Source organism: Elgaria multicarinata, chromosome 8 (assembly GCF_023053635.1).
Source record: "Elgaria multicarinata webbii isolate HBS135686 ecotype San Diego chromosome 8, rElgMul1.1.pri, whole genome shotgun sequence".
NCBI lineage: Eukaryota > Metazoa > Chordata > Lepidosauria > Squamata > Anguidae > Elgaria > Elgaria multicarinata.
The window spans coordinates 58,988,926-59,102,249 of NC_086178.1; the positions used below are offsets into that span (position 1 = coordinate 58,988,926).

The window sequence follows — 113,324 nt, forward strand, 5'->3', positions numbered from 1 at the left end:
GCAAACTGAGCTTACATTTTTGCAGCAAATGACACAAAGAGTAGTCACAGGGAGGAAAGATTTACACCTGCTAATTTCCCCCAAAGAAAGGAGGGGTTCCGATACCGTAGAATCCCATCTTTGATCTGGGTCTGCTAAATTTCAGTGCACCTCTCCAGTCTACTGTTTAAATATGTGCCAAGTTTTATATAGAATTTACTATTGTAGATTTTCTTTTAATGCCTTAAAATTGCTTTCTGCAGAAGCTGAAGATGGTGTGTTTTGTGATGTGTTTGCATTGATGCATCCTGCCACAAGGCTTGAGAACATGTCCTAAGAGAAACTTTTTGGTCACATTCTTTCCTCCTTTTCTGTAAGGCACAAATAAATAAAATATTATTTGACCTTAAGCAACCTGTTTTGTCCTTTGTGATATATCAACTCTAAACTATGTTCATCATTCTCAAAGTAATTACATTCTGGCAAATTAAATAGCTATGTTTTCTGTGTGTACACAAAGTGATAAAGGATGAAAGCTGCAAAGGATAAATGTTTATATGGACTATATGCAAGATGTAAGGATTTCTATATTAAAATCTTCCATGTTTGGCATTCATAATAATTATGCATTTATATGTTTAATATTACAGTTGGAAAAATACATGTTTGGAATCTTCATCTCGATCTTCCTTCATTGTAAGGCAATAATAGGTTGCTTTAATTAATGGCTTGTTCACTGTAGGGATCTCCTAATGTTATATATGTAAGTTCTACAGAGTTGATAAACCAGTCAGCTAGTCATATTTTCAGTGGATGTCATATTCATAGACACCACGACAAGACAGCCCAGAAGAATATACATTATGCTGGCATTTTCCCTATCAAGGACCTTGTACTTTTCTAAGCAGTTCTTGCCCTAAGCAGTCCGTTTAATTTCTCTTTGATCATTTTATCCTTCATATTAAGCCTTTTCATAGAAGATGAAAACCAGCTAGTTCAACACCTTGCCTAATGCAGAAGAACTAGCCATTCACCAGTTTATAACCTACATAATCGGAGTCACAAGATGCTTCTAATCACAGAGGGTGAATTATACACAAGTCCTGCAAAATGGTGAATGGTGTTAGGGGAAGGTGAAAAGAAATACCCAGCATCATCACCAAATTGATTTGTAGGAGAATTCTTCAACTACTGGCTATGTTATATGTTGAAAAGTGAAATTCTGAAAAGCATGCATTTTACATTAGGCAGCAGTTGTCTAGTTAGTAGATACTGGAAAATCATACCATTTTGACTAGAATGAGGAGATACAGCAGAGACCCCTTGGGCATAAGATGCTGCTTCCAGGCTGCTCTAAGCAATGGATTTCACCTCCAACAAGTGAGATCACTCCCTTTCTAGTGCAGAACACATTTTCCTAGTTTTGAATATAAAAGCTTTCTGGGGTGCCAGTAAGTTTATTTACTCAGTGACCAGTTGACTTTGCAGCTTCGGCCATAGATCTTGTAGGACAAAATGTTTCTTTTGAGAGCAGCATGCTTGAGGGGGGACACATTGCTAGTACAGCCTTCTGCATTCACTTAAAGCCTTCATTTTTCTTGGCTGAGGCTCCCATTTCTAGGAACTTGAGTTAACGCTTAGCACACAAATCAACATTTTAAAAATATTTTAATTTTAATAATTGATGTACTTAATACAAATTGATAAACTAAACAGTAAACAAATATTAGAGAACATGGTCTGGTAGTATTTTAAACAATGTTACTCATGAAATTATTTGTATTATTTTGAAATATTTGTATTATTTTGAAATATTTAAGTCCAAGGCCGTGCTAAACACACTTATTTCTGAATAAACCTATATAGGACTGCACTGTAAGAACAGCTTTGCTACGTGAAATTACTCTGCTGCCCTCAAGCATGAGCACCTCATGCTTAAGAATTCAGCATTCAAAGAGAGTCATTCCTTCACTATATGTGTCACCAGTGAAACTTCAGTTTTGGGGGAAAAGAGAGCAATGTCTCCCAGGCCCATTGGTTTATTTAAAGCTCTTGCATCTGTCATAATGATTACATCACTGTATGGCTTTCTCAAACTGGAGGCAACGGTATCCGAAGGATGGAAACAGCAATTGGAAAGCACTAGAAACTCCTTGCATCGTTGCTTTAAAAACAAATACAAATTAGGAATCATCATTTAGTTTCCAGGAATACTATTGGCAAGGCTGGATGCTGTGAATCTTTAGCTACATGGCAATTATCATACATTTTTGTTACAGAGCTAGAATGAATTTAGATTACAAGGACCAGCATTATTTCCAGGATTTTGTTAATTTCTTCACCAGAATTAGATACAAAAATAGATGAATGTCTAATAAATCTGCAGTACCTTATTCTAAACTAATTAAAAGCTCCATTAAAAAAAAAGAATGGAACCAGCTTCCAAAGAAATGCTTTTAAGTATTGCAGCCAAAGCAATGTATGTTTGAAAACCTCATGACATTCCCAGCCCTAGAAATCTGATGGATGCATTAGAAGCTTTTAAAAACATGATCTTGTGTCATGATTTATTGCTGATCTGAAGCAGACCCTGGGGGCTTTTTTTTTCAACCACATATAAAAATGCTTCTCATTACTTCACTCCAGCTTATTTGAACAGTTAGAGGTTGGAGATCCTGCTGTAATACCTCCAGGCACAAAAATATAACAATCAAGCTGAATAGTAAGAAAGAAAAAATGCCAGGGGTTGCAAGAGGAGAGGACTGAGTCATTCTGCAGCTTTTTAAAGATTTATATCTCTGCAGTATCTCATTGGCTGCTTTGTATAAAAGGAAATCATGGGAAGATCTGCTGAGTACTCGAGAAGCAGAGGCCAACGGTTCAGTGTATTTTCACCATGGAAAAAAGACAGTTCAGTATTGCACTCTTAAGCCTCAGAGCCTCAAAATATTGATGAACAAAAATACATTCCCCTTGACTGGAGGGTCCAGTCATGTCGGTGCTCTGTTTCACAATCACAATATTGCTCTTGCTAGTCTTTCACAGTGATGAATGTGTATTCTCTTTTTGAAGGCTGTGTGGCTGTAGACCCAGAAATGTATACATATGAGATAATGTAATGGGATGATGGAGTAGAGTAACAGTAATGAGATTAATGTGTGCACATACCAAATATCCTGCACTCCACCAAAGATGTGACTGGATCCAGGATGTATTTGAGGCATTTCTGTCAGAGGTTAATTCCACTCAACAAATAATTGACAAGGTGCCATTTGAAATGAGATCTAGATTTCCCCCCCCTGCAGAACAAATTAAAGAAGCTAGAAGAAAGAGAAATGACAAAGGGGGTTGCTTCTTCTATTGTGTGTATGTTATTTGAAAGAACTATTCTCCCTTATGAGCCTGCCCGTGCTTTGAGATCTTCTGGAGAAGCCCTTCTTTCAGTCCCACCTTCTTCACAGGCACGCTTGGTGGGAACATGGGAGAGGGCCTTCTCGGCGGCTGCTCCAGTGCTCTGGAACTCTCTTCCCGGGGAAGCTAGGCTGGCTCCCTCCTTGATGGGCTTTTGGAAGCAGGCTAAAACTTTTTTGTTCAAGCAGGCCTTTGGAGAATAATCCAGCCCTCCATCTATGTTAATGTCTTATAATTTTGTTGTGTATTTTTTATTGTTTATGGTTTTGTTCCCCCCCCCCCCCCCCAATGTATATTTTAAACTTTGTAAGGCCGCCTTGAGGCCCAGCATTGGGCAAAAGGCGGGATACAAATAAAATAATAATACTAATAATAATACTAATAATAATAGTGTAATATGATTTGTTTATTTAACCAATTTAGTTTTATCATCCTTTGTATTGTAATTTATTGGCTATTATGTTCATTTATAGGTGATCCTTCAAGTTCTCATAGTTCTTCAGTTCTCATGATTTGGCTAGTTATTCCAAATCAGACTCCTTTTCAGAAAGCAACTTCCAAACAGCCTTACTAGTCTATTCTGTGATACACATGGATCAAACTGGATGCTGAAGGATGTTCACATACAATCTGAAACCTCCTTTGTGCTTACCTTGACCACTGCTGCTCCTAGACACCCTCTTCCACTGCTTTATCAACACAGGATGTGAAAAGGTTATTATGGCTAAGATTAATCACTGAAAGAATTCCAAGTATAACAACAAAAGAAAAGCCATGCTGGATCAGACCAACGGTCCATACAGTCTAGTATCTTCTTTCTAACACTAGACAACCAGGCACGTCCATATGGCCCCAAAACAGGGCATTGAAGCAACAACTATTCCTTGCTGTTTGCCCACCAGCAACTGATATTCAGACATATTGACCTAATTCGCATGCTGTACATGAACAGGAGAGAGCAGATGCGCTGCTGGCAGTACACCTACCTCTTATGCACAACCCTTGAGTGGCTCTTTTTTGGCTGTCCAACCCAAAATGCTGGGTTCTTTATGGGCTAAACAACCCAGTGGTTAACCCATGGTTTGTTTCTGGGTTAACCACTGGGTGGTTTAACCCCTAAACCCAGTGGTACAGATTCAGACGTCACACTTAGCAACCTATAAAGGAGCCAATCAGGGGTTGCTGAGTAAAAGTGGAAGAGGCAGGCACTAGGAAAACGTCTGTTCCCTCTCACTTGTGTACAACAAGCCATCAGTTCTTAAATTGTTGTGTTATCATTACGTTTGAACAGGGCCTTGTCTTTGAATCTGGAGGTTCCATTTTAGCAATCTATGATGATTTCGCTAAATAAAGCCATCTGTGTCAGTACTCATCATCATCACATCTTATAGCAGTGAATATTTTAAGTTAATTGGCCTTAGAGACTCTGGCTGATCAGGTTGGCAGGTACTGGGGACAGGGCCTTTTCAGTGGTGGTCCCACACTTGTGGAATACTCTCTCCAAAGGATTCTATTTGGCTTTCTCTCATGAGCTTTTAAGCATTCCTTGAAGACTTCTTTTTAATCCCACCAAGATTTTTATTAAGCTTATTGCTGCCCCCCTCTAAATGTTTTTACTCTAATATTGTTTATTTACTATATTTAACATTTGTATTGTAAGCTGTCTTCTGATAGCTTGCCCTAAAATCTGGGGTCGCAAAATATTAAACAAATACATCTAATTTTTAATTTTGCAGCACCTTCTCCCAGTTTAAATAAAGATCCTTTTGCAGCTCATACAATCTTGTTAACCAAAAACTTGGTCATTGCACTGTTCACCACTGACTTCAGATCAATTATTGCTAAATAGCAATAGCATAAATACAGATCCTCAGGGGACTCTACTCCTTATTTTAAAGCTGTCAGTTCATTCCCACCTTCCATTTCCTGTTCTTTAATCAGTTATCAGTCAAGAGACAACTCATCCTTTCCCCCAATGAGTGCTAAGTCTGCTCAGCAGGCTTTTGTGGAGAACTTTGTAAAAAAAAAAAAGTGCAAGTATATGTAACGTGTATTTTCTAGACTTCTACCTACATGTTTGTTGATAGTCTCCAAGGACTCCAAAATTTGGTAAGGTAGAAAGCCATGCTGAAACTTCCCATGCAAGTCTTATTCTTCTATATTCAATAATTCCTGCTTCAGTCATGCTTTCGGCCAATTTTTCTGGGACAAAGTTTCCTCTATGGGTCCTCCAAGTGGTGGCTGCCTATTTTGGCCAAATTGTTTGACCATATAAATCTATCCGGTGACTTCCCAAAGGGGTGGAATACTTCTATAGCAATCCTGATCTTCAAAAATAGGGATCATAACCTCCCCTCCAATTATAGGCCATGGGCCCTTTTACAAATCGGTGTGACATTAGTTACCTTCCAGATACTGAAATCCAATGTAAATAATTCATTTAAGATGCCCAGAATCTCCTTGTATTCCTTTATTCATATCTTTGTTGTATAATGATCCAAGTGCCTCCCTGGCTGCTTTCTTTTTTCTGATATGTTAAAAAAATCTTTGTGTCTTTAGCAACGATTCTCAATTTTTTGAGGATCACATTGTTAACTTACATTTGATGTTCCAGAGTTAATATGACTTTTTATTTTTTCATTGGGAAGACTTCCTTTTTCAAAAGGATTTTAATGCTTACAATATTTAATTTCTTAACATAGTGCACAAAAATATTTACAAAAATCATTTTAGTTCCTTTGACTGATTTTTACAGAAATCTTGAAAATAAATTGGCTGTTTTAAATATAAATAGGTAAATATTTAGAAATACCCCCACACATCCCAAAAATATTGTAGCAAACTTAATTTTATGAAGGCATTATTTTTGCAATGAAAAAGTAAAAGTCTGGTTTAAAAGCTAGCATTTCAGAAACTGGCAAAAGCATTTTCAAAAGCTAGCATTTCAGACATATCTCTAGTGTTTTAGGCCCATAGAGTGGCAGTAATACAACAGGACAGAATATTGAAGTGTAAGATTACAATGAATTGTTAGCAAAACCTCCCGTATAGGTACAAAAACTATCAGTAATGTGATTTCTACCTATCACTCTGATTGCAATAGGCTCAAACTGCTTGAAATCCTTGAAATAAGGCCATAGCTGCGGTTGTGTTATAGGAAATATAAAAAAAGAAATTCCTATGTTGCTACTATATTGCTTATATGCTACTACTATGTTGTTCATGCGTATTGTTGCTACTGACTGGAAAACACAGGGCATTGTTTGAAGCAAACATGGTTGGAAGGAGACACAGGCCCAGGCCATTTTCCACCAAGATTCCAAAGTGGCAGTTAGAGAAATAAATAGCAGAGTATAGTGAAACATCTATGATCAGAGGAGATTATGACAGAGGCTGTGAGGGGAAAGTGCAAATGTGTTAGGGATTGCAAATCAGAAATAAAAGTGTGCTTGGAGAGAAGTAATAGGTACTGAGAAAGGGTCCTGAAGGACATTTGTCATTCAGCTGATGAATTATCCTAGAACAAAGTCTGGCCACTGACTTTGATAGGAATATAATCAGGTGCTTAATGACTTCCAAAAGGGCTTCAGGGGCACCCCTACAGCGATTATATAATCTACTGTCACATCCATCCTAGGTGAAGAATAATTATCTGTTTTATAGTTAACATGCATCTAATTCTTTTTGAAGTTTCACTAACAGGATAAGACATTATAGATTTTAATGCTATTTCTTAAATAACACATAAAATATAATGCTTGTAGTTTTTAAAAAGGTGGTTATCCTCCATTTTGTCCAGAGTTACATCTGAAAGTTTTCCCCAACTATTTCTAAACCAAGTCAACTATCATACAATCAAGAAGACATCATGTCTCTAAGAAGACATCATGTCTTTTCTAATAAGACACTCACTGCACACTGGAGATCATCCCTGAGAGCACCACTATCACTGTATACTTAAGATGTTTCAGATAAATATGTTTCTCATGCTCAAGTCCTGAAAGTAAGATGTGAATACTGAAAGACAAAGATAGCATTTAAAATGAATCCTGTCATATTGATAGGTCTGGTCTTTCCTGAGCTAGTTAGGTACTGATGATATAAGAGCACTGTCAGGTCCTAACTTACTATGTACAGCGAACAGTGGTGCATTTGTTTAATTCCTTCCAAAGAAGATGGCTTTCTCTGGTGCGCTGTAGGATTGAGAATGATTTGTTCCTTCTGAGACCTTCAGCTGATGATATTTAACAAATCCTTGAAAGAGTGGAATCTCTGCTAAGAATGAGGCCATAGTGAAGTACAAGTAAGCCATCCTAGAAAGTAGAAAAGAAATCACAGTTGTAAACTACTCAATGCAATTAGCAAATAGAAAAGAAGCGACGGCTTGGCCCAGTTAAGTTTCCTTATACCAGCCTTTTCCAACCTGGCACCCTCCAGACGTGTGGGATTACAATCTCTAGCATCCCCCAGCCAGCCTTCTAATAAAAGTTGCTTTTGGGTGTGAAGCACAAAACACAGGATCTCCCAGACCAGTCATTCAGCAGGGGAGGAGCAAGGGAAGCAACACCTAATAATGAAGCTTACTTGTGGTTTCTCCCTGGGCACAGTTACAGTTAGTGATGGTGTTAAAATGTTTGAAAATGCCATTATATTATTTCAGTTATTTACTTGTGGCAGTACAATCCAATACTCCCTTTAAGCAAAGACTTAAGAGCCAAGATGCACAACCTATTGCTGAGCTTTACCACTTCAGATGGCACCCACTGCATCTTTTGACTCAGCTTTTCCACTTAGCTAGGCATATTGCAGAGATTCCTCAAGGTCCAATCCTCATTTCAGTAAGTTTGAGGACCACTTTGTATTTTACAAGGCCATGTGTTGCAGCTAAACAAGTGCTTTTCTCAGCTAAACTTGTCTAGTGTTAATGGCAGACGGGTCATCCTAAACACCTATTTACTGGGAAATCCTGACCAACTGCAGATCTCCATTGTGTGTGCAGTGTATGCATTGTTGGGCAAGGGGAAATACACAGAGAGTGACACAGGTCTAGCAGCAAGGGAATGACCTGCTCCTTCCTTACAAACAAGCTTCAATTTTAGCTTCCAGTACAAAGCATTACAAGGGGTAATTTCCCTCAAACAAAATACCGGAGTCTAGTGAAATAAAGAATGTATGAAACAGTGAGCATTGTTTAGGCAGTGTTATATAGGGTTGGCTCATGCTTGTGATTCCACGCAAAAGCCTCAGGAGTTCATAGCACCATGTTTATATGAAGGCATAATTTGTGTGAACTTTACTGAGTTACTGTGATCTTCTAAATCACAACAGCCCCAAATACAGCCCCAGCATGGTGGTACTGATTCACACAAACGGTGCCTTCACATAACTTCAACTTGATCATAAGTATGCCAGCAGCTCTACACTTTCCTGAGAAGGCTGCTAATAGGTGTCCTTCTGACATATACTATATTTACTGGAGATGTGGTGGTTTGAAAAGATCTACAACCTAGCAAAACATCAGCTAAGATTTAAAATAATATGAAGTAAATTTACTGGCGTTTGAACACCACTCTCTGGTGACTGCTAATTACACTTTATATTGACACCTGATCTAGGATGCATAGTTAGCACTTGCGCACCAGTGTGTGAAAGGAATATTTCAGGAGTGTTCCAATATGAAACAGGATGCTTTAACAAAGTAATGTTGAGTTGATGGAAGTACCCACTAGATTATCCTATATTTCATGTGTTCCCCTTAGACTGTGATTCATACAACAGGAGTGATGAAATTTCTGCACTCCTGGTCTAATCGAGCAAAGGCAATTTGTGTGTGAAAAGAGCTTTCCACATTCAGACTGCTGTTCTAGATGCAAGTAGAGTACACAAAACAATACTGCCGGGGAGGGGAGGCATTGCATCCGTCACCTGCTGGGTGCACAGTAATCTTGCATTACAAAGTACACAATCCGCACTGTCAGTTCTGATTCCAGATCCATACCTTCCCCATCCCAGCACTAACAAGTGATCAAGGCAGCTAAATAAGACTGTAACAACTATCTTTTCAGCTTTCCACAGGCATTCTGCTAGAGTGCTATGTGAATTCTGTGTTGTGTGGGCTCTCTTTCTTTGCCTTTTTGGTTTGTGCTCTAAAATTGGGCTTGTGAAGAGCAGGAGACTGTGTGGAAGGGAGACTGGCAGTAGCAGCCTTATTGCTGGCTATGCCACTGCAGCTAATGGCTTGGGACCATTGTGGTATCCTCTTCCATGTTGTGTGTAATAATAAAAGGGCTTGTGCTGGGGGGATGCTCCCTCCGTTGCAAATTCACTGGCTGCCACCAAGTATGTGGCTGCTGTCATTGGTACAGTTCCTTATAAGTTGCCACTGGCAGTATTTCCAGGGATGCTGTCTGTGGTTGTGTCTGCCATTTTTACATGACTTCTGTATTTACTGTTTTTGTATTTTTCCACTGAACAGAGTGAATATGTTCAGTTAGTGCACTTTTTTCAATAGGCAACTAATAAGCATGTATATACCCTAGCCTATTCTTATTAAATGTAGAATGATATTCATTAGTACATGTTAGAAAATGGCAAACGATAAATTTACTTGAAATTTATCAGTCTCTTTACAACAGTGATAGATAGGCTTCAGGCTTTGGGGATCTACTTAGCTGCTGCTGCTGCTGCTGCTGTTATTATTATTATTATTTATGTATTGCATTTGCATACTGCCCCAGAGCCAAAGCTCTCTGGGCAGCTTACATAAGATTGAGATTTTACTGGAACCTCAAGCTCCACCAACCAGATGCTGGTGAAAAAGAATACATTTAGAATGAATTTGGATTTCAGAATGGAACAGAGCACACAGCCCTTCCACACAAAAATCTACTCATGGTTACCACCTCCAAGCTTTCTTAATTTTAGCAGTATAATTTAAGGTAGGTGAAGAGTCTTTTTGTTATTGCTATTGTTGAAAATCCTTACTGATTATTCCCAATCACCCAGGGATCTACCTGTAGATCCCAATCTATCTTCCGCCTATTCCCGATTTATAAAACAATGCTCTCTAGCAGAGAAGAAAAGAAGGTAGGCCTCTGGTATGTGGAGCTGATAGTACTGGGCCTTTTAAAATAAAATGCATTCTTATTAAACCCTCACTTTCTCTTCCAGCTTTGGCACTAACTTACCTGTACTGCACTCTCTCCTAGCGCTCTTCGGATTTCCCTTAGAGTCTGATAGTGTTCCAGCAGGTGATCACCACATATAATGTCTACCTAAAAAGAAATAAAAAAGAATCTTCTTTACACTTGACACACTTTACAATTGATCCTTGCCCTCCTAGTTTCCTTTGCAGAATTATTTTCCAGGACCTCAAAACTGCTTCTTAAAATCTTCTAACTCCTGTGTACCTCTTTTATCTGACTTTTTCATGCTGATTATACTCTTGCATATTTGCAGTGCTGCACATCATTTAAAAAATAACATCATTTAATAACTGCCAAAGTATGGGCAAATACCTTGAAAACCCAATGTTCATAAAAAATATCTTTTCAGAACAGGTGGGGTTATGTTTGTTATCATGAGCAGCTGTCTTAGTCCAAGCATCATTTTAATTAAATAATACAGGGGCTGTGGAGTGGCAGTTCTCTATGGGATACTCTGTTCATGCCATTTGCAATCTTCATCTCATCTGGCACTAACAAGTCCCAGAGATGCTGATTATTGGCAGTTCTCTGAATGTCTTTTTAGAAACTAGACAGAGACACACACTCCATTCAGGTAAGTATTACATGCAACAATTGCGTGACATTGCTTAATTCATCCATGCAGTAATTTCCAGTAATGCAACTGAAACAAAGGCAGGATTAGCAATTTGTGATCACGTCCTTTACTATAGCAAAATTGTGATGCTGGCAATTTGCTTAGTACCTAGATTAATGGAATTCAAATTTCCTAGTGTAAGGAAATCGTTTCTATGTTCAACTGCCTGCTGTGGAATTCTCCATCACCCACAAAACCCGTGCCCTACAGAGGATTTGGCAGTCGTGTGTGTGTGTGTGTGTGTGAGAGAGAGAGAGTGTGTGCACCAATTTTCACATCATGATAAGGCACCCTGAAAAAAAGCCACAGTGAGTTTGTTATTCACTTGCTAACCCACAATACTCACAATGGTCAATTGGATGCTCTAGGGATTGCCAGGGCTTGTTTCCCCTTCAGTCCTCCAGCTTGTTCCCTGCTCATATCCCAATGTCCTTTGTGGCACAACCCCTCTCATATCTTCATCCCTATGGAGAAAAACATTTCCAGCTTCCCACCCAGCTCCAATTGCTACCCCGTCAGCGCAACTTGCCCCCCACCCCACCCCACCCCGGTGCTTCAGAAGTATACAAATTGTTTTTTTAAAAAAACAAACTGCAGTTTGCAAGTGCACAATTGCACTCATTTGCATGTCCACTATTTACTTTCTTCAGCAGTGAGATCAACATCCCCTCTGTACATGTTGAAATCCCACTTGTCAATTTCATCCTCTCACTGTGTTAAAGCTTGAACTGCTATTTGTCAGTTTCTCCACCATCCCTTTGGCACTTCCCTTAACCCCTGCGATGTTCCTGTCTCCGGGTTATTCTCCCTCCAGTTTCCACCAGCAGGAAACTGGGGGGGGGGGGGGGAACCATGACATTTGCCTCCACTTTGATCAGTTGTCCACACTGAATCCCCAAAGCTTCAGCCCTTTTGTTTTCTGTCAAGGAGAAACTCAATGGTTCAACTGATTTCCTTCAACTTATATAAGGTATAGTAACAGGAAAATATAATTTTCTATTTGGCAGCATTAACAAATCAAGCTGACACAAGGAATTATATAAATAATAAAATAAATTAAAGCTTATTAGATACAAGAAGGTTCATAGATTATTATTTGATCATCTTATACTTAGCCCTAATCAGCAAACTCTCCTGCAGTTTCTGATTACTGAGTTTGCTTCTGGTACTGATTGTGGCTAATTCCATGGAGCTCTGTCTTTGCACCACTGTAGTCGAGACATCACTACATGAAGGCATGATGAAAAGGACCCTCAAGAAAGATCTTCCATCTGTGTTCTTTAAGACAAGACCTAAGAACATCCCCTCTCTTCAAACTGGGAGAAGAACATGGCAATGGTCTAGTCAGAGAAAGACAACTCATTGGAAAGAACCCAGTTGGTTAGTCTCCCAGTTGTCTGTGGTGTGGTACCATTCCATGGTGGGTCATACAAAGCAAAGAACAAGTTTGCAACACAGCCAATTAGAATAATTCACTCAGTTGGAACAGAGAGGATCAGTCAAAGACAGACTGAAGCATTCTATAGACAAATGTGATACCTACTAAACTCCCTCCCCAATTCTATAGCGTCAAGTAAAGGTGTTAGCAGAAACTCAAGGACTATAGATCTAGATGGATCCCCCATCTAAAGGGGATAGGGAAAGGTAGTAAAGGCAAGTAAAAACAAAATGTGACCGAGTGGCATTTTTTAACAGTTCAGTCCATAAGATTTTCATTACAAATTTAAAAAAAGTATTTTAATGTATTTTCCCACTCCTAAAATTATTAGAAACAATTTTAATAGTGACTAGCTGATATTCCTGGTGTTGCTCAGGTCCCTGAATAACATTAATCCACTTCCCTCTGCTCTTTGCTGATGCTGTTCCTCACTGCTCTCTCTCTCAGAGTAGCATCGCTGAGTAGTGGAGGGGAGCGGCTCTCAGTGGCTGCAGGGAGCTCTGGGTAAGGCATGCTGGGATGTGTAGCCATTTCAGAGACCTTGGGTGATCACCCACGTGGCTGTACATGATCCCCCAAGATCTCTGAAACACCTATACCTCCCAGCAAGCCTTTGGCATTCTGCAGGTGGCAACTTCCTCTGAGAGGTGCTTCCCTGACAGTTACTGGGAGTTGTAGGCATGCTGGGAGTTGTGGCAGCATAGGATTTGTTTTAAGTTGTTTAAAAATAGTTAAACAGCAAATATATATATATATCGGGTTTTAGGATTTGGGGGGTACATTGTACAGGAAGACCTATCAGCATCCCAGCTTTCAAGTTTGTAGCTCATATATTTCCGGACATACGAAGTCACACACATACATTCAGCTTTATATATATAGATTTAAAATGGCAAATTAGGATCTAGTTGAGACAATAAAATGCAAATATGCACATTTTATTTGTGTTGCAGGACAGATACCACCTAGCCCGTTTCTTATCTATACATAAGTCATTAAATGCCAGAAATTATGATTAGATTAATGAGATTGGCAACAATCTTTCTTCTATTATTATATTAAATAAGTGGATCTTGCAAAAACCACTGTCACAAAACTGAAGAAAGCATATGAAAAGCTGAAACTCAAACTTGTTAACACTGGAAGCAAGGTGTAATCAAACTACTTCGCTATAAAGAGGCACATAAGCAATTTTTGGTAGTCTTAATTTAATTCAAAAATGAACAATTGCTTAGAAATATCCTGATCTGAACTCCACTGTTGCAGCTGTAGACTTCAAATATTAAATGTTTCAGTGGCTTTAAATAAATTATTGCAAAGCTGGTTTCCCTTCTACCTTCTCATAGTGCTTGGAATACTAAATGTCTAATTCTGCTGCTTCAATGCCAAGTCCTAAAGCTCCAATACTAATTGCTGGGGGAGGATTCAGATGATGGTTACATAACCAAAGGGGAAAGAAGTACACAGAAAACAAAGGAAATGAAATGTCTTCTCAATAGCTCTGTTTAGCAGCATCTATAGCATTAGTTAGTATATTTATTAATTCCCATGACATAGGGAAAAAACATTAACCATAAGGGGGTGGAGGTGGGAACCCCATCAGCCAGCTGTGCTATATATTTACTTTTGACTTATAAGTCAAAAGTAAATATAAGTAAACTTATAAGTTTACTTTTGAACCAATCAGTGCTAAAAGCTAATGTGGCAACCATAAATATAGTTACTTTGACCTTTTGTAGAAATACTAAAAAAATGGCACTGCTGTGAAATGTTTCCTACTAAACACACTAAAGCTTGTTATGACAGGAAAAACATTTTTTCAACAAACCTTGCATGCCCTGTTTGACTGCATGCAAAAGTTATTTCCTGGACTTCCATGGTAATCCAACTCTACGCACTTTTGCCCAGAAGATCTACTGAATTGAATGGGGCTTCTTTCCAAGTAAGCATGCATAGGATCGAAGTTGGAATGTTAGAAGACCATGTACACATGCAGAATGACAATTTTCAGCTGAACATAACGAAAAAAATGGATGAACATACTACATGAGGGGTAGAAGTCATATAATGAGTACTGGATCTGTCTGAAAGGTTTCTATCAAAAGCATTTTCAACAACAAAAAAGTAACACATAAAAGAGTCATTACATGTAAGGTGCCAGTGATCTTGAACCAAGAGGGTTGTGCACCTTACCTTCCTGACAACAGAGGCAGCATGCCTGCCAAAAGAGTAGAAGACTGAACTGTGAAACCAAAGGCATCACCTGGATTCAATTACAAGCTCCTCCAGCTAACTCAGCATCTAGTTATAGAATTCAGAGAACCAAGGCAACTCTGTCCAGCTTTATAAAGTCTCTGCCTCAAGGGCTGTACTTCCAACTTGTCTCCTAGTAAGAAGATGTTTCCAAACGACTTTATCTGTCTTAGATTGTGCTGCCTGTCTCTGTGCCTTTTTCCACCAGCTAACAACTTCCTTCATCCTGACTTTGGGGCTCTGATGCTCATACCACTTGGCATACTGGCTCCCTGAAGAAACACTAACATTGACTGTGTTCAGACAATTGCGACGGGAGAAGAAGCCATCGTGGCAACCTGCACTGCAACACTTGGGATTATTTATTTATTTTATTTATTTAAAACATTTATATCCTGCCCTATATCATTAAGATCTCAGGGCAGTGTACAGATAAAAGCAAATATAAAACAGTAAATATACACAGCTAAAAACAAATTAAACGATAAACCAAGTTAAAACAATATATAATTTAAAACAGTAAAACTGCAAATGGCAGTTATATTTATTTTTATTTATTTGTTACATTTTTATACCGCCCAATAGCCGAAACTCTCTGGGCGGTTCACAAAAATTAAAACCATCATAAAACAACCAACAGGTTAAAAACACAAATACAAAATACAGTATAAAAAGCACAACCAGGATAAAACCACGCAGCAAAATTGATATAAGGTTAAAATACAGAGTTAAAACAGTATAATTTAAATTTAAGTTAAAATTAAGTGTTAAAATACTGAGTGAATAAAAAGGTCTTCAGCTGGTGATGAAAGGAGTACAGTGTAGGCGCCATGTACAAAATATGAGGGTGGGGGAGAAGCCACAATGGTTTCTTTCCCCATCACAATCTTCCGAACACCCCCATTAACTTTTGATAGATATATGATAAAGATTGTTTTCTTCTGTTGTCTTCTATCTTTTTTCCTTGTTGGAATTGTTTGTAATTGTGCCTTTAAAATTTCCTTTTTTAAATACTCCCACCCATCTTGCACTCCTTTTCTTATTAGGCTCACTTGCCATGGGACCTTACTTACCATAGTCCTGAGTTTATTAAAATCAGCTTTCCTAAAATCCAGAGTACTTGTATGGCTACACTCCGCTTTTGCTTCCTTTATAATCAAGAATTCAAGTATGATGTGGTCACTTTTCCCCCAGAGTTCCCTTAACTGCCACTTTATCCACTAAGTCATCCCTATTGGTCAATATCAAGTCAAGGTAGTTCCTTCCTCGACTTTCTGTAGGAAAAAGTTCTCACCCACACATGTCAGGAATGTCTTGGAAGGGCCACTTTTGGCAGTATTTGCCTCGCAACAGATATCAGGATAATTGATGTTCCCCATCACTACTACATCAGACTTCCTTGAAACACTGGCAAGTCAGCACAGAACAGAAGTACATAGACATGTAAGGCCTTATATTAGCAAAGACAAAGATTAATTTTAAGTGGTGCACTGGGTTAAAAACTCAATTGAAGCCAAATTGTGAATATTACCAAGTGGTTGGCGGGGATGGAACCCTCAGTGCAAACTCCCTCTTCAGTTAGTAGAGAACTGTTCATAAATTGTTGTCATTGTTCCTTTATTACATACCAGATATTATATTTGGCCTAATTATACTCACAATGACAGCAGCAGATACAGCCAACATATTCTGCTTCCAATTATTCTCCCCAAACCCATCTTGATTTATAGTAATGCTTTCAGAGATATACAGCTGGTAAAGAAACACTTTTAAAAACTATATTAGCAAATCTAAAACAGCGGAATAGTAAATTCTGTTGTAATTGCCAATCCTTTGTCTCACAAAATCTCACTACAAAAGACAGGCAAAACAAAAACATAAAACCCTGCCTTTGAATGTCTTGCCGCACATTCAACGGAGCACATTCCGTTGAGCACATTCAATGTGCTCAACGGAGTACCTCCAAAGCCAATTTCATTTAAAAATCGGTGGACAATTAACAATGTGAAAATTCAGTGAGGTGGGAAAATATTTACTATTCCCAAAATGAATTTATTTCAAGTACTTACTCTTCAGTCAGAAGACTTCTAAAATGACTTCTAAAATGACTTACAATTATCCATGCTCTGATAACCTCTCGTTTGGATTACTGCAATGCGTTATACGTGGGGCTGCCTTTGAAAACGGTCCGGAAACTTCAACTGGTGCAAAACAGGGCAGCAAGTTTATTAACAGGGACTGGCCGCCGAGATCACATTACGCCAGTCCTTTTACAACTTCATTGGCTGCCAGTCCAGGTCCGGGCCCAATTCAAAGTGCTGGTATTGACATTTAAAGCCCTAAACGGTTTGGGGCCAGGTTATCTGAAGGAACGCCTCCTCCCATATGTACCTACCCGGACCTTAAGATCATCTACAGGGGCCCTTCTCCGTGAGCCCCTGCCAAAGGAAGTGAGGCAGGTGGCTACTAGGAGGAGGGCTTTCTCCGCTGTGGCACCCCAATTGTGGAACGAGCTCCCCAGAGAGGTCCGCCTGGCGCCTACACTGTACTGCTTTCGTCGCCAGCTGAAGACCTTTTTATTCACTCAGTATTTTAACACTTAATGTTAACTTAAATTTAAATTATACTGTTTTAACTCTGTATTTTAATCTTATATCAACTTTGCTGTGTGGTTTTATCCTGGTTGCGCTTTTTATACTGTATTTCGTAATTGTGTTTTAACCTGTTGGGTGTCTTACTGTGGTTTTAATTTTTGTGAACCGCCCAGAGAGCTTCGGCTATTGGGCGGTATAAAAATGTAATAAATAAATAAATAAATACAAGATCTACAAACAACAATTCATCTGACTTGGCACCAGACAAGCTTCACTGGGGAAAGTATACCAAAAGGCCCTGCCTTCTGAAGGGAGGAATCTGGAGAAGGGCCGCTGAGGAAGATCTTAACACATAGGCAACTTCATGCAGGAGAAGGTGCTCCTTCTCTCTCAGTGAAATGAACCGCACACCTATCAGCTTGATATAATCTTGCTCTTCTTTATGTGCCAAGGTATCAATTGCTAGAACAATTTGAGGCAGGCTTTGAGATACACAATATGAAAGTACAGAAAATTATGGGACTCGTTTATAAAATTACAACTTAAAATAAAACTGCAGAGGAATATAGAACAAGGGAAATTAACAATATATTTGACAAGTACCCAGTGAACCTAGACAATCTAGATGTATTTCATCCTAACAATTTCTGTAAAGGAAAAGACTACCAAGGCTAGAACTAGGGTCGATGGAAAACCAATGTTCCAATTAGATAATATGTGATAAATTTAATTACAAATCTATGCAGCAGACATAAAACTAGTAATAAAACAGGAATGTAAAGCATCAACAACAGTAATAGCCATACTGCCAGTTTACAGGAAGAATAAATTAAGGGTCTCTAGTGCCTTGTCCTAGGAAAGAACTCCCCTAGCTCCAACCCCAATTAAACAGAGTTTCCTTAGGGGAATACTTCTAAATAATGTATTTGGCAGATGAATACAAAATCTTTTATGTTTGACTGCAGACTGTGGCACAAAACGCTTTGGAAGACCATTGCATATTTCAGAAACCTGACAGCAAATAAAAGTGGTAAATTTAGGAGTTACTCTTTTAGCATGGAGTGAGGGATATAAATATGCAATGCCATGTCTCCTATAATTAAGGGGATCTGCAAATTAATCTGGGGACAGATTAACATGCCATTTTGGGGTGAGGTGCTTGAGCTTGTGGCGGCTGCTCAATCCCAGGCAATTCCTGAAAAACACTCGCTCTCTTTTGGTGTTCAGTACTCATGCATGAAGGTGCTCTTGAGAATCAGCAGGCTGGTCCTGCTGCCTAGATGCTGACATGTACACAAACTGCAACTCCTGGCTAACATGTGAGCGTTGTCAATATGAAGAGGGCAAATGGTTTCCCATCTCTGTTGAGGGTACTGTATACATATACCGTATTTCTTCAATTGTAAGATGCCATCAATTCTAAGACGCACACTAATTTCAGTACCACCAACAGAAAAAAACAAAACCCGAAGATACACCCGCAATTCTAAGACGCACCCCATTTTTAGAGATGTTTATATGGGAAAAAAGTGCATCTTAGAATCGAAGAAATAGGGTAGTCCCCCTTCAGTTTGATACTGATTATAAATTCACTGGGGACAGAGGTGATATGCATTGGCATCTAAGAGGTAGGGCTATCCCACTTGAGGTGCCCTTTATAAATTTATACAGAACTCTTAAAACAGGCTATTGATTATCTGGATCCATCCATCTGGCTTCTGATCCAGTTTTTGGACTCAAGCAGTTTGGCTACCCTGGTGGACAACTATCCCGGATTTGACTTCACAGTATTATCATGTAGCTGTTCAAAATGGGCAATGACGCTTGCTGGTTGTTCAGAAAGGGTTAACCTGATTAACCTTCCTTTATTTGTCTTTATTGGTTTAATTGGTTCTGCCCTTTCTTCCGCTCCTATATCCTGACCTCTTCCCTTGGAATTTGGCTACTTCCTTTTCTTATCTCTCTCCTTCTCGCTCTGTAATGAGTTTTGTCCTTTTTATTATCTCTAGTAGAAGTGTTTTTAATTAGAATAAAGCTATTATCATTTTCTTTTTCATCTTGACCATAAGTCTTAACAAACTGTTAACTGCAACTCCCATCTGTGCACTCATCAAGCTATTGTCATATTACCTACAGTAGCCAAAACTAGTAAGCTATGTGGTGTCAAGACAATGCTTCCTGGCCTCATTCTAATTTTATTCTGTGATGTTCTCATGTAGTCAAATCTGGGTGATCATGTGCAACATGACATCAACATGTTGTCTGTATGATCCCTAATTTGTTGAGATCGCCAGAGAAAGGAGGTCCGTGTGTGTGTATTTTTTAAAATGGTGCCAAAGCTACAGGTCAGAAAAAACAGAAGCATCAGTGTGTATAGAAAGTAAGCAGGAGGTTCCATGAACCCCTTTCTCCTAAAAACTCACTTTTTCTCCTGAAAGATTTAATGGGTGGAAATTTGACAAAGCCTGGCCCTGTATTAAGAAAATAATAATGAGATTTTCACCCTTCCCCTCACCACTTTAAAGCTCTTATTACTCAAATAGCCTAGTCTGTGCTTTCACATTCTATTTTTCTGCTTTACTTTTTCTGTACTTGTCTCTCACTGCCTCAGTGTGTGTTACGTAAGTCTTTGATGCAACAAACTCTGGCTTTTCCAAGTTACATAATGCCTTCAGAAAAACATCACATGAAGAATGGAAAAAACTCATTCACCTGCTTGCTATTAAGTAGTGGATGTTTACACATGGTGTTGGTAAGAGGTGATAGGGCTATCATAGCTCAATATATGGTGCAAACAAATACCACAGCTTACCTGACAGCCGGGATCAAGATCCATCTTTCTTCGAAGGAATTTTTCCACATGTCCAATTGTTGCCTCTCCTGAAACACGTACAAACTTCTTTTCCAGTGGCTGCAAGGAGGAGGCAGAAGATTTTATACTGTTAGATTACTTAGTAATGGAGGAAGAATTTTAATCAAATCACTTGATTGGGACTCTTATCCCACATTTACTCTAAAAACAACATTAATAATATGGGAAGTATAGTCACTGCGGATGAAATCAATGCTACATTCACATTCTTTTTTCAATTCCTTTGCCTTCAGCAATAAGACTACCATCTTAACTTGTTAAAGGATTGCACTACAAGAATGTGAGATTATTTTAGTTATACATATTTAAGGATTAGGGGGTTGTGCTGAATGATTCAAAAAAGTGGGGAATTTGAAGATGACAGATAGTCATCCTTCAACTATTCTTAGCACACCTGCTCTGCTTTCTTGTCTGGCTCGCGGGTGGATGGGGATCACTATCTCTTGCAGCTTCAATTTCTCAGCAATTATCTCTCTCTTTCTTAAAAAGAAAATTGCTTGCCCAGGTGGACTGTTGAGATGGGGGGAAAATAAAGCACTTTGAGTAGTGTCATTTAAGCGACATAGCAGACGTTCCGGTGGGCGGGGTTTCCCTTGAAAAATAAACACAACAGATCTGAACCCATCAGGTGGGTTTTTTTGGTCACTTTGCCATCCGTCTATTGGCCCCTCCATGATGCCCAGATTCTCTGTCTTCACAACAAACATCTGGGTTTCCTTTCTCTCTACCTCATCTGGTAGATTTTCAACAGTCCTGATGTGTGTGGGGACCAGTAGGCCTTCTTTTCTACAGCTGGCCTTGCTCCTGCTGCTGTCTTCCTCCCTCCATAACCCTTTCTACACATTCTTTAGTCTCCGTTCCCTCCCCGCACCCCAGCACATTTTTCTCTCCTGCTGTTAAATGTGCTTAATACTTAAAATAAGGGGTATTAAGATTTAAGCCCTTGAACTCTGCTCTGGAAACCTCTCTTCCTAGCCCCAGATGTAAAAGGGACTAGTTATAGATGAGGGGAAAGAACTCTGTGCGTGCTCAAAGACATACACATTGCCATGGTCCAGAGCTGAGTCACACAGCAATAAAAGCAACTGCCATCCTACGATTCAGAACATTTTCTTCTGGAAAGGCTCCTGTGTCTTTTATAAGCTACATGATAGGAAGAAATCCAGCTGCATAATATTTTCCCATGTTTTCTCAAGCAATGGGGAATACTTCTCCTGCTGACGTTTAAAAACTTCCTATGCAAGTATTAAGGGCACAGAAGCACTGTGTTAATTTTTAGTTGGGCAACCCCACCATTTCTCTCACACTCATTCACTCTCAATCCCCACTCACCCCCCACCAACCATACGAACTTCACAACACTCCTGTGAAGTAGTTCTGGCTGAGAGACCATGACAGGCCCAAGTTCATGCATGAGCTTCACGGCTGTGTGGGGATTTGAATCTGGCTCTTCCTTCCCCAGGCCTGGTCTAAAACTGCATCATACTGGGTTGGAAGGAGGGCATCCTAGCTGGCTGTTTGGAATGAGATTTGTACTACCATCTTGTAGACATCATCTAATGTTTCCTGACACAGTATTTTAAAAAAGTAAAGCCACCTCTTTATGGCAGCAAGATGTGGTGGTGCTACTGGGGTTCCAAGAGTTCACACTGAAAACAAAGCCCCAGAAACTCTTAAGAAAACCAGGAACAGGGCTAAAAGTATGTTCCAAACCCTTCCCCGTACACTTTAGAGCTTGCAATCCATCCTATATAGACCTACTCTAAAGTAATTGTGTAAATCATTGCAGGCTTCCGGCCTTAATGGATTTATTATACTTCAACTCCCAAAGTAAATGAAACCAATGTAGGGAAAAGCACTCTGGTGAGGGGACATTCAACTCCCTCACCAGGCAACAGGCCTGGTAAACCAGTACCAGTTATATCTGCATCTCAGTAGCCATGGCTCTAATCACTATACCATAACAGCTCTCATATTTATTTGTGCCATATATTGTACGAATTTCATACTTACTTCCACCCTTTAGAAATAGCCAGCTTTTTAATGATGCCTTTGAGTTTTCTGGGCATAGTTTAATCCTTGGCCAATGTCCATATAGAGAAGTCTAGATGCTCAGCAGAAAAAAATTCCACAGTACTTTATTGACTGATCCTCCAAACTAAAATATTAGTAACTTTCCCTTCTCTTCTGAAACAATGGATTTGTAGACACAGTGTACTCTAGGACAATATGTCTTGTTTTCATAATGCATTTAGTTTTAATTACTCATGTTATTAAAATGAAATACAGGAAGACAAATTTTCAGCAACATCCATACCTTAAAATTCCCAGAGAGATCATTTGCTCTGAAAGAAAAGGAATCAACATAACCAATATATCTAAACTATCTGCACATTTGCAAGTTCAAACTGCTAAATCAATATACTGCCATTAGATATAGATGTCTTGTTAGTATACATGAACAGATATATGGCCTTCAAAGGTAGTCCCAAAAAATTGTAGCAATTGATCTAAGTAGTTAATAAAACATGGATCACAGTGGTAAGACTCCTTTCTTCCAAGAAGTGGCATCTTTGTTAAATCAGATGTATGCCGTAAAAAGCACTCATCACAGATGCTGCTTCAGATGGATTAATGAGCACACCAAGATAACAAGATTGCTTGGGAAGAGTTATGACCATGTCCAGAAGAGGCAAGCCCACCTAATCTAGATCAGGCAATCTATTAACCAGCACCATCTTCATTCCATCCAGATTCAATCTAATTTCATTAATCCTTATCAGCTTGTTACATCATTTTGATACTGCTTTGCATATGCACTGATGCTCATTTGAGAACAATACTGGAGCTTGGTGTCATTAGCATACTAATGACACTATTTTTCAAGCTTTGAGACTATTTCACTAAACATTTTGTGTAAATTTTAGATTGGAGCAATTTCAAAAATAATCTCAAAAAAAGACCATGATCTGTTTTGGATGTACATGTCTTGGCTTAATAAGCCAAGATATACACAAACCTTGTGTCTTTGCACTCCATTGTTGTGCCGCACTTTCCCTCTTCCCATGTTGGCATACCCCAGGAAGTCTCAATTAACCACAGTTTCCCATTTTTTCTGAACCAGAAACTATTGTTATCAGAACCAAAATTAGCCAAAATCTTAAATCACTATTTGAACTTGGTTTTAAGATATTTACATGAGAACCAGGCCAGTGTATTTCAAATACGCATGGATATTTTTCAAGGGCTTTCAATTACATAAGTAGCTGGTTTTTTTACTGTCAAGGAAACAAACAGCATAATTTCAATGCTAATATAGACAGACCATATTAACTTTAGGTAGCAACACTTCATATTAGGGAAACAGTCAGTTTGACTTTAGGAGAGACAGGTCATTTAAAGTCTTACAGCTTTGAATTGCTATATTTAGACATCCAAGTCTCTAAACTATATATAAACTATAAACTATATATAGTATGCCAGAATGAGAATGGAGCAGAACAATCATAAATACAATCAGTTGTTAAAATGCATTTCAGAGAATTGACTGCTTTTCCCCCAGCTACAGGGACATAAATGTACTTGCAGACAAGGATTTTATCTTTGAGGTGTTCTCGGTCTAGTGCTTTATCTGCATGCATGTCTAAAAGATTAATAAAGAGGGCTGGGGAAAAATGTTCTCTGTAAGACAGAAGATACAAGTTATTCCATTCTAGGATTGGGGTCTCTAATCTCCTTTCACTGTCATAGGAAGGACTTAATCACTGCAAGATTTTATTTGACTGACATGGAAGCAGTTAATTACAAAACTACTCCCACTGACAAACTTTTTTTAACGTGCAAAGGAGATACCTACAGATGTATTAACAACAATCTTTGAATAATTTTGGGAAAAGACACGCATGCAGTTCCTTAAACACATGGTTGCTTTTCTTTCCCCCCTCCTCCTCCCTCCCAATCCCTTTTCCTTTTGTGTCATGGTTTTTTTTTAGATTTTAAGCCTGTGGGCAGGGACTGTCAAGAAATATTTTTGTAAGCTGCCTTGAGAGCCTTTTGGGCTGAGGGGCAGGATAAAAATGCATAAATAAATAAATAAAGTTACACAAGGTTATAGGAGTTAATAAAAGCTTTACAAATGCCTTATTGTGAAAAACACATTTTGTTGCATCCAAACTGAGCCATAACAGTAAATCCATTGAAATTAAGTTACTCATGGCTAACTTAAGTCCCTTTGATGTCAGTGGGTCTTCTCTGAACATAACTATGTCTGGATCTAACGCATTGCATTTTTTTAAAAAAATCCTTGAATATTTTAAGATTTAGAAGATTTTTACATTATTTTTGTAGTAATTTATAGAATAATTTCACCACTCTGGTATAAATATTATAAAGGGTGGTATATAAATACTTTACATGACAATACATTTGCAGATCATCATTCTTTCAGATAATGAAGTTTGACCAGTACATTTCATAACATCTCTTGGCTCTTGCATTTCTCATTTAAGGAAAACATTCTTACAAATTTAAGAAAATCTAAAAGAGAAAAGTAACCTGATTAACATTTTAAAGAAAATAAAGGTGATTTTGTTTTATGTTCCTTTCTATGAAATCCCATGTGAGGAGGGGAGATTATGGAACTGTTCAGTTAACTTTTCTTTTCCCTAAAGCTTTTAAAACTTGATTTTGTTCTGACTTTATACTGTTAGTTTTACCCTACCCTGTGCCTGTTTGCTTTCTCTTCCCTTCCTTATTGTTTTATTATGATTCTATTAGAATGTAAGCGGCAGGGTCTCGCTATTTACTGTTTTACTCTGTACAGCACCATGTTCATTGATGATGCTATATAAATAAATAAATAATAATAATAATGAATTCAATAAAGATTAAAACTTATAACAACTACGTTTTGGCGAAATGACTCGTTTTAAGAAGACAATTAGTTTTCTCATACAATGCTGAAATGATATATAACCATGAACAAGAAAAATCTGAACAGGGTTCAAATTACTTCAAAGTTGATTTAAAAATACAGCATTTTATTAAACCACTACTTGAATGTTACCTGCTATAATATATCCAGAAATATATTGTTTGTCTTGTAATACTATCACCCCAACATTTATTAGTTGTCAATGCCACCTAGTGGTTCAAAAAAAGAGATTAAAAAAAAAATTAATTCCTACCTTGAAACTAATGTGATTTTGGACAACTTCACACATTCATTTCCTACATAAAAATAATGGCTGTGCTCCTATAGTAAGTTAATATAATTCAATTCATGAAATTAAAGTGCCCTCTCCACTCCTCCGACCTGCAGCCACGCGTGCTCCCTGACAAGCCTCTCGGGTGGCCCTCCTGAACAACACTGAATGAAGCATGGGAGGGCTGCTGGAGAAAAGATGGGAAGGGGAACTGTACTTCCATGAACTCCCAAAGTCTGCACACGAGAGTAAACATTCACAGTAAACTGTGGCAATACACACGTACACAGACTGGCAGGGCATACAAAGATCAAGAAGTTTCAGGCTTCTAGAAATGTGCAAGGGGTGTTTGTTAAATGGCAGTACTTGAAAATCTGTAGCCTAGTTCAGATTAGACACAACTCTTAACCGTAGGTTAGTACTATGTGCATTAACGTACTGAAGCCCCAGGCTTGAGCAATCCCCCCCTGCCCTAATCTTGTCTGGTTTTCTTCCTGGTTTAAACTAACAGCAATTTTTTGTTTCAGGCACTGTGCTTAGTTCAAACTTCAGTTTATTGGAACAAGCCAGAATCAGAAACCAAGATTTGGTCTTGGCTTGTTTAAACTAGCACTATTTATTTGTGTTGGATGTTATGACAAACTACAGTTAATTTAAACCTGGAACCAAATCTTCAATCTCCTGCTTGCAGCCACAGCATCAGTTGGAGAGAAGCCTTACAAATGTAATAAGCAAAAGGTATAAATACAAAGACAGAGTCCAATTTTCTGTACTATACAGATGTATAAGAACAGTAGTTTTATTCACTAGACCTTATATAACTGTAGAAACTGAAAATCTAATAATGCAACTGAATACCATTAAAATGCCAAAAAATATTGCTAATGTGTTCTTTTACGTTTGTATCTGAAACCACTATATAAGAAAAATTTAAGGAAAGTCTGCTTTCACTCACCCAATAAACTCCAGGAGTAGTGATATGTCAAGTTCTGGAGGGATACGGAACACTGAGCCAACAACTTTGCGGGGCCTCCCCCTGCCTACAGCAATGGGCTGAGGCACAGCTAAGATATAAGAAGATAAACAAAAGTAGAAAGTAAAAAATATATCTGCCACCTGCAATAGGACAGAATATGAAATAACCTGCAGCATAGACTCAGTTCAGAAAGGCATAAACCAAATCATTTTTAGGACTACTTTTATGGTGTTACTAACTCAAGAAGGCCACATTGCTACATTAATTACAGAAAAGCATTTGTTGCCACAATTTTAACTCAGCATTGACTTTTAACCCGTTGTCTATTGCCTCCGCCCCTTCTCTCTCTGCAGCACTCTCTAGGAGAGTTTACATTGATCTCCTCTCTGCACAGCAAGGGATGGCAACTGCACGAGGTCCATTTCACCCCCTGGATTCTCTCCACCATTGCAGGCCACACTGGGGATTTTTTTAAAAAAATCAGCAATCAAGTTCATAGAGCTAAAACAGACAAACGTAGCTTGCAAATGAGACAAATTTAAGTGCTACATAGTAACCTTTCATTTGTCAAAAATTGTCTTTAATGGGTGTGTGGTGGGGGCCAAATGTGGCTGGCGCAGGCAACATGTGGCCGGTGGGCCGTTCGTTGCTCACCCCTGCTCTACAGCCCAATTCCTCAGTTGCCACAACCTTTTTTCTATGTGCCCCACTGCACCCTCTCTCTCTACATCACCCCATCTCACAGCTTCTCACCATTTTTTTTTACCCCACCCACAGCTCCATGTGAAATGCCATTTCTTCGCTGCCACCTTTTTTCCTTCTGCGTCCCATAACTAGGAATGTTCATCACTGGGAAATCCACCTGTCTTTCCCAATTCAGCTTGCATTTGCAGGTTGAGCCACAGATTTTTCCTGAACTTCTGGACATTTTTTTAAAAAAAAATTTTTTTGTGGCAACTGTCATTTATGAAAGTAGAAATTTGCTAAATTGCAGCCGATATTTGTGCAAATTTGCACAAAATCCAACCATAATTTATGCAACTTAAAAAATATGAAAAAAAATCGCAAACTGGCCTGACTCAATGCAGATTGAGTTGGGCTCTGCAGCGAAAAGTGGGCTGAAGTCCAGGGAGCCAAACTAAAGGAAGCTCGTTGGACTTCACCCCACAAATAGATTCCTCCAACATACCTACCCATAACACTCACCTCTCTATGCATCACCATTTACTGACCTTCTATTCTGTTACCGCCTTTCTCCTTCAGTACCCCATTGAACCCTCTCATCTCTGCAATGCAATCTCCAGTACACTCATCTTTTTCTCCTCTACATCCCTCAGGCCTCTTTGCATGTCCATCCTCCCATTTTTCTTCCTTTAGTCACTATGTTTATTTGGCTTCTGTATCCCATCCCTTCACCCATATCTCTACTTCTTCTGTTGAGAGTTCAGCAGCAATAACACAAAAGATTTTTATCCTCCCAGCAACTCATTACAGCAAAGGAGTCAGACACAGATGGGCCATGAATTCTGGCTGGCTGGCTGCTGTATAGAAAAATTGGTGCAGACTTCACAATGCACAGCTAAATCTAGAAAAAGGAGAAGCAATTCAATGTAATGATACGGTCAAGCCTCCACTGAAATCCTCCATGGGCAAGAACTAGCCAGTACTGCTCAACACAACATGGAAACCCCCCATCTTATAACTTAAGAATGTGTCTCATATTCTGCTAGGCTTTGGAGTCTGACCCAAAGCCTATTGCAATATAAGTCAGCCCTTCCCCACATTCCCTAGTACGTGAAGAGAACTGGGGGTGGGCGGGGAGACAAGTGTCACTCGCTGCCCAGAATAATAACTGTCTACTAAGCTTCAATGAACAATTACAATTCTCTCAGGATACAATCATAGGCAGATTTAGACAGAAAAACATCTGGCTGGGGCATACTGTGAGTTGTATGGCATTTTTCTGTCTAAGCTTGTATAGGATTGTGTCATCAATCACTTGTCATTTTTCTAACTATTTTTCTATCACAGCAGTTACAATGTCCAACAAGGAACACATCAGAATTGTGCCCTCTTGTAACTATCCCCATGACAGAAGGCTGCCTATAGTCAGAAAGTTGACCTTTGTGATCCACTGGTATAAAGTAGCATGATTCTAACACACACATATATTAATAGTAATACTGCTACTCCTCCATAGTAGTTATAAACTTACCAGGTTTAGGTATCTCCAGACCTCTCTCTCTGTAGAAATCATGCATTTGCTTTTTCTCTCCTGAAAATATGAAATTCAAAATGTTTGGCTTTGCTCAACATAGAAAATACAAGTTCTAGATATTTTATGAGTCTAGTTGGTTAGATTTGGAATACACATTGATAAAAGCAACCACCAGTATCATCTGGGTATTCATACATTTATGGGAATAAATCACTAAAGGTGCTCAAAAAAAACAAAGACTCTAAACAGCAGCTGTGCTCAGATATATAGGAAACTTTAATAAGATATAGGAACGTTCCAATGCACATCAGTATATGCACTCCTTCAAGGGCAAAGGCATAACTTGTTGTGATACTTCTGTATAGAATATCTCAAAAACGTATCTCTGCACAACTCTGAGGTTTTGCCTTCTCCCTCCCCACACCCATGTTGTTTGACGTCTTGTTCTGGTGGTGCCCCTTTCTCTCCGCTTTAAAATACAAAACAATTTTGGATTGCACAGCCTACCTTTAAAACATTATTTTGCAATCTTTCATTTAGCAGCTTTCATCCCACTGCCTTTGACTGCAATAATCAAACCGTTAGCACGTTTTTTCCTCTATAACTATCATCCCTATAAACTTTATAAAATGGTTATAATGGAATGTTACATGAAGAACCTTACAGAGGAACTTCTCTACAGCAGCACCCACCCTCTGGGAAACCCTTCTTTGTGCAGTTTGCAAAAAAAAACCAAAAACCTGTGGCATCTTTTAAACACTTCCTGAAAAATTACCTTTTTACCCAGGCTTTCCCTGGGCTCTAAGTAAACGAATCATGCCGTTCCAGTTTGCTACTCCTTGAATTGTTTATACTGTTGTTGTTTCCATTTTGTGCTTGTGTTCAGTTTTTAATTTTGTGTTTTTAATATTGTATTTAAATATATTTTAATATTTATTGTGAACTGCTGAGGGATATTATATTCAGCGGTACACAAATGGTACAAATGAATAATAAAATGAGGTTGAACATCTCATATTGTATTCCAAACCACATGACAGTTTTTGTGCTTCTGTGCCAACAGTCACAGAAAACAGAGAAAGCCCTAAACTCAAGAAATTGAAACAACGTGCCATGGAAATATCAACTCATACAAAAAGTGCCCTACATTGCTAATTGTATTTTCTAGTGGAGGAAGCAATCCTATATACCCTACACAGCTTCTGGGGGAACATAGAATTCATTTTCCAGGCTCCGAGCTCATTGATGGGGTCCGAGCTGGGAGCCCTCTTCCTCGCGTTTGCAAAATGAAATGCAGAGAAGGGGGAAGGAGGTGTTCCTGTAGGTGGGAATATTAGGGAAAAACTGGAGGGAGGTGAGGTGACAGGGATATGGGGCTATGAGGTATCCCCAACCTCCTTTCCTCCCTGTCCCCAAAACTTCTGCTAGATGGACAAAATCTCCTGTCTAGAGATTTTGCAAACAAGGGGCACAAGGTGCTTCCTGGTCTGCGTTGAATACACATAAGCCTCCGAGTTCAAAGGCTTATGAGTACCCAAGATGCATCTCATACGATTGTGCCCTAAGCTTATCTTTAATTTTTAGCAATAGCAGTGGCACAAAATAGATGACTTACTTTCCTCCAAGTTGATGACTATCTTATACACTATGTCTTGCAACTGTCGATCCAACCTACAGGCGTAGAATAAAAAGAGTAATTAAGGATGCAATCCTATGAATGTTTAGACCAAAAAAAGTACAACTCCCAAAATGGAGACTTATAGGGCTCTTTTCTGTCAAAATATGCAAAATATGTCCTAAATTAGTTATTGAATGTAAGCTGTGTGTTTTAGCAGTGACCTAGTGAAGGAGGGCCGAAAAATAAGAACTAGACATTAACAGCCAATTTCCAACTAAAATAATAGATTGGCAGATAAATAACTCTGTCCTTACCAGGGCAACTCTTGGAAGAGCACTGAGGTTCTAGCCAGCAAAGTCACTACTGCATAAGCAACTTCAGTAGCATCTTTGAAACATTGCATTGGTCCACCACAAGGGATAAGAAGCATCAGAAACAGTCCTCATGTGGGACTTTTTCTAGGACAAAGCAGCAAATCTTCTTCTGAATATGCAGCAGTCGTTTGTTCTTTTAACAATAAAGGAAATTAATAAATTTGTGTGGGTTGCTAGACTCCTTTTGTGGGACAGCAAAAGGTTTACCTCATTTAGGCATAGTTACAGTAGTTTGAAATATTCTTTCCATTACAATAATTAATCAACCAGTACAGTCTTAAATAAAAGTATGAATGCTATCTTAAAACCACTGTTCTTTTATACAGAAACTAAATATAGATAACCATAATTAAGATCATTACCTTATATTATAAAGGGGTTGTGTTTGATGGACCACAATGTTGCACTTTGGACATCTGTTACTGTAGTAAAAATGTCTTACAATGCAGCTTTTACAGACTGTAAAAAATAAATTACATACATTATAAAATAGTATACAATTAGTAAAGATAATGTATAATATGTTATAAATATTGGCTAGAATGCAGAGCAATTGCAAAACAAGAATGGGGGGGGGAACAGCTTTGCTTATAGAGCAAAAAAGTTGAAGTGGCTTACTAAAAAAAGGACTTAGGAGTAAGACATGCATAGGGATTTGCAATACTTCTTGATCTGATTTCATTCCCCGGTTTCAATCCAGAAGGATCCATGATTCAGTTACATAAAATAATATAATTAAATTAGGCCTGATTCTACTGCCTTCCAGCATTGTTCTGGGGTGGCATATTAAGCTCATTAAGCTGTTGCAACCGTTTTCATTGCCATTTATCCTGTCTTACTACCCCAATTACTAGCAAGTAGGTGGTCTGTTGTCTGGGTGTGCACTCCTTATTCCCTACCCTGCCAGACTGCAGTTCTTTCGTGTCCAAGGGCAGAAAGGGAGGAGTCTAGAACAGCTGCACCTAATGCAAGCTGCTAAGTAATGGCCACTAGATATTGGCACCTGCAATTCAGTGGTAGAGTACATGCTTTGTATCTTTGTAATCTTCCAGGTCAATTCCTGGCATTTCCAGTTGTTATTGTTTTAAAGAATCAGGTATCCAGTGATGTGAAAGCCCTCTTCCTGGGAGCAAAGAGAGCTGCTGCAAGTCAGAGTAGATAAAACGTAAAGCAACCTCCTATGTTCTTATCCGACAAGTACCTTATATTTATATCATGCTCGGTCAATTCAGAGTATGAAGTCTCTGGATTAACTGAGCATGATATAAATACAATGTACTTGGTCTTTCACTTTTGTTTGGTCAACAGCGAAGCACCTTCCACCTATGGTACTTCAGACTCCAGCACCCACAACTGACTTGAGAGATTTGGGTTGGAGTACACACTTCAGGTCCAGATTTCTATAATGCCATTCCGCAACCACAACCTAGCCACAGCACAAGGGTTGTGAAGCAGCAAAAGCTGAGAGAAGGATAGTTATTTAAGTAGAAAAAAATGTGTTAAGTGCTATGTAGAAGGCTGGACATAAAAAGCAGGTACAAGAATTTGAGAAACAAACAAACGTGTTCATGAGGAATGAATGAATCCTTCAAGAATAATATAGGATAATCAAAAAATCTCCCTCAGTACTCATAGTAGTTGAGGTTTCCCAGGATTTCTCTTAGGAGATATCCACTACAATTAGTACAGCATGTATTTTTGCAATGTTAATATCACTAAAATGTACTTTTGACTGAACTTTCTGCATATGAAATTAAACTTGTTTTGAACAAGAAATCCAACACAAGTACTTACATGTATGAAGACATTCTGTGATGGTTGTGGCATCTATGAAGTACCCCTTGCAAATAGAACATACTATATATGGTGTTAGCTCAGAGAGGTTAATCATGCGCTACAAATGCAAACAAAAAACAAAAAACACTTGTTAGATTTTTTAAAGGTTTGCTTGCTACTAACATTGAAGATATATAAAGAGGGTAAAGTACTGCAGTTATTATATTTAAAGATATGTTATTTGTCACAATAAGCTTTCCCTGCAACAATGAACCTCAAAACCACTTTGAAAAACAAAAGGTATAAACAAAGACTCTTTTTGGCTATCTCAGTGACTGAGTGATGCAAGAGAGGGCATTACCTCAGGAACCAGGGAGACAATTGCGAGTTATCAGCCACGTGCTGTTTAAGGGAGATACTCCCCAAACCCAAGCGAACAGAATGCAATGGGAAGTACTGCTCTGGAAAGAGAGGATCACCTCTTGTATACAAGGTATACTGACAAACACATCATTCAATGCCTCCGCAGAACAGGCCTTGCTGAGAGCTATCATCTTGAGGCCTCCTACTCTATTTGAACCATGCTGCAAGCTGTGAACTACTGATTTTGTATTGATGTTATTTTCTTGTCTATTTTATTTTGTTCTGTACCACCCTGGGAACCACTTGATTGAGAGACACAGTATACATATATACAATAAATAAACTGTAAGAGATGTGGAGAGCTGTCAGTGACACACAAGAAGTGTCATATTGTGAGGAAATACAGAAAGGACATGCAAGCTTGCAGGGGAGACAACACAACACACACACACACCCCATTACCCAAGGAACTCAAAATACACTCACATCAACTTTGTCTGGAAGGATAGGTGATAGCAACCTGCCCAAAAGGAACCCAGGAAAAGACAAGCTGGGTGGGGATGTGGATCTGCATTCCTTACATTCAAATCTAGCTCTCTACTCATTGCACCACAGTGGCTTGCTGAGAAGTGCTATTTATTTCATTTTTATCCCACCCTGAGCTTTAGGGGAATCCATGTTTCCCTGGCCCCACTTTTACCTTCACAACGAACTTGTGAGATCATTCAGGTGGAAAGATAGCAATTGGATCAAAGTCACTTAGGGCAGAGTCCTAGGCAAGTTTATTCAGAAAAAAGTACAATCCCACGCTGGCTAGGCAATGCTGGGAGTTCAAAGACTTTTTTTCTATCTAAACACGCACAGAAATGCATCCTTATGCTGCAATCCTGTAAACCCTTACCTGGGAGTATATCTCATTGAATTACTCCTAGGGTCTCACTTCTGAGTAGACCGGCATAGGAATTCACTGTTAGTAGTGTATAACAGTGCAGTCCTAAACCTTTCTACTCAGAGGTAAGCCCCACTGAGTTCAATGGGACTCACTCCCAGATAAATGAGTATAGTATTACAGCCTAAGTGAAGTATACGGTGGAGTGAGGATTTGAACCTGGGTCTTTCTATTCTAGTCCAATACTCTAACCACTACACCATGGGTGCTGGCTCCTTTACTTCAGTGTTCCGCTCTCAAACTCCCCTGAAGGACAACGTTGCGGGGGCAACGATGGCTCCAATTTTACCTCCTCATCCTCATCCGAGTCCATTTCGCCATCCTCTATCCCAAAACCTCCGAAGGGGTCCGTGGGGGCCCCTTCTAGAGCTTCTTCTTCTTCCTCCTCCTCCTCCTCTTCTTCTTCCTCCTCCTCTTCGTCCTCCATCTCTTCGTTTCCCTCACCGCTGGACTCAGATCGGTTTCCCCTCTCCAAGCGGGAGCCCGCCCCGGAGCAGCCAGGGGCTTCCAGAACTGTTGTTCCTATTTCATCCTCCTCCTGTTCCAGCCCCTCATCACACCCCTCAATCTCGAACCCTTCGCGCGTGGCCATGCCTCGGAGGACAACACACGCGTGACCAACAAGAAACAACTGAACAAGCGCTTGGAAAAATGCGCTTTCCACCAAGAGCTATTCTCGCTTCCTTCCTATCCCCCCACCCTAATCTCTATGATCCGCCCCACCAAACAGCATAAACGTGACTATGAACTCGATGCGCGTGCGCCAAAGCAGTTGGCGCGCACACTGCTAGGGCACCTGTATAATTTATATCTTCGCTCTAAGTATTCTGGGAAATTGAGTTTTGTTTTGGGGTGGGGTTTTCTTTTGGTGACGAAGTGTACGTTTCTTTCTGCGCGGTGGCATGTCAAGGGGTACATGATTTTGACACCGAATTTCGATTTCCTGTATAAAATTACATAAATTATAATCTTTAAACATGCACAAGCATAACGCTGACTATTGCTTAATGCAGACGCCCAGTGAATACACTTGTACTTCACCCATTCAAATTCCAATGCTGGTGAAAGGGCCAGTATTAGGAGGCTGTATGTATCTTTTGAGGGTTGTATGCCGACAGTGCTAAAAATAAAATTAAAAAATGGAAATTCGGATGCATTTTGCAATCTTGATTGATTGGCTGGCTAGACGACAAAGTTGCACTGTTCAAAACTTTTAGCTTTAAAAAAAATCATTTTTTTAAATAGGGCAGATTGGTGGTTCTATAGACAGTGTTTGTCATGTTGATTACAAGAAAATATACATGAAATACGTTAAATTGTGTACTTGTATGTTTACTCGACAGTAAACCTGATTTCAGCGGAACTCGCCGCCCCACCCTCAGCTGCGTGGCAGTCTTCTTGTCGGGTTGTTGACCGCAATGTAGGTAGAAACACGCAGCTACTTCAGTTTTAGGGAACTCTTTAGACACCTCCATATTCTGCTTGCGGATGAGTTATGCGAAACACCAGTTCAAGTTGGTATGGCATACAGTTTTTTTTTAACCAGCTTTACGTATTTAACTTAATAGGGGACGTAGTGTTTTTGGACGATTGAGCTCTGTCCCAGGATCGGTAATGAAGACTTCCATTTCTTAACGTGGAAATATATGCCACTGAGATCAATCGGATTTACTTCTATGCAGTATTCGGTTGTGAGAGTAAAGCCCGTCGATTTCAGAAGCAAGTGGCATCTACCCCCAATCCTAAACTTATACACGAGGTTGAGCAGGATTATACTGTTATACTGTTAAATCCCACTGTGTTCCATGGTTTACTCCCAGGTAAGTGTACAGCATTGCAGCGGGAAGTCCTCATTTTACAAACTTGTATAATTACATAAATCCACGCAAGTGAGAACCTGGACCATTACCACTATCAGGTCGTTCTCTAGCACATACTCATCATTTCCATAAAGGGAACCGGAACCGGAAGTGCCGTAAAGCATCCGTTACACTGTCGTTAGGGATTCTGTGCTTCACGTTGCGGTACTATGCCCTGACTGTCGCGAATCCGCGGGCAGCCTGAGTGAGAGGCGAAGCGATCGGGCTCTTTAGTATGGCGGCTCTGCCAGAGGAGCCACCAGAAGCGGTAACGGTGAAGCCAGATCCCGATGCCGGAGCGCCGCCACCGCTGCCTCCTCCCCCTCCCCAGTCCCCTGCCACGGCGACAGCTGCGCCCCCTGCCCCTAACCCCTCGGGCACCGCTCTTCTCACGGAAGGGGAGCCATTGGCGGGAGGAGCTGACCAGAAGCCCCCGGCGGCCCCCAGCCCTGCACCGCCGTCCGCCTCGCAACTACCCACCGACCGGCAGACGCTGCTGGCGGTGCTACAGTTCCTGCGGCGCAGCAACCTCCGCGAGTCTGAGGAGATCCTCCGTAGGGAGGCCCGGCTACTCGCCGACGAGGTCGCGGGTGATCCCAATTCCTCTGCGCCCGGAGTCCAAGCAGCTCATGGCGGGGAAGGACAGGAGTCCGGCGTCGGGGTCGCGGCCCCTGGAGCAGGGGACGTGCTGCTCAGCTCGGTTGCTTTTGGCCAGACCGGGGCGACCATTTCACCTGCCGCGGTCACGGCCCCTCCCGCAGCGCCCTCGGCCCCCCCTGGGAAAGGTGAGAGCCGGGAGGGATAGCGGGCGTGTCATTCCCAGCCAGGAGGGCTCGTTCAGACGGCCACTCAATTCTAGCTTCTTTCGCCCTGCAGTCGTGACAGGCGAGGTCAAACCGTTTGGTTTACATATAACTCCTTAGCTGAGTTCAGACGGCTCGCTAATCAACTGGGGGTGGGGGAAATAAGAACAGAATGGGAAACAACCATTGGTTAGTGTGTCGTCCAAACTCAGCCCTTGAGTTATTGTGAATGTTGTTCATTCTTTTGGAATAGAACTTCAAGTCAAGATAGAGCCTTTAATTATTATTATTTTTTAAAAAAATTAATCTTACTTTAATTTGGTATAACTTTATGCAATTATTTTTCCTTACTTTTTAAAATTCTACTCTGCTAAGTAGACTTATCAGGCCGTAGCTAGACCTAAGTTTTATCCCAGGATTGTCCTGGGGTCAAACCTGTTCATCTAAGTGCCACACAGGGCATCCAACACTCAGGCAGGGACGAACCCGGGATGATCCTGGGATAAATCTTAGGTCTAGCTACGGCCTCAGTGGTTTACAATATTAAAGCAATACAGTTTAAAACCTGCAATAAAGTACCATTAAAAACTACAACAGACTAAAGTTTCAGATCCCAAATGACTGGATCCTGCTTTTAGAACTAAACATTGGGAGAGTACTGTTAAAATATTCTGTACAGTACGTATGCTAGTCCATTCACTCTAGTTCTTCATTTCTTGCAGGAAAGGTATGGAAGAAGCCCTCTCCTTTATTTATCTATCCATCTAATTTTCTATAGGAAAGAATGTCCGAAGTGTTCCCTATTTTAACCCTACACCTCATGGGATCTTGCGTTTTCTTTGTTTTTGTTTTTATTTATTCAGTTATAAATATATAATAAGCACAAATCAGTATCTCGCAGAGGGGTAATCCAAAGATGAAACTAAACTAAAAATACAACTGTGATACCACATTAAGTAACATAAGCAATTTGATCAGACCATCCATAATACCGTTTATACAACTTCTGACACCTTGTCCCTAATATTCTGAAGTTGAGTTTCTTTTATTCCAGTACTGAATAAACATGCCATTGTTTCACTCAATTCTGTTTTGTTGTTGTTATCTGTCCTTCCCAGACCTCCTTATATTAAGATATCATAACCATTACTCTATGCCATATATTTTCCCATTGATCTAAAGATGGAAGTCATTGTTTCTTCCAGTTGATGGGATGTTGTCTATGGACAACTTGTGTTGGTCTGAATGGTACACAACCCGGAGAAGAAGTTTGTATTATATTGAGAAATACATTTCTTCCCTGGCAACATGCTGCAACCTGCGGATAGAAGAGCCCTGAAAAACAAGACCCATAAGGATAGTTTTAGGGCTAATCTATGTCATTGCTTTTTTGCCATGCATTAAGACAGCTGAGCAGAAAATTGTGCTGCCAGAAGTAAAGAGCTTTATGCTGGTATTGTAGCTGCATACAGTACTTTTCTAGTCCTTAAAGGAGTTGAGAAACAAAGCAGATCCGTGCTTACATGTTTGGATGTGCTTGATTCTCATCCCAAAGTTGCAAGACTATAGTAAGGGATCTTGCTGAAACTTATTGCAATCAGAAATGACCATGTAGTTCTCTTTTGCTCATGTCATTCTAGCATACATTAATTTCTCAAGTTTGTTATGTTCACAGTCTCCCTTAATTCATGATTGATTAATTCATGTGTATGCTGGTTTAATGCTCAACACAGCTTACAAAAGTTGGAATCTAGAGAGGTGTAGATACTTGTGAAGAGCAATTCCACATTCACATAAGGTAGTTGATTTTTACTTCTGATGGCATTCCCTTTTGTCTCATGAAGTGCTGCTCCAGAGGGCTTCCTGACTTTTGGAGGATATGGGATGCTGCCAACCAGAAAGGGGAAGCTGAAAAATGTCCCTGCTCGTGTGGAACACTGCATACAATGACCATAAGCTTCAAGTTATGTTTTGGAATAACGCCCCATACCATACATCTCCATGACTAGGAGACAATCCCTGTCACCAGCATCTGGTTTATTCTAAAGTGCTGGTTTTGCACAACACAGTTTGATAATGACTAGTGTTAAACTTTAGCTCCTTCTTTAGAATGTAATGTTAAATACAAATACATAGGCATCAATGAAGCCTTATCTTCCTACCTCCCCCACCTATATACAAGCAAAGCCACATGTGCAGATGTCACAACATGACATTAGGGGGGCTAACATATACACAAATGCTTCTTATATTCCAATCCAGTCCTTTCATTCCTTAAGGCAGCCTTTCTGAATTCAGTGCCCTCCAGATGTGTTGGACTACAACAATTCCTATCATCCCCAGCCTGCATGACCCTTGGGTGATGGGAGTTGTAGTCTAACACATCATTTCTCTCCTGACTATACTAGTTACTTGTTATTTGGATCACAAGTAACTCCAAACAGTGAGGGAAGGCTGGATTGGAGATATTGGAGTTTTGCAGGAACCAACCATTCCCTATAACATCTGTTGTACAACCTGGACATGTAAGCTGGTGGCAGTTGGAAAATGATTCTATTGAGCCCACTTGATTTCTCCACATGTGAGTATTGTGCTTGTGCTTGCAGTAGGCATGACTCATGTCCAGTATGAAATACCATGCATAAAACATGTTCTTTCTCAATTCTGTCCCAAAATTATTTCAGGGAATTAATACAGTCCCACAGGAACAAGGACATTGTTCCAATAAAAGTTCCATTCCCTTCACTCAGTTGGATAGTAATCATTTTGAGTGGCCATTATTGCAGAAGGAGTCATTATCTTGAATTAGAGCAGTTGAGCACTGCAGGGTTCAATGATATAGCAATTCTTTTAGCAAACGGTAAGAAATGTGCTGAAGCACATTCCACAATAATTTGTTGCTGGTTTACTAATAGTTATCAAAATTGCACCATTGGAGTATGTGGTCATTTATGAACAAAAGGAGTCTTGACTTAGGGAAGTTATCCTTAGGATTGAAATAGTATGTTACACAGAGTGTAAGCATTGAATTATCTAAATACGTTAATGCTTTGCAGTTGGAGTCCTTGTGGAAGATCAGCCAGATGTGAGTGCTGTACTATCTGCCTACAATCAGCAGGGAGACCCAGCGCTTTATGAAGAGTATTACAGTGGACTGAAACATTTTATTGAATGTGCTCTGGACTGTCATCGCGCTGAGTTATCACAGCTTTTTTATCCTCTGTTTGTACACATGTACTTGGAACTAGTCTACAACGGGCATGAAAATGAAGCAAAGTCCTTCTTTGAAAAGTAATACAAATTTGTTCATTTAATCTCCATTTCTATGGTCTCACTATTAGGTAGATAAATCTGTACATTTATTTCAGTACAACAAATGTTCAGACTTAATGTGAACTGAGAATCGAGAGAGTCTGTAGCATTTACTCTGAAACAGGCATGCAGAGTAGGAACAAGATATGCTTGGTTATGCTTAAAACGTCATTTTCTAAGCATCTCTTTTGGTAGAGAGGAAAATAGGCTTTTCCTGTAATAGTGGGTTACTGGATGCTTGGGGCTACAAAATATAGACATTCCTTTTAGGAGAATGTGATGATGGGTACATTTAACAATTAAGATATTTCCAGTTATCACATAACTGAGTGTATTCCAAGTACTAATTACTATCTTTACCAGGGAGTTTTGATATATAGATATAGATATAGATATATCTTAATTTTTTTTGTCTGATTACACATACCTGACAAGTAACAGTTCTTATCTTGAGAAAGCTGTTTGATGACATGGTTAGGGTTCCAGTTCAGGTAAATGATATGTTGTCTATGAACATTTCTACTTATGAAACCTGACCTGAACCATTGGATGTCATGGCTCTTCTGTGCAATGGAAACACTGTATTGACTCTTATTATGGAGAAATACAAGGTTCCCACCAAGCTTTTGAGGAGAGGGTTATCTGTGTCTAAAGGCTGGAAAACACCTAGGTAGCTCGGGATTTGAGAACCCAAAATCATTTGATGGGTACTTGGATAATTCAAAAGTCCCCACCCCACCCCAGTACTGCCTGTTCTAGTTTTATGGGCTAATGTGAAGGACTGCTGCTAGCAGAAGGATACTAGCTGATTCCTATTGCTTGTACAAGTCCCTAGAGTGTGCTTCTGTGCTTTTTAATAGTGGTTTTCATCTGGTTTAAGTAACTGCCTGTAATAAGGGTTCCATTGTAAGTCAAGTACCTTGTTAAATTAGTGCTATTTTAAGATGTTCTGCTGAGGATCACAGAATTCAGTTATTAGGCAATTGAGTGCTCCTCTTGCAGTCATGTCCTGCTTATGGGCTTCCCATGGGCACCTGGTTGGCCACAGTGTGAACAGAGCGCTGGACTGATCCAGTGTGTCCCTTTTTATGTTCTTACCCATTTTTCATGTGTCTCTAACTTTTTTCTAGGTTTCATGGGGATCAGGAGTGTTATTACCACGATGATTTGCGGGTACTATCAAGTTTAACCAAAAAAGAGCATATGAGAGGGAATGAAACCATGTTGGATTTCCGAACAAGCAAGTTTGTATTACGCATTTCCCGTGACTCTTACCAGCTCTTAAAGAGACACCTTCAGGAAAAACAAAACAATCAGATCTGGAATATTGTTCAAGAACATCTTTACATAGATATATTTGATGGAATGCCTCGTAGTAAACAACAGATAGATGCTATAGTGGGAAGCTTGGCAGGAGAAGCAAAACGGGAGGCTAATAAAGCAAAGGTATGAAGTTGATATTAAACATAACATCATTCTGTCAGATGTGTAAGTTGACAGTCTGATGAGATTTCTTCGTTTTCTGTGTGCAGATTTGCATTTGGCTTAGCAATGGCCATGTCTGGATGATCATATCATAGCTTATTAAACTTTATGAGCTTTTTGCCCACACAGCCACTTTGTACCTCCATTTGCACAAGACATGATTAAACCAGGAAGCTTCTAAATAATCATAGGGCAGTATCCAATTACATTGTGCTAGTGTAAGTGACCTCTACTGCAATGCCAAGAACATTTGTTGGAGTAAAAGGGTTTCCTGGGAGCTTGGATCTGAAACTATGGTTATCAGTTGAAGTTGGTTAATATCCTGGTTTGTTCTGAACTTAGTAACCATAGTTTTCTGATTTGGATGAAACTGAAAACTGTGACTAATTAGAAGTTTCCTAGTTTAATCACACTTCATGTAAAGGGAGGAGTGAAGAGGTTGCATGCGTGGGCAAAAGTTTTTTTTATATTTCAGCTTAATAAGCCAAGATATGATTGTCTGAACCAGTTCAGTGTATACTTTGCTTCAGGGAAAGGCATGCTTTTTGGTAAGTAAACTGAATTTAGTTCAAGAGGAGTGGTTATTTTTGTTTTATAGGTGGATTGAAAGGAACTCATGGCTGTTGTGGTGGTAGCTTGCTCAGTCCATCTCCATGCATGATGATTCTTGTTTTGTTTTCTAATTCTGAATGTTATATTGGTTTGACATTGAATTAATACTTGCTGTCTGTCTTCTGTATAGTGAGTATTTATCTGTTTTGATAAATGTCTTAAGAATTAAATCTATTGCAGTGTCTTAATATAACAAGTTAGCTGTTCAGCATTACTTGCACTGTGGTAAGAGATGCCTCAGAACTCCCTGGTTAGTTCTCTAGATCCAGCCATTGAACTGTAATTCAAGACCAATGTTAATACCTCTTTGTATCCTATAGAGCACTCTGGACTTTGGTTAGTTGGAAGCAGCACCCCATGCCACATGGCAAACCATTATTGAAATATCAACAGGTGGTAGTGTTGGTGCTTAAAGAAAAAAGAGAGGCCTCACTAGTCAAGTTTAAGTCCTTGGTTTTCCTTAAAGTAGATTGTGCACTTGGCATTAAGGATGATGTATACCAGATGTTGTAACATGGCCTGCTTTTGTCCAATACGTGATACAAAGGGAATGGGGAGGTGGGTTTTTTGGTCACACAATACCTGTGGACTAATTGCCACTTCTTAAATAACGGTTGTCAGTGGAGATATATGACATAAATGAAAGACTGTGATTCAGAATGATCACCTCCTGCCTCCAAAAAGTAATGATTTGTTGATTCAATAAAAGTTATTAATTCTCTACTTCCATGTTTTTACTAAACTGTTTTTTTAAAAAAATTCCAAGACTTTTCTCCTTTTGGCTTGCAGGTCTTTTTTGGCTTATTAAAAGAACCAGAAATTGAGTTGCCTTTGGATGATGAAGATGAAGAAGGGGAGAATGAGGAGGGCAAACCAAAGAAGAAGAAGCCAAGAAAAGACAGCATGGGTTCAAAGAGTAAAAAGCAAGATCCAAATGCTCCTCCTCAGACTAGGTAATGTTGAAACTGGAAAAGGCTTTCAAATTTGTTTGCACAGTGGAGCATTCTGTCATGTGGTACAGCCAGGCAAAAGCTTACCATCTTGAACTAGAAAATAGTTAATTCTGGAGTTCTCCTTCAGGATTAGCATCACTTAAGTTGAAAGAAGTTATTTTAAAAAATATTTATAGGTTCTATTTTCCTTAGGGCAGGGGTGGGCGATTTGTGGCCCTCCATGTGTTTCGGCCTACAATTCGCTTCAGCAAGCATAGCCAGTGGTGAGGGATCATAGGAGTTGTAGGCTAAAACATCTGAAGGACTACAAGTTGTACTTCCTGAAGATGTGCTACACTGACATTCATCATGTGAAACAAAGGTTTTTCTCCTCTTCTATGGTGATTATAGATTGTATTGCATTAAAAAAAACACCATAACTATACATTGGTACAGTTATGATAATCTTCTCTTTTGTCTTCTTCTCATTAAAACTCCCCAGAGTGCTGGTTTGCACAAGCCAGATGATTTCAGTGTTATTTTGTTGTGACGGTTTAGGATGGGGCTCTTTTAACTTGAGATTTTCAATATCCTAAAACTTTGTTGTCTTTTCAGTCACATGTGATTTCATGACAAGAAGGCATGCCTTGTTTTTTGAAGTATGTTCTTTTCCATACAGAATCCCCCTTCCTGAGCTAAAGGACTCTGATAAGCTGGATAAAATAATGAATATGAAGGAAGCTACTAAGCGTGTACGTCTTGGTCCAGACTGCTTGCCTTCCATTTGTTTCTACACATTCCTTAATGCATACCAGGTTAGTGTGTGGGGACTGGCAGTGGCACAGATCACAAAATAGCTTTGCACTAAGGATGAGATTGAGATCTTTGATAGTGCCTGTACAGAGAATTCAAACCCTGTGATACCTGGTATTTTCATTTGATTTTTGTTGTCATTGTTAAATAATTATTTTGCTCTTTTATAGCAGTAGTTCATAATACTTCAGTTTATAAACTTGCTGACAACCTAAATACACATTATAGCCGATGGAAGTCAGTTATGGAAATCTCTTAAGTATTCATTATGAGGAAGATCAGTAAAAGGAAACTTGTAGGAGTTGAAGGAAACATTTGGGGTGAGGAGGAGAGAAAGACAAAGGCTGTAAAGTAAAATAAGTTACTTACTTTAAAATAAGTCCTACTGAAATAAATAGGACTTACTGTAACACCAGTCATGATTAGGATTCAGCTGCATGATAAATTTGATAGAGTGCAATCATTACATTCCATATCTATGTATTATAATATTAAAAAAACAAATCTGCTAGACATTTGCCATGGATGACAATGCCCTGGAGTTTTAACATGAAACAGCAGCATGCTCTCCCTTTTACCAGGCGTATGATGTAACACATGAGCTGGGGATTCCATATGATTTCAAAAAACCAAAAACAAACCAAGCAGGCAACCCTTTGGCTATTGGGTGGTACACAAATGTAATAAATAAATAAACCTTCACAAAGTGCTGAAAAAAATTATTGTCGTTTACAAAAGCACTCCAATTTTCTGTTAATACATTTTGTTTCTTCAGCTCCGTGCAAGTTACATGTCTTTTGTTGCTTTGAGCCTCCATATGAATGACCATTTGCACTGGGATTTCCTTTCCCTGCTCTTGCTTATATCATGTGCATGGTGAAAGGGTAGTGGGGTGCACTGCGTCTGCACTATAAATTTCTCAAGTAGCACATGTACCAGCAGTGGAGGCTGGTGCTCTGATTTTGGTGGCACTGTGAATCTGCTCTGGGTTTCAGTCACAACCAGCCAGAGCTCTAAAGGAGCTATCCATTTTGGGGTTAGAGTTCAGCACCTGGGCTAGCTCCTTTAGAGTTCTGGCTGGTTCTGACTGAAACCCAGAATGGAATCACAGCCCCACTGAAATTGGAGCCATCAGCCTCCACTGTGTACCAGGACTATGTAATGCTTATGATATTCACCTGTTATGGAAGAAATTATAAACTCGTGCCTAACTACCTAATATTGAAAGGAAGTCCTGTAGTGTAAAAACAATACAATGAAAATGTGATGTCAAAATTCACATTAGATGTGCATTCCATTGTAGAAGTGATTATTTTGTCCTATGACTCAACTAGTGGACTCCTTGATATATTATTATTATTATTATTATTATTATTATTATTATTATTATTATTATTATTATCATCCCGTCTTTTTCCCAATGCTGGGCCTCAAGGCAGCAGATATAGTCAACTTCTGTGTTAGGAATTTGAGAGGAATTTTTTTCTCATAACATTGGTTGGTCACTCTGGAATTTTGGGATTTCTGCTTGGTTTACAAATTGGCTTACTTGTCACAGTAATCTGATTTTTTCTTAGCAACATTGTCTAATTGCTGGTGTGGCTGAGTCTAGTCCTCCACTTCTGTCTCTGGCAATATAATTGAAAGAGAATGTAAACAGTCAGCAAATCATTGGGATATAAAAGATCTATGTGTCGCCTTGTGCAGTTCATAAAATTCAAAAATCCTATAGACATAAACCTGTCTGATTGCATTCTATAGTATAGGTTATTTACCCGGAAAGCAGAATAGATGGCTGTAGGATGAAAAGGTTTAGGGGGCGGAGCTTGGCAGCCTGAGCGATGGCGGGTTTCTTCTGAGGCTCTGAGCGGCGTTTGCCGGAAAAAGCAATTATCTCTCTTCTAATGGACATAAATCTTTGAGTAAACGACAGAAAATGATTATAAAAGCTACAGGAGCTGGAAAAGTGGAGAGATTTGAAGGAAGGAGGTGAGATGAACGATGTTTAATGCAATGTCTGTGTAAACGGCAGCAGTACCAAAAGCGAAAGTAAAGTAAAATGCTGACTTTGACGCAGTTTAAAAAGAAGGAATTTACGCTTGCCGGACATTGATTTGTGTTATAACCTTTCATCCTTATCTCACATGGGAAAGATTGAAATGCTGGCTTTGTAAGGTGGAAGTGGTTGGTTGGATTTATTGGCGTGGCGAGAAGGGGGGTGAAGAGGTGAAGAAACTGTATTCGGCATTCGGTGAGGGAGATGTGGGAAGCTGAATGACTATGAATGATTAAATCTGATCCCCTCTAGTGAATGCTGTTGTGAACTGGATATTCCCCCCCCCCCCCGTGAAGAAGGAAGTCTGTTTGCTACATAATAGAGAAGCCAGCATGAGTTGCTAAGGAAGTGAGCTACTCTAAGATTTATGCCCTACTCAGAAGGGTCCCATGCCAAACGTTAAAAGGAAGATCAAAAGTTGGGAAAAGCTTAATATACAAAAAAAGAAACCTTCAAATCATAATTTGGCTCACCTCTCCTTCCTGGAAAGTACAGCCCCTGGAGTTGAGCAGGAAGAGGAAGATATAGACCCAGTCTCTTTGGACACAATACCAAATAAAGAAAAAAACATGGCTGAAGGGGGAAAAGAAAGTGGTAGTAACCCTCCCTCTTTAATGGAAATCAAGGCCATTATAGCAGAAAATAACATTATTATTTTTTAAAAAATGGATCAGCATATGAGTGAATTCAGACAACAAATGCGTGTTATTGCGGATAAAACGGCGGAAAATTCGGATAAGATCAAAGAGATAGAGGCTAAAGCGGATCTGGACCAGAAGAAACAAGAGGCTTTTGAAAAATCAACTAATATACAATTTAAAGAATGGGAATTGCGTTTGATTGCCTTGGAAGATCAATCTCGTAGATCTTCGCTTCGAATAAAGCAGCTGAAGGAGACGCAAGGAGAAGATCTTAGAGAAATTATCGTGAACTGGTTCAAGGAGCTGATGCCTGACATACCAATAGATGGATCGGATCTGGACCGAGTCCACCGTGTGGGGGGGCAAAACTACAAAGGGACTAGAGACATATTGGTGAAATTTGGTAACTATTACAAAAAAGAGCAAATTATGAAAGAATTGAGATCTAAGGTTCAGATACAGTATAAAGGCAAAGCAGTGCAAATTTACAATGATCTTTCTCAACACACATTAAATTGGAGACGTAGTCTTAAACCAATAACGGAAACATTAATGAAGAATAAAATTCCTTATGCATGGGGTTACCCGGTTTTTTTTAAGATTTACATATGGGAGGAGGGAACACAGAGTAACCTCATTGGATCAAGGTAAAGAATTGCTGAAGAGGCTGGGTCTGGATGGGGAAGCAAATGGGGCTGGAGTGGGTGGGGGAGGGAATGAGGCTGGGACATCTGGAGAGTAAGAGAATTGTTAATTATGTTTGGAGATAATTGCAAATAGAAATGCTAATATAGAAACCTGCCGGCCAGGCACAGCACTGCCTCCCCCCCCCCTTTAAAGTAGACGGCTGGAGTACTAGACTCACGGGGATATGGGGGGGGATTAGAGTGGGGGGGTGGGGAGGGGGGGAAGGTAGGGGAGGAGGGATTGGGGTAGGAGGGTGGGGGTTCTATGTATGGAGTTTGTGTTTTTATGTAAGCAAGTTTGAATTGCTGAGCACAAGGGATCGGAAGAGATTTCAAAAGGGTGATTATGGATAAAAAGATAAAGGTATCAACACTCAATGTTAAAGGTTTGGGGGCAGTCGTGAAAAGGAAGAGAATAGAACAAATGCTTAATAAAGAGGGATCAGATATTATAATGGTCCAAGAGACACACCAAGGCTCCGAGAATTCGAATATGATAAAATTAAAGTGGTTAGCCTATTATGAAAAGTCATTAGGGACATCGAAAAAAAATGGAGTGGCCACTTTGATTTAAAAAAAAAGTGGGTTTATATTAGAAGAAGTAAAAAAGGATGATAAGGGTAGATATCTTATGTTAAAAGGTAAAATTGAGGGAAAGGTCTATACTTTGATTAATGTTTATGCCCCAAATGAGAGGCATAGAGAGTTTTTTATAAAGTTGTTTAAAGAAATAGAAGAATTTAAGGAGGGGTATGCTATATTAGCTGGGGATTTTAATATGGTTATGGATAATAAATGGGACAGGTCAAATCCCACTAATGCTGAAAAGAGGAACAATATGACTATATTGAATAAATTAGTAAAAGAAAATGATTATTTAGATTCGTGGCGTTTACTTAACGGGAATAGGCCTGGATTTTCATACTTTTCCCCAGTTCATCATACATACTCCAGGATAGATTATATATTTGTTTCAAAAGATTTTGCAACGAGGATTTGTAAAATGGAAATGGGGGTAATAAAAGTAACTGATCATGCCTTGTTAAGTTTAGAATTTACAGTTAAGAAAGATTATAAAGAGGCATATAGATGGAAGCTGAACACAAAGATATTGAAATACAATAAAATAGTAGATAAAATTCGGAAGGAACTGTCGGAGTCATGGGAAATTAATGAAAAAGGAGGAACAGCTGGGTCAGTCATTTGGGACACCATGAAGGCTGTAGCAAGAGGAATCTGTATTAGAGAAACATGTAGTTTAAAAAGACAACAACGTGCAGAACAGGAAAAGTTAGAGATAGAAATTAAAAACTTGGAGGAAAGATATTGGCGAGTTAAAGATAAATATAAATTAGTGGAAATACAAGCTAAGAAGAAACAATTAGAAAACTTAAATATAGAAGAGATTCAAAAGAATTTAATGTATATGAAAAGGGAATATTTTGAAAACAGTGATAAGAACTCGAGGTTGCTTGCCAAGCTCACACAAAAAGAAAAAGGGAGGAATGGGATAGAAACGTTGAAAGATAGCCGAGGGAATTATTGTCATGCAATGAAAGCTAAAATAAAAATTTTTCAGGAATTTTATCAGGAATTGTACAAGGGTAAAGAAATTCAACAAGAAAAGGTGGAGGAGTATATTGGAAGGTTTATAAAGAAGGAAATAAAATTAGAATATAAGGAGTTAATGGAGTCAGTAATAACTCAAAGAGAAGTTGAAGAAGTTATTGATAAGTTAAAAGTTGGTAAATCACCAGGAGCAGATGGTTTGGGTCCAGAATATTATAAGGTCTTCAAAGATTGTTTAGTTCCAAAATTAATGGAACTTTATAATAGGATATTATCAGGAGAGAAGATACCTGAATCATGGGAACATTCAGTGATAATTCTGATCCCAAAACCAGATAAAGATTTGACTAATCCCGATTCTTATAGACCTATTTCTTTAATAAATCAGGATGCTAAAATTTTTACATCTATTATGGCCAAACGACTGAATAAATTTTTGGCAGAATACATAGGAGCAGATCAATGTGGGTTTGTGGTAGGAAGGCATATGCATAATTTAGTGGGTAGAGTTTTAAATGTAATAAATGTAATAAAAAAGCAAATATTAAGGCAGGTATTATGGCATTGGATATTTTTAAAGCTTTTGATTGTGTGAGCTGGCAGGCACTAAAGAGTATTATAGATAAATTGGGATTTGGAAATAAATTTAAAAATGTAATAGAACAGCTATATTCCCAAAATACGGCGGTAGTGGTGGTAAATGACGGACTTACTGAAAAGATACGACTAGCCAGAGGAACAAGACAAGGATGTCCGCTCTTGCCGGTCCTGTTTGTAATGGTTATGGAAGTTTTGGCGAAGGCACTAAGGGAGGATGAAGAGTTAGAAGGAATTGGAGAGGTAAGGGAAATAAAGTTAAACATGTTTGCGGATGATACTTTATTGACCATTAAGAATCCATTAAGAAAATTAGAAAGAATTAAATATCAGTTGAGGGAATTTGAGGAAATTACAGGGTTAAAAATAAATTGGTCTAAATCAGAGATGATGTTGTTTAACTATACCAAGAAGGAAGAAAAGGATTGGGAATTTAAGGGAATGGAATTGAAAGTTAAGAACGAGATTAAATATTTGGGAATTAAAATTACAAAAAATCTAGAGAATTTAGAAAGGGAAAATTTAACGAGGTTAAAGAAGGAGGTACTAGAGAAATTGGAGAAATATAAAAGATTAAATTTATCTTGGTTTGGGAGAATAGCTTTGATAAAAATGAAGATATTAGCCAAAATTAATTTTGTATTTAGGATGTTACCTATAAAAATATCAGAAACCGAGATAAAAAGTTGGCAAAATATTATTAATAAATATTGTAATGGAGAAAAGAGAGCAAGAGTGAATAAAAATAATTGGTACCTAAGCCAAAAAAAGGGGGGAATGGGTCTCCCAAACATAAAATTATACTACGTAGCAAATAGATTAAGACATGTTGTAGAAGCAATTATGGGAGTAGGAGATTTATACTGGATGGAAGAAAAAACCATAAGTAAGGTAGAGATGAATTTGGAGAATGTTTTTTTTAAAGACGGAGGAAGAAAGTGGGTTGGAAGTATAGATAATCCACTCCTGAGGACTCAATGGGAAATTTGGAGTAAATTTAAAGGGAAGCTGCTTCCGAGCAACTCTCCCTTAGCACCGATAATAATGTTAAAGAATTTCCCAGAGGATCTAAAGGGTAGATTATGTAAAATATTAAAAGAGAAAAATAAAATAAAATTAAAGGATTGGGTAAGAGATATTAAAACAAGAGAGGATATGGAAAATTTGTTAAAGGAGAAGAAGCTATCTTGGCTAGAATATGGTCAATTAGAACAATGGAATAAAAAGTGGATTAAAGATAATAGAATGTGCAGAAAGATGACGAGGTTTGAAGAATTAGTAGTAAGTAAGGAGAAAGGAAAAGGAGGTAGTATAGTTTCAAAAGGATTAATGAGTGAAATATATAAAATATTGTTAGAGAAGGAGTTTAGAGAGAATACAGAGAAAATGGTTTGGGAATCAGATTTGAAGATACAAATAGGGCGACAGAGCTGGGAGGGACTATGGAAACAAAGAGTGTTGAGAAGTTTATCAGTAAGAATAAAGGAGAATTATTTTAAAATTTTATGGAGGTGGTACCTAACCCCGGTTAGATTGAATAAGATAAGTGATCAACATTCAGCAAATTGTTGGAGAGGTTGTGGGGAAAAAGGAACGTATTTACATATGTGGTGGCAATGCAAATATGTACAAAGATTATGGAAGATGGTGTTCTCAGAAATTGAAGAAATAGTGGGAATGAAAATAGAACAAACACCAAAAATAGCATTGCTGTCACTATTTGAAGATATAAAGTGTGGAAAAGGAACTATAGAGCTGATATCGAGTTTGTTGGTTGCAGCACGATTGATGGTAGCTAGGAACTGGAAGATCCAAGGGGAATATTCTATTGAGGAATGGTATAAAGAAGTATGGGACATAGCCATTAATGATAAACTGACATGTAATATTAAGTGGAGAAAAGGCGTAACTAAAATAAATGAGTTCGAAGGAATCTGGAAACAGTTCCTAGTGTTTGTGTTTACTAAGGGAAGTGGGAAACCACCAGCAGAAGAAACGATTAGATTTTGGACTCAAGAATGATCCCGAGGTGGGGGGTGCACTTTTATGTTAAGAACGAAGATGTTGTAGTATGATAAGGCATATGTAATAGTTTTTGATATTTGTACTCAACAATTATTCAATATGTATGCAGCAGATATTTGATGTTTTTTTTCTTATTGTGTTTGTTTCAGTTATATTTTGGTAATGTTTATCTATGTTTATATAGTGTTGAAAATGAATAAAAATTATTAAAAAAAAAAAAAAGGATGAAACAAGCACAGGTTATTTAAATTAACCATGCTGTAGGTTTCTCTTATTTTTTTTTTGTTTCTTCATGTTTTTCCTTTTATCCCATTTCCTTTTTTTTTGTTCCTCTAGTTTTAGACTCTGTACTTTGTGCAGAAAGGAAGCTGCACAACATAGGAATCTGCTTATATGAAATCAGACCATCTAGCTGAGGATTGTCTTCTACCCTGACTGGCAGTGGGTCTCCAGGGTTTTTCCCCAACCCACCTGGCAATTTTAGCGATTGAACCTGGAACCTTTTAGATGCAAAGCATGTGTTCCATCACTGAGTTACAGCCCTTCCCAGATATATGTTTTATTGAATCTTCTAGAGCAGGGGTAGGAAACTTGTGGCTCTCCAGATATTTTGGCCAACTCCCATCAGCCCTAGCTGGTTTAGCCAATGGTGAGGGATCATAAGAATATAGGCCAAAACATCTGGAGGGCCATCCCTGGCACAATCTAAATATTGGGTTGTATCCAGACTTTGCATAAATGAAAGGCTGCTCACGCAACAGGGTTTCTCCTCCCCTCAGGAAGGCCTGGAATAAGGTGTTGGAGATTGCAGTGAGAGGGGGAAATAGCTAAAAAATTGCCCAGAGGCAACTTTTATGAGCATGGAAAGACCACTCCTGAAATCAGGATATGATCTGTTACCAATATTGTAAGTGAGGGAATGCCTTGTGAAACTTCCTTTGGCTGCCTCAATTACAGGGATAGGCAAATGCCAGATGGTAGCAGCAGCTGCAGGTCTATCTGCTTGCCTCTTCCCTGATCTCCATACATCAAAGAGAATTTAAGAGGCAGGAGGAAAGGTGTTTTGCTTCATGCTGGATGGGCGAGAAAGACCCTGCCTACAGTCCAGGTTCTGTAGAAAACCTGTGGGAAGGGAAGGGTTAAAATTTCACTTAACATTGGAGTTTGAAAATACTTGGAAACACCAAGACTGTCTCATCACTTTCCCAAGTGTTTCCAAATTCTGGCATAAACTGAAAATTAACCTCTTCACTGCTCTTGCCAGAGGACTCAGGAGTGGTAGGTCAGTAGTGACAGAAATAATGGCTTGTTATCATGGTCAGCCAGAGTTTGTTGACTCTGCTGCTAAAATAACATTTGCTTTACAAAAATTAAATTGATTATCTGTAATGCAGTAATTGCCACTTCCACTATCAAAACTGATTGCAGGTGGTTAATTTTAAGCATTATAACACACACCTCTTAAAACTGTGACTTTTGTGCGAATAGGGTCTTACAGCAGTGGATGTTACGGATGACTCTAGTATGATTGTTGGAGGCTTTGCTGACTCTACTGTCAGAGTATGGTCTGTGACACCCAAAAAGCTACGCAGTGTGAAATCTGCAACAGGTAATAAAATTTATTTATTTATTTATCTATTACATTTCTATACCGCCCAATAGCTGAAGCTCTCTGGGCAATTCACAAAAGTTAAAACCATCAGACCCGAATCAAAATATAAAACAAACAGTATAATATTTTTAGATTTACTGTTATGAGTGAGGTTCACATGGAGTAAAGTTGTTCAAGTGAAATGCTTTTATTGTAATAGCAATCCTGAACTAATAAGAAGAAATTGTGTTTACTTCATTTGTAGTTTTAACATTCAAATTTATTTAACTGCTAACAGTATTTGAATACTATGTACTAGAATCCACCAGTTAATTTTATAAAGGTACTCTGATATAAGCACCCCTGATTTCATTGAGAATCTATATTATTAAAATAGGGCAGTATCCTAGTGTGCTCGTGATCCAATGGGAGCGACTGCTTGCGCAATAGGGATTTAGCGGTTCTACAAGCAACCCAAAATGAGCGGAAACGCTCGTTTCTAGAATGGGGCAGGTCAGTGGAGCTCACAGAAGAAGCTCTGCTAACCTGTCCTGATTCAGAAATAAATATTTCTGTTTGTTTCTAGGGTTGTTTTTATAACTGCAAAAGCCCCGTTACAGCAGGGGTCGCTCCTGCTGGCACAAAATAAACCACAGGAGCGCAGCATCAGTATAGTATACTGCCCTTAATTTTAATAAGGACCTCAAACTGCATTATTTTGATTAATGATGGTATTCTGGCAGAAAACTAAAAGTGTATGCACTATACTGTACTTTTTAAAATTTCAGATCTCAGTCTCATAGATAAAGAATCAGATGATGTTTTAGAAAGGATAATGGATGAGAAAACAGCAAGTGAATTGAAGATTTTATACGGTCACAGTGGACCTGTCTATGGTACCAGCTTCAGCCCTGATAGGTAAAATAATAGGGTTTTTTGCTATTGGTTGGTTGGGTGTCTCTTACTATAGTATTCTTTAAACAGAATATTAATGTTTGTAACAGGTCTCTTTTTGAAGACTTCTGTTACAATTTGAATCCACAACTCAGGACAAATTGCGAAATAGGGCCTGAGCCTATGGATTATATCTGTATTGAGCATCAGAAGATAATCAGAAGCACACAAATTGAAGTGCTAAAACCATTTCTGATGCATTTTTTTTATTTGAAAGCCTTATTCGTCAGCTAGACTTTGTGCAAAATCAAATTTACGGTGAAAAAGCATTTATTGGTTATAGAAGTAGAGTAAGGGCAATACTTTTAAGTCAATGTCCACCTAATAGCTCTGAATCCCAAACAAGTGTGAAATGGGAAATCTCAGTTCAAGGTCTTGCTTGGTGGCTTTAGATAGGCCACCATCCTCCCAGCTTCTTAACTCCTATAATACTGACATGTATAAACCGCTTTGAACATTTGAAATGTATTATCCCAGATGCAGGGCTTTGTGAAATAGCTTCTGTATTGTATATAGCCTCTGTATTAACAGTATTGGTTGTTTTTTGCCAGGAACTATTTGTTGTCATCTTCAGAAGATGGCACTATCAGATTATGGAGTCTCTTAACGTTTTCTTGTCTGGTGGGCTATAAAGGACACAACTACCCCGTATGGGACACACAGTTCTCTCCCTATGGATATTACTTTGTATCTGGTGGACATGACAGAGTGGCTCGGTAAGAACAGGCACGTGTTTCTCATCTTGATATAAACCTGCATTTCTCCCTTTTGAGTTAGTGATCTCTTCTTGTTGGTGACTGCTATATTGTAGGAGATATCCTGTATTATGTAGCTGTAGGATACTTGGCTAAAATGTATTAATTTCTACTTAGTTATTTTATATATTAGAATGATATATATATTATTTTATATATTTAATATTATATATTAAATTGGGAAATCAAGTCTGCCTGTGGTAAGTTGAAACTCATGCTAACAGCATGAATTGTCCCCAAAGATGTCTCTGTGAACTCAACTTAGTCAGTTTGGAGGTGCTTGTAAAGGAGGTAGTGCTTGTTTCACTTTCAAAATGCAAGCTGTGGATTTCTTCTTGTCTCTTTATGAAATATTCTTTGTATTGGTTTAAAGCTTGTGGGCTACAGATCACTACCAGCCTTTGCGGATCTTTGCCGGCCATCTTGCTGATGTCACGTGTACACGGTTTCATCCGAACTCCAACTACATTGCTACAGGTTCAGCAGATAGGACTGTGCGGCTTTGGGATATATTGAATGGGAATTGTGTAAGAATCTTCACAGGACATAAGGTACATTAACACCAAATGCTCATTGAAATGATTTCATCATATTCTGTGTACAACTAATGTAACAGTACCCCTTATGCCCTGTTTGTGGGCATCATATAGGCATCTGGTTGGCCACTATGGGTAATAGAATGTTTCCTCTTCCCTCCGGCTTCCTTTTTTGTGTAATGTCTCTTAAGATTGTAAACCAGGGTAGGCAACTTGTGGCCCTCCAGATGTTAGGAACACAATAAGCTGCCTTATACCAACTCCATCTAGCCCAATGTTGTCAACCCTAACTCGCAGAGGCTCTCCAGGTTTTCAGGCAGTTTTTCCATCCCTACATGGAGATGCTGGGGCCTCCTCCATGCAAAGCATGTGCTCTGCCACTGAGCTACAGCCCCTTCGTGGACTGCAATTTCCATCATGCCTTACCATGGGCTATACTGACTAGGGCTGATGAGAGTTCAAGTCCAACACTTTCTGGAGGGCCACCAGTTGCCACCTGTTGTAAACCATTATTTTAACTAATCTGCCTTAAGTGCTTTGGCAGACAGGTGGTTTATGAATGTAGTAGATAAAATTTATTTATTTAGTACATTTATATACTGCCCCATAGCCAAAGCTCTCTGGGCGGTTCACAAAATAAAATAAGCAAAGGATTTAATGTCCATGGGCCACATCCAGCTTTCACCTTGACCTTTCTTGGCCCCCCACTACTGCTCTTGTGCCAGAATGGTAGTACAAATGCTTCACCACATCTTACCTGTAAGACACTCCTGTCATTTTTGAGAAGAGTGCCGTTAAGGTTAGCTGTGCCATTCCTCACATTTGCAATTCAAGGGTGGGTGATTGGGGGAGTCAGGCACTGCTTCTTTCTTGCTCCCCATCCATTAGAAAATAAGGTCACCTCAGAGACCCCCTGTGATGCAGAGTCCTCTGAGGCAGCCTCATTTCTTGAAGGAGTTCCTGTAAGGTAAGACACATCTTACCAGTGTCTTGGATCCACTCATCTTGTGAATGTCTCCCACTGTCAAATTCTAGAGTCCACTTAAGAAATGGGAAAAGTTTGAACCTCTTAAGCCATGTTATTGGTGGAAGGGAGAGATGAAGACATGGCCTTGGGGGTATCGTGCCCTGGCCACCTAGTCAAAAGAAATTGGGTCATCTTTACTTTAGAGCTAGCAGATTGTACATTTCAAGCCTGATAGCTCATGCTAGCCACTCCTAAGACAGTCAGTGTTAATACCTTCCTCACTGAAGTTAATAAGGCAGGATCCAAACGATAACCCAACTATCTCCACATACCTGATCTTTGAATTTGTCTCTGTCGAACAGGAACTCTTCTGTGCCGCCTAAGAAATCAATTCTTAAATTGAGTGGACTTTGAGAAGCAGCTTGTGATCTAGCATGAGAGTTTGCTGCTCAAAGGAAAAACGTAAAACATACAACTGGGTGTGTCTGTAGTAGTTCCTTGGATCCTGGCCTCAAAGTGATTGTAAAGTACTGGAAAACTAACTGCAGTGGTTGGTGTTGGAGATTGAAATCTATGGTCAGGTAGACTATTGATTTGATAAGGTGAATTTTGTGTGTGATCTTCAGAACAAATGGAATTTTTCACAGCATAAGGAAAATGTAACCTTAAAGAGACAGTTCTCCCTTTATTAGCAGAGCATGAGATACTGATGCATTCCTTAAGTTTTGTATGCTGGTTAGTAATGTTTGAAAATGGACAATTTAACTAGCTTAGTGTTGCTTACAGTAAGTAGCCATGAGCATTTAGAAACCAATTTCATTCTATAATAGGTTTATTTTTGTTGATCTAGGGACCAGTTCATTCATTAGCATTTTCTCCTAATGGAAGATTCTTGGCAACTGGGGCAACAGATGGAAGAGTGCTTCTGTGGGATATTGGACATGGTTTGATGGTAGGAGAGTTAAAAGGACACACAGACACCATCTATGCACTCAAATTTAGTAGAGATGGAGAAATCTTAGCAACAGGTATGTATTTGAATAAAAACAATTAGTTCAGTAGAACAATGTTATGAAGTGAAATGATAGGTTCATTTCTATATTCTTCCATCTCACTTTGAAGGTGTGCAGTGCAATCCTAAGCATCCGTACGCAAAACTAAGCCCCACTGAGTTCAATGGGATTTACGCCCATGTGCGTCTGTATAGGATTGACTGCACCCTATTTAATGAACAGGTGTATCACTTAGGAGATACTTAATACTTTTGGTTTGCTATAGCAGCTGAGTATGGTCTTTATCAGATGAAAAGCAACTGCATAAATCATTTCATGAGGTGTAAATAGTATAAATCTGTCATCTTGGCTAAAATAACTTCCTGTGGGGAAGTTGCATCCCTTTTAAAAGAAAGCTAATTTTTGTTTACTTATGAAATTAGCTGCACTAAGTTTGGGCTGCCTTTGTACAATACTCCTGAGAATATTTTCCCCATTAAATCTCAGAATTGAATGGAGAGTTTCTGAAGTAAGGATGTATGCTATAGTACTTTCAGAAAAGTTTTACAATTTTTTCTGTTCATCTTGCCCAAGTGTATTTCCATTGGCTCCACAGACCAGATGGAAACTAAAGCTATTACACACAAAAATGGTGTAGTTTGGCTTATTTATAATTCTATTATTAATCTATTACAAAGGTTTTACATTTAAAAAACTCATTTAAAATATTACTTGAAAATTTCTAATTATGAATAATTTTCCATTTAAAAGTAATCAAGTTACCTTTCCATATAGGACCTCTTTCATGAATTCTATACTTCTAGCCCAAAGTTTCTAAAAAATTTGTTTTTTGGGGGGGGGCGCACGTTAGGCTGAAAATCTACATATATTGGTTGTGCATTTCATAGAATCATAGAATAGCAGAGTTGGAAGGGGCTTATAAGGCCATCAAGTCCAACCCCCTGCTCAATGCAGGAATCCAACCTAAAGCATCCCTGACAGATGATTGTCCAGCTGCCTCTAGTGTGGGAGCCCACAACCTCCCTAGGTAACTGATTCCATTGTCGTACTGCTCTAACAGTCAGGAAGTTTTTCCTGATGTCCAGCTGGAATCTGGCTTCCTTTAACTTGAGCCCATTATTCCGTGTCCTGCACTCTGGGGTGATCGAGAAGAGATCCTGGCCCTCCTCTGTGTGACAACCTTTGAAGTATTTGAAGAGTGCTATCATGTCTCCCCTCAATCTTCTCTTCTCTAGGCTAAACATGCCCAGTTCTTTCAGTCTCTCTTCATAGGGCTTTGTTTCCAGACCCCTGATCATCCTGGTTGCCCTCCTCTGAACACTCTCCAGCTTGTCTGTGTCCTTCTTGTATTGTGGAGCCCAGAACTGGACACAATACTCTAGATGAGGCCTAACCAGGGCCGAATAGAGAGGAACCAGTACCTCACGCGATTTGGAAGCTATACTTCTATTAATGCAGCCCAAAATAGCATTTGCCTTTCTTGCAGCCATATCACACTGTTGGGTCATGTTCAGCTTGTGATCTACAACAATTCCAAGATCCTTCTCGTTTGTAGTATTGCTGAGCCAAGTGTCCCCCATCTTGTAACTCTGCATTTGGGTTCGATTTCCTAGATGTAGAACTTGGCATTTATCCCTATTAAATTTCATTTTGTTGTTTTCAGCCCAGCACTCCAGCCCATCAAGATCACTTTGAAGTTTGTTTCTGTCTTCCAGGGTATTAGCTATCCCACCCAATTTAATAGTGACTGAGAGAAATTACTCATATTACTAGGCTTGGCAAACTGATTGTAGTGGATAGTATTTGCTTTTATTTTGAATTGGTAAGTTGAGTCAGGGTTTTTTCTTTATTTTTTGCTAGGTTCAATGGATAACACAGTGAAGTTGTGGGATGCTGTGAAAGCCTTTGAGGACTTAGAAACAGATGATTTTACTACAGCCACTGGACATATAAACCTGCCTGAAAGTTCTCAGGACTTGTTGCTGGGTACATATATGACTAAATCAACTGCGGTCACACACCTCCATTTTACCCGCAGAAATTTGCTTCTTGCTGCTGGTGCATATGGTCCTCAGTGAACCACAAAACTGTCAGACTTGCTTGTGCAAGTCTTGTGAAGATCTTAGAATAACTTGCATTAGTGAAGACCACAATGATTATACAAATGAACTGTTCCGGTGCAACAAACAATGTGAACTGTGTGCCAAACAACACCTTCAGTAACTTCTATTTTAGCCGCCAGTGCAAATGCTAAGCCACTGACATCATAGGCTTAGCAGAAGAACATTAAAGAGTGGTATGTTTTAAAAAACAACAACATAAATGGTATGTGGAAATACTTTTCTTAAACGCATCCAAACAATGGCAATGGGCACTGCAGAACTTCAGCGCCAGTTGCATAAAGTGAAGTTTAACATATGCTGTTTGAACAACCCTTTAAAAGCACTTAGTTTGCCGTGAGCACAGGTTTAAGTGCTACCCAAAATTTTCTTTACCAGTAAGTCATGTAAGTTGTAGAATAATGGAATTTATCTGTTAATGTGCTCTAAAGTGTAACAGAGAGGCTTGAGGGCAGGGGGTGAACTAGCTGTGACCCTCCAGATATTTTGGCCTAGAACTCTAATCTGCCCTAGCCAGCCTAGACAATGGTGAGGGATGATGTGAGTTGTAGATCAAGACATAAGTTGCTCACCCTTGCCTGAGTTTGACTTATGCAAGAAGCCTAATTTCTTCAAAGCGGAAGAGCACAAATTGAACAAAATGTATATAAACAGATTGAAAATTGCTAAAATTTAATTGAATGACATTTTAGGATACTTGAAACTTTCTAAAATCAGAAGGTGTTGACAAATCTGGATACTTTGATATAAAAGTATAGACTACCACCGTCCCAGGGATCTTGATTCCCCCCCGCCCACCGAAGTGAAAAAACCCTTTTAGCCCTTTTCATAACGGCAAACTTAGTAACTCTCATTCATGCTTTCAGTGAAACATTGTCATAGCTATATACTGATCGTTGAAATCTAGCAGTTTGGAACTATTTGTTTAAAAACATACTGCTATGGTTTTGCATTTTTGTAGTTTTATACTTTTGATATTTTATAATAAAAAATTTCTGTACATGTCTTTTTGTCTAAATATGAAAACCTCGAAGTACTGAAATTTTCACCCATTTTTGCATAATTCTAGTAGAAACAGCCCTAGTACTATCACAAGCTTTATCTTCATGCTAACACTCTCAAAGGAAAAATTGAGAGGCAGTGGAATATTTCTATGCATTTGTGCTGTGTAGCGGTTTTTCACATCAATTATTTGATGCTCCCTCTTGACATGTTTACCACTGGATTGAAAAAAAAAGATGTATCTGCATACAGACTCAATGTTTTTGGGAAGTTGTATGCTTTAAAAAATGTTGGCCTGTGCCTGGTGAGCATGTTTCTCTGAAACAAGCCAGCAAGGTGATATAAATGTATTTAGGAAATTATAATGCATCATGATCTCAAGGGTATTTTCTAAGACATGACATGATCAACAAGATTTATGCCTAGTTCATATATAATGGTAAACTATATGAGTGGAAAATGTATTTATCTGGATAACTGGTTGCCCCATTTTTAAAAAGCTAAACAAATTCAGGGAGGATAAGATACACCATGACTTCTGCTGAGTGCCCAATACTGAGTCAAGCACCAGGGAAAGGACATCCCTTTAAATGCCCTGAGATATCTGGCTGACCACTGTTGAAAACAGAATATTGGATCACTTATTTAACCATTATATATAAAAACCTAGTCAAATGTATTCCATTTGCCAATCTATCCTGTAACCCCACACTTAAAACAGTTCTAAGATGCCATTTGGGGAGCCAAGTGAAAAATCAAATTCCTGAATCTACATATATCAATGATCCTAAACAATGCAAGTCTTATGTTTAATCAATGCCTAAAAACTATAGCAAAAGCAAAGCTCTGGAGGTGGGTTAAGCAGTGAATCCAAGCTATTTTTATTTTTTATTATCTTGTTTGTCTTTGGTAGGCTTAGCTGCTGTGTGAAATTATTCTGGGGTTTGATGTGCAGAGAAACCTGCAAACACACAAGATAAAGGTTTTCTCTTCCATTTTTAAGTTAACTGAAGTTTTATCATTACATCTGAACCCTAAACTGGCTAATTTTAACTATGGTTCAGGGAAACAAACCAATTTCATAAATCAGTTTGAACTTGTTTCAGTAAACCAGTTAGGACTAAATAGCTTGTCTGGGTTCAGACATAAGGATTAACCATGGTTAAACAGAAACAAAAGGTGCATTCATGTAACACTAAACTATGTTTTTTTGTATCCAGACAAGGCCTTATTCTCCAGTAAACATTTAAGATTGCAGCCTAAATTGACAGCAATGAATCCTTTGTTACTGTAACAGAATGGATTGATTTTAAACTGCCAAGGGAAAAAAAGGTAATTTAAAATCAGTTTCTAATATTTAAATTCCTCTTTCCTGAACTGCAGTGTTTTGTTACAGGTCCTACTTATAACAGCCTAGTTAGAACTATATATGCCCTTTTTATTTCCTAAATCTGAGCAAAACAAAGAATTGGTGGTCATGCAGCCCCATATGCCTTCTGTTTTATAAAGCTTATGCTTTATTATAAACAGTAGAATTCTTATTTTTTTCCAAGGAGATACACACGCTAGCTTCTAACTTATGGTGCTTATTTCAGTGATAGTGATGTAGCTCAAAAGCATAAAAGACCAAAAGTTGAAAAACAAACGTTTTAACGTTACTGGGGGGCAGGGGGAAGAAAAGCAATACAAAAAGGAGCTTTACTAATTTTTCGGCTTTTCTACCTTGCCTGAAATAATTTTGTTTTGCAGCCTAGTTTTTCAAGAGTTTCATTCTTTGGGAAACAATTTCCTATGGATATCTTAGGTTAGTTGCTTTCACACTTTTTAGTCAACAGAATAAATGCCATCCTCTGTAACTACCTAGCTCAGCCAGAAATAGAGGAGTCTTTTTCAGGAATACAATTCCTATAACCATCTGTGAATATCACTTAAGGCTATACTCAGTGGGACATATGCATGCTTGCTCAGAGGCAGGATGAACCAGCCACTTCAAGAGCTCCATTAGTATTATCCTCCACTATAAAAGCAGTACTGCAGAAATCATACATTGGCCAATGCCTGTAAAGCGTCAGATCAAACAGCTATTTTAGCATTTAGTATGAGTGCTGTACTGTATTCTGCACTATCCACACAGCTTAATGTGTCAAGACGGTAACACAGAAGGTATAAATGGAATATGTTGCTCTTCTACTACAAATGGATCAACAAACGTTCTAATGAAAGCCACATTTTACTTCTGAACAGAATGCAGGTTAACATTTTTCTTAGAAATACCACAATGCCTAAGGATGTGCCCTTCTCATTTATGGTATCAGCACAGGTTGAAAGAGCTCCTTAACTTGAACTGTAGAAATCTGAATGCCCCTTATATAGAAGAGTCACTTTTGTATTGGCAATGTGTACAGAAGACAAACTTCATCATTGTTCATGATTTATTGAAGTGTATATCAGGTTCTAGTTGCAGCAAGACAACATGAAAGGTCCAATATTAGCATGTCAGCAACCTGCCAAGAAAAAAGATTCAGTCACCATATCTTGCACAACTCCCATTAAGTTACAATTTAATATTCTGACTTGAGTTAATCGGTAGACTGCTGGACAGAGCTAAAAGTATGCTCACAACTGGATGTGAGACAATATATAAAGAGCAGCCATCTTGCCTTATTTCTATAGAGGTTAATCCTCAGCTTTGCCACTTGGTGAGGCATTGAAGAGCACAAACAGCAGTACCCAATGGGGTTCAACAGCTAATGGGACTGTTCCGACAACATGCTGAACAGACCCATTAGCAAAAGGGTTAGGCCACTAATCCTTTTGCAGGAAATGGTTAGTGAGCTTCTTAAAAACGTAATACAGCCACCATTAGGAATGGTTCACACGACATGCTAAGCCATAATGTTTAGCTCAAAAGGCTTAATCACTGTGGCTTAGCATGTTGTTTGAATAGGGTCATTGTAAATTAATTGTGCTAGCGCAATGCCAATAAATTAGCACATCATAACTTACATTAGTAATTGTGCCCTGATAGAAATTGCCCAATGCATGTAGCTGCACCTTATCAGGTAAATACTTGAGTACATGTGCACATGCTGAGTGACTGTTACTATCAATTTTTTCTTAGCCAACTGTATAAAACATCTATGGAATTGGAACCAACAGCAAACATATCCTGGACTTTAAACAAGATGCGTTAGACTAATTTGCTTCTTTAACAAACCTAGTTCCAGTACTACATATCTGCACCTGGTATTTACTAGCTAAACTGCATACTGTTGCGCTAATTCTGGATCAATGTAGAGTTTGCCAGGCAAATAAACTAGAAGTAACGAATGTCTCTACATTGAAGCTGGACAAGGCAAATTATTTAACAAAAATCTTGGTGAGCAGATTCCATGGTTTTAAAATGTTTAAAGCCCTATGAAATTTTATTTAATTGTAATAATATGAATATTTAGAAGCCTGATCTGGCATTACACATTTGATTAACAGTGATGTACATGGATGATCTACATGGATGTCTAGAGGTGTAAAGCCCCAATTGTATGAGAACCAGCTTGTATTTTAACCTCATGATGAAAGGGGTAAAATAAGTAAAACACTTACCTATTTTATTTCTGTGTCACAGCTGGGGTTTGTTTCTTAGGCTTCAGTTTAAAATAAAGGAAGATCATTGCAATACTTGCATATGTAGCTAGCACACACTAAAGGTAGAAAAGATACAAATCAGATCAAATACTTTTCAAAAGTATGTTTTTGTATTTATTTAAGTGAACACTTACATTTCTTCTGCCTGTGATAGTGTAGGAATTAAAGTATTTCTGAATTCCGGTGAATTGGTATTGTGTCCCAGCATCATGCCCTGCCATCACTGCTAATCCTAGATTAAAACAAGAAAGTTAACTGTATCATTTAAGAGTCTCTAAAGTATCGTCCAGCCAAAGCAGTTCTTCATTCCATTCATACACATTTAAGCATGAGAGCATTTGCTACTAAAACTAACATTACATGCAGAGGATCTACTAAAAGTTGTGATCCTAAGTTGTTTGTTGAGGATTTGTAAAAATAACCTCTCTATATTTTACAGTGTTGACATTCAGAGATTAAAAGAAATTTAATAGTACCATTACTAGAAATATATCCAGGCTTGTAGATTTATTTATTTATTTATTTATTTATTTAATTACATTTATATACTGCCCCACAGCCGAAGCTCTCTGGGCGGTTTACAACATTTAAAAATAGTAAACATTAAAAGTATACAATTTAAAACTACACACACACACACACACAAAAAACAGTATAAAAACAACAGTATCCATTTAAAAACAACAATTGTGGGGTCCATTAAAAACAAACTTAACGTTGTTAAATGCTGTTAAAATGCTGTTAAAAATGCCTGGGAGAAGAGAAAAGTCTTGACCTGGCGCTGAAAAGATAACAATGTTGGCGCCAGGCGAGCCTCATCGGGGAGATCATTTTCAAAGAGATATACAACCACTGATAGTCAGCAAAAGGTGCAAAGAAAGTTGTCAACCAGGTCCAGAAATACATTTTGATCAACTTAGTGAGGAAAGCCAGGTGGTTCTGGTATATGACAGCAGTTTACCAAATGCTTCTCAAATTACATTTAACCCAAGTAGCTCCTCAACAGGATACAAATCCAAGAGAAAATAGATTTTATATTGCAAATCTGAAAGAGGATGGAAATGTCTCATCCTCTTGCAGATATAGTGTATCACATAAACATAAGCACAACCGCCTATCAACCACCCACAGTAAAACAATAAACTACCATGTTATCCCTTAATTTTGGAGAATGGAAATTACACAGATTTGCACTGAGACACATATTCCCATTCGTATATTGTACTAAGCAGCAAGTTACCCTATAGATGATCATCTGTTGGTGAACGAGTGTAAAAACTTTCAGAGCTAGTTTAATTTGCACAGAACTGTGAAATCAAATGTAATGGAATGAGAGATTGTTCAGGAGCCAGTTATTTCTTACTACAATTGAAGCAACTTTATTTACTTCAGATGAACAGCAACTAATACAATAAGGCCACAATCCTATACACACTTACCAAGGAGTGTCCAACTGAATGCAATGCTACTTACTTCTGAGTAGTCTGGGATAGGATCTCCCTGTAAAGCAGGAATGCGGAATGTATGGCCCTCCAGATGTTGTTCGATTGTAACTTTCATTATCCCTCGCCATTAGCTATGCTGGCTAAATCTGATGGGATTTGCAATCCCAACAATATCTGGAAGGCCATACGTTATCCCACGTTCACGTAAAGCATCTAATACGCCAAGGGAGCAATCCTAGACATATTTAATGGGTAGCTAAGGTATAATAGAGTTGCAAGACTTTTTTATCTAAATGTTCACAGGACTGCGTCCTAAACTATGACATGCATAATGAAATTCAACGATTATACAGAGACTAAGACCAACCCCCACCCCATTCCTGTAACAACCCTTCCACCCTTTTAGGAACAGCAAAAGAGAAGTGCTGACCCTTAACGCATGCTTAGCTATTCGCTTACTAAAATGCCTACTAAATTACCCTGACAACTCAGGGAAATTACTCCCATCCCGGGGTGATAAGACACTAACATGGGCTGAGTTCGGACGACACGCTAATCAACGGTTGTTTCTCATTCTGTTCCTATTACCCCACCCCCAGTTGATTAGTGCGTCGTCCGAACCCAGCCAAAGACTCATCCCTTCTTCAAAAGCTACTTACGCTTCCAACAAAATAAAGCTTCGACAGGTCTGATGCAGCGCTTACCGTCGGCCCTCTCCTTTTAGTAATAACCATTCAATGCCCTTCGCTCACAAGATGGCGTCGCTCAGTAGGTAGTCCTTCCTTTCGGCTCTGATTAGCTGGCCACGGCAACTGCCGAATATAGTGGAACTGATTGGGGAATCGATATGCTCGTCAAATTATCGTTCCCTCCCCCCCGTTACGCCTATAGCTGCCTACAGAAAACGCTTCCTTTTGCCCTTTCCCGATCCCGCTTTCGTTTCCGGGTCATGGAGCAAATGGTGTCTGCATCAGGCGTGCGGCTGAATTAAGTAAGTGTGGCATGTGGAAGCTGAGTTTTTGGGAAAAGGGAGAGGAGGAAGAAAGGAAGGAACGGAATTTAGTTTTGATGAGAAGCGGCTGGGTAATTGAGAGAAAAGGCACGGTAGGGTACACGTGTTGAGCTCTTGGGTGGAGAGCCGCTGTGGCAGAAGGGCTGCGTAGTCGCCGCTAGATTGCCTGCCAACACGCCTCCCCTTTTATTCTCATGAATGCAGGATGCCTCATGCAAGTCTCAGGAGGGGAGATGGCTGCTGAAGTTCTGTAATGAAAGGAGAGGACTAACCGTGAAAATCATATTAGACCAGGAATTGAGTTTGGGGGAGGGAGTGTCTCCTTCCTCATTCCTACTCTAATTTTCAGGATTATAGCCATATGCCCTTCTCAGCTACCTCCTCTTCCACTCTGCGCGTTGGCAACTGCAGAACAGTTGGGAAAACTGAATTTATTGGATTCTGCTGGTTATGTTGCTTCTGAATACTTAGAAGTGGTAGCCCTACGGAATACTGTCTTGTTGTAGTATAGGGGTGGGGAAACCTTCAGCCTGTGGCTCTTGGTTGAGACTCCTCCCCTTCCCCAATTAAGAAAGGGGAGAGGGAGTGAAGCTGCCTTGAGGCTGTGGCTGAGCCTGCTTCACTCCTTTCTCACCTTCTCTAATCAGGGAAGGCATAGGAGGAGTGAAGCCAGCTTGGAAGTTAGTTGAGGCCTGGAGGAGCTTTGGAAAACAATCCTGTTCCCTACCCTTACTGTAGTGGATCAAATAGGGTAGGCGTGGCACAGTGCAGGGTTTGGAGAATCTAGGTTAAAATTGACTGAGGAAAGGAGTGGAGACCACAGAAGCCAGGATACAAGATATCCTGAGCCTCCTTTCTTCGATACATAGCAAAAGAACACCAAAGACCAAATACGAGGAGTCGAAGATTGCCTCCATCGCTTCTCCTGCCATGTTGGCTTCACCCTGGCAGGGCTTTGGACTATTGGAAGCCTCCGAGTTCCAAACCTGGGTTTATACACACTGGAAATTTATATTGATTGCATATCGGCTTAACTGTCATGGCTTCTTGCAAAGAATTCTAGAAATTTTAGCTGGTTGAAGCACTGAAACTTCCCCCATTACAAAATTGCAGCTCCCTCAGAAGAAGAAATTATTGTTAAACTAATTAAGTTCTGTTATGTAGACAGTCCCCTGATTCTCCTTGTATCTTTCACCTGCCAAAACTTAGTAATGGTGGTGCTGATGTGACTTACCTTGGCTTAGGGCATAAACCAGTTGTGGATCATGACTTGCTATTTGATGACCAGTGGCATAGACTGCATGTATTACAGCAGCCTTCCTCAACCTTGTGCCATCCAGATGTGTTGGACTACAACTCCCAGCATCCCCACCCACCCATGCTAGCAGGGGAATGCTGGGAGCTTTCTAACACATCTGGAGGACACCATGTTGGAGAAGTCTGTGGTAAGGTGTCCTCAGGAAAGTTAACTTACTTTAGATTATAAGTCATTATATTCCTGTGGTCTGATATCTTTGAGAAATGGAAGGATGTGTTGATTTTGCTTTTATGGGTGCAGTTTGTAGGTGCAAATAATGTTGTTGTTTTCATCACAGAAAGACAACCATGTCATCTGTAGAAGAGAATTTCCCTCGAGGTGGCGTGCAAAACAAAGGACAAGAAGGAAAATCAGCCAGACAGCCAATAGTAGACCAGGATAATTTATTCAAAGTATGCAAATAATGAAAATGTGAAGTTGCCTTCTACTGAGACATTTAGTCCAGTAGTCTAACTACTATTATTTTTCTTAAGTTCTTAGGCAGAATGTTTACCAGCTTTCTCATCTTTATCTTCTAATGGGAGATGCCAAGAGATGACCCTGCTACCTTCTGCATGTAAAACATGTACTTTACCATTAAGCTAGGACCCTAAATTTATGCATAAGAACACAAGAAGTCCCATGCTGGATCAGACCAAGGGTCCATCTAGTCCAGCACTCGGGTGACACAGTGGCCAACCAGTCATCAGCCAGGGACCAACAAGGCAGGACATGGTGCAACAGCACCCTCCTACCCATGCTCCCCAGCAACTGGTGCACACAGGCTTACTGCCTTGAATACTGGAGATAGCACACAACCATCAGGGCTAGTAGCCATTGATAGCCTTCGCCTCCAGGAATTTATCTAACCCCCTTTTAAAGTCATCCAAATTGGTGGCCATCATTACATCTTGTGGTAGTGAGTTCCATAAGTTAACTATGCGCTGTGTGAAGAAGTACTTCCTCTTATTTGTCCTGGATCTCCCACAATAAGCTTCATGGGATGTCCCCAGTATTTTGAAAGAGGGAGAAAAATGTCTCCCTATCCGCATTCTCCATACCATGCATAATTTTATACACCTATATCATGTCTCCCCTTAGCTTCCATTTTTCCAAGCTAAACAATCCCAGTTGATGTAACCTTCCCTCATAGGGGAGATGCTCCAGCCCCTTAATCATTTTAGTTGCCCTTTTCTACACTATTTCCAGCTCCATAATATGCTTTTTAGGTGTGGTGACCAGAACTGTACACAGTGTGGTCGCACCATAGATTTGTATAAAGGCAGTATGATACTGGCAGTTTTATTCTCAATTCCTTTTCTTATAATGCCTTCTTTACAGCGGCTGCACACTGGGTTGACATTTTCATTGAGCTGTCCACCACAACCCCAAGATCTCTTTCTTTTTTGGTTACTGCCCGCTCAGATCTCATTAGGTTATACTTGAAGTTGGAATTTTTTGCCCAAATGTGCATCACCTTACACTTGCTTACATTGAACCGCATCTGCCATTTGGATGCCCACTCTCCCAGCTTGGAGAGATCCCTTTGGAGCTCTTCATAATCCCTTTGTGTTTTAACAACCTTAAATAATTTGGTGTCGTTGGCAAACTTGGCCACTTCACTGCTCACTCCTAATTCCAGATCATTTATGAACAAGTTGAAAAGAATTGGTCCCAATACCGATCCCTGTGGGACCCCACTATTTACTTCCCTCCATCGAGAGAATTGACCATTTATTCATTTGTACATAGCAATAATTTATTATGAATTGCTAGTCTCTGGGAACCCTTTGTGACTGAAGAGCAGGTTAGTAATGTATATATAAACAATTAAATGTTTCACTTAGTTTAATTTTTTTGCCGTAGTATGAAGTTTTGATGGTTTTGTTTGTATAGATGACTAGCTATTTATGTCTACGGGTTAAAACTTTCTGGTAAGGTTTGAAACCTGATAACGTGAGTTCCAGGTTAAAGAAACTGCAGAGACAGATAGTGGCCAAAGTTACTCCTTGTGCAATTTCATAGGCTTAACTAATCCTAAGAACATTAGTACTCTGTTAGGTGAGAAATCTACATGTGTGCCAGTTGGATTTCAAAGTTTAAGCTACTTATCAGCAATTTAGAAGATAATACTCACTTGTTAAATAGATAAATCTTTTTGTGCTAGCCTAAGGTTTGTGGTGCTGTGCATTTTTATATCTAGTATTTGACCTAAAACATGAATACAGTCTATTCCTCTACTTGGATCAGTTCAGATATTCAAAATACTCTCTGCATGATGCACTTTTATACAGAGGAAATAACACGCCACTTGGATTTTCTGTGAGTTTTCTTTTGCAGTTACTCAAAAGAAAATCCTGTAATTTATGATGGCAGAAAAATGTGGTTCGCTAATGAAAACATTAGCCTTTATCCCTGTAGACCATGCATGTTTTCTGTGTAAACTTCATTTGGGACAATCTGGGCGTATTAATGGAGAAGATTATGGTCCACTTTGGATATAATACTAAAACATGGCTTCACATTATGGGCACATGCCTGCTCACATTTTGGGCGTATTCAAGCAGAGGAGATAAGCTTCTACTTCTTGGTTTGAACTAACCACAGCTTGTCGTATTGCCATTGATATTTTTTTAAAATAAAATAAGCAAGCCAAGATCAAACTATGGTATCTGACTTTTGTCTTGTTTCCATAAATCTTAGCTTAAATAAACCACAGTTTGTTTCTGACGCAACAGCAAACTGATTAATTTTGGCCAGGAGGCAGATGCTTCCAATGTCATCCTCTGCTACATGCTAGATGGGAGTGGGCTAGCACTCAAGCCTGAAACTCAGGCTTAGTGTTGTGTCCAAACGGGCCCATAAACTTCTCCAAATTAAAATTCTTTTCAACTTGGTTACCTGTAGTTTTCATTGATGAGCTGCTTTGTTAGGGCAGCAACTGTTCTTTCAAAATAAATTAATGCCTTTAAAAAAAAAAATCTGTCTTAGACACAACATGAAGAGGTAACTCAGAAAAGAAAGAAGAAACATGAAGATCAAGCAAAGACCAAAAAACTCAAGATTGAGAAAAAAACTGTTGTAAAAACCGGAATTAAGGATGTTGAACTTCTGACAGCTGAGGTTAGTCTATAATTTGTGTTGCGGTTTGTTTGTTACACTGATAAATAGTACTATTTCAAATTGTATGGTATGAATCAGTAGTAAAGCTATGTCATTGTGGTACTGAGAACTAATTCATAGTGTGATGATCTAGAAAGGGGATGATATGATTTTCCTTTTCCTGCTTCTTGCTTAGGATCCTTTAGGTCTAATGTTAAGCTGCTAGTCATTTTCTAAAGTTTATATGTCCTCCCTACCAATGGCAGTCCAGTGTGTAAAACACCCGAGAAAAGTGTATCTGTGATTATTGCTCATTACTGTTTGCTTGTTTTTAAACAGTCTCTCACTGAAGGGGTACTTCTCTTAGGATGCGTGAAAGAGTCTAATCAGTTTGAGCTGGTGATTAGCTTACCAAATGGGCTCACTGGATTTGTGCAAGTAACACACATATGTGATGCCTACAACATAATGCTAAATAAGCAAGTGACTACAGATGAGCACTTAGAGGTAAGACATGGTATATCTTATGGAGCTGATCGATAAATTCTGCAACTACCAAAGAACAGATTTAATTTTCTCTTGCCTGCTTTCCCCTGTAGGATCTGCTAGAAGGACATTATAGTAGTGATAGTAAATCCACATTTGGGTCTGCTAATGCAACTCTAGACATATTCTTTCACATATTATTAAAGCTATGTGTTGGCATCTTGCATGCTACAAGGATCAGAAAATGCTCACTGAAATTATCAATTGAATCAAAAGCACTTTACTTTTTACCCTGCACTATTCTTAATTTTGATTTTGTTGCAATTCCAGTCTGCAGCAAAATCTGCCAGTAATGTCAAGTTGCCTTTAGCTTGCCTACCATATTATGGAGAAAATAAGCTTTGAATGGCTGTATCACAGCCCCCTCTGTCTTCTGTGTTCTCTGTGGCATTGCATTGCTTATGGTAGAACTTTTCAATTGGCAGAGGTTTCACTACCAGTGAATAGGTATCACTGTTGATGTTTGGATATCATTATTTTGGTTTTCATCCCCTTGAACTATCTTTTGCAGGATCTGAACAGTCTCTCAGACCTATTCTCTACTGGAATGCTGCTCAGATGTGCTGTGGTTGGTGTGGAGAAGACAGCTGGAGGACGTCAGAGCATACAGCTCACGATTAACCCCAAAGATGTCAACAAGGCTTTGAATGCTGCAGGTCTGAGACCAGGCATGGTATGAAACAAATGAGTTGCCTGAGTTTATATTATTTATTCAATAAACATGTATCCTGACTCTCCCAAGCTGTTTGAGGTAGCTGACAAAAAAACAGAAATTAGGTGAATCAAAATTACAAGCCACAACAACACAGTGGTAGGGAAAAACAACTGGGTAAAATAGCCTTCCCTAACTAGGTGCCTTCCAGATGTCATCACAATCCAACATAGCCACATCTGGAAGGAATTATAGTTAACACATCTGGGGGACACCAGTTTGGGGAAGGCTATTATATATAGTTTTCACAGACAGAGAATTAGGATTGCAGGGTGACAAATAGCTTCGATATCTCCTGGTTCTACAATTGACTGGACAATGGTGAGGCTTAAAGAGTAGAATGCCACTGTTTATCATTTTCCTCCTTGACTAATTTGATCTTGGACGAGTGCTTTAACTACTCTGCTGCAATGTTTCTCACTACTGCAAGAAAAATATTTGCTCTTTCCTTCTTGCTTTATGAGATATTGTGAATTTCTCTCTGTTGACTGTACGGTTCGCTTATTACTAAGCAGTCACTATGGCTGTGGCTTTAAGGGTGCGTCCAGTTTGCGGGAGTTAACCTGCTTCTTTTCAGGGAAGCAGAGCATTTGAGGAAGGAGGGGAAACAATGAGCAAACCTGATGACAAAACTCTTTTTAAATTAACGCTTCTTCTCCAAACAGCTGCTCTCTGGATGTGTCTCTAGCGTGGAAGATCATGGTTACCTTATTGACATAGGTGTCCCTGCGGCAAAAGCTTTTCTTCCTCGTCAGAAGGCCCAGTCTTACCTCCAGTCAACCAAGAAAGGTAGAACTATGCTTAAGTGTTGGGTGCAAGGCTGTATGTGGAGGAAATGTGTGATTTGAAAAGTTACAGAACTCTTTAGATTTTGAAGTGGCCAGCCATAGAATTCACTGCCAGTGTTTCTGAGTGTGTTTGTGTGGCATTCCAGTGCAGCTTGTACAATAGCTCTTTTATATGACGAGTTTTGTTGCCTGGCTTGTATTATTTAAGCAGCTGGTTATGTACAAAATTTATTCCAGTGAACGTGATTCATGCAACTGGAACATTTCATTATAGAATGAAAAGTGTTTTCTTTTTTAATGTGATGAAAGTGTGGAGCCAGTAAACAAATTCCAGAAATAGCAAGTGCAAGGAAATGCACTCATAACGACAGAAAAGTGATGGAGAAGCTCTGCCTATGAGATATTATAGTTGTGTTTGCTGGGCTTGTAGGGACTGAACTGAAGATAGGACAATACCTGAACTGCCTTATTGAAGAAGTAAAGAATGGTGGGAGGATAATCCGCATGTCCATCAATAAGTCTGAGGTTGCTGCAGCCATCGCAACAGAAGAACAGAACTGGTCACTCAACAACTTGCTGCCTGGTCTGGTGGTGAAAACCCAGGTTCAAGAGGTAAAACATTCTCTACTAATGTACTATTGTAAACTCACAGACACTGGACAAAGACCTGTGTCTCTGAGTTTGTTATCTTACCAAGTGCGCAGAGCAATTCCATCACTCAGCAATACTGAGTTTAAGAACATTCTACCTGTATACTAAGCCAAGGGTCTAATTTGTATATATCTGCCATTACTTTGATGTATGTGTCCAGCGGGTTGTGTTTGAGTCTACTTTTTTATTCCCATGGCAGGTGAAGACAATTGAGATCTATCAATTCTTGGTTAATTTAATTAGAAATTAGGGTGGATTCCTATGGGCTTCACTTGTTTATTTTCCCGAGAGTAGTGCAAGAATATGTTCTGCCCAATGCCTACCAGATCTAGGAAAGTGTTCCCTGTACTGGTCAGGAGAGAACTGTCCATGGAAGAAAATTTCCCTTTAATATGTCTGCATTCTGATCAAGAGGCACCTTCACTATGCTTTGACCTTACTGATGGTTAGCAATTGGGAACTCTTCCAGGGTACTACAGCAGCAAATTCTTTATCCAGCATTATGTCTAGCCCAAAGCATTTTGGTATCTGATGCTGAAAATGCAAATAGCATCCTCTTTCTAGTAATGAACATAGGACACTCTGTTCATCAGGAAGTTCTCACAGGTAAAACTTACCAAAAGAGATAGTTTTGGAGCACTACCATGCTTGTTAACATCTTCCCTCCATTTCAATGGGGCTTATGCAAGAGGACTTCCAAGGTGATCGCACATCCTGGTATGCTAGAAGTTCCATGGTTATTTATACCCACAGTAATCATGCTAGATACGGGCAAGTGGTATCTACCCATCAGTGTGAATTATTAGTACGAAAAGCAACGGTAAATTGATCCAGCTTGACTAACGTGATTAATGAAAGTGTAAGAATAGATGTAAAATGGAGCCTCTTTGTTGCAGTCTCCTAGGAACCTGCGTGCGAAGCACATGAGTTAGCTTTATCATCATCTAGCTTCACCTAGATATCTTTTTTTAAAATATAATGTATTAAACCCAGTAATTCATATCATAATAAGACACTTCCCTAGGACTTTTTTTCTGTCTCAACAACTCCCAGCATTTCCCAGCCAGCCATGCATAGTATTGCACCCTTAAGAGGTGAAGGTTCATCTAAATCTAGCAGGGAAGTCCTCTACTTAATTTTACAGCCAGTAGAAGAATATTTGTTTCCTTCTAAATTTTTCCAGGTGACTTCTTCTGGGATTTCTGTAAGTTTTCTCTCTTCCTTTACTGGATTTGTGGACTTCATGCACATGGGCTCTCTGAAAACAAGGAACTACTCACCAGGTCAGATGGTAAGTGATTTTACAGCAACTCTTAAATTGTGCACAGTGATGTTGTGGGACTTGGATAAACATAGAAATCCATTCATTTCAAACTGTTCTCCCACATTCATGGGGGCTAGGATGTAAGGTAAAGGCAATGGGGATATTCTCAGCATACTCTGTATTTGCCAGGCAACCTAGCAATCTTTTTAAAGTATGTCTCTCTCTCTCTCTCTCTCTCTCTCTCTCTCTCTCTCTCTGTTCATCCCCAAGTTGAAAGCCTGTATTCTCTCCAACAATCCCACCAGCAAGGCAATACGCCTCTCTCTGCGTCCAGTTTTCCTTCAGCCTGGTACCCAGCTTAGCCAACTTTCCAGTGATCGGATAGGCTTAGTAGTGGCTGACTCAACAGTGGAGACCTTTCTCAGAAAGATTGGTGCCATCTTTATGCTGGATGACGGCACTCTAGCTTTTGCACATGTAAGTTTCTTAATGCTGATTGCACCTCATTATGTGGGAATATTCTTTCAAACAGTTCTATCTTTCATTTATGGACGAGCAGGTCAACGCATCACCTATTAGTGAATCAGTGTTGAATAGTCACTTAGCATCTGTTGAATGTATGTGTCCTTGAATTGTGCCAGGCTAGGATATGGAGGATTCAGAAGAGCCAGAACTTAGCATTTCTAGGTTTCTTTGAAGTATGATGGCTTTGGTTATATAGAACAATGAAGTGTGTATGCAAATAAAACCTTTTGGTTGAGTTCATGTTGTTACATTGTGATGCATATTGGAAGGTGGAATCCGGTCACTAATCAAGCTGCTGGGACTTGACGTGTTTTGGGTTACAGCAAAGTTAATAGTAAGCTAGACAACAACGTGGTTCTAACCTGTATAACTTTTTCTTTATTTTTATAGCTAAAACATATGTCTGATTCTCCCAAATCGTTCAAACCTGAGATGTTTAAGCCTGGAAGCAAGCATAAATGCCGAATTATTGATTACAGCTCATTGGATGATGTGGTGCTAGTGTCTCTCAAGCGGTAAGCTTTCCTGTGGATTGAGTTCAGATTTAGTCGTGCTTGGAAAAAGGCCCATTGAAATCAATGGCATCAGGTTGGGAAAGGCTGGGCTACACAACCTGGCTGATAATAACATAGGAACATCCTTTGTGCTATAAAGTGAAATTGATTCCAGTGATTACTGTCTCGTGGTGGGAGGGATTTGTTGCTTTATTGTTGGCCACTGTGTGAACAGAATGCTGGACTAGGTTCTTGATCTGATCTTAATCCATTTTCTTTGCTACCTTTTGCGGTTTCTACTACACCTATCAGATCAATGCTTCTCTTTTGTTTTGTTTTTAAACATGTTTGTAGATACATTATTGATGCTCCGTTCCTGAGATACCATGATATCCATCCTGGCCAGGTGTTGGAAGTAAGTTCAACAAGTTGCGGGGGCGGGGGGAATCTTACTCCACCCCAACCCTCTTTATAGGCTCAGTCATTCAATTATCATGCTGAACAAATCTGAGAAAAACGGCTTTGTCCAATTTTGTTCAAGTATTTCTGAAGTCCTACTCCACTCTTTTGTGTTGGATAACTATTTGGGCCTAAATCCCACTATGTGACATTAATAGAGCAATTCTACAACCATTGCAGTTGTGGTTTATTGTTGTTGTTGTCGTCTGTTAATTATTTAACCCTTTTCGTACCAGATTAACAGTTGTATAGAGATCAGTATGGTTCTCACTAGCTGAATCCATTGCACATTCCTTTGTGGAATCCCACAGTTTTATGTTACAGTGTAACAAAGTTTGGGATTTGCATATCCTAAACCACAACATTGTTTCCTGACTCTCTTTCTTTGGGAATGTAGGGTACAGTGTTAACTCTGAAGCCCTTTGGTATGCAAGTGAAGGTGACTGCTCACATCAGTGGCCTGGTCCCCAGCCTGCATTTGGCAGATGTGCTTCTGAAACAACCAGAGAAGAAATACAGTGTGGGGACCACTGTCAAGTGCCGGGTAAGATCTCCCTGTAAGGGACCACTTGAAACTCAGAACTGGCCCAAGGAACTATTTAGCAAGGAAAGACTTGTATTGTCTAGTGACCAGAGTGCTTTTCCATGCAGTAACCTGCCTGTATCATGAGAACTAGTGTGGGGTTGTGGCTAAACTCTTAGGTGGGATGTGCAAAACCCTCTCAGTCATTATGCTCACTGGGTAGCTTTGGGCTAGTAGCTGTCTCTCAGCCTAGCCTACTCACAGAGTGGTTCGTGAGGCTAATGTGAGAGGAGAGGTTGGATAAAAATGTGGTAGATAAACCCCGGTGAAGATCATTCAAGAGCTATCACTTGAATATTCATGTAACTCCCATAGTACATTTCTACTTGGAAGTGAGTCCCTTTGAGTTTAGTGGGCCATAGTCCCATGTAAGTGTGTGTAGAATCACAGCATTACAGGATCAGTTGCCATTCTCATTCTCTAAAACAGGGGTGAAGAACCTCAAATCTGACATTTTGGGGTTCCCCATATGGCCAAGCCCCTTTTTCCAGACCCCTAAACATTTGGTGGTCCCTCTCCTTCTAAAAGTTTGAAATATGTCTTCCAAGGCTTAGTTACTGTCAGTAAGAGCTTTAAGCTAAAATATGCAGGCATTTTTGGCCTGGAGTTTCTCTGCAATTAATCTGGCCCTCTGGCTGAAAGAAGTTCAATATCCATGTAATGGATGCTTCCATTTTCAGTTCTTTGTGTTCAGTCAGTGTTATTCAACAGTCTTTTATATAGGATAAGAAACTCTGTCTCCTACAATTCACCTTCTGTAGTCCTTATTTTTCTAAGCTAATGAATCATGGCCAGCTATGCTTACGCTAATCCCAATTCTGTATACAAGTAACAGGGTTGGGGTTTCTTTCAGCCTGGTTCAAAGCCAGCTTTTCTAAGACTCTTCTAACATTTTCCTAAGGTTCTTTTAGCCTTAGGGGTGTTTTTGTATGAAAATAAATGTTCCCAGACTTTAGCCCCTGTGGGTGAGATCATTACATCATTCCAGTTTCTTCCTCTCTCAGGTGCTTGTTTCCAATCCTGAAGCAAGGAAGCTTGTTCTGACACTTAAGAAAACACTCGTCAATTCCCAACTTCCTGTCCTCGCCAGTTATGAAGATGCAAAGCCAGGCCTGATTACCCATGGGTTTGTTGTATGTTCACGGGAGTTTGGCTGCATTGTGAAATTCTACAATGACATAAAAGGTCTGGTCCCCAAGAATGAGCTTGGTGTGGCACCCTTTACTGTTCCTCAGGAAGCCTTCTATGAAGGCCAGGTAAGCACTGGACATAAAAGTAAAAGATACCCTGATTATACATGATACAGCTGTAGTTATAGATCAGAACTCAACATATTTGCATAACTAACATATTTAATGTGCATACAATTATTTAGTTGTAGAATGAGGATTTTTCTTTTTTGCAGAATCTTTTTACGGAATTCATAACCGCCTTCTTAAGCCTAGACTAGATAGTGAGACATAGCAGTGTGTTCATTCTTTGTCTCTCAAAACATCCCCCACATGTTTAGTTTTAATATTTTTTTCAAACTAGTAAAAAATTACTTTAAATATTTTTTATTATTTTATTTGGTTTCTATACCGCCCATTAGTGGAAGCTCTCTGGGCTGTTTACAAGACTAAGTTTAAAACTATAAAAAACAATAATAAAGTTTAAAACTATAAAATACAATAACAAAGTAAAACATAATATAAAACCATAATTTTAAGACAGAATAAAACCAAAATAGCACCCAAGATAAAATCCAGAAGCAGTGCAAAGATATAAAAATGCTTAACTGCAATTTTTAAAACTGAAGGACTGAAACTTGGCTCAGCCAATTCTCAGAGGGATCTTGGAATTGTTGTAGATCACAAGCTGAATATGAGCCAACAGTGTATTGTGGCTGCAAAAAAAGCAAATGCTATTTTGGGCTGCATTAATAGAAGTATAGCTTCCAAATCGCTCGAGGTGCTGGTTCCCCTCTATTCGGCACTGGTTAGGCCTCTCTTTAGTATTGCGTCCAGTCCTGGGCACCACACTTCAAAAAGGATGCAGACAAGCTGGAGAGTGTTCACAGGAGGGCAACGAGGATGATCAGGGGTCTGGAAACAAAGCCCTATGAGGAGAGACTGAATGAACTGGGCATGTTTAGTCTGGAGATTGAGGGGAGACATGATAGCACTCTTCAAATACTTGAAAGGTTGTCACACAGAGGAGGGCCAGGATCTCTTCTCGATCCTTCCAGAGTGCAGGACACGGAATAATGGGCTCAAGTTACAGGAAGCCAGATTCTGGCTAGACACCAGGAAAAACTTCCTGACTGTTAGAGCAGTATGACAGTGGAACCAATTGCCTAGAGAGGTCGTGGGCTCTCCCACACTAGAGGCATTCAAGAGGCAGCTGGACAACCATCTGTCAGGGATGCTTTAGGGTGGATTCCTGCATTGAGCAGGGGTTTGGACTCGATGGCCTTGTAGGCCCCTTCCATCTCTACTATTCTATGATTCTATGAAAAGCCTGGGAAAATGAATAAAATTAACAATGTAGATGCCAAGCGAGCCTCTCTGGGGAGGTCATTCCATAACTGGGGTGCCATCACTAAAAAGCCCATCTCTTTAGTAACCCACATCACCTCATTTTGTGGGCGCACCCAGAGAAGGGCCTCTGAGGATGATCTTAGGGTCCAAGCTGTGTAGGGCTTTGTAAGCTACTATGAGCACTTTACCAGTCTAGTTCTCTACCAAATTCAATCAGAGCATATCATAAAGCATGGTGAAATATAATCATTGGCCAGTCGCCATTCACAATCTCACTGCCCTATTTTGGACCAGCTGAAGTTTCTGGACTGTTTTCAAATGCGTATAAACACATTGCAGTAATTCAAACAGGAGGTTACCAGAGTGTAGATAAATAGCCAAGCTATCACTCGCCAGATAGGACTGTATTTGGTATATCAGCCAAAGCTGATAAAAGATGCGCCATGGCACTGAGATCACCTGTGCCTCCAGTGACGGTGCTGGATCTAGGAGCACCCCAAAACTATGAACCTGATCCTTTAGGGGGAGTGCAACCCCCTCCAGAATAGTTTGAAAACCACTCATCCAGGCAGAAGAACCACCCACTAGCAATATCTCTGTCAGATCTGGATTGAGTCTCACTTTATTGACCCTCATCCAGTCTATTACCACATCCAGGCACTGATTCAGAACACCCATTGCCTCACCTGGATTTGATGAAAAGGCGAACTAGAGCAGAGTGTCCTCTGCTTTTTGGTGACACCTCAGTCCATGTCTTCGCACACCTTTCCCCATCAATTTCAGGTAGATGTTGAACAGCCTTATGGCACCACATGGCATACCTACCAAGGGACTGAGCAGTAATCCCTTAGCGCCACTTTCTAGAATTGCCCAACCATGTAAGAGTGGGACCACTGTAGCACAGTACCTCCAATTCCCAGCCCGGATAGCCTGTCCAGAAGGATACCATGGTTGATGATATCAAAATGGCTAACAAATATAATCAAATGGAAACTTACAGAATTTCTTATATCCAAAAAATTACGAAGTTGAGCATAGGGCATGCATAGGATGCAAAGCGGAGGAGATCAGGGGCGAAATGGGTGTGATCAGAGTGAAGGAAGCCATAGCAATCTTCCATTTTTAAGTTCATAGAAAGTATCAGGGTGAATATATATACTATACTAAGATTGATTTTGTTTCTCCCCTTTTGCCAATCAGGTGGTCAAAGTGATTGTCTTAAAATGTGAGCCTGAGCAGGAGAGGCTGCTGCTCTCATTCAAGCTGACAAAGAATGCAGAGAATGGTAAAGAGGAGACTTCAAAGAAACGAGAAGTGACATATGAAACTGGGCAGGTAATCTATTCTAAAGGATTTCCCTTCCCTTTCCTCTTGACATCCCTCTGAAGATTATTCAAATCTCCTATAATAGGAAGTGCAAATCAGCAAAACAGCTCAGTGGTCTCTTTCTGAATAATTGAGATGCCAGCCGTTGGAGGTTCAGAGTTATGTGCTGTATCCCTCTTTCCCAGTATCTGTCATTGGATACCGCTCACTTAATAGTGTGTTTCATCTTCTGCTGGTTGTTTAAAATATCAGACATGGATTCATATACCTTATGAAGGAACAGTGCTACGAGGCCCCAAGTATCGTACTATACATTGCATACAAAATTGGAACATTTATATTTTGTTTAAATGTTAAGCAAATGTTCTTCAAATTGAAATAATTGTTCCTAGACTTTAGCCCCGATTGTTCAGATGATTACATTTTGAAGAACCTGATTGTAATCTCAGGAATCATAGTAGGGTGGTCGTCTTCCATGTGTTTAAAACTTCTCCCATTCTTTCTGCTTTTCTCAGGTTGCTGATGTGAAAATTCTGAAGAAGAGAGAAGATGGCCTAGAAGTTACAATCTTGCCGGACAACCTTGCTGCCTATCTTCCCATGATGCATCTTTCTGACCATGTGTCCAATAGCAAATTGTGGTGGCATTGGCTCAAAGGAGATGATATTCTCCAGAGAGTTATATGCCTCCATGACAAGGGAGGTCATATTGTATCCTTTTTTTCATTCCACCAGAACTTTGGTTTAATCACTTGTCATTTTATGTTGTACAACAGTGTTAACTTGCAGTGTATTGCAGTTATTCCTTCGTCCAGTCTAGTGACCTGGCTCTTCTCATACTTTGGAATATTCTGTGCATGTTAATTTATATCCAGCTAGGATCCCATCATGTTTAGTTTGTGAGATATGGCATTCAAAACCCTTCTTCCCATTTCCCACCATGCTCCAAACACTTCAATCTGCGGATTTTTCACCTATCGCTTTCTGTTGACTGGATTTTGCCCAATATTCCAGTTCCCCAGAGGTATAAAGCCCATAATCCTATGCAGGACTTCTCTGAAATGAAGTCAGTCCTACTGTGTTCAATGGAGCTTACTCCATAGTAAGTGCTTTTAGAGTTTCAGCCTGGCAACACGATTCTATGCAGGTTTACTCGAAGGTACAGCCCACTGCTCCATGGGACATACCTTTAAAAAAGTGTGTATAGGATTTCAGCCTACGTATAGCAGTTTGAAGGAAAGAAATCATCTGGCAACATTTCTAGTGGAGGGAAAACAGAAATAATAATAATAATAATTTTATTATTTCTTACCCTCCTCTCCATTTGGAGCAAGGCAGGGAACAACAATAAGTATAAAATACATAGCACTGAATTAAAAACATAGTATACATTATTAAAACATCCTAAAAACATCCTGAAATTCCACTGGATAGGCCTGCTGGAATAGATCAGTCTTTATAGCTTTTTTAAATGCTAAAAGGCTTAAGTTGACGAGTCTCCTCCGGCAGGCCATTCCACAGTCTGGGAGCAGCAGAAGAGACGGTCCTCTGGGTAATACTTGTCAGCCTAATTTTGGCAGACTGAAGGACCTGAGTGTGCGGAGTGGATTGCAAGGGAGAAGGCGATCCCGCAGGTAGCCTGGACCCAAACCATGTAGGGCTTTAAAGGTAATAACCAACACTTTGTACTTCACCCAGAAACTAATTGGCAGCCAGTAAAGAGATTTTAAAACTGGTGTAACATGGTCCCCCCCCAGGTGTACCAGTGACCAACCTGGCTGCCATATTTTGAACTAATTGAAGTTTCCCGACTAGGCACAAAGGTAGCCCTAATTAACCAATGCCCTTCATCACTTTGGCTGGCAAACTTTTCGGTGTCTGCACCTGCCTTATTCCTGGTGAAGCCATTTGTTTCCATGCTATCTGCCAATTGGGAGTGGATGGAACCCTACTGTTGGCATCATCTAAATGGGCACGTATAGTTCTGTGCCATACACTTGAAACTGCTGACTTCTCCACATTGCTAAGCTTTGGAGGGGTGCCCAGCTCAGGGTTGCCAAGAAATCCCCAGGCCTGTCCTTTCTCCTGTTTTACTCCTTGACTCATCGTTTAGACCCTGAGCAGAAAGCCAGCAGTGATTTCGGCTGTAGAGAAGGAACAAGTGGTGAAGAGCTTCTCTGATATCCACCCTGGATTGCTGCTGACTGGTTTTGTGAGAAACATCATGCCGTATGGAGTTTTTGTGGAATTTCCATATGGTTTGACAGGGCTGGCACCCAAGTCGGTAAGGCGTGTCATGCTGTCCCTACCAAAAACTGGTTTATTCAGAGATATTGAGGGAGAGGTGTGGTTTTTTAACTTGTGCTGTACTTGCATTCATAAGAACTCCCATTGGGAGCAGCTTTATAGTGGGGAATGGGGGGAAAGTGTAAAAAATAAGAACTGTTGTTTAAATGGATACTGTTGTTTTATACTGTCGTTTTTATATTTTTGGTGGTTTTAAATTTTGTATACTTTTTAATGTTCACTGTTTTTAACTTTTGAAAACTGCCCAGACAGCTTCAGCTATGGGGCGGTATATAAATTTAATAAATAAATAAATACCGGGGGATTTCTTGCCGGCAGCCGTACTTCATGAAGTGACAGAAGTTGAATTTAATGTATTTTGGCACAAAGGCCATTACAAAATGCAAAGCTATAAAATGCAGCAATGCAGAATACAAAATAATCAAAGCGAACCAAACAGTGACACGCATTTGCAACAGTTCTAAAACACAGACCTTACAATATACAGTATATGAGTTTTCTGTGTTGTTGCAAAAACAGCGACCTTGTTTTTGATGGAATTACTGTAATCTGTCGACAAACCCCGAGTAATTTCAGCCGGAGGCTACCTAGCTTTTATCTTCAAAAGATCCCCCAGAAAGTGAGCCCTGGATGGCAGACGTTCCTGTAAATTCTGCAGGCAAGACTGCAGAACAAAAACGTTGATACTGTCCACAAAGGAAATTGTTTATTCAATTTGCTTAAATTATACAAATTAAGCAAGAGGGAAATTGTAGACTCTGCTCCATGCTGGTTCCTACTGCAGAATCGAAAAGAAGCAAAAGGTGCAGGAGGAGAGAAAACGTGCAGAACCAGGGCTAGTAAGAGTGGTCCCCAGCCAAGCTTATAGATCGCTGTTTGGAATGCATTGCTTTCTCCTTGGAGGTCTTGCTATAGTTGGATCATATCTTGAAAAGGCTCCTTAAGGAATATTACGTGTCTCTGTCTCCCCCAAAATGTATAGGCAATGAGTGACAAGTTTGTGACGGACCCCAAAGACCATTTTGTGATTGGTCAGACTGTGGTTGCCAAGGTGACCAGCATTGATGAGGAGAAGCAGCGCATCTTGCTGTCCCTGAAGGTGTCTGAGTGCGCCTCTGAGGACTCTGTTTCTGAAAGCTTCTCCCTGTTTCATCAGTATTTTAAGGAGCTGCAGGAGATCAAGAGCATCATGGGAAAAAGGGGTAAGAAGTTTTGAGGATTAGAAAAATGGCATATTTAATCCTTTTTTAAAAGATGAAGCGAAAACTTGCTCTACTCTTGAATCATGAAAAAAAAACAATCTGCAAATGAGATTTAAGTTCTTTCTTTTCTTATCTTCAGATGATTCCATTGTGGCCCAGAAACTCTGTGAATTAAAACTTGGGCAGAAACTGGAGCTGGTGGTTTATGAAGTCAATGCAGATGGCTCAGCAATTTTCAGTGGTGCCTGTGTTTCTGGGTTGACTGTAATGGCCACTCACAGCCACCTTGGAGGTATGATATGTCTTGTGGCCTTCTCTTCTTTGCTCCATCCCAGTCTCCTATATTTTATTTGTCAGGTAGTAAACGGATCGTTGATTTCAAAGCCTTGCATCTTTCTAAATAGTACAAAGGGGTGGGGTGGGTGTGAGAGTAGGGGGGGGGAGGAATTCCAGGTTTTTGAGTTGACTTTGCTATGAATGTTGTAAATAGGATCTTTTACTGGGGCACAATTTTAAAAAGCTTTATTTTGGCTCTACAACATCAGGCAATTATCTTCTTTTTTTAAAAGGCAAAAACATTGTTCCGGGTGAAAAAGCAAGGGCTGTGGTTCTCTGCATTGATTTTCTGAAATCAAATATCTATGTGTCTCTTCGAGAGGAGCTGCTGTCCCCCAAACCCAAGAAGGTACAATTACCTTTGGTTTTTTATGTTTACCACTAAAGTAAACACATGATCACTTGGTTTATGGCAGACTCACAGAGCGCAGAGTCCGTAGCAATGGGGAACATATAAAGCAGGGGTCACTAACGGGGAATTTGGGAACCTTTGTGGGCTCCACCACAAAATGTCTCCCATGGGGGTCTGGCTAGTGAAAAGAGGTGGGGGAAGAAATGGCAAGCTAGTCGCTGGGAAGGCGAAGGTAATAGCAATGTAGAGGGGGAAGAAAGAGTGAGGCTAGGAAGGAGAAAAGAAGAAGGCTAGGGATGGTGAAAGGAGAGAACTAGCAAGGCTAGAGTCCAGGAATGGAGAAGTAGAGAGAGAGCAAAGGGAAAAGGTTTATGAGGACAGAACAAGATTGTGTTGGGTCAGGAAGCAACTTTCCTTTTCTTCCTGCCCACTGAACAGCTGATTCAGCAATAAGAAGGAGAACCTGGTGCCCCTAATACGTTTCAATTTTTTAATTAAAAACACAAAGCTTCAACAGGTGGTATTGGAGGTCTCCAAGAATGCCATGTTGTGAACCCCTGCTTTAAATATTGCACTGCCTCAGAACAAAGTGATCACAGAAATCCATGCCAGATTTTTGTTTTCCCTGGTTTTCTGAATGTCTTTTCTCTGGCTTTATTTCCAGTTAACCCCAGACTCTCAACACCAGGCCATTGTGCAGTATGTGGCTACAGAGCATGCAGTTGTTTCATTGGTAGGAACAGGTCAGCTGATCGCCATCTCTGTGGCTTCCCATTTCAATGACACATTCCGGTTTGATTCTGAAAAGCTGAAGGTGGGACAGTCAGTCACAGTGGTTCTGAAAACTACACAGACAGGTGACCTTGGGATCTTGCTTGCTGTGCAAAGTCCAACGAAGAGAAAGGCTGTCATCAGGTCTCGACATGCATCTGAGTCGGTAGAGGAGGCCTCGGCCATGGTGAAACACTCACTGTGTGTGGGAGATGTGGTCAAAGGAACTGTGAAGTCTGTCAAACCTACCCATGTCCTAGTCGCAATTGATGATCGCCTGACCGGCTCTATTCATGCATCCCAGATCCTGGATGAAGTTTCCCTGGAGACTTTTCCAACATCAATGCTAAAAGTTGGGCAGAAGGTGACTGCTCGGGTCATTGGGGGCAGAGATATTAAAACTCACAAGTAAGAGAAATGTTACTACTTTACAAGTACCTCTTATATTTGTTTGTAGTGAGTTATTTCTGTCACTGTCATTCAGTGCTCTTGCTTTGTCCCAAGTCTAGATGTCTCATTGTGCATTTGATGCTTTTTTCATAATTTACAATCCAAATTTAGATAACATGAAACATAGTCTGCCTCATCTACACTCATTTAGATAACATGAAACATAGGCTGCCTCATCTACACTCTTACTTGAATACCCACCCATTTCCATCTAGAACAGATAGGAATCCAGAGTGGATTATTTCCACCCACTTGATGTAGAGGAGGAACCTCTAGTCTGTAGGCTGAATGTAGCACCTAGAGGTTCTCCATTTGGTATGCAAATTTCTTCTGCTCTTATCTCTGATGGGTGATCAGAGATTAGAGGATATTTAAAGGCCATTAAACTTTAAATACTCTACATAGAATTGAGCTGTGCTTTTGCAGGCCTGAGAAGATCTTCCACTGGGACTTACTCCTGGCTAGCCAGATGGAGAACCTCTGGGGATCAGAAGCTCCCACCATCTCTGATTTACATGAACAGGATATGAAGCCCATGTAGGGTTTTATTTTAAGTTTGCTTGTTATCTGAGTTTGTAAAACATATTGCCGTAACACTTGCAGATTTTTATTCTCAAACACAAATGCTTGAGCCTGACAAAGGAGAGATCTGGGATGTTCAGGTTTCAGTATGTGCCCATAGAACACCATCTTACATTTTATATATGGACCTTTTCAGAATGATGAGTCATCACTGTATTTGAGAAAAATCGGAACTGTGAGCATCTGACTTATTGGGAAACAAGTCTTACGTAGCTAGAGAACAGTATTTTTTTCTATTACTGAAAGAATATGTAGGACTATAGAATTTTCTGCATAAAGGGGTGTATTTTTTCCAAGTCTTTGAAATGAGAGAGTGAGATAGAGAACACGAACGCCTCTAACATTAGCAGGTGTAAAATTCTACAGCACCTTCTCTCACAGGAAACAGTTAATATTTCTAAGGCTTCCTACTGAGGAATCATTTCGGAATGACTGAAAGGAAAAGCGTTTTAGCTTGTGTATTTGTTTAGCATTCTGTTACTGCAAGGTGGTGGTGGTGGTGGTATTCTGTCTTTTATACCAAGTTGTTTAGAGCAAGCATGATGTGTTAATCTGCTCTTAATTTTCAGATATTTGCCCATTACCCATCCCCACTTCACCCATACATGCCCAGAGCTCAGTATCCGACCAAGGTAAGGAGAAATCTCAATGTAGTGAGTTGAAGTCTTAGAACATGTTAAATGCTCACAACTGCACCCCTCTAAACTCTTCCTGTCGGTCTGAGTGCTAGAGACAGAATAGAAATGTTATGCCTCAAATTCCACATCTAAAACATACATGAGGGAGATAGCTTAGACAAATATATTAACTCATCTGAATCATGTAAATGATGCGTCAGGTGCTGAATGGGTGTTGTGGACTCCAGAATTCCTTGGCAGGTGCTGGGATAATGGTGTAGACTGAGGGGAGGAGGGCCAGGAGTATTACAGCCAGGAAATGCTGCCAAGTGTTTGGGCCTAAAGATATTGGCAGGAAGCAAGGAGTGGGTCTCAAGCTGCTGATCTTCTCATTGTTCTACAGAGATTGGCCAAAATATGCTAAATTCTAAAATGGAGCAGGCTGTTGCAGAATTGCACCAGTTTGGATCTGAACTTTCCTTCTGTGAACAAAAGGAAGTTCACGAAGTGGGACCTTTGCTCCTTCCCTTTTCCTCTCCACCATGCTCTGTTCCCTGGGAATCTGCTCCTGAGGTTTGGAAGAACCTCCCTATACCACTTGTTGTGAAACACGAGCAGGAGAGTGCTGTTGCACTCATGTTCTACTTGTGGGCTTCCCACAGGCAGTTGGCTGACCATTGTGTGAACAGAATGCTAGATCAGATGGACCCTTGGCCTGATCACACAGGACTCTTTTTATATTCTTATGATATGGTGCAGGGGACAGCAGATGGAGGGAGGAGTGAACAGAAATGGAGGGCCAGTTTAGAATCACAGGTTACTGTCAGGTACTGTTGTTCTAATCTGAGGAAATATCTGTAATATCTAAATATCCAGCACGTTTTATGCTAGTTCAGAATTTACTAGGTCTGTGATACACATCTTGGTATGTTTTTGGGACATTGTGGCCCTTGCTTTTTGAGTGCCACAAATAAGCATGCAATTGGGAGCCCTCTACTCTCCATGAATAGGTAAAGGACATTTTGAGCAGAGAGAGGGGAGAAATTGGAATGCTAAAGCAGAGAACCTAGGGGTATAACTGTTTCATCTCCTCTTATTATCAGTCAGCTGAAAGAGGACAGCAAAACAGCATTAGGCCTCGAAGATGGCAATCTGGAAGAAATGTTGAAACCCTTCAAACCTGGGCACACGGTGACCTGTTTCGTGAAGAAGGTGAGGCCTAGAATTTCTCAAAGCTTCTACAATAGGGTCCCCCCTTTAAACTTTGGGCCAGTTGCTATCTTAGGGCTTTGCTAGACCAGGGGTTAGCCCGGGCTCTCCGGGAGAAGCTGCAGGAGTGCTGGGCCCATCGGGGCAGGGGGAGAGATCAGAGCCGGGGGCGGGAAGAGCGAAGCTGGGGGCGGAAGATCGGGGCGGGGGGGGAGAGATCGGATCCGGGGGGGGGAAGAGCAGAGCCGGGGGCAGGGGTAGAGATTGGAGCCGGGGGCGGGAAAAGCGGAGCCGGGGGCACGGGGAGAGATTGGAGCCAGGGGTGGGAAGATCGGAGCCGGAGGCAGGGGGAGAGATCAGAGGCGGGGGGGGGGGGGAGCGGGGAGAACGTATTTAAAAAACAAAAACAAACCTTACCTAAGGGCATGAGCGTTCGTGCGCATCCTTTAAAAATAAGAAAAAATGGCAGACGTGACGGGGCTTTCCTGCAGCCCATCGCGTCTGACGTGTGGATAGGAGCAACAGCCCGCGCTACTTCTAGGCCGGGATGGCCCCTCCTCACCACCGGATTATCAGGTAGGTCTAGCAAAGCCCACAGACTAAGGAAGAATGAATTTCTCCAGAATACAATGGGAGGTGCATGAACAGAAGTTGAGAAATTACACTTATTGGGATGTGATTATTCCCCCAGTCAAGAACTACTTTTCTAATGTTTACTTTTCAGGTTTTTGTTTTTCAGGGGAGGGATGTGTGCCTGAGTGAATTTATAGGACCTGTTACCTAGGACTACAAATGCAGGTTCTCTTGTCTTTTCCAGTGGAATAACAATGTGCTGTGTCTTCTCTCCCATGGTTTCTTTCCTTAGTACAATCTTATAAAGAAATGGCTGGAGGTGGAGGTCACTCCTAATATTAGAGGGAGAGTTCCACAGCTGCTCCTTTCCCTGAACACCCGGGTAAGTAATTGCCATGGAATAAGGGGCACAGTATTCATACATGCAGGAGTATATGAATAGCGTGAAAAGTTTTCACAAGCTGGAGAGATAACATCATTAAAATGCTATGGAAGTGTTTGTCCTAATTGTTTTTGAAGATATAGCCATTTTAATCTATTGAAGCTAAAACAAGAAATAGGCTTGTGGCACTAAATTTATGATGGCATAAGCTGTTGTTCACTCCAGTCTGGTTAGACTTTAAGATGCCACAAGGCTCTTTCTTGTATTTTTGTTCTCGTCATTCCTCCCTAAGAATTCCTTAGTGGTATAAAAACCTATTTATGTGGTCAACAGCCTGCCCTGTAACAGGGGTTGTTGTAGTGTTTCAGAGTGAGAAGAACAGATGTCAACACATGAAAATTCTGTTTGATCAGGGTTTTTTGAGCTTCTCTCTGGATAGTTACATGATTTGAAGCCTAGGCCCAGCTTTTGCTCTCCCAGGTTTTACGAAGAGCTCAAGCACTAGCAAGGCCGGCCTGCGGAACTTGCCAAAAAATGCACAACTGCTGTGGATCTTCACATATACTGAGATTATTCTCAATGAACTGTAGAGTGTGACCCTTTTAGTGGTAACGATCACAGCTTTTTCTCCCGCCAGGTTTTAAAACATGCAAGTAAATACTTCAAAAATGGACAGGCTTTGGCTGCCACCGTAACAGGCTCTGATATCACTGGGAACAAACTCTTCCTGTCACTATCAGGTATGATTAAATGGGCAGGGTGGGTGGGAATCCCACTGCGTGAACCCACCAGAAAAAGATGCCAATTACTGACACCCTCCACCTAGTCATTTTAGATTCCTATAAATGTAATTCCATTTGCAATAACTTGGATCCACTGATTGCTGGTGTATGAAAGCGGCAATTGTCTTATGGAGCCCCTAGACATGAAACGGCTTCCCATGTACTTCTGCTGTGTCGTACACAATTCCATATGCATATCCAGATTGTGCAGGTGTGGAGGTGCCCCTTGTATTGTAATAAATAGGGAAGGCCACGCTCAGTGGGAACTCCATGTGTATTCTGAATCAGGTTTTTTTTATTTATTACGTTTATATCCCGCTTTTTTTCCTCCAAGGAACCCAAGGCGGCGTACTTAATCCTCCTCCTCTCCATTTTATCCTCATGACAACAACCCTGTGAAGTAGGCTGAGCTGAGAGTTGGTGACTGGCCCAAAGTCAGCCAGTGCGTTTCCATGGCTGGGTGAGGACTAGAACCCGGATCTCCCGACTCCCAGTCTGACACTCTAGCCACTACACCACACTGGTTCTTGTATGGCAATAAAATGCTGCCTTGATCAGGGCTCATTTGCTCCATTAAAGGGTAACTCCTGATGGAAAAGCAAGTTTAAAAACTTGAAGTGCTGAGCAAGTATTTTTTGATCCGTTGTCAGGGTTCTGGAGAAATTCTCAGCCGTATTCCTCCTGCCCCTTCACCCATGTGGCGAAGAGAAGAACTTGGGCCACATTTTGTTTTGCTTTCACAGGAACTTTGCTTGTACACAAACCAAAGGTCCTGGTTTATGGCGAACTCTGGTCAGTTTCCAAACAAGCCTATTTCAAATCATAATTGATGCCGCTGGATTGTTAAACTAACCGGAACTTGTTAAGAACCATGTTTTTTGTTTGCATGGAACAACAAGCCAATTTCTCTGGAAGTGAAACTAAACAGTGCTAAAGTTGTCCTCCCAGCCACATTCATGGAAGGAACAAGGGAGCACATGAGGTGGAAGCTTTATAGTGCCTTCTTCCTGCTCATGCACATCTCAATAAACTATGGTTTAGCACAACATGCAAAACAGTATGACTACAATCCTATACCTATTTATCCAGGAGTAAGTCCCACTGAACTCAGTGGAAGTTATTTCTGAGTAGGCGCATATAGGATTGCCCTCTGTTTCCATTCTGCTATTGAAAACTTGATATACTCCTTCCTATCTACATCAGTGCAGTAGGATCCCTAGTGTGGTATAAAGAACTGGATGCAATCCTGTGTATGTGGGAAATGATCTAAGTTCAAGATGCAAGCCCTTTAACAACCTTGAGCAGTTAGGCCGTAGGCGAGTGAGGTGTGTATAATATCTGACTTAGCCTGTTTTGAATCTCCTCACCCTCGAGCAGGAGTTCACTCTCTGGAGAAAGGAACCCTCACGCTAGGCTGCGTGACAAAGTTGATTCCACATGTTGGCCTGACCGTTGCGCTTCCCTTTGGAAAGTCGGGCAAAATCAGCCTTTTCCACCTGAGTGATTCATATGCTGAGCAGCCACTAGAAAATTTTAATATTGGAAAAATTGTCAGGTAAGAGCCTTCTGCAAAATCATCTGTGTAGACAAATAGAGAAAACTCTCTTTAACAATAACCTCCTCTCCAGAATATTCTACAGTTGTGTGGAGAATTTTTCATTGTATTCAGTTTGTAGAATATTTCAGTGTAACCTTAAACACTGACAAGGCTTACAGTTTAACTTGTTGTCCTGATATGCGTGTGTCCTCCATTAGTACAGTTATTCCTCAGTTTTCCATGCCCAAATCATTTCTTTTCCTGAGCTATTTCTAAGTCGGTTCCCAATATTGCTGAATGGGTCCTTGTCCAGAAACGTCCACGTTCAGGGATATTATTGCATAAACGTTACTTGTTTTAAACATTCCTATTCTGCTTTTCCTCAAAAAAAGTGCAAGGCAACTAACAAAAGTAAACCCACAAATTAATGATTTAAAAACATCAATTCCAAAAATATTAAGCTGTTATATCATCAGTAGAAAAACACACACCCTACAGCAGCAACAGAAGTTATTTTAAAACAGACAGTTCAAACCAGAGCAATAAACCCGTCTACAAATGAAATGAATTCTTAAAAAGGAAGGTTTTTATTAATTACCAGAAGGCCTTAAAGAAGGGGGCAAGATGCACCCTCCCTCAGGAGGTAGTTCCGAAGTTTAGGTGCAGCCACAGAAAAGACCTTCTCCCTGGTCGCAAGCATTTGTATTTCTGGGGACATTGGGCTTCTGAAGGTGACCCCAATAGGCAGACAGGCTCGTATGGATGTAGGAAGTCCAACTGTAATTTCAGAGTATTTTTCATAAGCAGCCCTATTTATCCAGTTGTAGCTAAGGCATGTATTACTTCAGCCCCATCTTTTTTGTCAGGGTGGGATTTTCTCAATCTGCACAAAAAAAAATCTATTTATTCCTTTTTCTACATCCAGATGCTATGTCCTTTCCAATGAAGATAATAGAATGGAACTGTCCCTCCGGCAATCCAGGTAAGAAACTAAACCCTAAATCTAGACTAGTAGAAAGGAAGTAGAGTTTGAAAAAAAAATTCAACGTTTTATTACATAAATATCCAAAATTAGCATAAATTGCCCTGGAATTTGGGAAATGATGATGCGGAAACCTAACATTTCGGCCAAAGTGGAAGTGCAAAACCAAATTCCATTGAATTTAGAATATGTATGCATTTGCTCAAGTTTCATGCTTTTTTTTTAGTTCAGTTTGAGGCCCTGTGGCTTCTTATTAGTTCTTGAGTTTTTCTGTGTCCAGTTCTTACGAGCAGACGCACAGACAAAGTGAAGAAATCCCATTCAGTTGTCCACATTATTCATTCTTGTCATCCCTGTAAATTTTTCTGCAAGTGAAGAAAACAAGAACTTCAATATTTTATTACCATCTTAAAGTGGCAGTAGAGGTTGTGAGCATTCCATAGCTTGCTGTGGATTCTGTACTGGCAGCTGTGGGGATTTTGGGCTGTGTTGGCCAGATCTGCTGCTCAACACCCTCCAGAAGTTTCAATTTTCTTTCCTTAGCTAGGAGGGCAGCATTCACTGTTTTCTCCATCTTCATTGTAGAATAAATCCCAAGAGCCATGGGAAGGTGGAAGATCCTGAAATCATGGCCCTTGATAATATTCAGAAGGATCAGCTTGTCAGAGGCTATGTCAAATCAATCACACCGTCGGGAATCATGTTTGGGTGAGCTTCGCTTGCTGCGCATACAAATAATTTTTATTTTGTAAATTGTAAAGTCTGTGGGTGGGTGAGTGAGAAGGGAGTGGAACTGTTCACACATTCATGTAGGGTGATTGTTTGCAAACAACCCATCTTGAGCGTGTAGTGCACCGCCAGACGATCAAGCAACCAACCCACTGTGGGTCGGTTGGTTGCCTCCTCTCCCCCTTGGTCCTCTAGCCTGAATTCCTGGGAACTGGGCAGCAGGCTAATTTTGTCTGCCACCAAGTCCCCCCTCCTGGCTCTGATCACAATCGGGGTCATTCCCCTATTTTTTAAAAAAATGGGTAGCCCCGGTTTTTTTGCAAAAAATAATAATTGAAAAGTGCCCCGTCCCAAAATTCAGATGTGGGGGGAATCTCACTCCCCACCATGGGGAACCCATACAATTTTCAGGGTGGGGCACTTTAAATCTCTTTGCAAGCCTATGGAGAATGATCTAGGGTTTAAAGGTGCCCTGAGTGGAAAATTGGGTGGTGAGGAGGTGGTGAAGTCCAAGCCCCCTCCAAGGACTGTTGAGGCAATACAGATTTTGCCCTCACCCCTGGTTTTCTGCAAGGCAATGGAGGTAATCTCTATTAGCTTGTATGGGGACTTCCAAGTGTCCCATCCGCAAAAGGTGAACCTTTTTTTATGGCAAGGAGTGGGTGCTGGGGAGGAGGCAAGTGGGCCATGTGGGGTAACACCAAGAACCCACCCATTCTGGAAAGCCCGCAGGGAAGAGGGTGTTCTTAAAGAAGGGGAAAGGTTTAAGTTACCCACTTCCCTGCATTTCCTAAGGATCGCTCTCTTCGCTTTGATTTTGACAATAGTCACTGCTCTGACCGCCATCGCAGCTGGGAATGGAGGGTCAGTGGGGTAAAGCAGGTGCCCATGATAGCCCCTCCATGGTGCCGTTTGGGCACTGTTGGCAAGATTGTCACAGACAACAGGAAAGGGTATGATAAAACAGACGCTGAACATCTGTTCCTTGAATACCTCCTATGCACGTGCAGTTTGCCTCCTTGTTATGCCTAATGGAGATTACCCTAAAGAAAAGGGTTAGTTTTTTTTTAAATAGCACACCCCTTTTGCGGGGAGGGCCTTGGTTCATCGTGAGCTCTCTGCACAAAGGCCTTGGGTAGTTGGGCCACTAATCCTCCTTAGGGATCCATAGGAATATTCTAGTTTTGTTTCCCTGAGGCTTTGGGGGACTCTTGGCCAGCAGGGAGAACTGGGTGTGACATTCCTCTAGTCTAAGTTGCCTCTGTGTCTTTGTGGTCTTGCTCTCTCCTTCTGCACTCCACATCCCTTTGGGGTTTTTTGCAGTACAACAAGAGGTGACAAGTAACGGTACACCTTTTTTGTACGCCATTACTGATTGCCTCAACATCAGGAGCAGTTTCTGACTCTTACAGGGCCCTGGAATTTCCCTGCTCCTCCCTCCATCCCACTGAGAGCTCTGGGGCCAAGCTTTTCCTACTGGTCCACACCAGTTCCTACCATCTGCTATTGAACACATTGGCTTTTTAATGGGTTTTCCCTGCCTTGTTTTTAATTTTACTTTTTTAAATTATTACTTGATGCATTATTGCTGTCAGCCTCATTAAGCACCATAGGATGGAAAAGCAGGATACAAATGGAACTAAATAAATGCATACAATTCTCCTTAACTTTGTAAATGTACCTGAAACCCAAACCACCACCCCTGCTATTCTGTTACTCTTACATGGGTTGACTGCAGATCCAAAGCAAAAGCTTCAGTTAGGGATGGGGCGATTTGTCTTTTGATGTAAACTTGAATGTTTGAAATCAAGTCTTATGTTCCCCGCTCCGGAATCTGTTTCTGATCAATATTTATTTTTGTAAATAAATAAATAATCACTGTCTTCCTTTTCTTGACAGATTGTCTAACTCTGTTGTGGGTCAAATCCCACTGCAACGTATCACCCCTCTCTTCGTACCAGATCAGTCATTGTATGCGAAATATATACATGTAGGTCAGCTCCTCACCGCCAAAATCTTCAGGTAGGTGCGATGTTTCCCAAATAAAGCAGTGAGCTTGGGGTGGCAAAACTATTGGAGGCGCAGTGAGGTTTAGGCCAGGGTCCTCAAACTTTTTGGACCCATGAGCACACATTTGGGAGTTTGAGAAACTGCTGTGGACGCCACTACAAAATGGCTCCCATGGAGAATGTGGCTAGTCACATAATGGCTGCTGTGGGGGCCAAGCTAGTCAAAAGCGAGCTGAAGAGGTAGAGGGTGGGTGAAAAACAGCAAAGCTGGAAGGGGGAAATAGCAAGACAAAGGGGTAGAGGGAGGAAAAAGAGCAGGGCTAGAGGCTGGGAGGGAGGGGGAAACAGCAAGGCAAAAGGTAGAGGGGAGAGAAAGAGAAATGGTAGAGGCTAGAAAGAGAGAGAATGAAGACCACCCTAATGTTTTCCAAGGTTTTTATTTTTTAAAAAATAGTTTTTGTCAGAGCAGGGAGTGGAGGGTTCCTGTAAGCACCACATTGCGGGTCCCTTGGTTTACGCTTTAAACTTCAGGGGAAAGAAAGGTCTGCGTTTAAATATCACTACAGCTGTGGGCTTAAGTGGGTTTTGGATGAATGTTTTGTGTCTTGTCTTCCATTAATCATTTTATAAAATGGTAATGATAATGACTGCCCTACAGGGCTGACGTGAGGCTGAAAAAGTTAAAGAATGTCAAGCAGTTTGCACATTTAAGAAAGCACGAGGTAGATTTAATGTTTATGGCAGTTTCTTATCCTTTCTGTCACTTTTTCTGCCCTTTCGCTTTTGTCTGTATGTGCTAACCGTTCTGCAGTGTAAGTAAAGAAGGTAACCTTGTGGAGCTCTCACTCCTTCCTGAAGACACTGGCAAACCAAGCATTATTCCAGAGTCCCTGGGCGCGTCACATGGTGAAATGGACAAACGGTCCAAGAAGTTGAAAAAGCAAAAAAGAAGAAGCTTCGAAAGTGAGCAGGTAATCTGTCCCGGAGGGGGGTTAGTTGTGATAGAGCTGGAGACTGGGAGGCATTTTGGATGTAGACTTTTTGTTTGTTTGTTTACGTGTGCTTAAATCTTGTTGATCTTTTTGAAAATTACTATTATTATTTTAATGTTATACATAATTGTTTTCAATGATAGGAAGCAAAGCCAGCAAAGAAGAGAGCTCGTTGCACTGAAGATAATGATAGCGGTGTTGAGGTGTACTCTCGGGAGGAGGAGGAGGAAGAAAGGTGTGAGAGGAAATCTAAGGTAAAAGACTGAAGAAGAAAAGGGTGTCTTGGTGTGGCTAGAGCAGTGTTTGCTTTTTCAGTGGGATAACTAACTGTGTGTGTGTGTGTGTGTGTGTGTGTGTGTGTGTGTGTGTGTGTGTCTAAATACAGTCTTTGGTTTTTCTCCCAACAGGGAAAAGAACTACCAAGGTTGAAGGTTTCAACCAGCTTTACATGGGAGGAGGGCTTAAATGTGCTGGATGCAGCTGTGTTGAAACGGAGGGAGCAGAGCTCTGACAGTGAGGAAGAAGATGGTACAACGTCCACGGTGCAGTATTTCCATGTGGTTTGCTTTATCTGCAATCGGCATTCTTTTTTTGCTGATCTTTTAACTTAGGCCCCTTAACAAAAGTACTATCTTGCTAGGCTAGAAAGCATATTGGGGCGGTGGAGTAGACCCATTGAAATCAGTGGGATTTAAGTAGGTCAAGGCTAACTTAAGGCTCATTGTTTTTAATAGATCTACTCTGTATAAATCTGGACCCAGCCCAAAGATAATGCTGTTCTTGTAAAATTAAGAAACCCTGGTACAAACAGCAACAATAAAAATAGTTACAGCAGGATCTGAATTTAATTTATGCAAAGGTTCCTTTTTGTTTATGAGGCTTGCATTTTGGAATCTATATATACTTTGTTTCTTTTCTTGAGTTGTGTTGCTCTGAGAAGGAGATGGTTTTGTACGTGCAGCAACATGTCAAGTTCTGCCCCTACACACAAACTCCCTTTCTCTATTCATCTTCCACATATCTGAGGCCAAGTTGGGACTTCAGTAGTACTAGTGAGAGCCAGTGTAGTGGCTAGAGTGCTGGACTGGGAGTCAGGAGATCCGGGTTCTAGTCCCTACTCGGCGATGGAAAACCACTGGGTGACTTTGGGCCAGTCACAGACTCTCAGCTCAGCCTACCTCACAGGGTGGTTGTTGTGAGGATAAAATGGAGAGGAGGAGGATTATGTACGCCGCCTTGGGTTCCTTGGAGGAAAAAAGGCGGGATACAAATGTAATAAATAAAATAAAAATAGTGGGACCAGTAGCAAGCACAGTGGAGGAAGGGACAAAGCTGCATCATGTTAGTCAAGTAGACATAACAGGAGAACAAGGTGTGTAGTGCATGGAGGATATCATAGAGCTGAGAAGGACATCATACTTTGCTGAATAGTGTCCCAATTCCCCTCTGGAACCCTAAAATTCCCCCCTTGTTGAGAACCCATGGCTTATACACATAATAGAAAACCATGGTTTCCTGTTACATCTGAACCCAGCATGGATGCTCTAAGTCATGGGTCCTCAATAAGGGGGGAATTCCCCCCGGGGGGGAATTTTAGGGTTCCAGGGGGGGAATTGGGACCACTATTCAGCAAAGTATGATGTCCTGTAGATTATGTCTTCCTACACGTTATTAAAAACGTCCCAGAAAAGTGTCATGTCGTCTGCAAAAGCCAGGCCTTTGCTCTCTTTTCCCTCCTTCCCTCGCAATCCTAGAAGTTTCAAGCTTTCCATTTAAAGGGGCAATGCAAATTATGGGAGCTGAGAATGTAAAAGGGTCCATGCTTTGTGTTGCCCCTTTAAATGGGACTAATATAGAAAAAAAAATAAAAGATTTTCAATATTATATGCATATTATTTGGCATGCACCTTTTGAGTTAGGCTATCTTGGGAAAGGGGCAATTATATTCTGAATGATGGTGAAAGGGGGGAATGGAGCAAAAAAGGTTGAGAACCACTCCTTGAAGGGGGTGCACCAAACCCAAGGCTTGCTGTGGTTTGTTCTCTTAGCAGGAAACCATGACTTTCTTTTACATGTGAACCTTACCCCAGTCTGCCATGCAACCCTGCACTTGAACTAGAAATTCTCTCACTTTTCAGTCTAGGGTGTCTCTACCATATCCATAAAGAGCTCAAGCATGCTCAACATTTGATAAAGCAGGGGTGATGTACCAAAGTGTGATGCATCTCTTAGAGTGTTCATTTTGAGCTCTGAAGAATCTCTGAAGAATGAAGTTCATCTTGGCTTCCAACTTCTGCCCTCCTTTACTACCAAGTTTGCTGTGTGAGCTTGACCCAGAGGGATCCTCACTTTTGTTATGACTCTTATCTGTCTGAACAGGCTATTATTATTATCGTGGCATGAATTTACTGTATTAGTCTGAATGGGTTGGGCTGAGTTAATAGCACTTGAAGGACAGAACAATGAGGAATACATCCTAATTGTCTAATTCAGATCCATGGGGGGGGGGGGGGGTAGAAGGACAACTTGGCTGACCCAGCTGCGTAGCCTGACAAGTGTAGCCACTGCGTACCTTTTGAACGCCCTGTAGTGACAGCATGACTAATGTCAGGTGTTTGGCACAGGGAAAGGGCCACAGCTCATCACTTGTGCACATAATGAATCAGCAGAACTTTAGGGGAACTGTTTCTAGTGGACCATTCTAATGAACCTCAAGCTTAGAGAAACTCCATATCAGATTGCAAGGTGGTGGGGTGAATGAGATCCAGCATGGCTTTTCATGCAAGTTAAAGTTTTGCAAGGGCAGACAGAGGGGAAGGGAGGCTCTGTGCATGGATCAATGCAATGCACAAGGACTTAAGAACTGCCTTGCTGGATCAGACTAAGGGCCCATCTAGTCCAGGTGACGCATCTCTTTTGAGCTCTGAAGAATGATGTACATCTGGAGAGTTCTGAAGCTTGGGCTAATGTCAAAACCTCTATGAACAGCTGTTGGTAATCTTATGTACGCCGCCTTGGGTTCCTTGGAGGAAAAAAGGCGGGATATAAATGTAATAAATAAAATAAAAATAGTGGGACAAGTAGCAAGCACAGTGGAGGAAGGGACAAAGCTGCATCATGTTAGCCAAGTAGACATAACAGGAGAACAAGATGTGGAGTGCATGGAGGGTATCATATAGCTGAGAAGGTGGCACCAGGGTGAGAGTTGAGTACTAGGAATAGCTCTGAATGTGTTTTAATATATAACATCTGCTATATAATTGTACTTTGTGGCACAGCAGTTTCCCCAATCATCATTCCCTTTCTCTCTCTTTAAGACCAAGAAGCAAACAAAGAAGGAAAAGGAACTGGAGAAGCAGAGGGCAGAGAAGGAACTCTCCAAACTAGAAACCGCCCTGATGGATCCCAACCGGCAGCCCCAGACAGCAGATGACTTTGACCGTTTGGTCCTTGGCAACCCTGACAGCTCCATCCTCTGGTTGCAGTACATGGCTTTTCACCTCCAGGCTACAGAGATCGAGAAAGCCAGAGCGGTGGCAGAAAGAGCACTCAAAACCATCTCCTTTAGGTCAGTAGTCTCTTGTGAACTGTAACTGTTTAGCTTTAGTCGATAGCCATTCATGCCTATGCAGTGTTTTGCTTGGCTGTAGCTTATGGGAGCGAGACCTGCAGGGATAAATGGGTAAGTCCACTCATTTCTTCTACCTGCCCCACACTTTTCCCCTACTCACTACATAGCCACTGCCCCAGTATGGTGTGATGTCCCTTGGTAGGCGAGAGAGAACATTGTGATTCTGCCGACAGACCTTCATGGTTTCTCCTAACTTCTGTGTGTTGGATTCCATTATGCTATGTTAAAGTTTTATATACAGCACCCCACCATAATAGGAAAATTGCTATAAAAGTGCAAAATCTAGATCAGATTCCATAGGCCTCATTTACTCTCTCCCCATGCCGGCCAAGACTCCTAATATTTACAGTGGGGAGAAGCTGCTGTTACCCCCCAAGCGTTGGAACCAGGGCACTGAAGTATAAGGATGGTTCCTTCCCATCTTCCCCCTTTCAATTCTAGAACTTGTGGGTTTAGTTCCATTTGCTCTTGAGTCACAGTTCTGGTGGGTCCAGCATTAGTTGCATTTCTGCCATGTAATTGAAAATTAGGACAGCATTTATCTCAGACAAACACTAAAGGGTCAGTACAAAAGCAAACGGGCCATATTTGTGAGTTCACTGCAGTGGCCCTCTTGCAGTTCAAGACTGTTAGGGTAGCAGGAAAAGGGATTAGTATTATAACAGGCAATAGTTTATACTGTGTTCATCCTAATTGCACAGCTGAATCTAATTGTGCTGACATGCAATTTAGGTAACTGCCTTTCGCTTTCTTCGTGCTGCCCGGTGGGGGCTGAAAGGGAAAGTCCACCTCTAGAACACTTGCTCAGAAAAATGCGTTCTGTCCCGTGACAGTTCCTTAATGTAATTTTCTGGGAGGGGGTGGAAATCTGGTGCTGGACCAGTTTTTGTTTGAAGAGAAGGAAGAAGGGTTGAATGGGGCTGAAGGTAGTGAATATCCCAGTAATGCAACATGAGCACACCAAGGAGAGGAATGGCGGTGACACCAGTGGATGATCTGGATCAGCCTTCCCCAACTCCCAATAGCCGTGCTGGCTGAGAATTGTGGGAGTTGTGGTCCAACAACTCTGGAGGCCACCTGGTTGGGGAAGGCTGATCTAGTATCCGGGAGGCGCTGCTTTGCCGGCAGTGAGGGCACCTTCCTTTCCCGGGTGGATTTGGGTCAGCTGCTAGGCAAAAGGCTGAGCTTTGGTCTTTTTCGCTTTGCTTTCAGAGAGGAGCAAGAGAAGCTGAATGTGTGGGTCGCCCTGCTGAACCTGGAGAACATGTATGGCACAGAGGAAGCGCTGATGAAAGTCTTTGAAAGAGCCATTCAGTACAATGAGCCTCTGAAGGTCTTCCAGCAGTTGGCAGACATCTACGATAGCTCTGAGAAATACAAGGTGAGGCACGGTGCTGCGCTAGTGGTTCAAAGAGCAGGATCACTTCTGTTCACTGAGTGTGGCAGGGAAATTGCTTTTCTGACCTTGGAAAGAGTGCACTTAAGCTGGTCCAGCTGGATCATAGGCTGCTTCTTACCCTTTGAACTTAATGGGCTGTGGATGCTGTCTCTCTTTTGGATGGGCAGAGGCTTATCCTCTACTTGGCCTTTTCCAAATAGTGCCAGGATACTGCCTCTTGCTCTGGGTTCTTGGCTGCATAATATGGGCCCTGTGAATTTTGTATTCCAAAAATACAGAATTTGCAATGGGAAGATATTAGAGCAGCATACTTTGATTGTGATATATCTTGCTATATACACACACATACAGGGAGAGAAAGAGATGGAGAGAATTGTTTTGTTTTTCTTTTAGCTGGGTTTAGAATTTGTGGGCAGGATCTAAAATAGCTGTTGGCATTCTGTACAGATGTTGAGTCACAGACACTGGGGGAGGAATGTAAAGGGGTAGGACCTTTAAGGGCAAAAGCTGGAAAACACAGAAGGCAGTGATTCTTAAGCCACACTTGTTGCTGTCATCTGTTCAGTGCCAGAATCTCCTTGGTCCCTGGGGCTTTGTGCTTGTCACAGGAGTAGCCACCTGTAATTTCTGCAGTTGCTGGAAGGCAGGGAATCCAGGCAGGGAGCCAGTATGTTTGCAAAAGCCAGGTTTGGAATATGTACAGTGTATCCAGAGTCCTGACTTCTAGTTTTGATCCATAACACTCTTCCTTGTGGTCTGCGCCTGCTTAGAACAAATCTCAGAACAACAAATACTTACCATTCTCTACATCCCAGGATCAGAAGTATGATTCTATGTTTAGAATGATCCCCTCTCCTCTGTGCTATTTCTTTCAGGAAGCTGATGACCTGTACAATACAATGCTAAAGCGCTTTCGTCAGGAAAAGTCTGTGTGGGTGAAGTATGCCACATTCCTCTTGAAAAGAGGCTTGATGGAAGTGGCTCACAGGCTCCTCCCACGTGCCCTGAAGTGCTTGCCAGACAAAGAACGTAAGGACCACTTGGGTTACTGTTCAGTCTGCGTGTTTGTCACTGTATCCTTCCCTGTGCCTGGCTTTCAGGTTTCTTCTTGGATACTTGAGCAGCACAGACATCTAGGAAAGGCAGAAAGTTAGGAGATCTAAGGATTTTCCCAGTAGCGTCTCTGATACCCCTTTTTATTTGAGAGTTTATAAAGCAGTTAAGGATTTATGTGGTGGGAGGCACAACATCTGATAGTAATATTATTAAAATAACTGCACTGCACTGTGTGTAAGCGCTCCTGATGATGCAGTTTACTAGAAGTTTGAGAAACCAAGACAGGTCTTTCTTCTGCATTTGCAGTTTCTTGATATCCTTCGGTCTTCATTGCTTAATGAAACCTTCCCCAGCCTGGTTCTCTCCAAATGGCCAATGGCCATGCTGGCTGGGGATGATGGGAATTGCATTCCAACACATCTGGAAGGCATCAGGTTGAGGGAGTCTGACTTAATGCCATTAGTTTTTCTTCCATGCCAACACTGAAGCCAACCCAAATATTATGATGAAAAAAATTGCAGCCCCAATAAATAATGCACTTGTTTAAAAATAAATAAATAAAAAGATTAGAAATTTTAGTTTGCTTATTTACTCTGAGAGTTTCCTAGCAGGGAATCCTAATTCACTACTAATGGCAGCATCTAATGCAACATCCTCAAATGCTTAAGTGGAAGCAGTGAATACTGCTAGAATCAACACTTAAAAATGCACTTTTGCCCTGTTGCAGATGTGGATGTGATTTCAAAGCTCGCACAGCTGGAGTTCCAATTTGGTGATCCAGAGCATGGCAAGGCCCTTTTTGAGAATACCCTGAGCACATATCCAAAACGGACAGACCTGTGGTCCGTGTACATAGACATGATGATAAAACATGGCAGCCAAAAGGAAGTCCGGTGAGTACTGATATGGGAAGGAAGTACCGGTATGGGAAAGCCTGGACTTCTGAACAGGAAAGGGGTTGAGTACAACATAGGGAGTGCCTACTGGCCTTGATATTAAGGCAAGCTGGGAGGCTTGTTTTTTTCAAGCAAATATTACAACACTGTGAAAGTTGCCAAAGAACTTACCAAATTCACACCTCCCCAACTGGAATGCAGTTATATGGTGACATTCGCACTTTCCAAAACTTTGCGATGCAGTTTGCGAATAAAAACTGCATGTAAATGCCTGCGTTGCAGAAAAGTACTATAAATATGCTTATATTACAAAAGTGTGCACAAAAATACTTTATTTTAGGGGGAAATTGCTTGTAAAATACATTTGGAAAAGCAATCTTCTCAAAATCTTTTGAGAAATGCATTAAAATGTGTACACTTATTTATTTATTTATTAAATTTATATACCGCTCCATAGCCGAAGTTGTCTGGGCGGTTTACAAAACAGTGAACATTAAAAAGTATACAAAATTTAAAACTATCAAAAATATAAAAACAACAGTATAAAAAAAATGGTATCCATTTAAACAACAACTGTTCCGGGGTCCATTCAACAAACAAAAAACAAACTTCGCATATGAGATGTTCATGAAAATAAGTACAAAACTTTGTGTGAACGTTTTTTTTTAAAAAAAAAAACCCTACAAACTACAAAAAACAGATGGGATGAATTCGTTGAAAAAATTAGAAATTGCGGCGAGATTTATAGATTTATCCTTTCCTATTTGAGGAAAGCATGGCTGTGTTTGCTTGTTTTTTGCGTTTGTAGAAACTGCAGAGAGCCTGCCCTCAAAGCACGACCAATTGTGCTTTCTCTGCTTTCCCTTCCTTGAAAAATTTTGTACGCCTCTACTTTTCTGGAGAGGCCACTGCACTTCTCACTTTCTGAGATGAGACAGAGCAGAGGCTGTGCAACATTTGGAAATTCTGGCAAACCACTTAGAGCAGTGGTTCTCAACCTTTTTTGCTCCATTCCCCCCTTTCACCATTGTTCAGAATATAATTCCCCCCTTTCCAAGATAGCCTAACTCAAAAGGTGCATGCCAAATAATATGCATATAATATTGAAAACCTTTTATTTTTTTCTATATTAGTCCCATTTAAAGGGGCAACACAAAGCATGGCCCCTTGTTGAGAACCCATGGCTTATACACATAATAGAAAACCATGGTTTCCCGTTACATCTGAACCCAGCCTGGATGCTGTAAGTCATGAGAATGTAAAAGGGGCCATGCTTTGTGTTGCCCCTTTAAATGGGACTAATATAGAAAAAAATAAAAGATTTTCAATATTATATGCATATTATTTGGCATGCACCTTTTGAGTTAGGCTATCTTGGGAAGGGGGCAATTACATTCTGAACAATGGTGAAAGGGGGGAATGGAGCAAAAAAGGTTGAGAACCACTCCTTGAAGAGGGTGCACCAAACCCAAGGCTTGCTGCGGTTTGTTCTCTTAGCAGGAAACCATGACTTTCTTTTACATGTGAACCTTACCCCAGTCTGCCACGAAACCCTGCACTTGAACTAGAAATTCTCTCACTTTTCAGTCTAGGGTGTCTCTACCATATCCATAAAGAACTCGTAGGTTTCTGAAGTCTCAAGCATGCTCAACATTTGATAAAGCAGGGGTGATGTACCAAAGTGACGCATCTCTTAGAGTGTTTATTTTGAGCTCTGAAGAATGAAGTTCATCTTGGTTTCCAACTTCTGCCCTCCTTTACTGCCAACTTTGCTGTGTGAGCTTGACCCAGAGGGATCCTCACTTTTGTTGTGATTTGATTCACTAGTTATGACTCTTATCTGTCTGATCAGGCTATTGTTATTATCGTGGCATGAATTTACTGTATTAGTCTGAATGAGTTGGGCTGAGTTAATAGCACTTGAAGGACAGAACAATGAGGAATAAATCTAATTGTCTGACTAATTCAGATCCATGGGGGGCGGTAGAAGGACAACTTGGCTGACCCAGCTGCATAGCCTCACAAGTGTAGCCACTGCGTACCTTTTGAACGCCCTATAGTGACAGCATGACTAATGTCAGGTGTTTGGCACAGGGAAAGGGCCACAGCTCATCACTTGTGCACATAACCTCAGGAGTAAAAGGAAATGAATCAGCAGAACTTTAGGGGAACTGTTTCTAGTGGACCATTCTAATGTGCCTCAAGCTTAGAGAAACTCCATATCAGATTGCAAGGTGGTGGGGTGAATGAGATCCAGCATGGCTTTTCATGCAAGTTAAAGGTTTGCAAGGGCAGACAGAGGGGAAGGGAGGCTCTGTGCATGGATCAATGCAATGCACAAGGACTTAAGAACTGCCTTGCTGGATCAGACTAAGGGCCCTTCTAGTCCAGGTGACGCATCTCTTTTGAGCTCTGAAGAATGATGTACATCTGGAGAGTTCTGAAGCTTGGGCTAATGTCAAAACCTCTATGAACAGCTGTTGGTAATCTTAAAGCTTCCATTTGACTGTATACACTATGGTGGTGGTGTTTTAGATAGGGCAGGGTCTTCGATCTTTCTGGGTTTGGGATACCCTAGTTATAAAGTACTCACAGTAGGCAAAGAAGCTTTGAATCCAGACCAGCTTCTCCCATATGATTGTATAACAACCCCAGAAGGAGGCATGAGCTTTGAAAAAGAATGTGATACATTTGTGTGCACACAACGCAAATTGTTAACAAGCTATTTTAAAATAAAGGAGACCTGATCAAACTCTATTCTGAACAATCTTTTGCATTTTCCACAGGGATATTTTTGAGCGAGTAATACACCTCAGTCTAGCAGCAAAGAAGATGAAATTTTTATTTAAGCGGAACCTAGAGTATGAGAAGAAGTATGGCACAGCAGAAACAGTTGAGGCTGTGAAGGCAGCTGCCCTGGAATACGTGGAATCCAGAACCAATCTTGCTGAGAGCTAACTTCTGAAGCAGACAGACTTTGGTGTCTTGCTTGCAATCCCTGGACATGGAGGAGTGAAACATACTGCTGTTATAGGAAGGAGAGCATTCCTGCTTGCTGCATGTCCTGATGGTCTCAGCAGCAAATTGGGTTAGACAGGACCAAGTCACCATGGCTTATCAAGAACTATATAAGAACACCCCTGTAAATGTTGATACTTTTTGTACCTTCCCAAAACATTTAAATATAAGAATTTAAGTTTGGAGCTTTATTAAATACTGATTTGTGAAAAAAAAGCCACACATTTTAAAAACAAAAAATAATAATTGGTAGAAAGCAGCCCACACTACCTTATACTTCTGGTTTGTCTTGCTTGGTTTATGTATTCTCAAACATACACCCATCCCACCATAACTCTGAATTAGAACTTTTGATAATGCCAATAGACATATTGTCATTACTTGTTAGTATTTCATGTTTTATACATATAAGTCTAGAAAACCATGTTGGTGTTGTTACTTTTTAGGCCTTCTATGTAAAAAAATACACATATTTAGGGCCTAAAAGCTAAGTTGAAAGGCTGCATTCTACTGCCTCCTTTGGTATAGTAGGTGAGAATGGTTCTCTAATTCCACCTGATTTATTCCATCACTGGTAACACTTTCTGAGGGGTAACACTTTCTGAGGAAAAAACCTCCCTATTTTTCTACGCCTGCACTCCACAAAATCCTGAGAATGTAGTTTTTATAACTCATTAAAAGGAGCTGAAGGCTTCTTGTGAAAAAATATTTTTTTGAATGTAGGAGTGGAATCCTAAATCCAGTCTCTAAACCTTTATTTTATTTTATTTTATTTATTTATTTAAAGCATTTTTATAGTGCTGCCTCACCATTTCTGGCATCGAGGCGCTTTACAATAACACATAAAACAATTCCATTAAAACCCTCAACCCACATTACAACAATTCCATTAAAACCCTCACCCTCAAACCATTAAAAGCCCTCAACCCCAATTTAAACCACCCCCTCCCCAGACTCTTGTGAAAATAAAAACGCCTTACAAAGGCGTTTGAAGCAATTAAAAGTGGGAGCAGTCTTTGTATGGCTTTGCCCCTTTTCATTTACATCTCAGGAACTCCAGCTTCCTTTCCCTATATATTGCTTTAGAACTTGTCAAAAGACACAGAACTGATATAAATACGGCGTAAAATAGGACTTGTGTTGGGTTTTTCTCATCATTTACATTTGCATAGCGGTACTGGGTCAAATGTATGCCGGTAATGAGGGATACTGCCTAGGGGCTAAGATCTGTGGCAAGGAAAAGTTACTGGTTTAACTTTGATTTGTATGGGACTATCAATGTGATGGTCCCATCCAAATCATCTGGTGAATGTCTTAAAGGCCAGGGGGAGAGTGTGGTGGAAGTTGATAGTCATTTAAAATGTGACTACCAGCATTTACTTGGTATTAATTCTGGTAAATGACAAAACAAGCCTCAATCTTATGTTGCATTAATTATTTTACTTACATGACAAATTAGCAATATGTCTAGAGATAAGTAAGATTTAAAGATTATCTTAAAAGCCAAGGAAAATTACAACAGCTTTTAAAAAGGCCTGCATATGAGAAAGGCATTAAATTGAACTATGAAGCAGGAGTTATGACTATCCCTCAATTAGAAAAAGAAAGGTCTTAGCATTTTCCGTTCATTATAGAATGGCTTTTGACTCTGTCCCAACAGCCACTCCTATTGATAAACTGTTTATTTGGGGGATTTTTATTCTGCTTTGCAGACAATAGTTTCTTAAAACATCTTCCTTTACTTTCTTTGGAACTGAATATATACAATTACAAAAGGCTGGCTCCCAAACGAATATGAGGCTTGTAGAAAGGCCACTCTCTGCTGATAGACCTTTAGATAGGGACAATGCTGCTTCTATCATTCACAGTGCAGCACAGGTAGGTTGATGTGCAAAGGCTATAAACAAAATGGATCATCAACTTCGATTCTGCAGTCTCTTTTTTCCAAAAAAGGACCTTGTCCATTAAAATTTGATCCAGTCTAGTGACTATGGTTGGGTGTTTTTTTTAAAAAAAAAATCCTGTGGAGAAATAGCAGACCAGCTGCCACTTGCAGAAGCAGAATGTGGCCAGTCCCATCTATCCTTCACCTGAATCCCAGTGGAAGGCAGAGAAGTAAGTTCCTGAGATATAGGATTTTTTGTGCTATTATGAAGGGAGAATGCCAAAGAAGCATAAGGTAAGGTTGTGGCAACAGTAAGGCTGCTGGGTAGCATTTTGTTGTCTCAAAAATGTGGAGGGAAAACACTAGCATCTTTTATTGGGAGGAGCAGCACCCAGGTCATCTTCTGCTTTCTCTTCTGCATGGAAATATACTGGTGGGAGGCATCTGTGTATCAGACCAGCAAGACCTGTTCTTCTCTTTCACCTGCCTTCTCTAGATTTATTAGTGTTCCCTCTGTCTGTGCAGCAAACCTGTGATCCTATTTTAGATAAGAGCTCCTCAGTTTAACACTCTTAAAATTGGTCTTTCTTCACCCTTCAGCTCTTGGTCTGAGATGTAGTCCATCTGTGTCACTAGGATGATAATTCACATCAAATCCATCAGCCATATGTTTGTCAAGAGTTTGGTCAATAGATAAAATGGAGCTAACTTACAGCATGGAGATACCAAGAGTTTGGGACATTTACTTATGGGTAAACGTGCACAGATTTGTGCTGCAAGTCCTATTGAGGAAAGAATTGCAGCCTCCATTAGCTTAGGTAGCTAGGAAGGCTGTTTCCTGGCTTTCAGGACCTAAGTTGTTTCCAGTCAGTTTTTTAGCCCATTTATGGAGACGGCTGTAGAGGGGGAAGCCCATATTCTCCCGATAGATATAGACTCCAGTAATGGCATCCCATTGTGACCTGGGCTGGACATTCGCCACAGGGAACTTCTGTACCAACTCCTCCTCCTCCTTATCTAAGTGCACAAAGCCAAAGAAGTTTTTAACATTGTTGGCAGCTATGACCTTGGAGTGTATCTCAGCAGTGCGTTGGAAGAGCCTGGCCTCGTTGGAGCGATATTGATTCCAGTAAGCCTCCTGTCGGTAGCTGAGTGGTGAGCAGCAATGTTTCAGGCACTTTGTGATGAACAGAAGAACTGCAACTGCTCCAATGAGCATCCACCCAAACAGCTGAAGAGAAGGACAAAATAAAAGCAGAACAGGGTTTGATTATGTTTTACTTGTTAGTGTAATGTATCCTTCCACAATCTAGCGATCTCCAAATGTTTTAGATGACTACTCCCAGCATTCTTGATTATTGACCCTGCTGGCTAGAGCTGATGGGCATTGTAATTCAAAATATCTGAAGAGACCAGGCTGTGGAAGGCTGGTTAAGATGCATTGAACTGTGGGCCCAAACTAGACAACTTGCCTCTATTTTATCCCCTTGAAGAGGAAGTTCAATGCCCGAGTTCAATATTTTATCAAGTCCAGATAAATTCTGAGGTTATGGCAATGAAACACTATGAGCATGAATGCAGCAGAACCACTGCTAGCTTCCACCCTGAAAAACAGCTGAATGTATCTTGAATTTAACTCATGGTTGAGGGCTTTTCTAGATTAGGTATCCGGAATGCTGAACATCTCACTGTACATTTTAAGAGTAAACAGGTATTTCTCTTTCAAGGTTTAACAGAGAAGCTCAAAGGCAAGCAATGTTACAAAATTTTAAAAGGATTCCCAGCATCCCTTTGAGATATGAAAAATTAGGATAAAGATCCCTAATATATGTCTCATACAGCAGTTAAGACCAGGTCATCTGAAACTCGCACATGCATTAACTTTAAAAGTCCCTAAAAAAAGCTGTCAAGAGGCTGTGTTGATCCATTAGGGAAAAAATCCAAAAGCAACAGTAGTAGTGTACTAGTCAGAGCCGAATAAAATATCACAGGCCTGCTTGCCACTTTGTGACATTTTGGTGAGTGCTAATAATGTGCTACTGTTACATTTAGCAGTGTACACTGCTCTAACAGTACTCTGCTTTTACATTTAGCGATGTAACCAAATTTTGCCTCTAGATACAGAGTAATTAAGTGTTTACATGGGCATAGAAATGTAGGTTTAGATACAATATAGGTGTGGGGCTGTATTCCTTACCAATTCCTTGGCTACCAACACAAATCCCCACAGTTGATAATTATATGTAGAGAAAAAAGTGGGTTTAGCAAAACTTCCGGTGGCCAGGCTGATGTTCAAAGTTAAGCATTTTAAGGTTGCAATCCTATGGACAGTTACTAAGGAGTAAGCATGCTTGAATTCAGTGGGGTTGATTCCGAAGTGAAGATGCCAAGGACAAGCTACAAAAGCATGTAGATCAGCTATCCTGGGTTTTGCTAGTTGGGTTGGGGATGCTACAGAAAAATCTGAACTAGCGACCAAGTGTTGATGAGCAGACGGGCAAACAAATCACATATGACTCATTCTAGAGCAGCCTTCCCCAAACCTGATGCTATCCAGATGTGTTGTACTACAATTCCTGTCATGCTGGGAGTTGTATTCTAGCATATCTGGAGGTCACAAGGATTGGAGAAGGCTACTCTAGAGAAACCCATACTATCACACTGAGAACCCTGGATTCTAAAACCCAAGGTTCATAGCACAATATGAGTTCTTACAGTAACTGTAGATAATAAGAGTGGTGCCTCTGGTTAGTAACAGGACAAGGTGATACATTCATTAGAATTAACCAGTTTATACTGAATTCAGGAATTTACAGGTTCTCATGTGCGCGCCATGCCCTAAAACACCAAGTGCACACTTATTGGACATGAAAACAGATTTCTCCACATTCTGTCTAGGAGGCAGCATTTCCTTCTCCACTTCATATGAACAACTAAGTAAAATGCAATACCTGAGACTCATATTTTAATTGTCTTATAACCTCATCTTTAAATCTTGTCATGTTGCCCGGCACATCGTTACAAGGAAACCTGGCCATTGTTTCTGGTCCATAGCCAGGTGGAAATTTACTGATGGAGGCAGGATCCATGAATTCACTCAAGGCACAGACATAGGCCTCTCCACGAAGCAGTGAGATCACCGACCATGTGATAGGAGCTACTGCTGCCCGTCCCATGACAGAGCTGAAGATCAAGAAGTTGGCTGCAGCTGAAAAGTTCTTGGTCCCCCGTTTGTGGCACTCAGCTACCAGGTTCCAAGTGTGATTGTTCCAGATGACACCAATGACGAACAAGGCCAGGGCTGGTACACCTATGGCCGCCAGACCGTAGATATAATTCCTGGCTGGAGAGCATGGGCAATGGAAAGCGACCACAGAGAAAAGTTCTTGGCTTCCAACAGTGCCCAGGGCTACTAGGCCATTGAAAATCATCACATCTTTGCTCTTAAAGAAGAGTGAGAGGAAACGGAAGTTTTCAGCAATGAGGGCAGCCATTTTACTTCTTTGTGTCCTGTTGGAACTTTCAGTATTGTGATGTGGAAGAGGTGTCTACAGAAAACAAGGAGTCTTGGTTTTCTTGCCTTTCCAAGGGCTGCAACAATAGAATCATCATTAAGAATTGGGAATTAAACATTTTGAGAGTTATCAAAGATCAGGACATATAAGTAACGTGCACTGCAATTGTACATATTTAATAAGTACAATCACAATCCTATGAGTATTTATGCACAATCTTATGCCCACACTATATGGTAAAATACTATGTTTTACAACGTATACTGGAGTTTGGTGTATATTCAGTCTGTACCTAGTACTAGCCATTGCCTGCTAACTGAACCCATTTGTTTGGTACAATCTTCTCTCTCTTACTAGGGCACTGGATCTCAATACTGCAACTCCCATGTATTGAAATGCAGTATTATATTAAGAGAGAAATGTGTTACAATAAAAGCATAGGAATTTATGCCATTTCAATACCAAATACGCTCTCTAGTGCTAGAGGGCTAGACAGTTTGATGTTGATATTTCAACGGTTCGTGAGAAGGGTGTATATCACAGTATCCATCTTCACTGAAATGTACTTATTCCCCCTCTGTCAGATATAGAGTATATGTAAATATTTAATTTTTTGTTATTACATTTATATCCCACTTTTTGTCCTCCAGAGAACCCAAGGCAGCTTACACGGTCCTCCTCCTCCTTCATTTTATCCTCACAACAACCCTGTGAGGTAGGCTAGACTGAAAGTTAGTGACTGGCCCAAAGTCATCCAGCTTCATGACCATGTGGGGAATCCAGTCCAACATTCTAATCATTACACAACACTGGCTCTCAACCTTCCTCTGCTCCCTGCTAGCTTACAAGCAGGTTCTATTAACCTGTACTAAAACAGTAGAATGGACTAGGCATTCCTGCACTTATTGGCCAATTGCTTTTCATCCCCAGCTGGTCTTCCTTTATCTCATCTTCCCACTTCTTACAAGAGAACAGTCATCCTTGACTTACCTTTATCCATCAGTTTGTTGCTATGAGCTCTGATGTCCCACTGGCATTCTTTGGAGTTTGCAAAGAAGAAATACAATTAGAGTTGGGAATGAACTTGGCTTCCAACTTCTGTCCTCCTTTACTGCCAACTTTGCTGTGTGAGCTTGACCCAGAGGGATCCTCACTTTTGCTGTGATTTGATTCACGAGTTATGACTCTTATCTGTCTGATCAGGCTATAGTTATTATCGTGGCATGAATTTACTGTATTAGTCTGAATGGGTTGGGCTGAGTTAATAGCACTTGAAGGACAGAACAATGAGGAATAAATCCTAATTGTCTGACTAATTCAGATCCATGGGGAGTAGAAGGACAACTTGGCTGACCCAGCTGCATAGCCTAACAAGTGTAGCCACTGTGTACCTTTTGAACGCCCTGTAGTGACAGCATGACTAATGTCAGGTGTTTGGCACAGGGAAAGGACCACAGCTCATCACTTGTGCACATAACCTCAGGAGTAAAAGGAAATGAATCAGCAGAACTTTAGGGGAACTGTTTCTAGTGGACCATTCTAATGTGCCTCAAGCTTAGAGAAACTCCATA

The 113,324-nt window shown here is 40.3% G+C and overlaps 5 protein-coding genes across 8 annotated transcripts; 2 read left to right on the forward strand and 3 right to left on the reverse strand.

Annotated features, from left to right (window-relative positions):
- Nucleotides 1-6,050: 6,050 nt before the first annotated feature.
- PCGF6 (polycomb group ring finger 6) lies at nt 6,051-34,532 on the reverse strand. Its single transcript, XM_063132591.1, has 10 exons — nt 34,136-34,532; nt 32,553-32,652; nt 31,121-31,217; nt 30,382-30,437; nt 28,764-28,823; nt 26,528-26,636; nt 22,686-22,713; nt 20,309-20,407; nt 10,578-10,664; nt 6,051-7,703 (listed from the first exon to the last, which is right to left on the reverse strand). The coding sequence occupies exons 1-10, from the start codon at nt 34,436-34,438 to the stop codon at nt 7,635-7,637; spliced, it is 1,008 nt and encodes a 335-aa protein (XP_062988661.1). The 5' UTR covers nt 34,439-34,532; the 3' UTR covers nt 6,051-7,634.
- Nucleotides 34,533-35,891: 1,359 nt separating this feature from the next.
- On the forward strand, nt 35,892-60,174 carry TAF5 (TATA-box binding protein associated factor 5). The gene is made up of 11 exons (XM_063132592.1): nt 35,892-36,490; nt 39,565-39,799; nt 40,951-41,266; nt 42,707-42,870; nt 43,529-43,664; nt 52,725-52,845; nt 53,616-53,745; nt 54,333-54,497; nt 54,910-55,087; nt 56,890-57,067; nt 58,913-60,174. The coding sequence occupies exons 1-11, from the start codon at nt 35,941-35,943 to the stop codon at nt 59,128-59,130; spliced, it is 2,391 nt and encodes a 796-aa protein (XP_062988662.1). The 5' UTR covers nt 35,892-35,940; the 3' UTR covers nt 59,131-60,174.
- A 2,418-nt stretch (nt 60,175-62,592) lies between these two features.
- Nucleotides 62,593-66,037, reverse strand: ATP5MK (ATP synthase membrane subunit k). 2 transcript variants are annotated; one of them, XM_063132594.1, is made up of 4 exons: nt 65,969-66,037; nt 63,954-64,051; nt 63,778-63,875; nt 62,593-62,678 (listed from the first exon to the last, which is right to left on the reverse strand). In XM_063132594.1, the coding sequence occupies exons 2-3, from the start codon at nt 64,038-64,040 to the stop codon at nt 63,783-63,785; spliced, it is 180 nt and encodes a 59-aa protein (XP_062988664.1). In that variant the 5' UTR covers nt 64,041-64,051; nt 65,969-66,037; the 3' UTR covers nt 62,593-62,678; nt 63,778-63,782. The 2 variants fall into 2 exon arrangements, with proteins under 2 accessions (XP_062988664.1, XP_062988663.1); XM_063132593.1 differs by having other exon boundaries at nt 65,924-66,013.
- A 157-nt stretch (nt 66,038-66,194) lies between these two features.
- Nucleotides 66,195-106,569, forward strand: PDCD11 (programmed cell death 11). 2 transcript variants are annotated; one of them, XM_063132596.1, is made up of 36 exons: nt 66,195-66,255; nt 67,872-67,986; nt 70,565-70,696; nt 71,015-71,182; nt 71,733-71,894; nt 72,599-72,722; nt 73,152-73,333; nt 74,556-74,663; nt 74,907-75,113; nt 75,552-75,676; nt 76,010-76,070; nt 76,512-76,658; nt 77,702-77,953; nt 80,417-80,551; nt 81,058-81,252; nt 82,655-82,825; nt 83,831-84,050; nt 84,190-84,342; nt 84,620-84,735; nt 85,403-85,917; nt 87,111-87,173; nt 88,262-88,370; nt 89,233-89,322; nt 89,960-90,062; nt 91,482-91,659; nt 92,567-92,623; nt 93,209-93,331; nt 95,252-95,374; nt 96,173-96,332; nt 96,497-96,607; nt 96,761-96,895; nt 99,671-99,921; nt 101,197-101,365; nt 102,259-102,412; nt 103,167-103,332; nt 106,122-106,569. In XM_063132596.1, the coding sequence occupies exons 2-36, from the start codon at nt 67,882-67,884 to the stop codon at nt 106,291-106,293; spliced, it is 5,442 nt and encodes a 1,813-aa protein (XP_062988666.1). In that variant the 5' UTR covers nt 66,195-66,255; nt 67,872-67,881; the 3' UTR covers nt 106,294-106,569. The 2 variants fall into 2 exon arrangements, with proteins under 2 accessions (XP_062988666.1, XP_062988667.1); XM_063132597.1 differs by having other exon boundaries at nt 66,222-66,255; nt 67,876-67,986.
- Nucleotides 106,570-108,360: 1,791 nt separating this feature from the next.
- CALHM2 (calcium homeostasis modulator family member 2) lies at nt 108,361-112,841 on the reverse strand. 2 transcript variants are annotated; one of them, XM_063131561.1, is made up of 3 exons: nt 112,744-112,841; nt 111,190-111,829; nt 108,361-109,469 (listed from the first exon to the last, which is right to left on the reverse strand). In XM_063131561.1, the coding sequence occupies exons 2-3, from the start codon at nt 111,730-111,732 to the stop codon at nt 109,053-109,055; spliced, it is 960 nt and encodes a 319-aa protein (XP_062987631.1). In that variant the 5' UTR covers nt 111,733-111,829; nt 112,744-112,841; the 3' UTR covers nt 108,361-109,052. The 2 variants fall into 2 exon arrangements, with proteins under 2 accessions (XP_062987631.1, XP_062987630.1); XM_063131560.1 differs by lacking the exon at nt 112,744-112,841 and having other exon boundaries at nt 111,190-111,865.
- Between the last annotated feature and the right edge of the window lie 483 nt (nt 112,842-113,324).

What these genes read in the sequence shown, in the direction of transcription:
- PCGF6 (XM_063132591.1), bottom strand. Translation starts at nt 34,438, where the DNA reads ATGGCCACGCGCGAAGGGTTCGAGATTGAGGGGTGTGATGAGGGGCTG. An exon ending in AGTCATCAACTTGGAGGAAA is followed by an intron (nt 28,824 to 30,381) that starts GTAAGTCATCTA and finishes TCATATTTTCAG; the next exon opens with GAGAGAAAAAGCAAATGCAT. An exon ending in ATCTCTCTGGGAATTTTAAG is followed by an intron (nt 20,408 to 22,685) that starts GTATGGATGTTG and finishes TCCTCCTTGCAG; the next exon opens with CCACTGGAAAAGAAGTTTGT.
- TAF5 (XM_063132592.1), top strand. Translation starts at nt 35,941, where the DNA reads ATGGCGGCTCTGCCAGAGGAGCCACCAGAAGCGGTAACGGTGAAGCCA. An exon ending in AATGCTCCTCCTCAGACTAG is followed by an intron (nt 42,871 to 43,528) that starts GTAATGTTGAAA and finishes TTTTCCATACAG; the next exon opens with AATCCCCCTTCCTGAGCTAA. An exon ending in GAATCTTCACAGGACATAAG is followed by an intron (nt 55,088 to 56,889) that starts GTACATTAACAC and finishes TTGTTGATCTAG; the next exon opens with GGACCAGTTCATTCATTAGC.
- ATP5MK (XM_063132594.1), bottom strand. Translation starts at nt 64,040, where the DNA reads ATGGCAGGGCATGATGCTGGGACACAATACCAATTCACCGGAATTCAG. An exon ending in CTATCACAGGCAGAAGAAAT is followed by an intron (nt 63,876 to 63,953) that starts GTAAGTGTTCAC and finishes TTCTACCTTTAG; the next exon opens with TGTGTGCTAGCTACATATGC.
- PDCD11 (XM_063132596.1), top strand. Translation starts at nt 67,882, where the DNA reads ATGTCATCTGTAGAAGAGAATTTCCCTCGAGGTGGCGTGCAAAACAAA. An exon ending in CTACAGATGAGCACTTAGAG is followed by an intron (nt 71,183 to 71,732) that starts GTAAGACATGGT and finishes TATCTTTTGCAG; the next exon opens with GATCTGAACAGTCTCTCAGA. An exon ending in CCGTCGGGAATCATGTTTGG is followed by an intron (nt 93,332 to 95,251) that starts GTGAGCTTCGCT and finishes TTTTCTTGACAG; the next exon opens with ATTGTCTAACTCTGTTGTGG.
- CALHM2 (XM_063131561.1), bottom strand. Translation starts at nt 111,732, where the DNA reads ATGGCTGCCCTCATTGCTGAAAACTTCCGTTTCCTCTCACTCTTCTTT. An exon ending in AATTAAAATATGAGTCTCAG is followed by an intron (nt 109,470 to 111,189) that starts GTATTGCATTTT and finishes CCTTCTCTTCAG; the next exon opens with CTGTTTGGGTGGATGCTCAT.